General features: G+C 30.6%; 9 protein-coding genes and 2 non-coding genes across 13 annotated transcripts; 6 read left to right on the forward strand and 5 right to left on the reverse strand.

Moving 5' to 3' along the window:
* The first annotated feature begins 12476 nt into the window (after positions 1-12476).
* LOC124939587 (protein disulfide-isomerase-like) lies at positions 12477-13608 on the forward strand. Its single transcript, XM_047480048.1, has 4 exons — positions 12477-12680; positions 12830-13117; positions 13209-13397; positions 13474-13608. Exons 1-4 carry the CDS (start codon positions 12477-12479, stop codon positions 13606-13608), a joined length of 816 nt encoding a protein of 271 aa, XP_047336004.1.
* A 1996-nt stretch (positions 13609-15604) lies between these two features.
* On the reverse strand, positions 15605-17089 carry LOC124939588 (filament-like plant protein 3). Its single transcript, XM_047480049.1, has 4 exons — positions 16812-17089; positions 16548-16731; positions 15691-16461; positions 15605-15609 (listed from the first exon to the last, which is right to left on the reverse strand). The coding sequence occupies exons 1-4, from the start codon at positions 16923-16925 to the stop codon at positions 15605-15607; spliced, it is 1074 nt and encodes a 357-aa protein (XP_047336005.1). The 5' UTR covers positions 16926-17089.
* A 6284-nt stretch (positions 17090-23373) lies between these two features.
* Positions 23374-26350, forward strand: LOC124940335 (CBS domain-containing protein CBSCBSPB3-like). Its single transcript, XM_047480849.1, has 12 exons — positions 23374-23635; positions 23714-23882; positions 23990-24122; positions 24198-24368; positions 24458-24536; positions 24620-24733; positions 24827-24999; positions 25088-25146; positions 25236-25342; positions 25448-25581; positions 25662-25834; positions 25914-26350. The coding sequence occupies exons 1-12, from the start codon at positions 23493-23495 to the stop codon at positions 26121-26123; spliced, it is 1665 nt and encodes a 554-aa protein (XP_047336805.1). The 5' UTR covers positions 23374-23492; the 3' UTR covers positions 26124-26350.
* Positions 26351-31081: 4731 nt separating this feature from the next.
* Positions 31082-31995, forward strand: LOC124939589 (germin-like protein subfamily 1 member 13). The gene is made up of 4 exons (XM_047480050.1): positions 31082-31196; positions 31321-31461; positions 31577-31660; positions 31781-31995. The coding sequence occupies exons 1-4, from the start codon at positions 31082-31084 to the stop codon at positions 31993-31995; spliced, it is 555 nt and encodes a 184-aa protein (XP_047336006.1).
* Positions 31996-39163: 7168 nt separating this feature from the next.
* Positions 39164-39237, reverse strand: TRNAN-GUU. The gene has a single exon. It is a non-coding gene; the product is annotated as a tRNA-Asn (tRNA).
* Positions 39238-39485: 248 nt separating this feature from the next.
* Positions 39486-39559, reverse strand: TRNAN-GUU. The gene has a single exon. It is a non-coding gene; the product is annotated as a tRNA-Asn (tRNA).
* Positions 39560-44461: 4902 nt separating this feature from the next.
* Positions 44462-48483, forward strand: LOC124939908 (serine--tRNA ligase). The gene is made up of 9 exons (XM_047480370.1): positions 44462-44683; positions 44755-44825; positions 45205-45366; positions 45448-45553; positions 46960-47153; positions 47238-47341; positions 47431-47614; positions 47720-47899; positions 47970-48483. The coding sequence occupies exons 1-9, from the start codon at positions 44551-44553 to the stop codon at positions 48168-48170; spliced, it is 1335 nt and encodes a 444-aa protein (XP_047336326.1). The 5' UTR covers positions 44462-44550; the 3' UTR covers positions 48171-48483.
* A 2456-nt stretch (positions 48484-50939) lies between these two features.
* Positions 50940-56481, reverse strand: LOC124940697 (uncharacterized protein At1g10890-like). Its single transcript, XM_047481228.1, has 5 exons — positions 56225-56481; positions 55778-56002; positions 55478-55694; positions 55157-55407; positions 50940-51421 (listed from the first exon to the last, which is right to left on the reverse strand). Exons 1-4 carry the CDS (start codon positions 56353-56355, stop codon positions 55165-55167), a joined length of 816 nt encoding a protein of 271 aa, XP_047337184.1. The 5' UTR covers positions 56356-56481; the 3' UTR covers positions 50940-51421; positions 55157-55164.
* A 20068-nt stretch (positions 56482-76549) lies between these two features.
* On the forward strand, positions 76550-80968 carry LOC124938823 (60S ribosomal protein L6, mitochondrial-like). Of its 2 annotated transcripts, none has more exons than XM_047479340.1 (2): positions 76550-76677; positions 80429-80968. In XM_047479340.1, the coding sequence occupies exon 2, from the start codon at positions 80458-80460 to the stop codon at positions 80764-80766; it is 309 nt and encodes a 102-aa protein (XP_047335296.1). In that variant the 5' UTR covers positions 76550-76677; positions 80429-80457; the 3' UTR covers positions 80767-80968. The 2 variants fall into 2 exon arrangements, with proteins under 2 accessions (XP_047335296.1, XP_047335297.1); XM_047479341.1 differs by having other exon boundaries at positions 76647-76807.
* A 1302-nt stretch (positions 80969-82270) lies between these two features.
* On the forward strand, positions 82271-92614 carry LOC124938129 (DNA polymerase delta catalytic subunit). The gene is made up of 30 exons (XM_047478505.1): positions 82271-82598; positions 82729-82839; positions 83381-83487; positions 83648-83807; positions 84307-84502; positions 84618-84753; positions 84851-84988; positions 85215-85292; positions 85410-85501; positions 86097-86163; positions 86251-86322; positions 86513-86599; positions 87121-87240; positions 87331-87429; positions 87965-88072; positions 88202-88297; positions 88419-88484; positions 88931-88987; positions 89117-89204; positions 89309-89388; positions 90131-90244; positions 90421-90535; positions 90609-90781; positions 90870-90941; positions 91322-91396; positions 91495-91584; positions 91668-91828; positions 91914-91987; positions 92076-92163; positions 92306-92614. The coding sequence occupies exons 1-30, from the start codon at positions 82352-82354 to the stop codon at positions 92391-92393; spliced, it is 3255 nt and encodes a 1084-aa protein (XP_047334461.1). The 5' UTR covers positions 82271-82351; the 3' UTR covers positions 92394-92614.
* Positions 92615-93235: 621 nt separating this feature from the next.
* Positions 93236-97883, reverse strand: LOC124937490 (probable methyltransferase PMT26). 2 transcript variants are annotated; one of them, XM_047477758.1, is made up of 10 exons: positions 97767-97883; positions 97509-97575; positions 95765-96820; positions 95532-95681; positions 95182-95452; positions 94765-94875; positions 94494-94668; positions 94144-94416; positions 93879-94073; positions 93236-93753 (listed from the first exon to the last, which is right to left on the reverse strand). In XM_047477758.1, the coding sequence occupies exons 3-10, from the start codon at positions 96785-96787 to the stop codon at positions 93525-93527; spliced, it is 2427 nt and encodes an 808-aa protein (XP_047333714.1). In that variant the 5' UTR covers positions 96788-96820; positions 97509-97575; positions 97767-97883; the 3' UTR covers positions 93236-93524. The 2 variants fall into 2 exon arrangements, with proteins under 2 accessions (XP_047333714.1, XP_047333713.1); XM_047477757.1 differs by lacking the exon at positions 97767-97883 and having other exon boundaries at positions 97509-97738.
* Positions 97884-104033: the final 6150 nt, after the last annotated feature.

Here is a 104033-nt window from a genome sequence, read left to right on the forward strand (position 1 = left end):
AAAAAATAAAAAAAATATATATAAGGCCATGCATATCACCTTCTTACATTAAAAAAAAAATAACTAAAATTCTTTTTCGAGTAGGCTTATTCACCTCAACCATAAGGTAAATTAAGTATGTGTATAATAAAATCTAAGAGAAGGAACTTCCTCTACATTATTAGTGAACTTTTTGTTTTTACTAGATTAGTGAACTTACTTGAAATATATTGAAATGAATATCCAATGTTGGGTTTGAGGGTAGTTTGCTCTCGGTTTGCATGGTTTAGATTAAGTTATTTAAATATATATTCAAATTAAATTTATAAAAAAAATAGTTAAATTCACTATGATACTTTAAGAGTCAAAAGAGTCATATTTAAGAAAATGAATTTAAGTTGAGGTGGTAGACGATAACTGTGGCATTAATAGCTTCATATTTAAGGTAGACATAAATATATGAATATATTTTTTATAATATTTTCGTGATAATTTAATGTATATGAGGGATGGTTGAAAGTTATTGGATTATTTAAAATTATTCAAATTAATAACCCAAATCAAACCAAGTTGATTTTTTTTTTTTTTAACTTGAAAATAGTTTATTCAAACTCTAATATTACAAGGATTATAATCATAAGATCTATATTTTTATTTAAAGTGCATTTCAAAGGTATAATAGTTGTGAGGAGAAAATTGATTCGCATATATATATATATATATATATATATATATATATATATATATATATATAATTATATGATCTGCGGGCCAGCTAGCAATATTATTCAATTATGTGAAATAATGTAAAAAGTGTAGAACTTGTTTGAATTTGGTCATGTGGTCCATTACCATTTAGTATGAATGGTCTATTTTCTCATTTTATCCTTATTTTTCTTTTCTAAGAGATATAAATGAATTAAATTACTGTCATTAGTTTCATTTATAATAATATTTATATTTTAAGTTATTTTTCTAATCCAATTACATTTGAAGTTTGTGCTGACTCAATTTCATTATAATATAAATCTGATGAAATTCATTTTAAAATACAAAAGTAAATTTGAAACCGGACTTAGGATGGGAGAGCCATCCAAAGTGGGGGTATTTGAAGGGGGGATTGACCTACCCTGTACAGTGCTAAGTAGGCCATGTAGCATGTGTTAGCTTAGATATGACTTCTACTTAGGATTGGAACATGGCTCGATTTAATCGATTTTCAGTTGGTTTTGTCTAGTTTCATTATGTCGGACTTACAAATATAAGAGAAGTGATAAATGAGAAATTGAGATAATGATGTTTCATCACCTCATTTGGTGAAAAAAAATACAAAATACTAGAAAAGAGAAAAAAAATGACAATTTTTTCTAATCTTTTAGTCAATCCCAAATATATGTATATATATATATATATATAGTTAGTTCGATGTTACCTATACAGACACTACCTGGATCTACTCAATATATGTCAAGTCTTTAAATTTTTTTTCTCATAATTAACTCATTATATTAGAGATCGATTGAGATTGTTGGTTGGTTTGTGGAGTATGATAAAGGCATGTAAAAAATGTGAAATCATGATATGAGAGGTCGATTGAAATTGATGGTTGATTTTGAGAGAAATAATAGGTGTGTGAAAATGTGTAAGGTCATGATATTATATGTGTATTGTGTGATTGTTGGTTGGTTTGTCGAAGTGGTGGTAAAAAAAGTTTGGTAATGAATAAGAGATCGATAATAGTGTAAAACACATCTAACATTACTTTAAATAAGATCCAAATGTATGACACAATTTTAAATGTTTAGATCGATTTATAGTAACTAACCAAAAAGTGTGGCGTAATTAATTTGATTCTTATTGGGAAGAAATTAAAAAAAAAATTAAGTGTTTTTAAAATTTATAAAATTAATTTTTTAAAATTTATATATTTAATTAATATTAAAATATATGTTAACATTCAATGCACACTGCACACGGACTTTAACCAAATAATAATTCTTAAAGTTATTGAAACATTAAATGCACATTCATTTAATGTTTCAATGTATTCAATGTCACAATTTAATATGTTTTGTTTGTTGTGATTTTTATTCAGTCATATATTATGAAATGAATTAAATTAACATTTTGGAAATTAATATATTTTATTTTTATTTTTAATTCAACTATATGTATATTATAAGGAAGAAAAATAATTATATTGCCAACAAAATTGAAAACTAACTGTCTATAAAATCTCTAAATTGAACTTAACATCAATTGGTTTAGTAATAGTTCAACAGTCAAGTCAAACTAATATATTACAATTATAATTTTAACTTAAATATTTAATCTAATAATTAAATCTTTAAAATTTAAATTATAATATTCTTATTTATTTTTCAAAATAAATTTTATATATAATTATATTATTTAATTGTGGGAGAAGTAAGATAATTTATCTCATTCATTTTCTCTCTTGTTTAAAGAGAATTATTATTTGTTAATCTAACTAATGATAATTTATTTAATTTATTTTTTTTAATGCGAGTGTTTTGTTTATATTTTAATTTGGTTGGGGGTTTGTTATAACTAAATAGTTTATTTAAACAGTTATTCATTTTTTTCCTAAATTTTAACAAAAAATATAGTTCACTTTTCAAGTTTTCATGTAATAACATTTATATTTTTAATTTACAAATCTTATTGACTATTTTTTTTTGTGAGAGAATTTGGTGAGAAAATTTGGTGAGGGAATGACTTGGCATAATCTTATTCGTTGAAAAAATCAAATAATTTCTCTCTTTTCTCTCTTTCCTCCTACTTTTACATTTTACAAGATGCCAAGTTATTCCCTCACCAAATTCCCTCACTCTATCACTCCTCTTTTTTTACCTACTATTTTTGTATATATATATTTTTATGGATAGTGTTAAAAAAAATAAGAAACAATTAATTTTACTTTTGACTTGGAGCTTAAAAGTAAATATTATTAAAAAATTAAATTTCAATTTTTAAATAAATTAATGTTTATCTTTTTATTAGGTTTTATTTATTTATTGGTTATAACTTATTACATTAATAATATTTTTGAACAAATTAAAGATGTTATAAAAAATATAATTTATTATTTTTATAAAAAAAATATATATACATATATACTAATTTTTTTATTTTTATATATAATAATGAAAAATATATTTTTTTAAGAATAAATAAAATTTTGTAATATATATTTTATTTTTTTTAAAAAAATCGTATATATTAAAAATGATTAAAATTTTATTGTAATATATATATCTATTCATATGAATAATTATGTATTAAAAAAGAAACATAATATAAAAAAATTTGCATACAATATAAAACTATTTTTAATATTTAATTTAATTTATTTTTATTAATAAACTTTAATAATATAAGTTATATAATATGTTTTTTATTTTATACATTTACTAAATAAAAATAAATAATATAAAATTATTTACATCTCTTTAATAGTTAGTTGACAATTTCAAATTAAATTAAAATAAACATGTTACGACACATTTAACTTTAAGATTGTCAAATAATATGACACATTTAACTTGTAAAATAACACTAACACATTTAATTTTAATAACGCTTATTGACACATTTAATCAATTTTAACCTTGTCAAATAACACTACACGACAAATTTAACTAACTTTAACCTTATCACTTATCAGATAACACTGACACATCTAACTTGTCAGATAACAATGATACATTTAACTGATTCATAAGATAATATTCTTTCATTTAATCTTTAATTTAATATATATATATATATATATATATATATATATATATATATTATAGATATACTTTTAGTATTATATTATAATATAAATCACAATAAATTATATTAATATTATATTTGCTTTATAACTTATAATATTTTATTTATAATATTATATATTGACGGAGTATATAGTATAATGTTACTAATGTATTATTAAAAAATATATATATATAATAATAATAATTTATATAAAAGTTTTATTTTTATATATAATAATAATAAAATATTTATATTTAACTTTAAAATGAAAATTTTTATATAACACTAACTTTAACACTTTAACCTTTCTTTTTTGGTTAGTTAACAATTTCAAATTAATTTAAAATGTAAAATATTATAATATTAATTAAAATACAAAATGTCACTTTACCCTTCCATTTATAGTTAGTTGATAATTTCAAATTAATTTAAAATATAAAATATTATAATATTAATTAAATACAACAAATTAAATTTTAACCGTTTAACCTTGTTCATAATAGTAACTACAAATCTAACTTTAACATTGTCGATAAGACTATACATTTAACTTTAACTTGCATTTCCATTTAACTTTAAATTTTTTTTTTATAATATTATATATTGACAGAGTATATAGTATAATGTTATTAATGTATTATTTAGAAAAATAAAAATATATATAATAACAATTTAAAAATATATAATTTTATATAAAAATTTTATTTTTATATATAATAATAAATTAATATTTACATTTAACCTTCAAATTAACATTGACATTTCAACTTTAACAATTGTTATATCACTAACACATTTAACTTGCATTTAACAATTGTTATATCACTAACACATTTAACTTGCATAAGATAACATTGACATATTTAACTTCTAGTTATAAAATAACATTTATTCCTTTAATCTTTAATTTAATTAATATATATATATATATATATATTATTTTTATATTTTAGTTATACTTTTAGTATATATTATAATATAAATCACAATAAATAGTATTAATACTATATTTGTTTTATAACTTATAATATTATATATTGACTAGTATATAGTATATAATGTTACTAATGTATTATTCAGAAATATAAAATATGTATAATAATAATAATAATAATTTTAAACAATAAAAATATGTATAAAAAAATTATTTTTTATATATAATAATGAAAAAACAAATTCTAATAATATTTTTTTTTACAAAAAATATATATATTTTTGTAATATATATCTATTCATATTAATATATTATGTATTAAAAAAGAAACATAATATAAAAGGTTTTACATATAATATAAAACTATTTTTAATATTTATTTTAATTAATTTTAAAATATTTTTATTAATAAACTTTAATAATATAAGTTATATAATATGTTTTTTAATTTTATACATTTATTAAATTAATAATATTATATTATTAACATTCCTTTTATGATTAGTTGACAATTTCAAATTAAATTAAAATACAACATTTTATAATATTAATTGAATATTTATGATTACGATGTTAGGACACATTAAACATACTTTAACTTTGTTCGATAACATTAATCGACACATTTAACTTTAACCAGGTTAGATAACACTGACACATTTAACTTTAACATTTTACAATAACATTCTTTTTTTTAATCTTTAATTGAATTAATATATATATATATATATATATATATATATTTCATTTTTAAATTTTAGTTATACTTTTTAGTTTTATATATTATAATATAAATCACAATAAATTATATTAATACTATATTTTTTATAATATTATATATTTACTGAATATATAGTATAATGTTACTAATGTATTATTCAGAAAATAAAAAATATATATATAAATAAAATTTTATTTTTTATATATAATAATAAAAAATATTTACATTTAACTTTAAAATTAAGGTTGTCAGATAATACTGACACAACTTTAACTTGCATTGTATTTAACTTTATGATTGTCAGATTACACAGACATATTTAACTTTTAGTCAGACATCTTATGATTGTTAAATAACATTGATATATTTAATTTTAGTCAGACATCTTATGATTGTTAAATAACACTGACATATTTAATTTTAACTTATTTAACTGGCAGTAGATATCTTATGATTGTCAGATAACATGATATATTTGAACTTAGTTCGTACAATAACATTGCTTGAACTTTAATCTTTAATTTAATTTAATTAATATATATATACATATTTTATTTTTATATTTTAGATATACTTTTAATATATATTATAATATAAATCATAATAATTTGTAATACTATATTTGATGACTAAGTAGATAGAATAATAATAGTAATTATATAATATTATATATTGACTAAGTATATCGTATAAAGTTATTAATATATTATTCAAAAAATAGAAATTTTATAATAATAGTAATAATAATTTATAAATATAAAAATTCACCAAAGTTTTATTTTTATATATAATAATAATAAATATTTATATTTAATCTTAAAATTAAGATTATCTAATATGACACAACTTTAACAATATTATATGACTGATACATTTAACTTGCATTGTATTTAATTTGACTGTGAGATAACACTGACATATTTAACTTTTAGTTAGACATCTTACGGTTGTTAAATAACATTGACATATTTAATTTTTAGTCAGACATCTTAGGATGGTTAAATAACAATGACATATTTAATTTATATTTAATTTTTAGTCAGACATCTATGATTGTTGTTGTTAGAAATTTTATAATTGTGAGATAATACTAACTTATTTAACTTGTAGTCAGACATCTTATGATTGTCAGATAACATAATATATTTAATTTGAACTTAGTTCGTACCATAACATTCCTTCCTTTAATTTTTAATCTAATTAATATATATACATATTTTATTTTTATATATTAGATATACTTTTAATATATATTATAATATAAATCATAATAAATTGTAATACTATATTTGATGATGAGTATATAGAATAATAATATTAATAATATAATATTATATATTGACTGAGTATATAGTATAAAGTTATTAATATATTATTCAAAAAATAGAAATTTATATAATAATAATAATTTATAAATATAAAAATTCATAAAAATTTTATTTTTATATATAATAATAAAAAATATTTACATTTAACCTTAAAATTAAGGTTTGTCAGATAATACTGACACAACTTTAACATTAACAATGACTGACACATTTAACCTGCATTGTATTTAACTTTATGATTGTCAGATAACACTGACATATTTAACTTTTAGTCAGACATCTTATGATTGTTAAATAGATAACACTAACCTATTTAACTTGTAATCAGACCTCTTATGATGGTCAGATAACATGATATATTTAATTTGAACTTAGTTTCGTACAATAACATTCCTTCTTTTAATCTTTAATTTAATTTAATTAATATATATACATATTTTATTTTTATATTTTAGATATACTTTTAATATATATTATAATATAAATTATAATAAATTGTAAAACTATATTTGATGGGCTTCGGATCTGCTGTCCCAAAATAATGTTCCACTTGCTGTCTCATAGGAGAGAGAAGAGTGTGGAAAGAGGAAAAAAAATTAAATATTAAAATAAAATGTCATATGTATATAATTTTTTAGGGTTTAGAATTTAGGATTTAAGATTTAGGGTTTAGGGTTTAGAATCTAGGGTTTAGAGTTTAGGATTTAGGGTTTATTTCATATATATAATTTTTTATTTGTCTAATTTATCAAAATTATGTTGTTTTGATAAATGAGACAGCAAGTGGAACATTATTTTGAAACAGCAGATCCTTACCCTATTTGATGACTGAGTATATAGAATAATAATATTAATTATTGACGGAGTATATAGTATAAAATTATTAATATATTATTCAAAAAAATAGAAATTTATATAATAATAATAATAATAATTTATAAATATAAAAATTTATAAAAGTTTTATTTTTATATATAATAATAAAAAATATTTACATTTAACCTCAAAATTAAGGTTGTCAGATAATACTGACACAACTTTAACATTGTTATATTACCGTTGTATTGTATTTAATTTTCTGATTATCATATAACACTGACATATTTAACTTTTAGTCTGACATCTTATGATTGTTAAATAATATTGACATATTTAATTTATATTTAATTTTTAGTCAAACATCTTAGTTAGAAATTTTATAATGGTCAGATAACACTAACCTATTTAACTTGTAGTCAGACATTATGATTGTCAGATAACATGATATATTTAATTTGAACTTAGTTAGTACAATAACATTCCTTCCTTTAATCTTTAATTTAATTAAATTAATATATATACATATTTTATTTTTATATTTTAAATATACTTTTAATATATATTATAATATAAATCATAATGAGTTGTAATACTGTATTTGATGACTAGTATATAGAATAATAATATTAATTATATAATATTATATATTGACGGAGTATATAGTATAAAGTTATTAATATATTATTCAAAAAATAGAAATTTATATAATAATAATAATAATTTATAAATATAAAAATTCATAAAAAAAAATTATTTTTATATATAATAATAAAAAATATTTACATTTAACCTTAAAATTAAAGTTGTCATATCACACTAACATATTTAATTTTTAGTGAGACATCTTAATGATTGTTAAATAACACTGACATATTTAATTTTTAGTCAGATATGATTATCAGATAACATGATATATTTAATTTAAACTTAGTTTGTACAATACAATAACATTCATTCCTTTAATCTTTAATTTATATTTTTAATTTAATTAATATGTTTACATATTTTATTTTTATATTTTAGATATACTTTTAATATATATTATAATATAAATCATAATAAATTGTAATTCTATATTTGATGACTTAGTATATAGAATAATAATATTAATTATATAATATTATATATTGATCGAGTATATAGTATAAAGTTATTAATATATTATTCAAAAAATAGAAATTTAAATAATAATAATTTATAAATATAAAAATTCATAAAAGTTTTATTTTTATATATAATAATAAAAATTATTTACATTTAATCTTAAAATTAAGGTTGTCAAATAACACTGACATAATTAATTTTTAGTTAGATCTTATGATTATTGTAGTTAGAAATTTTATAATTGTCAGATAACACCAACATATTTAACTTGTAGTCACACATATTATAATAACATTCCTTCCTTTAATCTTTAATTTAATTTAATTAATATATATACATATTTTATTTTTATAATTTAGATATACTTTTAATATATATTATAATATAAATCATAATAAAGTGTAATACTATATTTGATGACTGAGTATATAGAATAATAATATTAATTATTATACAAAAAAAAATTATATATAATAATAAAAATTTATAAATATAAAAGTTTTATTTTTATATATAATAATAAAAAAATATTTACATTTAACCTTAACATTTTCAGATGACACTAACACATTAACTTTAACATTATTATATACTCATACATTTAACTTGTATTGTATTTAACTTTAACTTTATAATTGGCAGATAATACTTACTACCATATTTAACTCGTAATTGGACATTTATGATTGTGAGATAACAAACACATTTAACTTGTGGTGAGACATTATAATTATCAGATAACACTAACACATTTAATTTATGGTGAACACTTATGATTGTCAGATAACACTAAGACATTTAACTTATGGTCAACGAAAATATTCATTTCTTTAATGTTTAATTTAATTTAATTTAATTAATATATATATTTATATTGTAGTTATATTTTTAGTATTATATATTATAATATAAATTAACTTGTGTCTGAGGATAACATTCATTTCTTTAATCTTTAAATTAATTTAATTAATATATATATATATTGTAGTATTATATATTATAATATAATTCACAATAAATTATATTAATATTATATTTGCTTTATAAATTATAATATACTTTTTTATAATAATATATATTGACTGAGTGTATAATATAATATTACTAATGTATTTTTCAGAAATATAAAAATATATATAATAATAATAAATATATATAAAAAGTTTATTTTTATATATAATAATGAAAAAATATTTTTTTTAATAATATATAAAATTTTATAATATATATATATATATATATATATATATATATATATTTAAAAGTATATGTATATTAAAACTGATGATTTTTTTTAATATATATATCCATTCATATTAATACATTATGTATTAAAAAATAAACATAATATAAAAAGTTTTACATATAATATAAAACTATTTTAATATTTAATTTATTTTTATTTATTTTTATTAAAAAACTTTAACAATATAAGTAATATAATATGTTTTTTAATTTTATATATTTACTAAATATATAATATAATATTATTCACATTCCTTTTTACAGTTAGTTGACAATTTCAAATTAAATTAAAATAAACTTGTTATAATATTAATTAAATAGTATTATGACACATTAAACTTTCACACTTTAACCCTGTTAGATAATACTTACAGTGTAATTATAAGAATACTGACACATTTAATTTTAACATTTCTTATTTAGTCTTATAATAACATTATTTACTTTAATCTTTAATTTAATTAATATATATATATATATATATATATATATATTATTTTTAAATTTTAGTACATATAATATAAAGTTATTTTTAATATTTTATTTATTTTATTTTTATTAATAAATTTTAATATATATTTTTAATTTTATACATTTATTAAATAAATAATATAATATTATTAACATTCCTTTAAAAGTTAGTTGACATGTTATAATATTAAATGAATACTATTATTATTACAATTTTACTATACATTGAACATTGTATAACACTAACAGAATTTGTAGTAGTAATAATGGAGAGTATATAGTATAATGTTACTGATGTATTATTCAGAAAAATAAAAATATAATATAATTAACAAAAATAAATACAGTATTAATTATAAAATAATAAAAATAAAGTTGATTAAAATAGAATAAATATCACAACAAAATTCAAAATAATATATAATAAATTTTTATGTATGATATAAAACTATTTAATCTTTAATTTAATTTATTTTCATATTTTATTTTTTGTATTAATAATTTTTAAGCGAAATCTAATTTGTTAAAAAATTAATAAAAAGTTCTCTATTATCTCCTTATACTTTTTCATTTTTCAACCAATAACTTATATCACATATTCTATAATTAAAGTTTTTTTAATTTAATAATAAACAGTAATATGTTAAATAAATTGTTTTAAAGTAGTATAAGGTTTTACTTAATAAGTTCAGTCAACAAATTATAATCAAATATATTTTCCGTTTAAACTCATTTTATTCTCTACCTTCCTCTTTAATCGTATAATTTAATTTTTTTTTTCTCAATCACTTTTAAATATTTTTTATTTATTCTCTCATTTTTTTCATTCATTTAAATCAATTTATTTATTTTCTCTTTTCTATTTAATATTTTTTAATCATTTTATTTATTATTTATCATCTATTTCATCTATTTTTAATATTTTTATATAAAATTATTATAATAATAAAATATACATTTAAATATATTTTTATTTATTATTTATAATATGTATATTTTAATATATATAAAATAATTAAGCAAAATATAAATACATTATAATTTTTTTAATTTATAATTATAATTTTTAAAATCAAATTAATCTTAATTGATTATAATGGAGATGAATTAAACGGATTAAAAAATGGATTGACAATTAAAAATTGAGTCAGATATAAGAGAGCATGGAAAAGAGAAAAATATATAATAATTAATTTTTTTTATTAACTATGATTAAGTTATATATATAATATTATTTATTAAATAATATTATAAATATAAAAAATAAATAAATACACTTATAATATAATTTTTAATTTGAGTATATTTTTATAAAACTAAATATTAATAAAATTACATCCTGTAATTATTTATAAGAAAATATAATAAATTAATATTTTTTTTAAGAAAAACAGTTTTAAAAGGTAATTATCTGATTTTTTAATCTTTATACTTATATATCCATGTTTTTTTTTGTTAAATAAAATAATTATGATGTAAGAATATTATAAAAAATATTTTTTTTATCCTATAAATACAAATTAAAAGGAGTAAAACAAATTACTGTGTTTGTAATTTTTGTTTCATTTATATTGACGGACTATTATTAATAATATTACAAGAATCTTTTGTATTTAGATAAGATCAAAAATATATCTTTCTAAATAAGTCAAACAAATTTACTTACTTTTCTTTTAACTATGAATCTTCCAAATAATTTATTTCCTTGTAATCTTATATTTTAAAAAATTAACAATTGTCATATATATTGTCAGTAAATGAAAAGTTTCTTTAATTTACTAATAGATTTGTTGACAAGTTTGCTAATATATATACTAATTTTATTTTTCTTTATAAGACTGACTTACATGTTGAAGATTATCTAATAAAATCTGAATAAAGATTATAAAGGTAAAATGACAACACAATTAATATTTAATATCATTATATTATTATTGTAATCTTTTTTTATTTAATTTTTGTTAATATAGTGATTCTGTTTAGAGAACCAATCAGAAAATGTCACGTCAGCAATTCAATTTCCTTTTGGCGCTCTATTTATGAACTATCATTCTTCATATGAATCACACCAATTGTGAAGAAGGTTACAGCAATGGCCTCCGGTCTTTCCCTTAGCTTCTTCATCTTTTTTCTAGCCATTCTCTGTTCAGTTAATATTCAAATCGTACAAGGCCAAGAGAATCATGTTCTGGTTTTGGATAAATCGAACTTCACCGAAACATTGAGTAAACACAGCTTCATAGTTGTCAAATTCTATGCTCCATGGTGCGGAGCCTGTGTAAGAATTGCTCCCGAGGTAATTTACTGAATCGTGTTTGATCATTGATCCTTGTTATTTCATATCCATGATCATTGATCCTTGTTATTTCATATCTATGATCATTGATCCTATTGATCTGTATGAGTTTGATCTATCAGTAATGTAATGTATTCAATGTTGTGTAGTATGAGAAGGCTGCTTCCATATTGAGTACTCACGATCCTGAAATAGTTCTTGCTAAAATTGATGTAACTGATGGAATAAACAAAGAGCTCGGGGAGCAATTTAAGATTCAAGGTGTTCCGTCTATTAAGATATTCAGGGGCGGTGAAGATGAGATTCAGGAGTATAATGGTCCACGTAAAGCTGATGGTATAGCAAAATACTTGATTAAACAGCTTGGACCTGCTTCGGTTGAAGTGAAATCTGTAGAAGATGCAGACAATCTTGTTGATTCGAAAGGGATGTCTATTGTAAGTGATTGTTGATGATGATGATGATGATATAAATTTGTTATTTTATTCTCTCGATTGAACTAATTCAATTGAGTGACTGTTTCTCCAGGTTGGGATATTTCCTAAATTTTCTGGAGAGGAGTTTGATAACTTTCTAGCTTTAGCTGTAAAGTTGAGATCTGATTACAGTTTCGGTCATACTTTGGATGCAAAGTTCATTTCTGAAGGCGACAAGTCAATTACTGGACCAACATTGAGGTTATTGAAGCCATTTGATGAACGATATGTCGATTCTCAGGTATTCCAGTATTATTGTTTCTTTGCCATTGGGATAAGTACTGAAATTGGTGGAATATTGTTGCCTTTATTTGCAGGATTTTCAAGTGGATGCCATGGTGAAGTTTATTGAAGAAGTAACCATACCTCATGTGACAGTCTATAATACTGAACCGATGAATCAAGCAATGATTTCCAAGTTTTGGCAAAATCAAAACACAAAGGTACATTGATCTGAATTCCTAGTTGTGGATTACATTTATCAAATAGACTTATTAGATGATAACACAAAGGCATTGACAGGTATTGATGTTTACGAACTTTAGCAGTGTTCTTCACCATACCTTGGAGTCAAACTATCACGAAACTGCAGTGGAGTATAAAGGGAAGGGATTAAGTTTCCTATTGATTGATTTTGAAATCAACGATCGTCTAGCAGAGGTTATTACAATTTTGCGTCCATGACTAACAAGGATAGAATTATATAGACTATTTTATCATCTATCCATATTAACCAAAGTTTTTTTCTTCTTCTTTTCACCCCCAGTATTTCACAGTTAAGGGTGAAGATACACCTCTCATTCTTATACAAGAGAGCAGTGGGAAGAAGTTTATTAAGGAGAACATTAAACCTGATCAAATATTGAATTCTTTGAAGGAATATAAGGTATTGCTTCTACTAATGTTAAAGTTTGCATTACCAGAACAAGAACAGTCTTATCATTTCTCATGATTTTGCAGGATGGTGTGTTAAAACCATTTGTAAAGTCTCAGCCAATTCCAGAAGTAAACGACGAACCTGTGAAAGTGGTAGTTGCTGATAGCTTCGAAGAAATTGTATTGAATTCGGGAAAGAATGGTGTGTATCTTCTCCATCATTGTTCACTCTAATGTTATGACCTGATTTCAGAATGTATTTGACAAGATCATGTTCCCCATTCAACAGTTTTGCTTGAGTTGTACTCCCCTGGATGTCAATACTGCGAGAAGTTGGCCCCGATTTTGGAAGAAGTGGCGATTACTTATAAGAATGATCTGGATATCCTCATTGCAAAGATGGTATAATACAAATATTATTGTTTGCTTTGCTCCCATTTTTTTTGATTTTTTTTTTTTATTTTGGGTTGTGACATGATGAGGTTTTGTTGTGATAATTGTAGGATGCAACAGAAAATGATGTGACAAATGAAAACTTTACGGTTCGAGGTTACCCATCAATCTACTTCAAATCAAGCACTGGTGATGTATTGCAGTATCTTGAAGATCATAATAAGGAGGAGATTATTGAGTTCATAGAAGAGAACAGGGAAAAAATAGAACAACCTACAGCTTCTTCTGATTCTGAAGAAGAAGAAGAAGAAGACTCTGTAAAGGATGAGCTATGATAAGGCCTCATCCTTTTCAATCTCTTTTTTGACATTAGAGTATTTTCTTCCTTGGATAAAAATGGATTCAGAACATTAAGCATAGTTCTTACAATTAGTTTATTGGCTTGCCTTGAATATACAAGACAATTAACCTAAAATCATGTCAAATTTCTAGCTGTTGGATTACAATAAAATTTGGAGACAGATTTTTTTAGACATTACCAATGATTTCTTAAACAGTGTGGGTAGTAGTAGAAGGCGACATTTTTGGCATATTATTAAAGCAGGAAAACTGGTTCATTTCTTTCAATTTTTTCCTGGGCTACACACCTTAATTGGTTCTGTTACATTGTGACCCTACATTAGAAAATTTTATGTTATCTACAAGTATATAGTATAAATAAGCCTATAGGGTATAGGCTATAAGGGACCCTCATAAAAATTCTCCAACTTTTTCAACACAAAAAGGCAGATACAGTCACATGCATTTGCCAATTTCTTCCATCATTCAGCACCCTAAAGTTAATAGCATTCATACAACTTCCATTTTACACTTGCCCAAATAGTCCTACCAATTATGATTTCTCCCACACACTCGCTTCATTTGAAAAAACTTTATTTTCATGTCGGACTAATTTCAGGTTTTTAATGTGATCCACCAGATGAATGAGTTGTCAAGTATAATTTGTCAAATGGGAAACCAAGTTTATACTATAATGAAATCTCGGTTAGAGTAGATACCTTTATTTCAGACTGTATTAGAAAATCATTCAGTGTTGCGAGGGACTTCAGTTGGCGACCGAGGGAGGCTATTGTTTTCTTGCAATCTGCAAGTCTCCTAGCAGCAGCAGCTTCCAGCTCCTTATCCTGCCATAAACATTCAAAATTAATGAATAAATAATGAATACTGAAATGGTTTCATCTTTTCAAAACTAAAAATTAAAGAACTGACCTGCTTTATTTGCAATGATCGTTTTAGATTATCTTGTAATTTCTGATATCTATCTTCCCGTTCCTTCTTAAGTTCTTCTTCCATGGCGACAAGCTTTGTCTCGGCTATACATTTGGCTTCAATTGCCATCAATAACTCAACTTCAAGCTCCCTAAGCTTCTCCTCTGTTTTTATCAACTTATCATTTGATGTCTTAAGTTGATCTTGACATTCAGCAAAAACCATCTCTAATTCTGTTTTCTCCTTTACTACCTTCTCTAACTTGTCCGCCAATTCAGCAATTCGTTCCATTTCGAGAAAATCATCCATGAGATTAATCTCAACAGAATTAGGAATCGTCAAGTTTTCTAATGCAAGTAGCCTCTCTCCACTGTTGGATTGACTGTCTCTGTCTGTGGAAGTAACCGAGTTATGATCAATATTTCCTTTACGAATTATAGCGTTTAATCTAAGGCATTCTGCTTCGAGCTTAGAAACCTTCTTTACTGTCTCTAGATGTTGCTTGCTAGCCATTTCTGCAGCTTGAGCGTTTAGATCTCTCTCGATCGTGCGAATCTCCAGCTCTTCGTATTGTTCGATCGCTTTCTTCGTGATTGCTTCGTTTATTTTCTGCTCTTGTTCTTCTTTGGCCTGCCTTAACTGTCTTAAGCACTCCTTGAGTGCTTCATCAAGCTGGATCACTCTTTCTTCAAGCAATGAGGAGTTATGATTTGCCGATTCCAGTTTTTGCTTTAGATTCTCTACATTTGTTTCCGCATTTTCCCATCCTTGACGAACAGTACAGAAGAGAACAAGTTTAACTTCAGATCCATGAAAGGAAGATGAAAAAGAAGAAGAAGGCAAAGTTAGGCACCTAAAACAGCTTCCTCGGCAACTTTGGAATGTTGCTTCACCAATTCTTCCTTAGCTTTGATATTCTCATGTGCTAATGAAAGCTTCTTCCCTAGAATCCTCACCATCTCTCTAAGTTCATCCTCTGCAGTAGATGTAGATGTAGATGTATCCTTCGATGTCAATTCCGGCGAATTCACACATGCCTTCATCAACAAACAAAATGCAATGAACAACGTACTGTATATGGAGGATGAGAAACGGTTATAATGAGAAGAGAACAAACCTGTTCATCAGAAAATCTTTCGGAAAAAGATGAGAGAGACTCTGAGCTTTCCGTTTCAGCGAAGCTCTTATCGGAAGATCTCCTCCTCCTCCATAGCCAACTCCGTTTATCCATAATGAAAGGCAAAGTGAGTCTTCTTCTTCTTCACAGGCTAATGATTCATCTACGTACAATCTTCTTCTACGATGATAGTATATGAATGATTGAAAGGAGACACGAATGGAGATTCTCTGGATCAGTAAGAAATTGCTTGGCGCATAAATCGTCTGAAGAAAACAGTAACGAAAGCAACGATAGGGGGCGAGGTATTCAGAAAACGATATATCGTGCGGGAGTTATGTACAGGATTGATAATAACAGATTTTAAAAATAATTTAAAAATATATATATATATATACAAAATTGAACCAGACAGGGTAAAATGATTTTTGGGAATTTTCTTTTCATTACTGCCATTCCGTAAATGATTGATTTCAGGTAAAAAAATATAATTTGTATTATAAAATAATATTTTGTTTGAACTTGGGTCGATTGGAACACAAGTACAATAATATGTAAAAAAAATGTTTAGAGCTGGTCTCGTCTAGTATATATTTGAGCTCGAACTCGTTTCGAGCTTTAATACTCGATCTCGAACTCGACTAGTATAAATTTAGTTGAGCTCACAAGTCAATCTGCTTGGCTCGTTTAAAACTTGTTTAGAACTATTTTAGAAAAAGTTATATAAAAGTTAAATTTATAAATTTAAGAATGAAACATTAAAATTAAAATTATAAACATATTTTTTTCAAATGACACAATACTAACAAATTAGTGGAATTAAACCTTCAAAACCAACACTAGTCAATAACAATAACATAATAACATAAAGCATTTTGCGTATTAGAATACTTTAAAAAAGAATATAACATACAAATATTTTGCTCTCATCCAATAACATAAACACTTTTAAGTATATTTCAATATTTTTTTAATAATTTATAAATTATATTTATACGATATTATAAACGAACATATTCTCGTGTCCATAGAGCTTAAGCTGAAATATCGAGAAACTCGACTCGTTTTTAAATTTTCGAGTTTTTAAACGAGCTTAAACTCAGCTCAATAAAATTAACAAACGAGCTTTTTGCGGAAACCAAAACTCGAATAACTTACCAGCAACTTTGTTTATTCTCATCCTTACAGTGAAATATTGACATATTTTTGCAACTTATATAATTGCAACACTTGATTTTGCAACTTATATAATTGCAACACTTGTTAATGAAATTGTTAATTATAATATTATTCTTTAATATTGTGAAATATTTTTTTCAACTTAGTTTATTGCAACTTTGTTTTTTTACTAAATATTTCAAATTGAAAAAAAAAACACTTTGATTTAAAAATTTAAAACATAAATTGGAATAAAAAAAATACTATATTTCTAAAGAGAATCATATTTATTAAGTATATATAATTCTTCAAAATAGATTTGTATTGTTTTTTGTAAAACATAAATGACAAACACATTTATAATCATTTAAAATAATACCCCTTATTATACATTTTTATTATAATCTTATTCTTATGGTAAAACAAAAGTAAGAAAAAAATGGCAAAGAAAATGTAAAATTATATATATATATATATATATATATATATATATATATAACTTATAATGTTGACAGACTACTGATATAAAAACAAATATATTTATAAAAAATATTATGACAGAGATATGACACACCCCTTCATTTTTAAAACAATAATATAAAAAAAAATTGGTAAAAGAGTTACAAACAACTCAACCCAACCAGTACATTTCTTTTAGTTTACTGATTTTAAGAAATATTTTCCCTTATATTTAAGATTGTTTTGTTGGAGGCTTAAATAAATTTTGTTATTATTAAGAAAGAGACATGCTAATAATTAAAAAAAAAAATATCTTTCTAAATGGTTTGGTGTATAACTAATGAAGAAAATGGGAAAAAATAAACTTAAACAAAATATTCCAAAATCATAATTATTTCAAAATTTAGGGTACTAACCACTAGAGTAATGAATGAAAATAAATTTGTATCTCATTATTAATTATTTTATCAATTCAGTTATAAATTAAATACTAAAGCATTATTACTTTATTTTTGTAAATCAATTTTTAATTTAAATAAAAGATTATTTTTTTTAATAAGTTAACCTGAAAAATCTTAAATGGTTATGTTTGTTCTCTTTTAATATATGAGGGAATCTCATTAAATATTTGTTTTAAAATAATTCACTTTTTCTTTTCATTTCAAAAGATCTGATTATTTATACTTCTAAAAATCCCATATCTACCCAGATCTTAAGAAGATATCAAAATTGAAATATATTTAATGGTTATGAATTTTCTAATAGCATTTTGGCTTGAAACAATAAGAATTTTCTTGCCATTGCAATTATTGGTGATTTGACAAGAAAAAGTTAGAAATAATTGTTTTTATATTATTATTTTGCTGAGTGTGAGAAATAATTGATGCATTGTAATAAATTTCCAGGTCACATAGATATATTGTATCAATTATTCATATGCCATTTGAAAAATGAATTGTTTTTATCAAATTAGTATAAAAAATAATAATTTACATTTTTAAATATTAAAGATAAATAAATTTTGTATATATTGATATATTTCACTAGATTAACTTAAATGAATAAAGTATTGTCTATAAACAACATTTTTTGGGTTTGATTCTTATTAAAGACATTCTAAATAAATTTGAAAGTTGTAATAGTTTTTTTTAATAAATTTAGTTTTTATTAGTTCAAAAGAATCAGTGTCTTTAATATTTAGTATTTACACTTTTATTAAAAAAAATTGTCACATCAAACAAATCCTCAATATTTTTGTGTTGAATTATTTATCAATGTATTTCTCCTATTTTTTAAAATTAAATCATACAACTTTAAAATTATAAAATTAGTAATATAAGAATAAATTAAAAACAGAACAAGATACATAAAAAAAAATACCACTTAATGGAAAACCCAAAGCAACAAATATTTAATATAATTATGTAATTTTATGCATTATTTAATTGTATTTGAAAAATGCAATGTTTTTTATGTTAGAAATAAATAGAAAAAATTAAAAATAGATTTATTTCATAACAAAATAATTAAAAAAAAATTATTTGAAGCATTTGAGGAATAAAGATTAGGCAACAATTTGAAGCATATGGTAAATTGCGAGATCATAATTAGAGTCTACACTAGAGATGGGCTACAATTGAGCCTTTTGTTTTTATGGGCTTTTGGCTATTAATTATCATAAGAAATAAGGCCATTTGAAAGTTCTATAAATCGTAATTGGTATCTCACAAGGAAAAAAACCAGATTTAACCGTTCAAATTCGATCAATTATGCTTAATTAGGAAGGAACATCCAAACTTGGATTCACATGTTTGTAATATTATTATTTTATTTTTGAATTAAAAAAGTTTACATCAGAATATGTATTTCGCGTGGCATATTTCACATTTGGTGTTGTTTTGTGTAGCATATTTCACATTTGGGCCTTATTCGGTTATGAGTTTTTAAAAAATTAAAAGAGAGAAAAATTGATTGATGCATGATGATTTTGAGGAGGTAATGATTATTTTTGGTAAAAATACTTAAAAGTATTAATATATATAAATAAAATATAAAATAATAATTTAAATTAGATAGTATTTTAATATTTTGGTTAATGAAATGAGTGATGTGATTATTGAGAAGTGATTGATTGGAAAATTGATTTGGTTTGGGTTTTTTAAATAACCCAAGGAGAACAAGGCATTGGTGTTGTTTTTGTGTAGTCTTAGAAGGCCGATCCTAAGAAAAGACAAACAATAGTCGCCTAGAGTGGTTAGGGGTGTCAGGGCCAGGGCTATAGGGCCGACCCTAAGAGTTGGGAGACTCAATGCAAATTCAAATTTTGTGTCCCTAAAAATTAAAATAAATATTATAGTTGTAATTATTATAAAAAACATATTAAATATACAAATTAAATATATAACTAAATCGTTCATTTTAAAAAAGGAAAAAATATTTATGGTGGTATCGTATTATATGCTTTTGATGATTTTAAAACCATATATTATGTATAATGTTTTTATAATGAAAAAAATATGAAAGATATTTTAAAATGAGAAAAGATTCTGAAGATAAAATAAAAATAAGAACAAATAAAATAATAAATTTAAAAGTATTAAAATGTAACCTAAAAATGATTTTCAGGTTATGATTAGATTTATGATAAAAAAATTAAAATATTAAAAATGAAAAGGCGGCTACAATATAATAGTTCTTGATAAGCATGATCTATAATATGGATAGATAGAACATTAGCCTAATATTAAGAATAAAAACAATTCTATACAAGAATAAAATAAAATCGTTTATAAATTACAATAGTGAGATAAAAAATTAATATATTATTATATTAGATATAATATGGAGGAAAAAAAATTAATATATTAATATATTATATATAATATAGAGAAATAAATAATATATTATTATATATAATATAGAGAAAAATGAATGTATTATAAGGAAATAAATATAAAAGAAATATGATATTATACGGTAAAATATATACTTTTATAATATATAATTAATAATATTATATATTAAAAATTTAAAATTTGAAACCCTGAAAAGTGAGACCTTATGCAATTTTATTTGTTGCATTACCTTTCCAACTTGGCCAGCTTAGGGCTCCTTCCATTTTAGAGCTTTAAGTCTCGACCAAATTTATATAAAAAACTACATTAAAAAGGTTTGAACCTAGGATTATTTTGAAATAACTCCCTCTTCAAACAATACAATTCCTTTATTAGATAATTATAATGTGAAATTAATGATACATTCTTCTTGTTCACGGTTTTGTAACCATGTCATGACAAAACAAGGAAACTATGGGTTGGCCCACATGTTCGGCTAACAACAATTCTCCACAATTTACTATTTTTTTAATTAATCAATTAGACTTTAGAGTAATTTAGACAATATTATTATAATTATTACAGGAATATATAGAGACTACATATATATATAACAAATTCTTTGAAAAATCAACTTATCCTGCAATAATACTTTCACATTATTAATAGACTAGATACCCATGGTTTTGTCTTCAACTATGATTCTTTCAATAATTTTATTGGTCCTTTCTAATTATTTATAAATAATTGTTAGATATAACAAACTTTCTTTCAATAATATAGGACTATTAAAGGTGGTTTACATGGCTTTGAATGGTGACAAGGTGATTTTACAATGGCTTAATTAATATATGAAAAGTAAATAAGAAATATCCATAAGTCAATAATGACATGTAGGAATATTGAGTTATGAAGATATCAAATATGTAACAAGTTCCTATTTTTTTTTTTTTTTATATATCAAATGTGTCTATTTTATTGTGTAGTATATTCTTGCAGGTTGGGAAATCTAAAAAAAAAATTGTATCTTTGTGGGCATAAATTTAGATGGTGTTTAATATTATAATTTTATAAGGCTTAAGATATGAAATATTAGAGCAATGTTTTTATCTTTTGTTATTTAATTGATAATAATATATATTTTAGGTTATATGATAGATAAATAATTCAATCCCCCAATGGACCAATTTGAAGCCAAACTTATGCAATAAAATTATCTATTATTTTTTACAATTAAATTATTATTTTTTTCTTTTTATAAGTTCATCCAATATAAATGATATGTAAATGGTTTAAGTCTAATAACAAAAACATTTTAAATATTTTTGAAACTAAATTAGAGACAACCAATTTAAAAAAAAAAATATAACAATCGAATCTAAATTTAAAATTAATTATTTTCTATTTAGTATAAGATATTTTATAGATTTTGATTCAAACGTACATTTTAAAAGTAATAAGATTAATAATTTTATTTTTATTTAATATAAATAAAATGTTTTATGAATTATGATTTGTGATTTTTTATAGTTTTAGTTTGAATCATACTTTGTTTTTCTCCTTTTTAATATTTAATATGTCAAGTTTGATTTCTCCCCTTCTCAATTTAAAATTAAAATTATTATTATTATTAGAATGGTCAAATTTGAGTTTTTTTTATTAGAAATTTATAAATAAAAAAATTAATGTAATTATTTTATTAATTTCAACAAAGCGAAGGATTATGACTCTCGATTCTCTAAAATTAAAATTAGATAGTGAAAATTCTCGAATAATTTTAATAATAAAAAGTCCAAATTGTTAAATTTAATTGAAAATATCCGAAATCACAATTGGCAAGTAAGAATCATAATTTTAAAATTTGACTATTATTATTATTTTATATTTTATGCTTTATATTCCATATATATATATATATATTATATTATTATATTTTTAAAAAAATATAATATTTTTGAATGAATGTATAAAACTTCAAGAAGAAACGGCTAAAATTGAAATTAATTTCACGTTACTCAACTGTTACACAACGGGCATGATTCATGATTCATGATTCAGAATGCTTCCCATTTACATTTAGTACTTAAAAAGCTGCCATCAAATTATTATGTATCTTCTCCGTTTGAGCTCTTCTCGGCCAGAAGAAGAAGAAGAGAGAGAAGCGGGAGCGGCACCTTCATGATATTAATTCTAGGGTTTTGATACAGTAAAACAAACAGGAGAAAGAAATATGAGTACTCAACTTCTTCATCCAGTTTCAAGACGTAATGGTAAGCGCAATCCATCCTCTATTGGTGGAAGATCCTCTGTTCAACCGGACAATACGACTTCGAATGGCACTCATCAATCAAAACCCTCATCCCCTGATCATCCGTGAGTTCTTCCTTCTTAATAAGAATAATCTTTCGATGCCTTTATCTTTGTTGCGGTCCGTGATGATTCCTTTTTCAGGTTTGTGGTTGGTGCTAGAACAGTTAAGAAACTAAGGTTATCAAAGGCCTTAACTATTCCAGAAGGAACTACAGTTTCTGATGCTTGTCGAAGAATGGCATCTCGTCGTGTTGATGCTGTTCTGTTGACTGATTCAAACGCCTTACTTGCCGGCATAGTCACGGACAAGGTATATATATATATATATTCATCTGATTGATGAGTTTTTTCTTTGTTTTTACTGTAATTTATATATTTATGAAGGATTTACTTACTTGTATGTGTTCTTGCAATTAGGATATTGCTACTAGGGTTATAGCAGAGGGATTGAGACCAGACCAAACTTTAATTTCGAAAGTCATGACAAAGAATCCTATTTTCGTCTCTTCAGATTCTTTGGCAATTGATGCTCTTCAGAAGATGATTCAAGGTAAAACTCCTGAAATCTAGGGTTTATGATCTAAATATCACAGTTATGATTAATTTGAATTTGAATTGTGAGCAGGAAAATTCAGACACCTTCCTGTTGTAGAAAATGGTGAAGTTATTGCATTGCTTGATATTACCAAATGTCTGTATGATGCAATATCGCGAATGGAAAAAGCTGCCGAACAAGGCAGTGCCATTGCTGCTGCGGTGGAAGGTGTAGAACGACACTTTGGTTCCAATTTTTCTGGTTAGGGTTTTACCCTTTTTAACTATTAGAGTTTCAAATAAACCATACTCCACATTGGATTGCTTTTAATGGTTCTCTTCTCTGTTTAGGTCCATCTGCTTTCATTGAAACACTAAGAGAAAGGATGTTTAAACCTTCTCTATCAACTATTATTGGTGAGAATGCCAGGTATTATTATTATTATCATTCCCTCCATTTCTATCTTGATGATGTTTGTTTCGGATTTCAAGTTGCCTGTTCTTGTTTGTTAGGGTTGCAATAGTATCACCATCCGATTCTGTATACACTGCTGCGAAAAAGATGCAGGAGTTAAAAGTTAATTCTGTACTTATCGTGGTTGGGAAGAAGACTCAAGGCATATTAACGTATTATTTCTGCTTCATTTCATATAGGTTTGAATTGTTCTTGCAAATGAGACATAGTCTCTTATTGTTGTCATTTGTATACCTCCTTTGCAGATCTAAAGATATATTTTTGCGAGTTGTTGCACAAAATCTTTCTCCTCAATTGACTTCTGTCGAAAAGGTAATGACTCGAAACCCCGAAAGTGCAACTGTGGACACCACAATCCTCGAAGCACTCCATGTCATGCATGACGGAAAATTCTTACATCTACCTGTTATGGACAAAGGTAAGGATAACTTTTTTTTCTGGAAATTTTTTAAGGTAAGATAGTCTTATTATTCATCATAATCTTAGTATTTTTGTCTGTTTGGCAGACGGAACTATTGTTGCCTGTGTAGATGTTCTTCAAATCACTCATGCCGCCATATCTATTGTAAGAGCTTATTTGCTAAAGAATTTCAGTCTTTTGTTTTTAATTTCTGTAAGAGGCTGAAACTCTATGATTTAAATGTCTCTTTTAAGGTCGAGAATAGTTCAGGCGCTGTTAATGATGTGGCAAACACGGTTATGCACAAGTTTTGGGATTCAGCATTTTCCCTTGATCCGCCTGATGATTTTGACAACCGGAGGTAACCTTTTTTTTTGGAAAGGATGAAACGATTTAATTACTCCATATTTGCGCATAGGTTCATAATAATATCCTCTTTTTAAGAATTCAATTTTTTTTCTTACAGTGAAATGTCAATGTCCCGATTAGCGTTATCAGATGTAACCGAACTTGATAACTTGTATCCAGCTCCCGGTGTAGGGAACTCATTTACTTTCAAGTTCACAGATCGCAATAGTCGTGTACATCGGATCACTTTTGGTAGGTTACATACACTTTCCAGGAAAATAAAGAATGAATAAAATTTTCTCAAATATGTTCAATTTGTTTTCTTTTATCAGGCACAGACGATGTAAATGGACTTGTTTCTGCTGTAATGCAAAGAGCAGGTGCTATTGATAATTATGACCGCCCTCGACTTTTGTATGAAGACGATGAGGGTGACAAAGTTATCGTTACGACAGATTCAGACCTCATGAGCGCTGTTAGCTATGCCAGATCAATCGGATTAAAGGTATACATATTTTGTGAGAATTGATTTCATTTGTATCATATTTATCAGATTGATTGATCTGTTTTCATATCATATATAGGTTTTAAGATTATATTTGGATTATTCTGATTTAAGCCCACCAACCACAATAAAAGGGTCATCGCCGCCGCCACCACCATCATCATCTGTAGCAACCGCAATCAAAAGAGGAGAAGGAGGACTCACAAATCTACGATATGGTATTTTAGCAAGCGCGGTTGCTGTGACAGGCATTGGAGTTTTGGTCCATTTAAACCGACCCAATGTTTAATAAATCAAGATGATGCCTGTCTTATTTGTCAAAACTAACCAAAATATATTCTTCTAGAGCAATATATACACGTTTGTTTCCTTTTTGTTTCCTTTTTGTTTTGACTTATGAAAAGAGATAGAGATTGTGTGTTTATAAGAGTGAGCTTAAGCATCATTCTGAGTGTTTTCTCCACTGAAGGAAGGTGTTAAAACCTATTATTTATTTGTCCAAGACAAATTTTCCTATATCGTCATCAATCTAGGTTTTGATTATATTTGTAATTGATTGCGTTTTTATATAGATTTGTTATTAAAATATATGCAGTTACGAGACTCATAACTTAGTGGTAGAACTTTAAAAGTAGTTAGACTAACTTAGTCGAGGTAAAATCGAAATTCTAGTTAAAATGTTTGACAAAAAAAAAAAACACCCATTAGGCTTGACTATGAGTTAGAAATGTGTAGTTTTATTTAATTATTTTTGTTTCTCAAACTAATACGAATCTATATGAATGAATCAATTTGATATAATTATGTAATACATCTCAATAAACTTAATTTTATTTGAAAGCAATGAATGTTGTATGTGAATCAATATTTAATACAATTATGTAATGTGTATGTACAAAGTTAATTGTATTTGTTGAGCACAAAATTGAGGTTTTGGTTAGAAAATGAAAATAAAGCAAAAACTCTTAAGATGGAGTTTCTAAATTGATTTAATGTCTTAGACAAAAATTTGGTTTAAAAAAAAGTTGCTAACCTTAGATTATTTTTTATTCAATGGAGTAAGTATTCATCATGTGCGTCAAATCTTAATTGAATTATAGACCTTTATGCTTTAAAAAGATAGTGTTAATGAATTTAATTATTTTAAATTAAAATGGTGGTCATAGTGACATAGTTGGGTTCAGTCACTTACATTTTTTAATATATATTGTATACATGATAAGATGAGTGCAATTTTATTCTAAGGATATTTAAAAGGTTATTTAATGTGAGGTTAATAAAGTTTAAATAACAAGAGATAAAGAATATGTATCACACCAATATATTCTACAAGCAAGCACTTCATTTAGATATATATAAAAGATGTTTATTATATGAAACACAATAGAATATACATAGAGTACATAATAAAGATTTATTTGTCTTATTTAGTACATCATGAAAAAATTATTACTATTAAAGCTCGAACCTTAATTAACCAGTTCTTTTCTGAAAGACTTCCGATTTAATTGTTGTTACACCAATAATGAGACTAAAGTTTAAAGTTAGTTGACATTCTTATCCACTTGAAAAATCTTAGTGAGCATATTTAAACATATTTTAAGATCTAATCCAAATACCCTGAGTGAGATATGATGATGGAAATAAATGTACCACCATATAACATGTCACACAAAATTGACCAGTTTATAAAATGAGTCAAAAATAATAAAGAGAGATGTATTACCAGGTGGTAAATTGACCTTGTAACAAAGTATCTTTACCAAAAAAAAAAAAATTAACATTAAAAAATTCCTGGATTTTGGTTGCTTAAGCCAGCAAAGGTAACTTTATTTGAGTTGAATGAGACATTCCAGTAAAAAACACATCTCCCGCATATAATTTTATTTTTTGGGATAATTGGTTCTTTTGTCCTTGTATGTTCGAGCTTAGGGATGACTATGGATATTCGATACCTATGGGTACCTAAGGATCGGGCTTGAATATTTTAAATCGAGTTCGGGTCAGAGTCGGGCATGACGAATGGAAAAGCCGAAAAGGTACTTGATCGGGTTTGGAGTCTGAGATAGGAGTGTCGAGAGTGCGAAACTCAAACTCATTACCCGACTATATTTATATTAAAAATAAAATATGTTGTTTAATTAAGTTTAATGTGACATTTCTGATGACATATCATGACAAACAACTCAATCAATGCATCGTTTATTTTACTTTTATCCACACTTTACTCTAACTTTATATTTTTTAATATTTTAAAATTATTTCTCTATAATGAATCATTATTTTTCAATATTTTTCATTTAATAACAAAATGTATTTCTCTCATCATTCTTCATCTTCAATCTTTCCTCTTTAATTTTTATCTTCAATCATAAGAGTTGATTATTTGGGTTATTCAAATAAGTTGAAATAACCATAACCCAAAACCATAATATCACGTTATTTCTCCTTCATCGCATCACTCAATTTATTACCAAAATATTAAAATAACATATATTTTTTATTTTATTATTATATATTAATATTTTTAAGTCATTTTTACCACAAATTTTTTTTTACACCTTCTCAAAATCATTATCCATCATTATTTTCCAAATAACATGATAACCATGTTATTTGGATAACCCCATCCGAATAACCGCTTAACTTTTCCTTTAACTATATTAATATTAATAATAATAATAAAATTGTTATATTTTTTAATATCTATTAAATATTAGGTATGTTATGTCACTTTCCCATCTTTAAAATCTTTAAAATTATATTTATTCTTTTTAAATCTACAATTTTGTAGGTATTTAATTGGATAATGGAGTACCCATCAGAAGATTGGGTACCCAACCAATCAAAAATGAGATAAAAATAGAAATACACATTTGGGCCAGAGTCGGATAATAAAATGCAAATCGGGTTTAGAGAGACGAACATTTTAGTACCCAATTAGTAGGGTATCAATTTTCATCCCTTTTCGAGCTCAAGAATTCCACCAAGTGAGTACCCTTCAAAACAAAGGTAATGTTGGGATTGGAATTTTCCAAATAAATATGATTAATGAGAACGAGACAATGTTTTTTTATCCAATTCAAACAAGCCTAAGATTTTAATTTTTATTTTGTTTACAAAGGTAATGGGCTGGGTTCAATCTGTAAGGTGCATAGTCAATACGAACTAAAGATATTTCTAATTTAATATAAGAAAGAATAACATTTTGATTAGCTCACAATATTAATATTAAAAGTATATTATAAACAATTTTTAATTGAAGCATTGACAACAAGTGTCGAAGCCAAGATGGCTAAGGTAATTACTAAGAATTCTTTAAACCCATATCTTTCTTGAAATTAAAGATTAAATTTAACAAATTTGAACTTATAATTTAATTAAGTGATAAATTAGCATGGAAGAAACATCTAGTCATATATAGTTTGAACATAATTTCTAATGATTGACCTGGTTAATTTAATCATGTAATTAATTGACTAGTTCTTCAACTGCTACTTGATTAATTACAACTTATGGCTTACTATTTATTGACATCAAAGTTAATGACATACGCAATTTGAATGTATTCGATTAAGTTTATCTGTATTTAACCTAAGACCTTAGTATGATTCATTAGTTTTGAAGATTAAAGGTTTGAGAAGTCAATCAAGGCCTTGTTTGATTTGGTTTTTTATTTTTTCTGATAACTTATTGGTTAATTTTTGATGGAATATTTTTATTCTTATCATCTTGTACCAAATCATTTGAAAAAGTAGTACTCTTTTTAAGTTGATTTATTCAACAAATTGGAAATTACAGTCACCAATATACACTCAATCTCTTTCGGGTTGGTTTGTCTCCATTCAATGGAATGGAAGTCAAGTCACAACTCACATGCATGATGATGATGATGAGTATATATCAAGTCACTTCCGGCCTTCCTTTTCGCCTTCGTTTCATGGGTCTTGCCCTGTTCCCAATCAGATGGAGCTACCTTTCAATCCGAATGTTTATCTCTTTAAATGGTTGAAAATCACCGTTTTGTTACCTATATAGGGCGTTTACTTTGCAAGCTAGTTAGGGGTTTTACCATAATAATTGTGCTTATAAATATTCTATATGACCAAGGTTTTGTGATCACGAGTTCAACTCGAACTAACGTGCCGAAAAAATCCTTCTAGATTTCAACCTTAAATTGATCGTAACGTTGGTCACCTTTTAAGTTAAAATAGAGAAAGATACGTTAACTTCTTCATCTAATAAACTATGATTTAAAAAATATTATTATATTTCATGTTTTGGATAAGATATTGGTCTTCAAATTATCAAACTATCATTTTAGCATATATATATATATAATACACTGTTGTTTCATTTTAGTTTGAATATGTCAATGTAACAAATTAATAAAATATTATTAGATCATCCTAATTATTTTAGTTCTATTTAGCATGAGTCTAAAGTTATAATAATTCAGTTACACTGCTATTAATATTTGCAATCACCCTATATATATATATATATATATATATATATATATATATATATATATATATATATATATATATATATATATATATATATATATATATATATATATATATATATATATATATATCCAATGAATAAATTGTTTCCTAGTTAGATAAAGTTTAAATTTGGAACAAACGTAATTTATCATAAAAGTTAAGAAAACGTTTAGAACTAGATCGACAAAGCATTTGACAAGGTCGGTTAATGAAATATATATGACATCAATACTTCTATCTTGAAGAAATGTTCTTGACAAAGTATATTTGACAAGGTCGGTTAATGAAATATATATGACATCAGAACTCTATCTTGAAGAAATGTTCTTCACAAAGCCGCCCACAATAAATGTCATGGATGAGATTATCAGATCATTAATATATATATATATATATATATATATATATATATGTTGATTAAACAATAATGGGTTGGTTGGTGTGCCAGTTGAAGAACCATTCAATCTAGCTAGCACTCTAACAAAATATGATAAAGATAATAAACTATAATTAAGTAAAAATGGACATACACAATGGAAAACATAAACTTGGTCATTTCATGTCATCGGTAGTGACTTGGTTATAATAATATATATAATAAACATATGATCAATTAATTGAAATAATCAAACTGATCGATCGATCTCCAATGCAGCCCCTATAAATAGATACATGATCTCCAACACTATCTTCATCCAACCTTATAATTTTTAAGCTATTCAAATTCATGATGATCATGAAGATAATCACAGTTTGCATGATCTTGGCTATGGCTTTCACATTTTCCCATGCTTCTGATCCCAGCCCTCTTCAGGACTTCTGTGTGGCTATTGATGATCCTAAAAATGCATGTATGTTATATATTATTTCATGTCTTTTTATTTATTCAATTTCCAAACTTTTAGACATGCAACATGCATGCATTTATATATGTTCGATCATAACTTATATATTTCTTCTTCTTTACTCGTGTAGTGTTTGTGAACGGAAAGTTCTGCAAGAATCCAAATCTTGTTTCGGCAGATGATTTCCTCTACCGAGGACTTAACAAGGCCGGGAATACAGAAAATCCACTTGGTTCAGTTGTAACCGCGGTTAATGTTGCACAACTTAAAGGTACATATAATAAATCAAAATTATGCATATATATCGTATATGAATTAATAATTATCTTTATTTTGTTACTAATCTAGTGTCTTTTGTATACAATTTGTAATGTATGATCTATTAGGTTTGAATACTCTTGGAATCTCGGCAGCTCGTATCGATTTTGCGCCTTATGGATTGAATCCACCCCACACGCACCCACGTGCCACGGAAATCCTTGTTGTCTTGCAAGGAACCCTACTTGTGGGGTTTGTAACTTCCAACATTCCTAATCAAAAAAATAAACTATTCACAAAAACATTATATCCCGGAGATGTTTTTGTGTTCCCGGAAGGTCTCATTCATTTCCAACAAAACGTGGGTAATACCAATGCAATCGCTTTTGCTGGTCTTAGTAGTCAAAACCCGGGCGTTATTACTATCGCCAATGCCGTGTTTGGTTCAGATCCCAAAATCTCTGTCGATGTACTTAAAAAAGCATTTCAAGTGGAAGAGAACTTGATCAACTATCTTCAATCACAATTCTGGTGGGACAACAACTAATTAAACTCATGTGTGACAATAAATAGTTATGTGTGCCTAAATGAATAATGTTACACATGTGTGACAATAAAGAGCTATGTGTGCCTAAATGAATAATGTTTGGTATTTATTAAATGTCTTATATAGTATTGATTCCGTTATCTATTAATAAATGTGCTTCCATCCAATGTACTATGTATAACAACGTTTGATTCAAATAAAGGGCAGGGCGCCTACTAGTTTGTAATCTTATAAATTTACACTTAATACTCTTTTTTTCATCTCCATAATGACCACAGTGTTTGAATTTGATTATAGAAATACTACGAGTAATCGAGAAATAATATTTAGTTTTTGAATGAAAATTATTTCATTAACAAATATAGATCTACTTTTTTGATGAGTCATTCATGCTTCGTTCCACTTCAAATTCTCGGGATAAGAAGTCAATTGCAGTGGAGGACCAAAGTTTCTTATCGAAAATGAACAAGTGAAAAGTGTCTTTTATTCCAAAGTAGATATTTCAAAATATGTATCATTAATGATATTATTGAAACGAGATGACTTTTATACCCGGGAGCAAGCCACCTTATCAACGCCCTTATAGGTGTTGTCGTAATGCTAAAACTATGGCGAATGCATCTACGACCTTAGAAAGAAAAAAAAACTTTTAAAAAGCAAATTAAAGCACCATTCAAACACACACCCTTCTACAACAACAACCCTTGATGACAAAAAAAAAAAAAAATCTATAAACAGAAGGTCAAAGAGAATATAAGGCCTGTGATATCTGTCGACTAACCGGGCCACTACTCAGCCAAATTTCGTGTGGCCCATTAGTTATAGGCAAAGAATATAAATGGGCCAAGACACATTTAATTAAGAGAATATTTATTATATATTTACTCATTAATTTGAAACAAAAAAAAATGATATATAATTATAATTTTAATTTTAATGAGAAGATTGTGGTTGGATATATACAAGATATAACAAAGCTTGAGAATGATTTGTTTTATTTTTTTAACACATTTTATAAAGATTGTGACTTAATTAATATATATATATAGCTAGTTTTTTTCATTGTTCTTTTTAATTTATAAACATTTTTGTTATAATAATTTTGATACTTTTATACTTGACATTGATAAAGGAGGATAAAAAATTCCGGGCGGCATGGCGGCAATAGAAAAAAGAGCACTTTACAACTATTGTAATTGTTTTTGATCCAGGTGCTTAATTAATTACCAATAATTTAATAATGATTTATGATAAATAATTGATTGAATGATTTATGAAAAATAATAAAAAAATTATAGAGATACAGTATGAGTTTGACATTGATTGGATGATGATCCTACTACGTAACGTACGTACGTACAGTATGAGATAAGACAGAATCACGGGAGGAGACAACACATTCATTTAAATTAATTTTATTGCAGAAATACATATTCATTTAAAAAATTTGGTACAATGTTTAATTCGGTAATAATATCTCTCGTTTATATAATAATTTGTTAAAGTAATTTGGTGTTTAATGAGTTAATTCATAAATTATAATGACATTATTTATATTTAAACGTAATTTTCTCTTTATCTCATTTCACTAATAAATGTATTGAAACGAATAAACTGAATATAAACTGAATCAAACCTTATACAACTTATTATTCTTAGCTTATTTGTTTATGAACTTATAATGAGTTAATGAAGTGAGATAAAAGAAAAATTTTAATTTATATTTTTTGTATTAACTTTTTATGTAAAATGATTATATCAAGTTATTATAAAAACGATAAATGCTCAAAATCAAACGTTGAGTCAAACATACTCTTAATATTGATCACCTGACTTCACATGCTTCATCTTTTTCTTTGTTTCAATATTAATATCATTTTTTCCCGTGCAACAAATTAATTATTCTGAGAACTTAAATAATAAAAAATAATATAAGCATTTACTTACAGCTCATTTTGAGCTTCTTTGATTTTTTTTTATTACTCAATTTTTTGTAATTTTTCCTCTTTCACTTTCTATACCATCATTTATTTTATTCACTAAAATAACAAAATATCTTTTATTTAATATTTTCTCTCCCATTTTGGGTAAAATAGTTATTAAACTTTAAACTTTTTTTTTAAATAAAGTAAAACAAAATATTTCCCCAAAAACCCAAAATCAAACAATTTCTTCATCTTTATTTTTAGGTCTAAAAAAAATAATTTAATTAATAATAATACTATTTTGTATTTAAAATTTAATAAAAATAAAATAAGAATATTTTAATTGATGAAATAAATGATTTTAATGTTTAAAAATTAAAATATAGTCATATAATATAAAGAATTTACAAAAACAATTGTTAAAAAAAAATAGATCAACAAATTGGCTCTTATGGCTTGTCTCAAACTAGTTTTTTTAATATTTAAGGTTTTATAAAACTTAATTTTATTTCCAAATAATCAAACATCAAACATGTAATCCCCAATTCTAGGGAAACAGTTATATTCCATCTCGCACCATGATAAATTGAAATAAGTGATGATAGATGAGACTAAATTTTGGAATTTAATGTGGACTAAAGATAATATTAAATTAAATAGAGGTTATTTTAACTAGCTAAGTATATAGGTGTAAGAGTGAAAACGAGAAGTGAATATAATATTGACTGCCCTGCGCCCTAAATCTGTGTGTATTCTGGCAGCTCAGGTCAGACTAGCTACCTCCCATCATCATCATTAACTACACACATTGATACTAAACACATGAACCCTAATTATAAAATGCATTAAATCCTAAAAACCCTATTATATATAAGCATGCATTCCTGCAGACAATAATTTATGGGTGCCATTTTTTTATATAAAAATGTACCAAATTAACATCAAAATCTTTTCACTGCATAAAAAATTAATTAAAACATTTTATTGACAGCAAACCCTCTAAGGGGCAATTTTCAAACCCTAATAGTACTTACTTACAGTCTCCTGAACTGCAATAAATATGGAAAGAATTTGAATCCTTGAATCTTGTGTTCTGAATTTCCAATAAATTAGTTAAATATATATATGAAACATAAATACGGTAAGACTAACACATGAACAATATTCAATATAATCATGCACCCTCCACTTCAATCAATTTCATTTCAGAGAGGATCGATCGAACTTACAAAAATTTAAATCTCAAAGCTACCCAGATGTGTTTAGACAGATCTAATATATATGCTTGGATTGACTTTTTTTTAATAAACTTTTTAAAAATAATACCGGACATTAATATATAGTACTACTGCACCATGTATATATTATATATGTTAGTTAATTAAGCTATATATAAATATTGAACATGGCTAAGAGAGTGAGAGACTGACCTTGTTTAGGATCATATGTGTTTGATTTGAATGGTCGGTTGGGGGGAATGAAGCCTGGTCCGAGATTCATTATAATTAGCTATAGATAAGTGTTACATATATATATATTAATAATGTAACCTCGAACCAAACAACATTCCACTCAACCTTAACCTTCTCTTCTCTTCTCTTCGATCTCATTACATCTATTGTTCAACTTCAAACTGGAACATGATATATATATAGAGAGAGAGAAAGAGATGCATATATTATGCATGGAAATGGAGGTAGCTACTAACTAGGGTTAGGGTTAAGAAAGAATTGCGGTTGGGTTTCGTGGTAATCATAACCCATTAATTAATTAATTAAATAAACAATTAATTAATTAATTAGAGGGCCAACATTCCATGCACTCATAAGAAAATTATGACTGAATATCCAAAACATGCACTGCCCACCGGCTAACACACTTCCCCATCTTTATAGAGTCAGCAGTAATGTGTGTATGTGTGTGTGAGAGAATTATTTAATGAGAGAGATAGAAAGAGAGAGTGGTGGACAGAGGAGCAAGATTACTAGTGATTTGCTTTACCCACACCAATTAATTAATAAAGCTTAGAAATAATAAACTCAATCGAAATATTCAACGAAAATAGTTTATAAATCTCACGTCTCACGTGGCTGTTAGGTTCTTCCAACGTTTTGAAAACGCTTATTTCGGGTTCTGAAATCACTCATTTCCAGACTATATATTTTTTGTCCTGAAATGCCCGTTTCAAAACATTATGAATCTATTTCGGTACCTCAAACGCGTTTCGAAACATTTTAAAATTTTCTATCTCCTATCCACATATGAAATGCCACGTTGATTGGTGGACTTGTTTTCTTAAATTTTTAGTTGAGTTTATCATTTTTTTCTGATAAATTATTTATATATATATATATATATATCATTTAATAATTTCCAGCTACTACCAATTTTGTTTTATTATACATCGTTCTTAAACATTTTCACGTTTATTCTGTTTTCACCTTTTTATAGAATACGAAATAAATATTATTACTTCTCTAGAAACATCTTTAATTAATTATGATTTGGAGCAGGCATAGAAGTCAATTAATAATTATTAAAATGAAAAAGCATAAAATTACAAAAGTCACAGTTTAATTTGAAAAGAAAGGTGTAAGAGCTCGTTTGAGAAATTTTTTTTTTTTTTTGGGGGGGGGGGGGGGGGGGGGTTTCCAAAAAAAATTGTTTGATTAAAAATAGAAAAAAAATGATTTTTATTTATTTTTTACCAAATTATTTTTTATCTTTTTAGATTTTTATTTAATAATTAATTTATATTAAATACTAGCTTTACATTTAAAAAAAACTGAATTATGTGATATTAAGAAATTATATACAAATTAACTTGATAGTGAGTTATTTAAAAAATAAATTATAATGATATTATGACATTTTTAGATTATTTTAGTAAATTGGTGAATTTTTATTAAGGAGTTGAGAGTCATTTTTTAGAATTTACAAACTGGATACTTGTTTGTTTCATTTTTATTTTTACGTTCATCAGTTCATGTTTGGTGGTTTTATTTTTATTATCTTTCGTGTCATGTTTTTGTCTAGTCTGTTTTGTATGAATTTAATTGTTTTTTCATTATCTTTATTTTGATATTTTTTAATTTTAAAATAATGTTAAATATATTTTAAATATTCGTGATTCACTCTTTTTATTTCTTATTGTAATAATTTCTAAAAAAAAAACATTATTGTTGATATATATATATATATATATATATGGTAAATTTTAAAAGACAATTAATATAGTCTAATTGATAGAAAACAAATTATAAGATCATCTTGATGATTAAATATTGTCATGCATAGCAAGAAAATAGAATAATAACCCTAAATAGATTGTTTGTCTTAGAGGAAACTTTATTGAATGAAAAAGAATCTGTGAACAAGATTCTTAAATAGTAGTTACTTATTTGAAATAATCAACAAAACTTGACAACATATTGATACCAAGTGCGAGTGTTTTTTAACATTTTCAATATTTAATTTATTATTCTCATCTTATTCGTGGTTAATGCAATATTAGAATAAATTTATCATATTTGCTTATAAAGTGTAACAGCTCGTTCCATATATGGTTGAGATAATTGATCTAATCTCATGTTGGATAGGTCATAGGTGGACCTTTATAGTAGATCTCACATGGTTTCGACTTTGTGTCATGATTCCAATAATTGCGTTTTTTTTTATTTCTTTGTCGAGGGGAGAAATCATAAGTAAAACTAACATTAACATTAATATTTATTTGTTGAATTATAAATTAAAGTGTCGTGTTGATTATGTTCGATCACACCACCATTGGATAAAATGCGACAAGTTTAAACTAAAAGTTGAACATTCTAAACGAATTACTGTGTTTAGAAATTCTATACTAATTAGGGTCTTATAATAAATACACATAATTAATTAAAAAAATGAAGAAGAAAAAAGAAAATGAAAAAAAGGTTGTCTACCTGAAAGGCTAGTTATTGTAGGACCAAAACCCTACCATAAATCTGTGTGTTTGTGTTCTTTCATTTCCTAGGTCATCCAGTCAGTAATAGTACTCCTATGCCACTTTTAATTTACCTACTTACTTTATACATATTTTGTTATATATTTATTTTCTTCACAAATGTACGAGTACCTTCTTTTATTAGATCTATTAACATTAATGAACCATGTATATATATATATATATGTATTTTCTTAAAGAGCTTCATTAAATATGTTGATTAGTTTAATTTTAACCTTATTATTCAAATCACAATATTCATGACTCCAGACGTAGTCGATATATGAGAAAACTGTTCTAGCGGGGTGACATCATATTTCTTCCTTATTCTTAATTATTTATTGATTAATTTAAATAAATTAACAATTTTAGATAATAAGTATAAATAGTTTAATATTTTGAAAATATTGTTTTTAAGCATATTTTTAATACATTGACAAATCTCACTTAGAGTTTTTTTTTTTAAAAAAGTTTAATGCATATTATAATTATAAATGATCAAAATTTGTCTTAACATATCAACAAAATATTACATTAAAAAAATAAAAAATAAAAAACGTTTATTTGAAGATAAAAACATTAATCGATAGAAGAAAGGGTTAAACCTCAAACTTTATGGTTAACAGCCACACTTTAACCAACTAAGTTATTCATAATACATTGATAAATGTCTTTTAGATTTTTTATTTTTTCTAAAAAGATCGATGCATTATATAAATGATAAAAAATCGAACCCCCAAGTCCCAACCTTGTGGTTAACAGCACGTTATAACCAACTGAGTTATTTCAACTTATTTTTAATACTTTGACAAATGTCTCGTAGATTTTTATTTATTTTTAAAAAGATCGATGTATATTATAATGGTCAAAATTTTAACATAACGACAAAATATGACATAAAAATAAAAAAGATTACTCAATAGGTCATATCAAACTCACTAGAAGGAAGGGTTGAACCTCCGACCTTGTGGTTAACAGCCATATGCTCTAACTAACTAAGCTATTCCAGCTTATTTTTAATACATTGATAATGAACCTCCGACCTTTTGATTAAAAGCCACACGCTCTAACCAACTAAGCTATTTCAGTTTATGTTTAATACATTGAAAAATGTCTATCGATGTTTTTTTTATAAAAAAGGTTCATGCATATTATTATTGATCAAAAGTTGTTCAACGATAAAGTATGACATGGAAATAAAAAACGTTACTCAATAGATATATCGAACTTGTAAGTTCTTTAGAAGATTAAAAACAACATTCGCTAGAAGGAGGGGTTGAACCTCCGACCTTGTGGTTAACAGCCACACGCTCTAACCAACTGAGCTATTCCAGCTTATTTTTAATACATTGATAATGAATCTCCGACCTTTTGATTAACAGCCACACGCTCTAACCAACTAAGTTATTTCAGTTTATGTTTAATACATTGAAAAATGTCTCTTGATGTTTTTTTTTATAAAAAAGGTTCATGCATATTATAATTGATCAAAAGTTGTTCAACGACAAAGTATAACATGGAAAAAACGTTACTCAATAGATATATCGAACTCGTAAGTTCTTTAGAAGATAAAAAATAACATTCGCTAGAAGGAGGGGTTGAACCTCCGACCTTGTGGTTAACAGCCACACGCTCTAACCAACTGAGCTATTCCAGCTTATATCTTTCAACTTGTTTCATGTTATATATAATTGAAATTTTATTGAATTTATAAAATAAATCTTGTTTATAATGAGGTAGGTTATTTGAAGAATATTATATTGTCTTTTTTTGTACTTAAAATTTAAAATAATTAATAAATTAAATTATTGAAAATAAATCAAATATGATAGGTGAGTATTTTTTAGAAAAAACAACAACATCAAAGTAGTGATGTCCTTGAACGGGTAAAATATATAATAAACCTGTCAATGTATTTAGGTAATACTATTTTATTTTCTTATATTGTAATTATTTGATAATATTGGTGTAACTAATCTTGCTTCCATTTTTTTTTCCATCTTTTATATTTTAATATTGTTCAAGTATCCGAATTACAAGTTTAAGCGTTTTTAATGAAAAATTAAACATAATATCTTTGTTTATGCACCATTTCTGAACTTGACCTATTTAGCCAATGAATTTGAATAACAAAGCATATTTAATTTACTATTTGAATAAATGAATAAATAAAATGGTAGCATTTTGGCAATAAGACAAAGGAAAGTGTGTAGAAAGGTGTTGTGTGGAGACAAAAGAAAATGGAGGACTCAAAAGAAGGAAACAGTAGACCTTGAAGATTTGCCTTTTCATGAAAATGGGTCTTTTTCATCATTACCTAATTATTACTATATTTTTTCACCTCTCTCTTTCTCTCCTCATAAATGTTCCTTCTGCAACCCTAATTTGCTTTGCTGGACACCAATGCAACCCTACTACACACTACAGTCAACAAATTATATATATATAAAAAAAATTATTCAGATTTGAATTTGAAAAACTTGAAAAGGATTAATTAGGGTAAAAACAAAAGGAATAAAATTTATAAGTAAGGGGCAAACAAACAGGGCTTTTGCATGCTATTTAGGGCATAAAGTATGGATGAATGATGACCGTTGGATGGGTTTGAGATGAGATGGGATGAAGATCGAAGAGTTCGTACGTAAGTATGTATGTATAGAGACCGGAATTGTCGGTGTCAGCGGGAGCGGAGCATCGGGGGGAGCGAGAGGAAACCCGATGAACGAGGAGGGGAGAAAAAAAGAAAAGAAAAGAAAGGAGACATTAATGGCGGATGTAGACTGATCAATGGAGAAGAAAAACCCTAGCTTTCCATTTAAACGGTGATAGGTTAACTTTACCCAGTCCCACAGCACTGACTCAGCCTGGGTCAAACCACTTGTGGGAGATGTGGGTCCTGCATGCCTCGATCCGATAAGGACTGAGGAGACAAGACCACGTGTAGCCTAACTTCAATCTGACAAGGGCTCGAAACGTGTTGATATGTGGTTGGTCATTCTAGCTAGCTCACTCCCCACTGTCAACTGGCCTGGCCGGGCACCTAATTAATTGATGGCTAATTATGCCTTAATGATGATAGGGATGTTTCAAAACAAAAACCCTTGTTTTGAGGTCGTTCCTCTTTTCTCTTTTTCTATTTTATTCTTCACCAAATTATTTATGGTAAGAATTATTAGCTTAGTTAAAACTTTAAAAGCTTGAAAAAAAAAGTTTTTATAATAGTTTTAATGTATATCTGTTACTTACACTTTACACTTGAAAATAAAATTGTTTAGATATGTTTATGAATGAACTCATTTTATCATGTTATGATGTAATGAAAAATAAGATTCTATAATATATAAACTCAAATTATGACAGTATCTTACTAACTACAGAATAGCAGAGAAGAACGATTATAGAACTTGCAATCGATGGAACAAATTAGAATAGAATATGAGATCGATATTAGAGTAATAGTAATAGTACATAAGAGTAAGGGTAGTGAGAATAAAAATTAATCTAAAGAGTTTAACAAATTCATCGAGTATTATTTTCCATTTCAGATAAATTGGTATTTAAGAGACTAGTGCCTTAACATTTTTTTCCACCGTAACTAATTTTCTCTTATGCTGAGATCTAACTACTTAGGCCAATTCAGTTGATAGAAACTGCTATCAATAAAATCACTGTCACTAATAACATAAACATGCTATTACACATCTTATTCATACAGAAAAACATGTTTTTACACAACTTATTCATAAAGAAGGAACCTGCCGACTTTGATAACACTTCGTCGAATTATTTAGGGTTAGAAACCTAATTACCCTAAAATGCTCTCATATCGTATTCATGAACATCTTTTGAATTTTGAAACTATTTTAAGCATGACCTATTATTTTTCTTTAGATTAAATAAAATATAAATGAAACTATTCAATATTAATAATAAAGAGCTAGATTACAAGAAAATTGGATAGGCTAATAATGGAGAATGGTCTCCCTCTCTATATAAGGTGCAGGAAGTGAAATCAATGAGACCTGTAGTGGACTTTCCATGCTCTTAGGCCATCTTTTGTGATTATTTTAATAATATATATATATATATATATATATTTATATTATTTTATTTTTTATATGTAAAAATATTTAAAGATAGTAATATATAACTATAAAATAAAAATAAAAATATTTATATTTTGAGTAATGAATTGATAATTAATGAGGGAAATGAAATAATGTTTAAATTATTTTTAAAAAATTAACTAAAAAAGTGTTAGTTCCATTTTTTTTAAATTTTTTACTATAATGTTATTGGTTATTGGTGAATTTATGTATAATCAATTTCACTGTAACTTTAGTGGAGATATACCAGTCTACAATGGTCAACATATTCAAATAAAGAAAATGTTATTAAAAACTGGGTTTTCAAATATAATGTTATTTTGCTGCCATAATTTATGGGATTTTAAAGGAAATAAATTCAAGAATTTTCTCAAATGTAAGAAGAAGAGTATGAAATGAAATCAACTTGAGTGACATGCATTTGTCATTAACAATTGAAAGAAAGTACTAAAGATTCAACAAGTTTGACCAATTTATAAAAATGTGGAATTAATAGTTATAGATAGATATAGATATTATTATCAAATATGCAATTAAAATTATATTGAATTTAGTTTATTTCAGCTAATTGTGGGGTAATGTTTGTCTTTAATTTGTACCTTTTAAAAAAATTGGTGGGACATGTTGTTTCAAACAAAATAAAAATAAAACATAGATTAAAATAGTCATATTAATTATAAAAAAATAATTAATTTTTAAGAGATTAAAAGTCAAATAAAAGAAATTGTATGTTTCAAAATTATTATTATTTTTTTACAAAATACTAGGGCGGACAATCAGGAGAGGGAGGGATTGGAGTGTGGGCCTAAGGGTTTTTGTGAGACTGAACGAAAACAAAGTCTTTAATGGGCTCTCTGTGAAATTTAATAATGGACTTTACACCGAAATTATATGGGCGATTCTCCAAGTTTTAAAAGCATTAATGGGCTGGAAACATCATCCATCAATCAGTCCATTGTTAATTCTACTGGACAACATAAAAGATAATGATTTCCGAGGCCTTATTATTATCATTATTAGGCTGAATTCAAATCCCATCGGGACAAATATATCAAAGTCAGAGCAAGGCTTTCAAAATCGAGAGTTTACGTAGAATCGTTAGCCGGTTGTAAACTCGTAAAATCTAGAGTTTATGTGAAATCGTAAGAGTTTAATTTGAAAAAATAATAGTTATATATTATTATTAATTTTTATATATAATTAAATATTTTATACTTAACCAATTTTAAGAAATTATATACTTTCATATAAAATTAATTAAATAATAATAATAAATAAATAACACTATAAAAATTTATAATTACAAAATTAATTATATTAATTAATTAATTTAAATAACCAATAATTTTATTTTTTAATTTTAAATATAAATTTGATTTTTTAAAGTAAAATCGTAAAATCGAAATTATTTATAAACTCGTAAAATCGTAAAATCTTATTATCGTAAATTTAAAATCGTAAGAGTTTACCTATTTAAGAGTTTACTTAAAATCAGACTCGTTAACCTAATGTGAAATCGTAAAATCGTAAGATTTTAAGAGTTAACTCGAGATTTTAACAGCCTTGAGTCAGAGTTTAAAATGTTCTTGAACTCTTAAAATCGAGAATTTGAAATGGTAAAGTTTTATTTGAATAAATATTAGTTATATATTATTATTTATATATAATTAAATTTATATATAAAATTAATTAAAAAAATAATAATAAATAAATAGTACTGTAAAAAAATATATATATTTATTTAAATAAATAAATAATATATATTTTTTACTTTATTAATATAAAATTGTATTTATTAAATGTAAAATAATATAAGATCGTAAAATCAAAAATATTTATAAACTTGTAAATTTTTATTATTATAAATTTAAAATATAAAATATTAATTAAAATCAGACTTAATAATTTTTTATCTACTTTATTGATTATCTATGTAGTAAAACTTATAATAAACCGTTTTTATTATTACTTGGTATATAATTAGTCATGTGAAAATATAAAATAATATATAATTGTGTTTATTAATATATTCATATTTTAAAAATTGATTTAATACTATTAGTGTTTGATTTTTTTCTATTAATTATAAAAAAATATTAAAGTCTATTCACATTTAATTATTAATATATATTTATAGTACAAAATGTGAAAATAATATTTAAAATTAATTATATCTCAACAGTTAAAATGATAATAATATTTATATGATTAATATATTTTCAAATTTAATCTTATTTTTATAAATTTAAGACATATTTATTCTAATAACAAAAATAGAGCTATTTAGTGATTTAATATATATAGATTACTATTCAAAAATTAATACCATTGTTCAAATTTATTCTTATTAATTATTATATTATGAATAGGTGAAAAAAGAAAGAAATAATTTTAAAAGAATAGTCCACTACTACCTCTTTCCAAAACCCTAGCTGCTCATCTTTCTGTTTCTTCATTTCCTTGTCGGCTGCTACATCATTTCCTTTCACTTCTTCTTCTTCTTCAGGATTGAAGTCGACGGAGCTTTTTGAGAGATAGAAAAATGCTGGACATCAACCTCTTCAGGGAAGATAAGGGCCACAACCCTGAGATTATACGCGAGTCCCAACGCCGAAGGTTCGCTGATGTTGAGGTTGTCGACGAGGTTATTCGTCTCGACAAGGAATGGAGACAGCGTAATCACCTCTTTCCCTTTTCCTCTTCTTAATTTTGTTGCGTGTTTATGGGTTTTTCTCTGTTTATTCAGGTCAATTCGAGCTGGACAATCTCCGGAAAGATTTTAACCGGATAAACAAAGGCATCGCCAAACTCAAGATAGTAAGTAACAGATCATCTTTCTTGAATTGTTCTTGATATTCATTTTGTTTGTAAAGGGTAATTGCATTTTATCTACCTGTTGACTTGAAATGTTAGGATTTAATTTCAAATTCATTATGTGTTATTTGGATTAAGATGTTGGATTTGCATTTGGATCAAGGATGAAATGTTCTTATCTTTGAAATATTCTACATTAATTATTTGTTGAACTATTTCTCTATTATGAACATTTAGAGACTGGATGGATACTTACATAGGCCTAACAAATTGAGGAAATTAGTTTGGCACCAGAAATCATTATTTGTTTCGTCATATAATGCACATATTGTGTAGGATGCAAGTCTATGTTCTTAATCATCGATGATTGGTTTTGAAATAGGCTGGTGGGGATGCAAGCGAGATGATTAAAAACACTGATGAAAACAAGCAGCAGACTGCAGAAAAGGAGATAGAAGTGCAGGAAGCACGCACTGTATTATATTCAAAGCTGGAAATAATTGGAAACCTGGTTCATGATTCTGTTCCTGTCAGTAATGATGAGGTATGATGAGTGCTAACTCAGAGTATTGTGAATATTTCAGTAGGTAATCACATCCTTCAAAACTATTTGAGAAATATGTAGGCGAACAATGCTGTAGTTCGAACTTGGGGGGAGAAGAGATCAGAACCGAAACTGAAAAATCATGTAGATCTTGTAGAGCTTCTTGGAATTGCTGACACCAAGAAAGGTATTTATGTGTTGCTTTGCCCCAATTATTCACAAATCTTGTCAAATTAATAAAATTTATTTGTAACTGTTGTGTTGCCTGAGGTTTCTTATATCTGTTTATGTTTTCCAATAGGTCTCTTACTTGATTGCAATTGTTTTCCAAAGTAATTCATAATTGTCTTGGATTCACTTTCAGTTGTTTTTAGTACTTGGAATTGAGTAGTTGTTGCAAGATAGTATATTATTTTATCACCCTTAGCTTGCCAATTCTCCTTGAATGAAAATCCATTCCTATAACTGCAAATTACGAAGATGTAAAAAATGGAGACTAAAAGGAAACAACATCCAAGGATTACTCCTAGGCCATAGTTGTCAATAGCGTATAGCGCTAAATAGCGCCAAAGCTGCTCATAGCTATAGCGTAAAGCGAATAGCGTAGCGAGGGCTATTTGAAAATAAAGCGTAAAAAACATGTAAATATCAAAAATAAAAAAACATCACAAAAATAAATGTTCAAAACAAAAAACCATCAATTCTTAAACTAGAAAAAGTTCAAAACATAATCTAAAATTCATTGTCATCATTTTCATCATCAAAATCGAGATCATCTTCTTCATTTGAAATTGCATAATGCTTAGCATCATTCTCTTCTTCACTTTTTTCATTGTAATCAAATTCATCTAAAATATCAAATGTGTTAGATGTTCCTATTGGTCTTTTCCCCCTTAACTTAGATGTGATTGCCTTCAAGCTTCTTAAATGTGTAGATGAAGAGAAAATAAGAGAATGAAGGATAAGAAAAGACTAGAGAAGAGAAAGAGGGATAAGAAAAGGCTAGAGAAGAAATGTAGAAATAAGATTAGAGGAAAGAAGAGAAAATAATTGGAAAAGACTAGAGAGGAAAAAATAATAAGAGAATAAAAGAAGAGGAAGAGTCAAAAAAAATTTTGAAATTTAAAATTTTTGGGGAGATGAAAAGTCATAATTAATATTAATTTTGTAAAAGCATCGCTACAAGGGGCAATAGCTTTTGGCGCTATAGGAGCTATAGCTACAAAAGCGGGGCTATTTGAAAGTGCGTAGCCTATAGCCCCTTATAGCTACAAGTGGGCGCTACGCTACGCTATTCGCTATAGCTAGCGCTACGGGCGCTATTGACAACTATGTCCTAGGCCATGTTTGGATAATTGGAATTAGAATTTGACAATGTTTGGAAAAGTTACAATTCTGCAAAACTATGAATTTCACAAAATCAATACATTTGAATTTTGTGTATTTATGAGATAATAACTTTGCTATTGATAAGCTGTTTACTGCAAATTCTTCTGTTGAGAAATTGTTCTTTACCATAATTATATGGAGGTATTCAGGTTCTTATAATTGTTCATTCCGCTACTAAACTTAAAAAATGCCTGAAACTTTTAGGGACCAACACTGCTGGAGGTAGAGGTTTCTATCTAAAAGGAGATGGTGTGCTCCTAAATCAAGCCCTTATTAATTTTGCCCTAGCCTTCTTGGGGAAAAAGAGTTATGTTCCATTGCAAACTCCATTCTTTATGAGAAAAGACATCATGGCAAAGTGTGCTCAATTAGCTCAGTTTGATGAAGAACTTTACAAGGTAAATTCTATTAATGTATATGTTCAGAGAAGCCTATTCCACCTATTCAATTTGAATTATTCCTGAACTAAATGGCTACTTCAGGTTACCGGAGAGGGGGAAGACAAATATCTAATTGCAACAGCTGAACAGCCCCTCTGTGCATATCATATAGATGATTGGATCCATCCATCTCAATTACCGATTAGGTGTTGCCTGAAAACAATGTCCAACCCTTTTTTTTTAATTATAATAATTTAAAATATGATTTAAAGTGCTGAATTTCACGTATGTTTAGGTATGCGGGATATTCGTCTTGTTTCCGTAAGGAGGCTGGCTCACACGGTAGAGATACCCTAGGGATTTTCCGTGTTCATCAATTTGAGAAAGTGGAGCAATTCTGCATCACAACCCCTAATGCCAATGATTCCTGGGACATGCATGAAGAAATGATTAATAATTCTGAGGAATTCTATCAGCTGGTAATAACCTCGTATAATTCACCATCAACAAAATATCAACTGTCGTCTAGTTTCAAATTTGAGCAGCTAAATGAATGATGGGATTCTTCTTTGTCTTGATTGCAGCTAAAACTTCCATATCATGTAGTGTCTATAGTGTCTGGTGCATTAAATGATGCTGCTGCAAAGAAGTATGATTTAGAAGCTTGGTTCCCTTCCTCGAGCACTTACAGGGAACTGGTGTCATGTTCAAACTGTACAGATTATCAGTCCAGAAAATTAGAGATTCGATATGGACAGAAGAAGGTAGTAAATTATTTTTTTATTTTACTTTTAATCTTGCTGTGAATTTATTTACCAATGGTTGAATATACAGGGCAATGAACAAGCGAAGCAATATGTACACCTGTTGAATTCCACTCTCAGTGCAACGGAGAGGACAATGTGTTGCATCCTCGAGAATTATCAGAGAGAGGATGGTGTTGATATTCCCGAAGTACTTCAACCCTTCATGGGTGGAAAGACGTTCATGCCCTTTGTCAACAAGCCAGCCAAAGAAGTGAAAGCAAAGAAGTAAGGTTTTTCTATGATTCAGTTAAAATTGATCTGCCTTTTGGATTTTTGTTCCATCTATGAATTAAGGGTATACTTTTCTTTTTCTTTTTTTATCAAACACAGTTATTTAAGTTAGAACTTAAGTACTGAACACAGTTTGCCCAAGTTATTTTCAACTCATTATGGCCATGGACTTGTTACATTTGGGATATTGTTTGGTTTTCTTAAAATTTTAAAGTTTGTATTAATAAATTGTCCTGAATTGCCACATCTTTCAATACAAATACTAGGAAAAGTCTCTACATGAGACAAAACCCTAAGGTTATGATGGTTAATGATCAATTTCTTACCATCAAAAAATTTTGGTTTGTAATTAGGCTGTTAAAATCGAGAATTTGCGTATAATAATTAACAAGTGGTAAACTTATAAAATCTAGAGTTTACGTGAAATCGTATGAGTTTAATTTGAAAAAATAATAGTTATATATTATTTTTATTTATATATATAATTAAGTATTTTGTACTTAGTTAATTTAAAGAAATTATATATTTTAATATAAAATTAATTAAAAAATAATAAGTAAATAACACTATAAAAATTATATTTATAAAATTAATTATATTAATTAATTTAAATAAATAATATTTTTAATTTTTAATTTAATTAATATAAATTTGTTTTTTGAAAGTAAAATTATATAAAATCGTAAAATCAAAATTATTTATAACCTCGTAAAATTTTATTATCGTAAATTTAAAATCGTAAGAGTTACTTAAAATTAGACTCGTTAAACATATGAAATCGTAAGATTTTAAGAGTCAACTCGAGATTTTAATAGCCTTAGTTGTAATTAAAATATTCTATGACTCAATATTCAAGAAGAATTCAAATGGAATGAAATAATGGGCAAGGGTAGATCCTCTCTTCTATTCTAGCGACAATAAGAGGTGTATACTAACTCTATGTTCTTAGGTTTAAGCCCGTTAGGCGGCAAGTTCAGCGTCTGGTTAAATGGTTAAGTATGTTTGCGGGTTACATATTTAATCCGTTGTCCCATTTTATTTTTTTTAAAAAATGAGCAAGGATAGATTTAATTAAGATATGATTTGTATTGTTTTAAAATCTAGAAATTAAGTTTTTTATATGAGATTAAACAAAGAACAATATAATTTTGGTATAAAAAACATTAGAAAATGTGTAGAAGAGAAGGAGATAAGGATTTAATTCAACTAACAATTAAATGTACATATATGATAACTACTAGTTAATGATAATAAATAATTGATAATACCTGTCTTTGACTTCATTAGCTGCACTAATCTTATTGGTTAGTTAATTAAGAGACAATTACAAACATAAAGACAAAGATAATGACCACATTTAAAAGCTGCCTCCTCAAGATATTTTGATCAATGAGTTTTCTATTCTCTATCAAATATCATGTGCATGCATGTTTTATTAAAAAAAATAAAAATCATGTGCATGCATGTTCTATTAATATTAATAATTAATCACTTTTAACTATTTTATTTTGTTTATTGCGATGTTTTAGAGGTCAACGATTACAACAATACAAACTAAACTAATCAAAGACATCATGTTACATATCAAGATGAGAGTATAAGGATATCAAGAAGATTACGAAACTATTAACATAAGTCAATAAGAGGAACACGATACAACCAACATAAGACGTTTTAATTAGTATGCGCATATAGTTAGTTATTTAGTTAACCCTTATTCTTAAATATTTTATTATTCCTCTCAAAGTTATATAGCCACCAAAAAGACAATATTAAAAATGGTTACCACTTTTTATCTATGAAGGTAATCTTTTACCCATCAATCCAAACTTCCTATACCATGAACACCACTTCCAAACATGAACCGATCAAGCTTCAAAATGCTCTACAAAATAGCAATTAAGCATAATGGAGATGCAATTTCCACAATAGAAAATGACAACTACTCTTTCTCAATAAGTCTCTACTTTAAGAATCCCTAATGAATAGCCATTACTCAAATAAGAACAACTTTGGAGGAAGTTGGAGAGTTTTAAAAGGCCTTCAACTTTAAAAAAAGAAACAATCTCATTTGAAATAACTGTTTAACAATGACTCACACATAAACGTTTGAAAATTTTACAATACTTTTAACTTTATTAAAGATATGAAACTTTTAACTTTATAAACAATTTTATTTGAGAGGATCGCTTAAGAATGACTCACATATAAACGTTTTAACCTTCCTCTTGAAAGCATGTTTGCTCGAAACCAAAAGTGGTATACTAAAATTTTAATGAATATTTGTCAAAGGTAGTTCAATCGAAAAAAAATTAAATTTAGTTTAAATTCCATTAAAAACATTTTGATTGAAATAAATAGTACTGTGGGCTGCCGCGTTAGCCTCCTCCGTCAACAAATCTTCGTCTAAAATATCTTTTCAAAAGTTGAGATCACCGCACCAAATATCTTTTCAACTTTGCACAATAAACAACTTCAATCCAGTTAACACTTTTATGTACACCGACCCTGAATGGAAAAAAGATTGTTTAACCAACCACCCAACCAACCAAATTCATCCCGCATTTTGTCGAACCACTTTCACCAAAAGAGTATCATCTTGTCTAACCCATCTCACCCAAACGCTTAAATTGTCACTAGTAAAATGCCAACACCATTTTAACAATGTCTCTAATTTTTTATTTTTAAAAAATTAAAACTTTTTCATTAATCAATTTATTCGCGAGATCTCTTAAAGCTTACATTACAAGAAGATTGAGCCAAGAGCTAACCACCACAAATCTCACTTTGCGTTTCTTATTTAAAACAAATGGATTATATAAGGAGTATTTTAATGTGGATTCCTGATATCAAAGTTGATCCAAACACCCTAATATTAAAAAAAAAATCTAATATAAAACCAAGTATATTGATTGTGTAAATCCTCACTCACTACAGTCAACCAAGTCATACATATCCTGTGTCCCTAAGACAGCATAACCAACACAACATTTACATCCACAAACACAAGAATCATACCCAAAATGATTACATTAACGCGTACAAATAAATAATAACCTTAAACATCATCATCATCATCATTCATAATCGCTCATTGATCCTTGTTTAGCACAAACGCATAACCTCAATCGTTCTGTGGCCACAAACTCGAACACTAGATATAAATTTTGGTTGTGACAACTGTATGTGACACTCATCTCTAATGGACAAATTAAAGCATCTCCATTGGAGGTGGCATGGGTGGGAACACTGTAGGAATGGTAACATAGGAAAAATTAGCTCAAACTATTAATTTGCAAGCTTCTTATTTATTGGTTTATAATAGAAAACACAATCATATTGTAATCTTTAGAAACAACTCAATCTGTATAAACATATCGAATCATATTTAAAAAAAAAGATCATATTGGTCCCACTTTCTTAGTGACAATTGATACCAATATTATATTAATGACATGCTGATTTGGTGGGGATTAGGAAGATTATGCATGCTAATTAAATCATCATAATTAGTAAAGTGTGCCAAAAAATGCCGCAAAGGCCAACAAATAAATATTATGTTTGCTGACGATTAACACATAGTAAAGACTAGATCATCTGTTTCCAACCAAATCTTACATACAATCACAATAAGGATGGTTGGTACTAACCTTTCCTTTGCATTGTGGCTATATATATAATGATCATAACCCTACCCATAAAAAAGTTACTTGGGAGAAATCCGAGTCATTATTCTTGATGACTGGATACTCCAAACATCAATTGAGAATGTACATTTTATGAATAAATGACATAACCCAACTCATAAAGTAATAAATAAGTGTTTTTATGAACAAATGTTCTTTTGAGAACAAGGCCTGATTGATGAGATTCTTGAAGAACTCGATAATCACTATTTTGATAGAGGTCAATAATTGTAATTTCGGTTTCTTCTAGAGTGCATCAAGGACTTGAGCTTACGTTAATGCCTATATTTATGTGTTTAGTTGTTCTTTGCTTCCTCTGCAACATTTATACAATTGATCATTGTTAACAAAGAAACTAATTACTTGAGTGAGAGTAAATTAATCTTTAGAATTTCGACGACAATTTCTTTTTATGATTAACAAATATTTCTTTTTTTTTGAGTTCTCTACTCATACCAAAAATGTGGATATGGAGAAACTTTCTCCTAGCTAGATTGCTTGGTCAAATTTCTTAAGATTATTTGTCATGATCAAATAATCTAAAAAACTCTTGGGCATAATTGTAAGTTGTAACATTAGGTATATCTTATACATAAATAACTAATTTATTCGAATAATTGTGTCAATACAAAACCTTAAAAGTTTAAAAATGTATCAATAACATCAATTATATATAACTCATTAGCTTTCACTTATAGGAGTTCTTATTTCTAATGTACATATTCATGACCCAAAACGTCGAAGTGTATTGCACTAATTAGTTCATGATGTCTCGTCCTAGGGTTAATAATAGTACTCTAGAAAGGATTTGAGTGTGTACTTTGTTCGATTTGACATATTTGGAGTGGTACCATTTATATGGTTTCTATTCATTTTTAATATCGGATTGAACATGAGACTTGTAACCTAAACATCTCAAGTTCAAACTCTTTTCACTCGAACTATCTTCCATGGATGTACCTCAATTCCTGCACTTGCTTTTGGTCTCCTATAATGTTTATTTTGTGGTTCAAACTCCATCCTTAATTTGCCACCTTAATTTTATGGTACAAGCAGTAACTAATCATATTAATGGGGATATGTAGTTTATTGTTTGGTTTTGAGTTACTCCCGCCCCCTCTCCTCTCTCTCTCTAATCATGGTCTAGACCAATACATATTATTGTCTACCAAACAAGCATAATAATTATAAGTTTTAAAGGGTTTTTGGCTTTTGGGTGGCTGCTACTGTGACCAAACAAACACAACACTAACACTAATCTTTTTGAATAATAATTGTAATCAACTTTAATTCAAAGTTGCATTTTAGCTAGCCACACTACCACGGCACCATTATCTTTGCCTTTTGATGGGACCTCTCTGATCGGTAATTATCTACTCCACCATTAACCATGATCTCTCCTCTGTCGGGAGAGAAATAGAAAGAAAGAAAAATAATTAATTATAATTAATCACTAATTCTTTTAGTTAAGAGAATTCCGAAATCATTGATCACAACCCTAAACCGGCCAGATATAAACATCTTCAGTTCATTTGTAGTTTGTTTCCCATATATAATTAACAGTTTTATATATGGTCACTAATCATTATAAATATATATATATTACATTTTTACTAGATATGATCTCCTTAACAAGAAAAGGGAGCCGGAAAAGGCACACGACACTAGAAAGATGATCGGGCCCTCCGAGAATCGTACTTAGTATCAGTTTTAAAACTTAATTCATCCATCTTTTTCAACAAGAATTGAACGAAAGAGAATGATGACTATGATTGCGGTGGTGATAATTAGCAGTGCTACTGGTTTCCTTCTCGATCCGCCACCGAATATGATGAAAGTCGTCGATCGAACATGGTAGACGAAGAGGGCCGGAGGTATGATACCCATAAACCTCGTGTGCCTTCTCTAGAAGATTATGGAAGAGAGGATGGTGTAGGTACAATATGGGGATCACGAACCGTTGGTTTTCGTTGTTGTCATCTAATCCGACTAGAACTGTCAATGATCCTTTCTTTACTTTCATCTTCTTCTGACCTTGATCTTGCATCTTTTGTGAGAGTATGGAAGGATGGTATGGTTTATGGGTTTTTGAGCATATTGTGGCAACTAATGGGAATGAACATTTCTATATATAGACTCTCAAAGTCATTGAAAGAATTCTAAACTTTTAATGTTTTATTATATGTGTTTTGGCCCACCCTAAATTTGACACATAAAAAAAGAATATTCTTTTATTAATTGTGCATGTATATATGTCTCCAATATCTTCTGGTCACATTTTACAATCATTACAACCAGTATTTTATTGTTTCTTGTATACATTTTGGATTCAATAATATTTTATTACTTAGCCCATTTGACAATTGTATGGTATTATTTTGAGTTTTTCAAATTTTCACTACTTTTGACCAGTCATAAGCATTAGTTGGTGAGGTCAAATTTGTTTCGAACAAATTTGAGACCTTTTGATCTCTTTGATCAAAACTCTTTCCACTTGAACAACTAGTTTAGTAGGTTGATCTTAAAAACAATTAATTTGCAAACTAAAAGACAAATAAATGAAGGAACAATAGCCAGATTTAATCACATTTTGACAATGCTTAAAGTTTAGGATCTGATTAACACAACTAATTAATGATAATTGTTCAAATTTGCTATATTCATCTTTATCAATACTAACATAGATTGTGAATAAATGTCAAACATAGTTAGTCAAAAGAATCTATCATCTCTTTTGAGGTCTGACTTTCTTATTAGAATGAAGGTGGGAGAAGAGGGGGGAGTGTCCACCCTATAGTCTCAAGTTGATCAACTAAAGTCAACTGCCTGTTACAATTGACTCTCCCCCAATTATTGATCATTCCACTTTGTTTTTGTCCTCTCAGTGCTCATCAATGGCTTTGACTCTCTCTAATGTATAATATATTTCCATTGTTAGGCTCAGATTTCAAAGTCTAGTCAATTTTCTGTTCTTCCTTTTTTTTTGCCTTAATCTCAACCTAACCCCATTTTAAGTGTAAGAGAATTAAAGAAGAGAAAGATATAGATTTTAAGCCTAACACTATACAGTAAACTGATTGGTGGGGAATTGGAAGGTATAAGTCTAGAGAATTTGTATGGTGGGCAGTAAACAACTTAGCCAACCATGAACCGCCCACCATTCATTCATATAATAAGTTCTTAAAGTGTCTAATCTGAACAATAATCTTTTCAAGAAAATCAACTTACTTATAACTGTCGATAGTGTAAAATATGACTAGACAACTTCCAAGTAAAATATTACTGTCTTTTGACATACCTGGTTGGTTAATGATGACTGGTCTTGTTTCGATTTTTATTCTTCATCTGATTGTCGCGTTCATCTTCTTCCTCTAGCTGCTTTCTTATTGAGGCATCTTCCTTCTGCCTTTGGATAAGCTCCAACTCTTTGTGCCTTTCCTCTTCCTTCTTCTGAAATTCCACTGCTTCTCTTTTCTGAGACTCTTCCACTCTTCTCCAATTCTCCTTCAGCATTTGATCCAGTTCTTCTCTCTCTTTTCGGGCTTGATCCTGATTCATATAACAGGTTTTGTAAGATAACAGGATAAATAAAGAAGAAAACAAATAAAACCATTTTTACCTCTTTCCGTCTTGCCTCATCTAGTGCAACTTCCTTTTCTTTCTTAAGTTTAATTTCGACATCGTCAAACAATTTCTTCTTAGCTTCTTGTATTCGCCTCTCTACTTCTTTCTTCACTTCTTCGGAATTCAGCCTCTCTTCTACGTTTTTCCTTATGGCCTCTTCCACTCTCTTACCTGTCTCCTCTTCAAGAAGTCTTAGTTCTTCCTCCTGACGCCTTTTTCATTGCAACAGCAGAATAGAAACAATGTTATCACTATTTTCAAATGTCTAAGTTTGTGATAAAAGTATATCACAGACCTTTTCTTTTCTTCTTCCTCCTTCCTCAGTTTCTCAATTGCGTTTTCTCGCTCAATAGAGGCCAAACTTGGACTTCTAGGCTTGGGAGGTGGAGATGATGATATACTCTTACTCTTCTGCCGCTTATGTTTTTTAGGAGAGGAAGACCGAGACCTGTTCCTGCGGCGCCTCAAAGCTGGAGAACGACTTCTCCGGCGAGGTGCAGGAGAACTGGGACTTCTCCTCCTGTATATTCAAACCCAATAGAAGCTGGACTCAATGTATAATCTGATTTATTTATCATCTTTAACATACAATATCAATATCGATCAAGTTGTTACTGTTTGTTAATCTGCCATGGCCAGAAAATTGCAGAAATGTGGAGTAGTGAACCCTAAAATAATTGACTACTTGGGCAAAATTTGAAGTTCGAGAGTAGCTAATTAAAATAGATGATAGGATAATCACCTGTTGTGAGAATGTGAAGGTGAGCGGCTACGGTCTCTTCTACTTCGCCGGCCATTGCGATGACCTACAGGCGATGGAGACGGAGAATACCTCCGCCTGTTAGAAGGCGACCGTGACATACTCCTCGCCATACTCCAAGCTTAGTTCTTACATCGGCGATCTGAAATCAATGGAGAAGGGAAAATCTTCAAGGCAATGATTATCAACGATCGAATGAATGCAAGAAACTGAACCCTAATTCTTTACTGGCAGTGACGACAGACGAGGATGACGACGGGGCGGTTGATACCCGATTGAAAAAGTACGGGTCATGTCTTTTCAAGTTTGATTCGGGTCATTCATTCTTAGTTGACTAGGGGTCGAATTCTTATAATATGTTTAAATTAAGTCTCCAAATTTTATGTTTAGTATAACTTTCCCTTAAATTATAAAATAAATTAAAAATGTTCTTGAAGATTATTATAAGGGGAAATATAATTTTAATGTCTTTCCTTTAAATTTAAAAATTTTGAAATATTTAATAAAGTTATATAAAATAAAGTTTTTCTAACTGTTTTAAAAGTCGTTAACTTATATAAAATAAAGTTTTTCTAACTGTTTTAAATGTCGTTAAGTTATTATATATACTTGACATTAAAATTCATAATCGAGAATTTTGACTATCAATTTTATCCGTTTACTAAAATTTCAATAGTTAAATTTTATTTATTATAAATGCCTAAATTCAAATCGTTAATATAAAATCTCACTAATTTCAACAAGTTAAAAAAAACAAAAAATAATATATATATATATATATATATATATTAAAAAGGGGAAATTTAATGAAATGACCCCATAATAGGGGAAATTCCAAAAAAGGCTCATGCCTGCTAATGTTGGTAAAAAGGGCCCTTTTGCCCTGCGAAATGTCAGAAATACTCCTCCGGCGCCAGATTTTACGCTCATTGACGCGAATTACCACTCACGCGATTTAATCTAAATCGCGTGAGTTCATCAACGCGATTTAGATGAAACGCGTGAATGGCAATTCGCGTTTTTCAATGTACGTGAATTACCATCCACGCGTTTCATCTAAATCGCGTTGATGAACTCACGCGTTTTTAGATGAAACGCGTGGATGGTAATTCGCGTCTTTAGTCTTATATATAATTTTTCGGCCCTAATTTAAAACAAAACCTCCCCGATTCTCCCTCCCACTCCGACTTCCAAAACCACATCTTCTCAACTGCCGACTTCCTTCAACATCGATCAAGATCATCGTTCCTCAACATCGTTCCTCGTCCAACATCTTCGACTTTCCACCGTCTATTCGACATCATCGTCTTCTTTCCACCGTCTCTTCGACATATTCCGGTGAGTTTAGGGCTTAAGAGTTAGGGTTAGGTTTTGATGTGTATTATTCCATTTATATTGATTTATATTGATGTATTTAGGGTTTAGGGTTTGGTTCTGATTTCGTTTATGTGTGTAAATGCTTTTAGGGTATATGATGAGTATTGTATCAGTGTTCTTATTCTGCATGCATGCATTTCACGTTTATTCATACATTTCTCGTTTAAGAAATGGCATTTTCGTGTTTGTTATGTGCTTGTGAAGAAATGGTATTTAGGGTTAGGGTTTAACTTTTGCTGCTTTACTGCACCTTAATAGAATGCCAATGAGACAGGTTTCATGTTTGTTATGTGCTTGTGAAGAAATGGTATTTAGGGTTAAGGGTTTAACTTTTGCTGCTTTACTGCACCTTAATAGAATGCCAATGAGACAGGTTTCGATGTTATATTAAGAAATTTAGTCAACACGTGCTCCTAATTTGCTGTGCTGAATCAAAAGCCATAAATGATCCACACTGTATGTTCACTTTCTTGGACCATATTGCACTTGCTATAGGAAGCAAATATATCTTTCACTTTTACCTTGATTGAATGCATTTCTAAAAGTGGATCAAGTGTTAATATGTTTAATTGGAGGCTGCATCTAGATGAGTGTTCTTATATTGAATACATTGATTGTAAAATCCTTTTTGATGAGTGGATGACTCGGGTGCATCTATACACTAGATGCTATGATTGAACTGGACCAAACTATTTTCTGTCATGATTTTTTCTGTTCCATTTTTGTTGTTGGTCTTACTATTTAATTAAATACTAATTTTGTTTTGCTAATTATCATGGTGATCCCATGTTGTTCCTTGTTTTGTAGATGGAGTCCACTATAATACCCGAGTTTGCTGGTAGGGTATCTTGGAAAACCAATATGGGAAATATTTGCGGCCAAATTTGCAAAGATGAATCTAACTGAAAGGGTAGAGGAAACCCAATTCAGATTCTTATTCAAAGGGAACCCGTTACTACGGTTCTCATGAATGATTATACACCACATGCTCCTCAGGAAGTCCAGCTCAAATTCTATGGAGATGAAGTTCATTGTGAATGGAGAAGAGCTATGCTTCGGGATGAGGGAGTTTGCATTGGTTACAGGTCTCAATTTTGGGAGATTCCCTGCGGAGCAAAGGATTTTCAATCAGGTTGAAGAATCTCCAACTTTGGTTCTTAAATATTTTAAAAGTATTCCACTTATTAGAATAGCAGACCTTCATTCAAAATTCATGTCCTGCTCTGATAGGGAAGATGCATGGAAATTGGGGCTGGTATACCTAGTTTCCCATTATCTCTTTGCCCTTGACCCGAAGAGGATAATAAATAAGAAACTCTTCAGCATGGTCGATGACATCGACACCTTCCTCAATTTTCCATGGGGAAAGGTGTCCTTTAGAGCAACCATCAGGGGTTTGACCAAAGACCTTGATCGCTACAGGAAGCTATATCTGCAGAAGAAGAATGCCGCATCGGGGAAGAAGAACAAAGACAAAGACAAAGATGTCGATGTTTCTTATACCGTATATGGGTTCACACTAGCCTTACAAGTGTGGACTTATGAGGTGATCCAAACGTTTGTCCCCAATCTTGCAATTAAAGCGACGCTTCAAACGGAAGAGCCTGTCTGTCCAAGGATGATACAGTACAAATCAAAGAGGAAGATCACTGCCTCTGATCTTCACACTGCCCTGCAAGGCAAGATTGTTAAGAAAATGGAATTGTCTGAAGAAGAGAAGATCTTATATGCTGGGGATGACTTTGAAGATATGAGAGGTAATGTTTATGATGTCCTTTTTGATCTTGACTGCAGAAAGAGGAAACTTGGAGATATTGACGATGAAGTTTCTCATAAAAAACTGTCACGAGGAAGAAAAGACAAATTACTCCAGCCAAAGTCAAACCTTCCACGAGAAGAACAACCCGAAACCCTACCCCCAGCACCAGCACCAGCACCAGCAACTCTTATTCTGTCGAGAGCGCCACGAGTAGAAAAGACGAAGACGAAGAATCCTCTCCCCCGACTCCAACAGCAACAACTCCCCATGATAGATGTAGATTGGATGAACTTTCGAATGAGCTAAATGAATTCAAAAATCAAATGAGAGATGAAATAATTCTCATCAAAACTGAAATGAGAGATGAAATAATTCTCATCAAAACTGAAATGAGAGATGAAATAATTCTCATTAAACGGATGTTAAAGCAACTACAGCAAGACTTTTCCACACAAGGGGAGAAAAAGAAGGAGAATGATGAAGAAAAGGACGAGGAAGATTTTGAGGTAAACACTGAGGTATGAGTTTGAATGATGATAAATTTCGTGCATTTGGCATTTCTTGCATTTGGTCTAATTAAAGGATTTTTCTTTTTTGTAGGATGGGAAGGGAGACAATGTTGTGCTGATTTTGGAGAAAGACAATGTTGGGCTTGTGGAGGAGAATGAAGTTGAGGTATGTATTTCTTGCATTTCTTGCATTTGGACTAATTGGTGCATTTCTTGCATTTGGACTAATTGAAGGCTTTTCTGTTTTTTGTAGGATGGACAGGAGGAAGACATTGTTAGGCTCTTGGAGAAAAACAATGTTGGGGAGGACAATGAAAATAAAGATCATGATTTGTTGAACGAAAAAAATATTGAGGTATGCATTTCTTGCATTTCTTGCATTTGGTGCAATTCTCGCACTTTGCCTATTTCTTACATTTGGACTAATTGAAGGGCTTTTCTGGTTTTTGTAGGATGGGCCGTTGTTGGAGATGGACAATGTTGGGACTTTGGAGGAGAAGACAGATGAAGATGGTGAAAAAAATATTGAGGTATGCATTTCTTGCATTTGGTGCAATTATCGCACTTTGCTTATTTCTTGCATTTGGACTAATTGAAGGGCTTTTCTGGTTTTTGTAGGATGGGCCGTTGTTGGAGATGGACAATGTTGGGACTTTGGAGGAGAAGACAGATGAAGATGGTGAATTGAATATCGAGGACGCTGATGTGGTTGATGGGAAATCCGATGGTGGGAATGTTGAGGAAGCTGTGGAGGAGCAGGTGGAGAAGCAGGTGGAAGATAATGAAGATGAGGTGGAAGAGAAGGTTGAAGAGAAGGTTGAAGAGAAGGTGGAAGAGAAGGTTGAAGAGAATGTGGAAGAGAAGGTGGAAGATAATGAAGATGAGGTATGCAATTCTTGCATTTGGACTAATTGAAGACTTTTCTTGTCTAATTCAATGATTTCTTTGTAGGTGGACGATGATTTCGTTGTGCAAAGGGGTAGGAAGGGGGTCCAGAGGGGTAGGAAGGGGGTGCAGAGGGGTAGGAAGGGGGTGCAGAAGAAGGTGGACGATCATTTCGTTGTGCAGAAGAAGGAAGAGAAGAAGGAGGACAAGTAGATAGATGAGGATGTGGTGGTACTGGAAGATGCATCCCACATCCTATTTAAGAGAAAGAGGACGACGTCGAAAGCTGTACTTAGTCCCTACATCGTCCCTCGTCCAAGAAAGAAGACGATTGTTGTCGATCCTATGTCGACTTGTAATGAGCAACTGAAGAACGAGTTTAAGAAAGAATTTGCGAAAGGGGCTAAATTTAAAGACATCCAACTCTCTGATTGCACTGGAGACCTTAAGTTCTTCACTACAATTCTGAGGTTAAATAGGTGGCTAACTGATGTGGAGATGAATGCTGCAATTTGTCTGCTAAGACGTACCCGGCGGATTTCACCATCTTAGATTGCCAGTTTGCCCCTTTGATTACTTCATACTATGACGATTTTGTTGCTGACTCGGTTGATCCAGAAAAACCAGCTGGCCATACTTTCGCTGAAATCATTTACCACTACTACTGGGGTAGAGAAGATAAATATATGCCCGGTTGGAGCAGTGTTGATGTTATTTACTTCCCCCTCAACCTCAACAACCTACACTGGGTACTGTGTGTTATTCGATTGCAAGAATGGAGAATTGATGTTTATGATTGCGATCAGACAATTTTCAATGACGACGAATTTGGAAAATCCATGAAAGCCATTTGTGAGATAATGCCGCCCTTCCTTCATAAAGCAATGTCTGAAATTGAAATGGCCAGGTATCCTAACATGATAAATGAAACTTTTAGATTTCAGAGAATCCCACATCCTGAAGTACCAAAAGCAGAATGAAGTGGGGACTGTGGCGTTTTTGTATTAATGTATGTAGAGTACCTGACTGCTAAACTTGGTCTAGAAAATTGCGTATCAAACAATATGCAATTATATAGAGAAAAATGGGCAGTCAGGTTGTACCACCAGATTTTAGAGCCATGAAGTTGTAAACACTGAATTATTGTTGTAACATGTTTTGTAAACACTGAATTATTGTTGTAACATGTTTTGTAAACACTGAATTATTGTTGTAACATGTTTTGTAAACACTGAATATTGTTTATCATCATCATTTCAGACATAAATGTTGTAATATGTATCATAAAAATGTGTAGTAATATGCGTGAGTTATGACTCACGCGTATTACAATATGCGTCTATTATGACTCACGCATATTCTAATATAATTCACGTGTATTGTAATACCCGTGAGTCATAACTCACGCGTATTGTAATACACGTTAGTTATGAATCACGCGTATTACAATATGACTCACGTATATTACAATATGCGTGAGTTTAGCATTGTGCAATATATATGCGTGAGTCACTGTATGGCCAACCTGGATGTATTATACAATCTGTATACAACTTTCAAATAAAAAAACATAGACAATATTCATGTAATTGAAAACCAACAATCAATCAGCATACAATATTCGAAAACCAACAATCAATCAGTATACAATATTCAAAATTGCACAGACAATATTCATGTTTGTGGCTGAGATGATGGCGGCTGAGATGGTGATGCTCTTGCAGCTCTTACAGTAGAGGGTGCAGGCATTACTGATTTGCATATTGCTCTGTTGTGACCCTGACCACCACATGAGCTACATCTTCTCGGTACCTTACGAATTTCACCTTGGGATGACCTACGCTTTGTTTGAGGTCGCTCTTTCTTAACCTTAACAGGTGGTTTAAGGCACACTCGTTGCTTGATATGTTCTGGAATATCCCAATACTCTTCATGACAAACTGGATATATTGTTTCCGCATAAGCATTGATCCACATTTCACTTGAGTAATACCTAAAAGATAACAATTGAACATGTGAGAAATAAAGTTAGTTAGATAAATTCAATAACAAATAAAGTAAAGTAAACCCTAAACCTTGAGTAGAACTCATAGGCATCCAATCTATGGGTACGGGAAGCAGCCAGGGCATGAGTGCAAGGAAGACCAAATACATCAAATACCCTACAACTACAACTCATTCCTCTCAAGTCAACTTTATAATCAGATTCACCGTCATGGACATAAAACTCGAATCGGTTAAGTGGATGAACGTTATATAATCTGGCCTTCTCAGCTTGATCACGTAAGAACTTTTCATAATAAGAAGATAAACGTTCATTGTGATTGGAAACTTTTTCTCTTCGACTATTAAACCAATCTTGTAATGTGAATCTTAAATAATCAGCTAAGATTGATATGGGATACTTTCTAGCTTCCCTACTTTGACTATTGAAGCTCTCAGCGTAATTGTTTGTCATTTGATTGTATCGTTTACCAGGAAAAAATGCACGACTCCATCTCTCAAACCCAATATCTGCCAAATACATAGCAATACGAGGGTCCTTAGCATTGATCTTGTCAAAATGCTGATTAAACTTCAAGATTGTGTATGCTTGAGAAGCCAAACCAAACTCGGCGTGGCAGTGATCGGTTTTGAATTTGGCCATAATATTCATCTTGATGTGATATGTGCACACACCGTGGTCAGCTTCTGGAAAAACAGCACACAAGGCATTGGCGATGCTTGGGTGTCTATCAGATACAAACACGAGATCATCAACCAATCCAATTGCATCTCTAAGTTTTTGCAGGAAATAAGTCCAGGAGTTGTTATTCTCCGAATCAACAACGCCGAATGCAACAGGATAGAGTTGTTCATTCGCATCTAATGTTATCGCCACCAATAGCTGACCTCCAACCTTGTGCTTAAGAAAACTGGCATTGACGCACAATACTGGACGACAACAGTTTTTGAAACCCCTAATTGAGCAGCTTAAGGACATGAACATATACCTGAAATGACCGTGCTCATCCGTCTGGATGTCTGTTATGGTACCCGGATTGTTCTTCTCCAACATGTACAGGTATGATGGCAATTTACCGTAAGAATCTTCTACAGTTCCTCGCACCGCCATTAGGGCCTTTTCTCTAGACCGCCAAGCCTTATTATAAGACAACTTTATTCCATAAGTAGTTTATATGTCTTCCATTATTTTCTTGGGCATGTGGTCATTGTGATGGTCCATGTACTTGCTCTCCATGCATTCCCCAAACACCCATGCTGGTGCTTACCTTTGATTCTCTTGCCTCGTCACAATTGAACACGTATGATCTTTTACGAATTTACGAATCTCAAACATTTCCGAGGAATTTACTCTAACAGCACGCAGTCTCCACTTGCAATTCTTATCCAAACATTTCACAACCCAAAGTTCTTTTTTTGACTTCACCACTTTGAATTCAAAATGATTAGTCATGGCATATTTATATAACCTCAGCTGGAGTTCTTTTTTATTCTCAAACAAAGAACTGACTTCCAATCTGATTTCGGTACTTACTGCCTCATGTATAGGATTTTCACTACTTGGTATGTTACTAGCAACCCATTCACTGCAGCTTGGTTGAGTACGAACAACAACATTGTTTTGTTGTGTACTAGGAACCCAAGAACCGCTTGGATTTGGATTGGTACTAGGAACCCAATCAGAACTACTAGGTTGGGTAATAGGAACCCAATCATCATCAGCATCATCCCCCACATTCAGACGCAAATGTTCATCTTCAATGTCATTTTCAAAGAAAACTTCACGCTGCATCGGGAAGACGTCGGGGTCATCAATTTCTGGAACCGCTACACTTTCTTGAGTTGGTAGTGACTTCTCTACTAAGGATACACACAATGGAGTGCGGTTGTGGACTAAAACTGCTTCATGTAAAAAGAACTCCACATCCACATCTTTTTTTATATCAGTTATATAAGAAAATTTGGCAATCATGCCAGGAGCATTATACTTGGCTTGAAGCAATAAATCATATCTAGATTTGTCAACATCGGTAGCAGAATAAATTTGATCAACTAATTGGGCATAAGTAGAATTTTGGGGAACAATCATACTGCTGTTTGACTTTGCAGAAAAATGAGTAAGATCATCCGTAGTTTTCCACTCTCCATCAAAGTAAAGAAGTACAGGTACTTGAGCTTCAATTGAAAACAGTTCAACAACATCACAAGAATTGAAAAAAGTTCAACAACATTACTATAACCGAGGAGAGTTTGCTCGTAGAGTTTCAGGAAATCCAATGCCGCAACTTTTTACCATAAGTTTCCTTCAATGAATCTAATGGGATAAGAGCTCCCTATCCAATAGGTCCATTGAAGCAAACTTGTGGTTAATTCTTGGAACATTGTATCTCCACGAAACATACCAGTAAACTCTACCTCAAAACTTAATTCGCGTGAGTGAGAATCAATAAGCGTGAGTGAAATACGCGTGAATCAGCTACACTATGCCAGCATGCAAACCCTAAACCTTAATACTAGAATAACAACATAGTATTGATTCTCATTCATTCGAATACAACCTAGCTAAACTATAATTTAACTAACCTAGTGTTCATAATCACTAAAAACCATAAAATAAACATACCCATTTTGAGAACGAAGAGTAGTGGGTCAGCTGCTGCTGCTCGTGGTCGAGTTCTTCAGGGGAGGGTCTCGTGGTGTCGTCGTAGTCGTCAGCTGCTGCTGCTCGTGGTCGAGTTCTTTAGGGGAGGGTCGAGTCGGAGTGGCGAAAGTGAGAGAAGAGAGAAGGGGAAATTAGTGATTCGTGGTTTTGTTATAAATTAGGGCACAAAAATATTATATACGATGAAAGACGAGAATTGAAATTCACGCGTTTCATCTAAAACGCGAGAATAAACTCACGCATTTTAGATGAAACGCGTGAATGCATTTCACGTTAATTGAAAGACGATGAATGTTATTCACGCATTTCATCTAAAATGTGTGAGTTTATTCACGCGTTTTAGATGAAACGCGTGAATAACAACATTGTTCCTTGTTCCTTGTTGTTTGAGTTATGTTGTAAACAAAGAAAGCGAATATGCGTGATTATACACAATACGCGTGAGTTATGTTGGATTGTTCTAAATAAGCATAAGTTATGATATTGTTAACAAAAGTAATAAACCATAAATAGAAGAATATTCAGTAATATAAACCATCATAAATCATAAATATTCAAATTAAGTATTGTTATAAACCATAAATATCATAAATATCATAAATAACCCATAAATAGAAGAACAATAAGTCTAAACAACTCCAAATTAAGTAAGAAAATGCTGCAAATCACAAGCAGCAACAGATTGAAGCAACTTTGTATGAGGAACAACATGTTCATCCAATATCCATGACATAGCAGCCGTTGTCTCATAAAGCCAATTGTCGGGAAGAACATCAAAATCCTTTTCAATTGGTCGACACCTGCTGTATATCTCGAAATATACTATTATAGTTTTCGCATCCCTTGGCTCAGCAAATGGATAATCTGGATTATCCGATTCTTTAATACTACCACCTCCAGCAACTATTAACTCAATGAGATCATGTTTGTAAAGTGTGTTGAAATTCCTTATAAATATAAAAATGTAACCGTCGAACAGTTTCGAACGCTGAAAAACAAACAAAAAAAATAATTTCAGTTATCAAGCAAAATAAGAAAAGTACAGATAGGATGAATAAGACCAAACTCACATTATTCAACAACAGAAGTCTGCCTTTTCTAGGACCACCTTGGGCTCCATGATTATCATGTTTAACCTCATAAGGTTCCTCATCAACACAGTTTTGGGTTTTTAATGATGATTTTATCCCTACACAAAACAATTTTTATATTAATTTAACAGACATATGTATGAAAAGAATCGTGTTAACAAAGACTCACAATCAATAGTAAGGACCCATTTCCCGTTCAGAATTGCCTTCAATACTTTTTGAGTTCGGCCGCATGCACCATTGGGATCAGTGTAAGCAATAACATGGGTTACATCTTCTCTCCACTTCAGAGACACCCTTGCACCAAAAGTGCGAGCAAATTCAACTATCAACAACTGTGTAAAACAATATTATAATGGTTATTACATACAAAACTAGTTAATATGGACATAGTAGAGAGAATAGAACATACATTATTTTCAGGTGATAATTGATTGGGACATAAAGTCATAACAGTGTTTGTTGTCTGCATATTATAAAAAAAAGGAATTGAACGAACTGAGAAAACCATTTTATTAACAACCATTTTATTACATACCATTTTGTTGAACGAACTAAGAAAACCACAACGACAGCTCCTGATCTAAATACTACAATATCCATCAATATAAACAGCAGAATATACATCAATAGCTAACCATACAATATTCATGTAATTGAAAACCAACAATCAATCAGTATATATAGGAAAACCAACAATCAATCAGTATATATAGGAAACGGCATAATATACATCAAAATCAAACCTTAAACCCTAAATACAACAATATCCATGAATATAATTGGCAGAATATACATCGAAACCTAACCCTAAACCCAAATACTTCGATATACATAGGAAACGGCATAATATACATCAAAACCAAACCTTAAACCCTAAATACACCTATATCCATGAATATAAACGGTATAATATACATCAAAACCTAACCCTAAACCTAAATACATCAATATATATAGGAAACGACATAAAATACATCAAAACCAAACCCTAAACCTAAATACATCCATATCCATGAATATAAACGGTATAATATAAATCGAAACCTAAACCTAAACCTTAAGCCCTAAACTGACCTGATGATGTTGAAGAACGATGATGTTGGAAGGATCCCGATGATGTTGAGGAACGATGATGTTGAGGAACGATGATGTTGAGGAACGATGATGTTGAGGAACGATGATCTTGATGGATGTTGAAGGATGTAGGAATGGAAAGTCGGCCGCAGTCGGAGTGGGAGGGAGAATTGGGGAGGTTTTGTTTTAAATTAGGGCCGAAAAATTATATATAAGACTAAAGACGCGAATTACCATCCACGCATTTCATCTAAAAACGCGTGAGTTCATCAACGCGATTTAGATGAAACGCGTGGATGGTAATTCACGTACATTGAAAAACGCGAATTGCCATTCACGTGTTTCATCTAAATCGCGTTGATGAACTCACGCGATTTAGATTAAATCGTGTGAGTGGTAATTCACGTCAATGAGCGTAAAATCTGGCGCCAAAGGGGTATTTCTGACATTTCGCAGGACAAAAGGACCCTTTTTGCCAACATTAGCTGGCGCGGGCCTTTTTTGGAATTTCCCCTGTTATGGGGCATTTCATCAAATTTCCCTTAAAAAGTAAATATAAAAAAAATAAAATTATTGCATTTAAAAAATGGGAAATTTGAGGAAATGACCCCAAAATAAGGCCAAATAGCCGATGGTGCGGGCCCATGATTTTTATAGCGCTGGTGACCCCCAAACAATTTTCTGCCGAAAATACCCCCGTTGCGTCACGCACCCTCCCGTTGCGTGACGCACCTGAGGGCATTGTGAAAAGTCCACAATGCCCTTACTATATAATAAAAAAAATGTCAGTTCTTTTCATTCTTTCTTTCTTCTTCCCTTTCTTCACTTCACTTCTCCTCCTTCTCTCTAAAAAACCCAACCACCGACCGACGAAGACGACGGCGGAATCCTCTCTTCCTTCACAATGTCTCTTTCTGCTGCTACAGGTATTCTTCTCTTTCTTCATTTATCTCTTGGATTGCTTTGTTTGTTAGGGTGTAGTGATTAGGGAATGAGTAGGTGGAATGCCACCGTCGCGGCGGAAACTGGGTGCGTCACGCAGTTGCGTCACGTAGTTGCGTAACGCAGTTGCGTCACGTAGTTGCGTTACGCAGATGCGTAACGCACCCCATACACTTTACTTGCATTTCATTGTTACGGTGTCTCTCGATTGATACTATCATTTTTTCAATTGCAGCTGAAGTATTTGCTGACGTATTTGTTGTGTACAATGGAGAGTGGCAAACTGCAGCCAATGGTACCAGGTCTTTCTCTGCACAATCATGCAAAACCATGGATATACCTCAATGTACTACATTTGCTCAATTAGTTGATACAATCTATGAGACGATTAACGTGCAAAAGTCTGCATATGATTTAGTGATTAAAGTCATGTATGATCCTTCTGCAAAACTTCCCCCTATTGTTATTGAGGGAGATAAAGATGTGGGCATGTATTTATCACGGTTGATATCGGGTCGAAGTTCGTCATCTTCGTCACCACTTTGTGTCTCATTAGTAGAGAAGTACCCAAGTCAAGATACTACACTACCAATTATTACTCAAAAAAGTATACCCGGCGTTGTTTCTCGAGTTGTTTCTCAACATATTTTATTTGAAAGTGATAATGAAGGAGGAGGAGAAGAAGATGAACGAGCTCATCATGAACTGATTAATCATGAACGCGTTATTGACTTTAATTATGAACGGGTTAGTGATTTCCAAGCTACTACTAGTCCTGCATCAGTAGTTGCACGCACGCCGCACCGGTCAATACCTACACCAATGGGTACACCATCTAGTGCAAGAGCAATGGGTACACCATCTAGTGCAAGAGCGTCAATGGGTACACCATCTAGTGCAAGAGCGTCAATGGGTACACCATCTAGTGCAAGAGCGTCAATGGGTACACCATCGACAGACCCTACAGACGTATCACCGACAAACCCTTCATTTGCATTGGCGTTAACTAGTGAAACCGTATTGGAAGTCGGTACGTTATTTGATACTAAAAAAGAACTTCAACTGACGCTATATAAATATGCGATGACTTATCATTTTGAATTCAAAGTGAAAAAGTCTCGAAAACATCTTTGGTATGTGAAATGTATGGATGAGACATGCAAGTGGAGCTTACGTGCTGTGAAAGGTAAGTTTTCCGAGATGTTTGAGATTCGGAAATTCAATCGACAACACTCATGCTCAGTTTTGTCGAGGCCGGAAAAAAAAATGCAAACACCGGCATGGGTTATTGGGCAGTGCATGAAGGGTAAGTACATGGACCATCACCATAACCACTTGCCTAAAAAAATAATTGAAGACATGCAGTCAGATTATGGGATGTTTTTGACTTATAATAAGGCTTGGAGGGCAAGGGAAACGGCTTTAACGGCGGTGCGAGGAACGGTAGAGGATTCCTATGGAAAATTGCCTTCATACCTATACATGTTGGAGAAGAATAATCCGGGTACCATAACAGATATTCAGACAGACGAGCACGGGCACTTCAAATATATGTTCATGTCTCTAGGCCTCTCAATTAGGGGTTTCAAAGCATTCTGTCGTCCCGTATTGTGTGTTGATGCAAGTTTTCTCAAGCACAAGGTGGGAGGTCAACTATTGGTGGCTGTTGCATTGGATGCCAATGAGCAACTGTATCCTGTTGCATTCGGCGTTGTTGATTCAGAGAATAATAACTCGTGGACTTATTTCATGCAAAAACTTAGAGAAGCAATTGGATTAGTTGATGATCTCGTCTTCGTATCCGATAGACACCCAAGTATAGCCAATGCCTTGTGTGCTGTTTTTCCAGAAGCAGACCACGGTGCGTGCACATATCACATAAAGATGAATATTAATGCCAAATTCAAAACTGATAATTGTCATGTCGAGTTTGATTTGGCTTCTCGTGCGTACACTATCCCCCAATTTAATCGGTTTTTTGACAAGATCAGGGTTAAAGATCATAGGATTGCTGCCTATTTGGAAGAGATTGGGTTTCAAAGATGGAGTAGAGCATATTTCCCCGGTAAGCGATACAATCAACTCACAAGCAATTATGCAGAGAGTTTGAATAGTCAGTGTAGGGAAGCCAGAAAGTATCCAATTTCAGCAATGCTTGAGTCTTTAAGAACAACATTACAAGGGTGGTTTAATGATAGAAGAGAAAAAGCGTCCAACCACCAAGAATTTTTATCTCCAACGTATGAAAAGTTATTATGTGATAGTTTTGAGAAAACAAGATTCTATACCGTATCATCCCTTAACCGATTTGAGTTGTATGTGCATGATAATGAGGCACATTATAAAGTCAATTTGAAGGACAAGGACTGCACTTATAGGGTATTTGAAGTCTCCGGTCTTTCTTGTACACATGCACTGACTGCTGCCCGTCACAGGAATGTGGTTCCTTACCACTTATGCTCAAGGTATTTAATCGTTTTGAACTTATTTATTTAACCTATTTTTAATCGTTTTATTTTCCTTCTCATAGGTATTATACAACTGTATCTTGGTTGAATGCATATGCGGAGACATGTTATCCGGTTGGTGATGAAGAGAATTGGGATCTTCCCGATATTATCAAACAACGCGTGTGTCTAAAACCACCTGTGAAGGTTAAGAAAGGTCGGCCACAAACTAAACGTAGGACATCCCAAGGTGAGGTCCGTAAGGTCCCGAGACGATGCAGTTCATGTGCAGGTCTAGGACATAATAGAGCAACATGCAAAGCAGTGATGCCTGCACCGTCTACCGCAAGAGCAAGAGCATCATCTCAGCAGCATGAGCCCTCATCATCTCAGCAGCATGTGCCCTCATCATCTCAGCAGCATGTGCCCTCATCATCTCAGCAGAATGAGCCATCATCATCTCAACTGTACGAGCCCTCATCTCAGCTCTACGAGCCATCATCTCAATCTTACGAGCCATTAGCTTAGAATGAACTTGTTAGTGTTGTGTTGTGGTGTTAATGTTGTTTTTGTAGACTTATTACCAAATGTCTTGTGTGGAGGTGTTAATGTTGTTTTTGCATCAAGGATTCAAGGATTCAAGGATTCAGTAAAGTGTATTGTATTGTAACAAAGATTCATTGAATATTGTTTTCTGGTATTTTCTGGTGTTTTTGTAGTTTTCTGGTGTGTAATACAGGGACAGGGTTTTTGTACCAAGTGTTTTTCTAGACGCAGCTGCTTGACGCAGCTGCTTGACGAAACTACTTGACGCAGCTGCTTGACGCAGCTGCTTGACGAAACTGCTTGACGCAGCTGCTTGACGAAACTGCTTGACGCAGCTGCTTGACGAAACATGGTTTACATTAGTGCAGAACCTATTACATTAGACATGGTTTATATAACTGTGTACTTCAGGCATTTAATTAATTAGAATAACATATATATCATAAACAACATTTGATATCATTAAATCAACCATATTACAAAGGTTTGAGATTAACATTACAAAAATTTGATATCAGTACAGTACAAAAGTTTCATAAATAACCTATGGATCTACAAGTCCATGAAATAACCTCACTGCCCACTTTTCTCTCCAAGCTTTCATCTCATTTGAGGTCACTTCTGCTAGATTCAGACCTGCAGTCAAGTACTCAATATACATTAGTACAAATACACCACAATCTCCACTCTTAGTTGCTTTGGGAACTTCTGACTCTGGACGTCTTGTGTATGGCAAAACGGAATCAGGGTTGAGCAGAGGAAATCTTTTTTTATCTTCAAGAGGCAATGCCTTGTCAAATATAACCGGAATCATTTGGCACATCGGTAGCACAAACTCATCAAAATTAGCATAACATCCAGGATCGCAGTCATATACGTCTACGCGCCATTGCTGTAGACGGACAACACAAAGTATCCAGTGGACGTCTTTGATGTTCAAAGGAATATATATATCATCGCATACTTTCCAACTATTCCTATAGTTGCTTTCATCGCCCAAGAAGTATTCGAAAAAGTTTTCAATGTCAAACTCAATACGACTTTTGTTAAACGCAGCGTACTCAGCAGTGAACCTGGTGTGGAGCCAACAATCTCCAATAAAGAAGTTCTTCTTATATGTCTTTGGATATACCCAAGCTCTTCTTCTCAGAATGAAGCAACCTGCATCGATTTCCTACACAAGAGAAACACATTTAAAATACAATCTGCAAATCTAAAATTATTCTAACATAAATATTACTTACATCATCAGTCAGCCAGGTGAACCTTTTTAGCATTCGGCGAAATAATGCCTTATCACCTAATATAGTATGGAGCTCAATTCTGTTGTTGTCAGTCTTTGGATCTTTAAGTCATGTTTGCAATTGATGAAGAAGTTGATCGTCATATTTTAGAAGTGGATTGACGGTGATAGGATCTTTTAACTTGGGTTGTTTCAGATTGGGGTCGGTGAAATCTGGATCATTCTTCGGCCTCCTATTCCTTCTCGTGACCAATATGACTTTCTTAGGAAGAGGAGGAGGAGTATTCACTATTTCCAGTTCATCTTCGTCATTTTCGTCTTTCTTCTTCCCAACCTTCTTCCCCACCTTTTTCTGAAAAGTCTTTTGTATAGGTTTTCTCTTCACTTCTTCTTTCTTCTCCACTTCTTCTTTCTTCTCCCCTTTTTCTTCAATCTCCCCTTCTTCTTTCTTCTCCCCTTCTTCAACAACGGCCTCTTTCTCGACAACGGCCTCTTTCTCGACAACGGCCTCTTTCTCGACAACGGCCTCTTTCTCGACAACATTCTCATTCTGGACAACAGCCTCAACATTCTCTATCGGCGGATCCTCAACAATCTCATTCTCAATCTTCTTCTGCTCCAATTCAACATTGTCTTGCTCCAATTCAACATTATTAACCTTCTCATTCTCCTTTTGCTCCTCTTCTTCATCGAGAATGTCATTCAGACCAATGGCATTCTCATCTTCTTCGTCACGAATGTCATTCTGCTTTTCTTCCTCTTCTTCAACACGAATATCATTCTGCTTTTCTTCCTCTTCATTGTCACGATTGTCATTCAGACCGATGTCATTCTCCTTCTGCTCCTGCTACAAAAGTGAAAAGAATTTAAATTAAGGATGCGTCAAGCAGCTGCGTCAAGCAGCTGCGTCAAGCAGCGGGGTCAAAGACATAAAGTAGTAAAAAACAGAAAGCTCTAACAGAATTACCTGGTTGGTGACATGGCTGGCGAACTGGTTGCTTAGACTGAGAATCATCTTTTCAAACCTCGTAAAGTAGTTTTGTTGATTCAATTTGATGTCTCTTATGTCTCTCTTGATTTCTTCGACATCTTTCTTTATCTCTTCGACATCCTTCTTTATCACTTCGGCATCCTTTATCTGAACATGAGATGCTGGTGCCGGTTCACGTGCAGGTGATGATGGAGGTGTTGAAGTTGCGGATGGGGGGCTCATGTTACGCAGGCTACGACGCTTGATGGCTGCTTTGCTGGGGGGGGATATATCATCATATTCAACATTCCTCTTCCTCTTGGAAGGTTGGACAGTAGTAGGTTCTTCATCAACATCTTCATCATCATCATCTTCAGCAACATCTTCATCAGCCTTTCTCTTTTTTCCCCCATCAGTAACTCTCTCAAACAAATCATCGTATGAATTGTTAATGTGTTCAAAATCCTCCCCACTGTACAAACTCGTCTCCTCGGAGGACTCTTGCATCTTAGAAAACACAGCGCTGTTAAAGGCAGATTGCATCTCCTGAAATGTATTCTTCCTTTTCGATTGATACAACAGTATCCTTGGGAGAAAAGGGCCATCAACGTCTTTCCTTGTGGCGAATTTAGGGACCAAGTTTTGAATGATCTCATAGCTCCACACTTGTAGTGCTAGTACAAACCCATACACGTTATAAGCAAAAGAATTAGTAACTCCACTCCCTTTCCTGGACATATATACGGACCTGTGGTGTTTCATGTCCTGGTCAAGACCCCTCATGGTGAATCTAAAGGACACCTTCCCCCATGGAAATCGGAGGAAATCTTCAACATCTTCAACCATATGGATGATTTTGAGATTTAAAAGCCGTTTTGGGTCATATGAGAAGAGGTACTGGTTAATCAAGCAGATCAACCCGATCTTCCATGCGTCTTCCTTATCGGTGCATTTCATGAAAATAGATTCCAAATCCATCATTCGAATTGACGTATTCCTTTTGAAATATTTTATCAGCAAGGGTGGACAACCTCGGCATTCATCTTTGTATTCAGGCAATCTGTCGAAGTTGAGGCCTGTAATCAATGCGTACTCTTTCAGACCAAAAGTATATTCCTCCCCATTAAAGTTGAAAATCATCCTATTCAAATTGGCCTTCACCTTCCGAACCAGCAACTGATGTAAAATGGTCCCTGAGAACAACAAGTCTGGGACTCCTCTCAATAAATACTGAAATTGAGAATTTAGAGCCCTCTCCATAAGACCCAGCGCTTCAAACCTATCAGATACTTTTTTCAAGGCTAGGACAGATTTCAATGAAATCCTACCAGGAAAATCATGAACCGTGAAGTCTGCCATCTACAAAAGGGAAAAGAAAAACAACAATGTTTGTGAAAACATTTCACAACAAATATAAACAAACGAGAAGAAAAGCAACCGTCAAAATAGCTAGAAACAACTGTCAGATGCGTCAAGCAGCTGCTTGACGCAACCCAACCCATAAACCGTGCATGAACCATTTGAAATCAAGAAGCATCCTACCCTAATTCCTAACATAAAACATGCATGAACCGTTTGAAAGCAGGAAGCAACCTACCCTAAAACCCTAACATAAAACATGCATAAACTATTTGAAAGCAAGAAGCGGCCCTAAAAACATAACATAAAACATGCATGAAGCATTTGCAAACATGTAGCAACCCTAAACCCTAACATAAACCATGAATGAACCATTTGCAAACAAGAAGCAACCAACCCTAAACCCTAACATAAACCATGAATGAACCATTTGCAAACAAGAAGCAACCAACCCTAAAACCTAACATGAACATAAACAAACATAACTAAAACTAACCTCATGAAGTCAATGAATGAACGAGAAGATGAAGACGAAGACGAGCAGGAAGAGACGTCGAGGCAGGTGCATCGTCGAGGCAGGTGCGTCGTCGGGTGCGAGAGAGAGAGAGAGCCTGAATAGTGGTCGAGGCTTATTTGGGTTTTTATATAAAATAAAAATAAATGTGACGCATCGTATCCTACTTGACGCATCCGAGATGACGCATCCGAGATGACGCATCCGAGTTGACGCATCCGAGATGACGCATCGTATCCTACTTGACGCATCCGAGATGACGCATCCGAGTTGACGCATCCGAGATGACGCATCCGAGTTGACGCATCCGAGTTGACGCATCCGAGATGACGCATCCTTTTTGACGCATCCATCTTGACGCACCCTGCGTGACGCATCCTACGTGACGCATCCTACCAAACAAACAACCTGCATTCAACGAATCAGCGAATCAATGAGGAACGTTCTGTAAATGAAATATACACGAACTGAATAGGAAATCAAAACAAACAATAACGAAATAAAGACAAAATATAGTGGAATGGTCGAATGAAATGTCAATTTGTTCGAAATCCTCAGCGCTGTGCAAACTCGTCTCCATTGGATGTTCTTCGAAGCTATAGGCCGTTGAATATGTTCGAAATCCTCTTCGATTCGTTCTTTATCGCTGAAAAAGAAGAGAAAATCTTCTCCGCCACCATTAGGGTTTCACGGCGGAGAAGACGGATGAGAGAGAAACTGAAACGAAAATGAAAAAAAAATTAAGTCTTTATAGGGTTCAGGGTGCGTCACGCACCTGGAGGGTGCGTGACGCGTGGGTAAAATGGTCATTAAAAAATTTGGGGGTCACCAGCGCTATAAAAATCATGGGCCCGCACCATCGGCTATTTGGCCTTATTTTGGGGTCATTTCCTCAAATTTCCCTAAAAAATAATAATCTATATCTAAGATTCTCATTCTACTATGGTGAAACACTGACTTACGACAGCCTATACTTCCGCCAAACCAGCGACAACCATCTCGCCGCCGGCCGTCTTCGCCGTAAAGTCTCCCTCTGCAGACTCTACCAAGGTAAGCAATCTGTAGTCAGTCTTCTTTTTCTTTCTCTGGACGGAGTAACGCAGGTCTTTCTCCTCTTTTCTCCGATCCGATTGTTCTTTCATCACCTCTTGCGAGGTTGAAATTGCAAGCTTTAGAATTGGTAAATATCCCCATTTTTATTTGACAAATCTGATCCCATTATTCATGATTAGTAAGCGTTTTTATTTCTTGATTTTCATTATCACTATCAGGTGCATTTTGAAAAATATTATATGAGCTGCTATTTGGGTTCTATTAGTTAGTTATTGTTTCTCTTGTTACTTGTCGTCTTTGAGTAATGTTTGTGGAATTGGAATTTTAAACTATGGCAGAAGTTGGTTTTTTAAGCTTAAAGTAGCTAAATTTCTGTACAAAAATATGCTGCCTACCAACTGTTTGATAGAAAGTTTCAGTAAGGAACGTGCTTAAAATCTTATTTTTCTTTTTCCAATGTTTAATCGATGAACATACTATCTGTAAGCTTTAGGCTAATCATGTAATGATATATGCTTTTAGTAGGAATGTAGTCATTGTGAACAGGCACACACTCTCAAACCCTCCTGACTGCTCAGTGCCCTCATCATTCATCAGCCCACTACCCTATCCCCTGTAGAGAGATTAGACCACCCTCACTTAGTACATTTTTCTTTTGCTGAAAGCCTGAAATCCAGTCTAGATAGTATTAGTTTTTTTTTTTAAAATCAAGTCCATATTGACGGTTAATTAGTTCGCAAGTTGCGTCTTGTAGAGACCATAAGTTAGAAACTCAAAGATGAAATAAAAGTAAAAAAGTATACTCTAATCCATGAAATGTGAATTATGTGATCCTTCGGTTCACTCGTATACATTTCCTTCTTATTCTTTATGACAATAAATTAAATCACCTGGCTAGTGATTACTAGTTACTTTAGAAATTAGTTTAAGAATGCCTTAGGTTTAATTGTTTATTTGTATCAGTCTTGACATTTTGTTTAGTTATTTGAATACTTTAATTATGTTTGTTACTTTGCTTAGGTTAAAATACATATTTTGATCTTGGATAATGTATATGCTAAAAAAAGCTAATTAATTTTATTATAAGTACTATGATGAAGAATAGAAATGAAAAGGATCGAGTGAGGTTTCAAAAACTAAAGTCAGATTGCTATTATAGAAATGCCAAGAACATACTGAGGCAATGAAAATGGCACTAGTGGGTTCAATGAAAAAACTCAAAGCTCTCTACCTTCGAGTCAAGTTAACAAAAGAAGTGATGAAGAAAATGACAGGCTTACTGATGAAGGTGGTAATGAAGAAAATGATAGTCTTAGAGATGAGGTCCTAGAACAATCTATAACAACGAGTGATAATCTTGAGGACTAATGTGTTAACTTGTTAGTACATTGCTTAGTGCTAATTGTTAAGAAAATAACCTTCTATTGTCTATTGTTAGAAAAATCACCTTCTTGATTTGTGAGAATTGATAGGCCTTTCCGTAAGTTGATATGCTTTTTGAATAAGGGCAAGAACTGATATGCATCTGATCTTATTCTCCTTAGTTTGCTATCAGTTTCTTGATTTGTGAAAATAACTGATATGCATCATCTTCTTGCTTGCAGCTTAATATATTTCTGTTTTTTATGACTTGTGAAATTCTTTTACATCTCATAGTAGTTACTATACTTGCATATTTAATTTGTTTTACAGCTTATAATTGCTTTATTTTCTATGTTATTGTGCGCAAAAAAAAGTCGTTTCGGGTAGTCCATCCTCGGGGCTGGCCTTGATCGTGAAATTAGATGCCAAAAACTATAAACCTTCTTATAAATATCAGTTATACTCTTAGAAACACAAACCTAGCCTATATTCCTATTATCCACTGAATCAATATTACTCATGGCTATAGCGTAAAGCGAATAGCGTAGCGAGGGCTATTTGAAAATAAAGCGTTAAAACATGTAAATATCAAAAATAAAAAACATCACAAAATTAAAAGTTTAAAACATAAAAACCATTAATTCTTAAACTATTACTAAACAAAACAAAATAAAATAAATAAATAAATATAAAACTATTACTAAAACTTATATAAATGATAAATCTAAACTATAAAATGAAAAACTTACAAGCAAGTTAACGATTTGGCTGTAGAAGACAAAACGGCTAGAGAATAGGAAAGAAGAGAATTGAAAGAGAAAATAATTGGAAAAGAAAAGAAGAGAAAGAGAAAAATTGGAAAAGAAAAGAAGGAGAAGAATTTGAAAAGTCGGCGCTATAAAGGGGCTATAGCTATTGGCGCTATTGGCGCTATAGCTAGAAAGGCGGCGCTATTTGAAAGTGTGTAGCCTATAGCGCCTTATAGCTACAAGGGGGCGCTACGCTACGCTATTCGCTATAGCTAGCGCTACGGGCGCTATTGACAACTATGCTCTTTCCTAAAATTTGGATTCAGGCTCAACTGTGTGTTAGCATACATCTTTGTATAAGTATGTAAGATGGCAACATATGAGTTTCCAAAGAACAAATTACTGTAGCTACTGGAATTATAAATATCTTTAGTTAGCACAGATGGATTTTATGCCAAATGATTTTCACAAGTTTGGAAGGGTTCAACTTTCACATTATAATTCTAGAAGTTTAACCATACTAGGCATGGGTAATTCATGAAGAACTGACTTCATGACATTCAAACTGTTTAAAGTTTAGAATACTATTGATTCTACCTGCAGTTGGATACAGCTTTTCTAGTAGAACCTCTTATGGTATGACTTAGAGCTTGTTTGATGTTTTTTTGTATTTTTTAAATAATCCGTTTTTTAGAAAAAAATCTTGTTTGCTAAACTGGTGGATTATTTGGGGGTTAAATGACTAAAATATGCTCTCTTTTTTTACATTTTCAAAATGCTATTAAAAGTAAAGTAAATGTATTTTAGTATTTATGTTGATGAAGTGATAAGGGATTATTTGGCCCTTTGTCCAACAAGACCTTACCTTGGTTATTCTTTGACAAAGATTTTACCCTCATCATAGAAAGATACAAAGTGATTGTGTTGATTCAGATTGTTTTGGTACTTTCTTATTATATATTAGAAAGAACATTACTACGAGTTTACACATTGGATTCATTTGAAAACAATATTTCTGACAGATTTGTCATCCATATGTAGATTTAGACGAGTTAATATTTGAAAACATGATTTTTTTGAATTTAGTGCGACACAAATTCCTGAATTTATTAACAGTTTCTTTACTAGATCCAGATTTATAAACCAAATGGGGCCAATGGATAATTGCTATCTATCACAAGATATCCATAACATAATCAAAACCCTGAAAAATCGCCTCATTAGGGGGAATCCAGTTAAAGTTTTGCGACCTAACAACTATAGTATCTCGTAGCCTCATAGGGGCAATGCTAAGAAACATAATAATAGTTTAACATTGCTTCTAACATTTCAGTAATTAAATTAGGGAAGAAGGTCATAGACTCATAGTTGAACAATTTCACCAAAGACAGTTACAATAGACCCTTTAGCAGCATGCATGAGTAGGTAATGTAAGGGAGTTCAAGATATCAACTTCAGCACCAGCCCTTTTAGACCTTATGAAGAAAATGTAGCGGCAAATATAATAGATTTCTCTGCAAACATAATTTATGGTCAACGAATTAAAAAAATATATGTTTTCAACCTCATTAATAGGGGAAATGACTCTTATGTTGGTTTCCAGCATTCTGAAAAGTGTCTTATTTCACCATCAACAGGTATTAAGGCAGTGGACAGAGACTCCTAGATGGAAGCTCAATTCTTCCGTTTTCTCAAAATTGTGGGTGTTGGTTTTAAAGCGAGAGCTGAATCAGAAGGTCGCCTTTTGTACCTAAAGTTAGGATACAGCCATGAGGTTGAACTAACTGTGCCACCTGCAGTTCGAGTCTTTTGCTTCAAACCTAATGTCGTTTGCTGTACTGGAATTGACAAGAACAGGGTTCACCAGTTTGCAGCTGCTGTTAGGAGCTGTAAGCCTCCTGAAGTTTACAAAGGCAAGGGTATAATGTACATTGATGAGGTCATAAAGAAGAAGCAGGGAAAGAAATCTAAATGATCTAATAATGCTGCCTGGCTCTTTATTATTCTGTTTTTTATTTTATTTTTATGTCTTTTCACTTTTTAGGTGATTTGCTGATATGCTTGGCACTCTTTTATGGAGAAAGCATCATGTACTAATTTGCAATGTAACAGGGATTTTGATCTATATTTACTTCTTTCTATCTTAAATAAGATTATGGTTTTGGATGCCAAGCATTTATCAAATTTAACAATTGGCTGATAATAATTAAGTTAACATTAGAATTTTAATTTTAATTTTACAAGAATTGTCATTTAATTCGTATATTTAGAAAAAAAAATATAATTGAATTTTTAATTCTTATGTGTTGAAAGAAATATGTAAAAATAATTTAAATATATATTATTTATATTATTAAGATATTTATTTGATACAACTTATTATATAATAAAATATAATAAGTTAAAATGTTAAAATTGTGAAATTATTATTTGAGAAAAATAAAATATTTTGTTTGAAAAAAATTAAAATTATTATTTTTGAAATAAGAATAGTAGAATCTAGCATTATAAAATTAAATGAGTTAGAATTTTTTAATGTAAAATATTCTAACACAAAATATAATTAAAATTACCACAATTTCAATTTGAAGCTTACTAAACACAAGATATTTATGAAATATATTAGCTTATGTTAAAAAAAAAACAAAAAAAAACAAAAAAAATAGTTCAAAATTGTTTCGATTATATTATCATCTCGAACCCTAATACCAAACTTACTTCACGATCTCTTAGGAACGACAATGGGTGGTTCGGGGTGGAAAACACATTTATCATTCCGTCCCGTTTTTAATTCAAGAATTTATATATTACCATTTATAATATTTTAAAAAATAAATATCTTTTTTTAAATAAACATTTTTTTTAATTTAATATATATTAAAAATTTATATTATTATAAAAAAAAATTAAAATTTTTACAAAATATAATAAATAAATAAATTGATGATTTTATATATTTAATTGTGTTTTAGTGTGGTGAATTTAATACCATATTCGCCTATCCCAATGAACTATTAGTCAAATAAAAAAACCGTTTAAAACATAACAATTCGGTTGAATTACTTTCAAAAATTAAATTACCATCTTTACTCCCGTGATAGAGTAAAAATACAAATGACATAAAAAAAAATGATAAATTTTTTAAAAATCAAATTCTTATTGTAATTTCTCACTCAAATTTACTCAAATTTCCTTCCTAATCATTCTCTAAATATATATTACCTTTTTAAAAAGATTCAAGAATATCATATTATTGTATAATGATATAAATATATGAAAAATCTTATACATATAAATATTATATTATAGATTATTTTTATTAAAAAAAGAATATTATTTTGATCGTCATCTACAATTGTTACTGTAGCCCGACGTTTGCCGGTGAAAATGAGAGATTATATTTGCCGGCGGCACGTGACATAAGCGTGATAAAATTGGCGGGAACTGACTTCTCTCAGTAATCACTTCTTCGGCAACCCTCCTTTCTTCTTTCTCCCGCTCTCTCTCTCTTCTTCTTCTTCTTCTTCGGTGCCAAACCCTGCTTGAAATCAACAGTCATCATGTCAAACGGTAATCCGAGGAAGCGCCCAACCTCTACGCCCATTCCTCAGTCACAGCAGAAGCATCACGCGTCAATGGAAGAAGAAGAAATGGACGAGGACGTCTTCCTCGACGAAACCCTCCTTCACGATGAAGAATCTCTCGTCCTCCGTGATATGGAGGAGCAAGAGGCTCTTTCCTCTCGTCTCTCCAAGTGGAGGCGCCCTCCTCTCTCTACATCTTACCAGACTCAGTCTCCAAGCATCGGTGAGTTTCATACGACTCTGCCATCGGATTAGGTTTCATTCCAAAGATAATTCATTTCTCTATTTTTGTTTTTTTATTTTTTTATTTTTTTGGGTTGCTAGAGTTTTAAAATTCGTTTAATTTGTTGCAGTTTTCCAGCAGTTGGAGATTGATTACGTAATTGGTGAAAGTCATAAGGAATTGTTGCCTTGTTCATCTGGTCCGGCTGCTATTATTAGGATATTTGGTGTTACCCAAGAAGGTTCGTCTATTTACCTCCTTCAAATGCATTAGGCACACATGTTATTGTGCTGAAATATGTTTTAAACCCTAGTCACGGTTTGATAAATGCCTTTATTCTCCACTTTCAATGTCATATTGCATTTTGATTCTATTAGAGTAACATATATCTGGGGACGAGAATTGTCTGAATGGGATTTGGGACTAGAAATCCATGTCGGAGTAAGGTCCAAGAAATTGTCTGTTTAAGTTGTCTGCTTTATTCCTTAAGGTTCAAACGTTTCAGTTGTTACAGTATTTCATTGTTTGAAATAATTACATTTATTTTCATGATCATCTTTTTTTCTGTGACTAAAAGCAAAAAATGTCCTAGTTGCTTCTAACTTTTAGATTTTTTGTGGGATTTTGGACCAAATTTGCTGAAGCAGGCATTAGTCAACAAGCGGAGATCATAACTAAGTTTTTTGATTAAACATGTCAAGATTTTTTTGTTTGGTGCTCTTTTTTTCTTTCTCTATACCTTGTACACAATTCTAAGAAAAAAATACTGCAATTGTGGCCAGGGCACAGTGTTTGTTGCAATATACATGGATTTGAGCCGTATTTCTACATCAACTGCCCACCTGGAATGGGTCCCGATGACATCTCAAATTTTCATCAAATCCTTGAGGTACTTTTTCTTTCTAGTACTCTCATGTTTTACTTTTATGGACAGTGCTTGTGAATGCGATGGGTATGCTTCTCTTTGTCTGTGGTACAATCATACAATGCTTGTTTATGATATGCCAACTGACCTAGATAATGCTTGTGGCAACTGGTGCCTTTCTCAGGGAAGAATGAAGGAGGCAAATAGAAATAGTAAGGTTCCAAAATTCATCCTCAGGATAGAGATGGTCCAGAAAAAGAGCATCATGCACTATCAGCAACAAACTTCTCAAACTTTTCTTAAGATTATAGTTGCCTTGCCAACAGCAGTCAGCAGCTGCCGAGGTAGACCTACAAACATTAGATTTTCTTATGAACTCAGAGATTTTGTTGGCTCCCAAACTAGTCTCATTTTTAGCATTTTATGCTCGGTGATCTCATGAAACCATCCTTCTCCTTTCCAAGTGATGTTATGAATTGTATGATTGCGTGCACAATTCATGTTTATCAATGGTGCTCCATATACCAATATCTAAGGCGGTCTCATATTCTCTACCAACTTACATTGAATTGATTTTTGTGTTCCACACAATCATAAATGGTTTTGTGGATTTAAAAAATCCACATGCTTCTGTGTTCAGATTACTTATACTTGGAAAGACTATGTAGTGCACCACATTTTTGTTGCTGCCCATTTGCTCGATAATACCTGCACATCAAACAATATAATCAACTTTCTGACCTACAGTTTATTCTCATGGAGTTCAGGAAATTCTGCATCCTTTATAATTGAAGTATTCTCACACTGCTTATACTTTGCCTTCAATTGTTGTGGATTTAATAGGTATTCTAGATAGAGGCATACATATTGATGGTCTTGGAATGAAGAGCTTTATGACTTATGAAAGCAATATTCTTTTTGCTCTGCGGTTTATGATTGATTGCAATATTGTTGGTGGCAACTGGATTGAAGCACCTGCCGGAAAGTATAAGAAGCCTGCCAAGAATCTTTCTTACTGCCAGTTAGAGTTTGATTGTCTGTATCCTGATGCACAGAATTATACTATTCAATCTTGGATGCAGTGATGCTTTGTAACTTGTTTACTAGCATATAATCAATTCTTATCACTTATTTCCTTAACCATAACCTCTTAGTTATTCGCAACTGATCAGCCATGCCCCAGAAGGAGAGTTCTCAAAAATGGCCCCATTCCGTATTCTAAGTTTTGACATTGAGTGTGCTGGTCGCAAGGGTCATTTTCCTGATCCTGCCCATGATCCTGTTATTCAGGTTTGACTTATGTTGATTGTATCAAAATAATAGATGTTTCGTGATGGAACAATGGAAATGTGTTGTGCATAAATAAGGTTCTTGACTTTTACTCCAGATAGCCAATCTGGTAACATTGCAAGGAGCGGACCAGCCATTTGTTCGTAATGTGATGACTCTGAAATCATGTTCACCAATAGTTGGTGTAGATGTGATGTCATTTGATACGGAAAAAGAAATCTTGAGAGCTTGGCGGGTATTTTACTTTCTTCTAAAGTCTAGCACTAAGTGAAGCTTTAAAAAGTGCTTATCCAAGGAAAGCATGACAGAAACACTAGTAATCTATATATCTCTATCTTCCCTAGAAAAAAGAAGGAAAAAGTATGTATTAGGTTAAGTATTATCAACGCAGGGAAAACCACTGGTTATAACCTTCTCTAATATTTTTCTTCTGAGATTTACGTGTAAAGATTCTTGTGCAGGATTTAATTCGTGAAGTAGATCCTGATATTATAATTGGATATAACATATGCAAATTCGATCTGCCATACCTTATTCAGGTTATCCAGGGGTTCTTATTGTACACTTTCCTTTAGTTTATCTCTCTTTGATATGATTTTCAAATGAATGAATGTACACAGTTTGGAGTTTGTTGATGATGTATGTTTTCCATCTAGAGAGCTGAAGTCTTGGGGATGTCGGAGTTTCCAATACTTGGTCGCATTAGAAACAGCAGGGTTCGTGTCAAAGATACAACTTTCTCTTCAAGGTTTTACTTAAACTATCATTTGTTTTCCTTATCAGATAGTATACTTATTACTTAATGTGCTTATGTTGACTTCCAGCCCTTTTGGTGAATGGATTTTATTGTTTACACCTTTTGGTGCTTGAAGTGCTATCTTTTCCCTTGATATCATCTCCAAAGACTTCTTGCTTCCATATATGTATACCTTACCTTAAGGGAGAGTTATTTACTAGAGCAGTGAAAAAAAACTGATATTAGGTAAATAACCACAAAGAGAATGGGCATGAACTTTGAAAAAGAAGACTCAAAAGAACTTTAACTTGCAATGATGAAGGTGACAGTATAAAAGATATAATGGAAGGGATGACTTCTTGTGCACTGTTGTTCCTTCAATAACATGCTAATCTTGAAAGGTGATTTGAACGAGTTTCAGATAGAATCGTATAGATCCATGTTCTTAAAAAATTATTATCCTTCAAAGTACTATTCCTCTTGGTGCTCATTGTTAGTGAACCTTGATTTGTCTCTATGCCATTTATATCAAAAAAAGTCTTATCAAACTATTATTGATCCATAAACACCAAGATACTTTCAGACGTTGATGTTTATTCTCTTACAGACAATATGGAACAAGGGAAAGTAAAGAGATAACAGTGGAAGGGAGAGTTCAGCTTGATTTGTTTCAGGTATTTTTTTTTGGAATTTTATTTGGCTTATTTGGTAAATTCCTCTTATTCAAAGTTAAATTATTGTAACCCATCTTTCTCTTGCAGGCTGTGCAAAGAGAATATAAACTGAGTTCGTATTCGTTGAATTCTGTTTCAGCTCATTTTTTGAACGAGCAGGTAGATTTTGTTTATTTTTCTCTGATGATTTACTATTTCAAAGATTCAACCGACTTTTTTTAGATTCAACCAACTTCTGCATTAAATGACAAAAAATTGCAGCCGTCGCCCGATATATTTCCATTTGCCTTAATTATGTGATACCTTGTAATGATTTATTTTTTGTCCTTGTGCTCTTTGGCGAGGAAAGAAAGAAGATGTTCATCACTCAATAATTACTGACCTTCAGAATGGAAATTCAGAGACAAGGAGGAGATTGGCAGTTTATTGTTTGAAGGTATGGTCTGCACTATCTGTATTATGTTGAATATCACTTAATGCGTAGTCCTTTAATTTAAATCAAATGAAAATATCTAAATTTGAAGTACTTGATATTAGTTGCTTTGATAATTTGAATTGACTCTAATTAATTAATTGATTTTAGATAACAGTTATCAAATGAACTTAATTCAAATAAGTACTCAATTCTTTAAATTAAGTGATAAGCTGTGTTATCAAACATTGCCTTAAATTTAATGCTGACATACTTACTATGTACTTGTGTCATCAAGGTATTCTCATTATTGTCATTTTCAACTCATCTTCATAGCAGTGTTTTTTTAGTTGAGGAAAGTTGGGTGTTTGTATTAGGCCTCGAGATATCTTATTCCTTCTTTATTTGAGCAACCGGTTCTTGTTCATTCCTTGCAGAAAAGATAAATAAATGTAAAGAGTTGCTGCCCACTTTTCTTCCCACAGTTCTGCCACATTGTTATCTCTTTTTCTACTGTTGACACTCTAATTTAATTTAACTTGCAGGATGCTTATCTTCCACAAAGGCTTTTGGACAAGTTGATGTTCATATACAATTATGTTGAAATGGCTCGTGTCACTGGTGTGCCTATCTCCTTTCTTCTTTCAAGAGGACAGAGTATTAAGGTTGTCTCCAAAATGTTTCGTCTTGTATTTTTTCTTGTGGGAATGGATTGTGTTCTGTAAGTTAAGGAAGTTCTTTACAATTGGGTTCAGGTGCTTTCTCAGCTTCTTAGGAAATCTAGACAAAAGAACCTTGTGCTTCCTAATGTCAAGCAAGCAGGATCTGAGCAAGGAACATTTGAAGGGGCTACTGTAAGTTATTATTATTATTACCCCTTTCTAAATGCAGACTTATTCTTTGCTGGGAACTTAGAGCATATTAAACGTATGATATTTTTAGTAATATGTATGGGCATGTGTTGCCTTGTCAAAGTACATATCTTTGTTTATATATTCATTTCAGAGCTTCAATTGTTGATTCCAAATTGGTAGTCTCTATTCCTTCTAGACTTCAGTATAGTTGTTCAAGTTGACCACAGTGAGTGTAGGAAGAAGAATTGTAGATAGATTCTTCCTAGTTTTCCAAATGTTATTATATTATATGTATCTGACTTAGTGTAAGTTTATAGTTCGAGGAGTTCACTTACAAGGTATAGTTAAGAAGATTCTCAGGAGTCAAACAGTTCTCTAGAATAACCATTATAAACCAAGATTATTTCCTTGAAGCAAATGGTGGCTTCTGAAGATCCTTGATTCATGTGTTATGATCTCTCTATAATTAGGAACAAGGTCATGAACTTAGTGCGTTTACGTGTCCTTCGTAATATCTTTTATTTACATATTGTAGGTTTTAGAGGCCAGGGCTGGATTCTATGAGAAGCCGATTGCAACTCTGGATTTTGCATCTCTATATCCTTCAATCATGATGGCATACAATTTATGCTATTGCACTCTGGTAAATCATAGTTCTAATCAAAGTTTACAAATATTTTGTGCATGGTCCAGTTGAGCTTGATGTGATTGTTTAACATACTAAAATCTGAGAAGCTGATTAGTTAAACATGTGTTTCCAATATCCTTTAAGGTGACAAGTGAAGATGTACGAAGACTCAACCTTCCACCAGAATCTGTAAATAGAACACCGTCTGGTGAAACTTTTGTAAAACAAAGCTTACAGAAGGTTAATATTGATATTAGTTTACTTCCTATTATTCCAGTCCTTTATGTTATCCTCTTGTTCTTCTGGGTGGGAAGGAAGTAGTACAACGTAATTTAAATGTTTGTGATTGGATTCATCTCAGGGAATACTTCCTGAAATTCTTGAAGAACTATTAGCTGCTCGAAAAAGAGCTAAAGCAGATTTAAAGGTACTCGATGACATGCTCATTTTTGCTGTTGATTTAATTTGTTAGTTGAGTTGTGATCTTCTGTTATGTGATTCCCTTTTCTATTGGAATTAAGGAGACTAAGTTTGATGTTTATTGTTGGAAATCAGCCCAAATTTTTCCTTACACTTTCAGTGCATGCACATTTTTACCCTAAACTTTGTTTTCACCATTTTTACACTGAACTTTGCCAAGTTGTTCAACAGCATTCATTTTGCCTTACCTTTTATAGTGCTGTTTTTAATTAGTCGTCACTAACGATTATGACTATTGTCAATATGTTTGTCTGATTTTCTCTATAAGTGTGACCTAATGCTGAAGTGTACTCTAACTTTGGTGATCTAGTATAAGATTATCTTGTGCTGATCAGGAATGCATGTGTTCTTTCATCGAAGATGCTCCTCATTCATGTTTTAATTGGTTTTCAGGAAGCAAAGGACCCTCATGTGAAGGCTGTGCTAGATGGCCGCCAACTGGCTTTGAAGGTAAAACAATATTCTTCTTTCTCTAGAATAGCAATCTATGGGGACAGAACTACACTGTTTACTTGTAATCATATTTTATTTTGTTGATTAAACTCTTGTTTGTTTTCTGTCTTATCATCTGATCTTCAGATTAGTGCAAATTCTGTATATGGGTTTACTGGAGCTACTGTTGGCCAATTACCATGTCTAGAGATATCTTCAAGTGTAACAAGCTACGGTAAAATTTCTGTAATTTTATAGTGAACCAAGAATGTATAATTCTATTTGCACAAGTGAGCATATGGTAAATATGAACTAATGATGGTTATGACTTCAATATAGGTCGACAGATGATTGAGCACACAAAGAAACTTGTAGAAGAAAAATTTACAATGCTTGGAGGATATGAGAACAATGCTGAGGTATATATGTTTTGGCTTGTTCTAGAATTAAATGGAACGACTCTTACAATTAGTAAGAACATTGTATCAGCTTCTTCAATAGAACCACTTTGTGAAGAAAGTATCTTATATTTATTTCTGATTATTTAGGATAAATCAAATGAATTCTTGGAAGGAGAAGCATGAAATCTCAAGATGGAATTTATTCTTTCTAAGTTTTCTTTTTTTTTATTCTACATTTTATATAGGAACTGTTAATGGTATTTAGTCTAACTTAGGTTAGATTAAGTTTTAACATGTTAAACTAGTAAAGTTAAATACAAGGGAGATCCTGACTCGCCTTATGAGGCTATAAGAAAACATATAGGATCAATGTTTGGCCTAGTACTAATATTATACTTTGAAACCTAAATAACTCAATATCTTCAACATGAGCATATCGATTTTCTATACAAAACCAATTTCATTATTTACATTTCTTTTCCCCATTATGTAAGAGGAAAGCTTATGAATGGACCCTGGGTTGATACATGGAGAAAATTTGTGAGTTTGAGCATAGAGTGCCATACTGATAGAAAGTATTCATTAACTCTGCTTTCTTTGAACAACGATTTTTTTACTTAACCTAAACCATGTATTAACTTATTTCTTAATCAAAAGCTGTACCTTTTTGTGATCCTTTGCCACAATTGCTTCAAAATGTATGCATACCTTTTTTATTCAGAATTCCGATCTGGTTTAACTGATTTTTATGGAATATCAGGTTATATATGGAGATACAGATTCTGTTATGGTGCAATTCGGTGTATCCGACACTGAAGCAGCCATGAACTTGGGGAGGGAAGCTGCGGAGCATATTAGTATGACTTTTGCCAAAGTAAGTGTTATGTTCTTCATGTGACACAAGCAATATGGCTAGCCAAATTGTTTTAACTTATAAATTGGATAACGACTAAGCGGACAAATGTCAGAACTTTGTTGCCTCTAAAGGTTATGTCACAAGAATTTCCTTTTGCCCTTTGTTCTTATTTTAGTCGTTTGTATTGTTTGAAGCCCATCAAACTAGAGTTTGAGAAGGTGTACTATCCATATCTACTGATTAGCAAGAAGAGATATGCTGGTCTTTTGTGGACACGTCCAGACAAATTCGACAAAATGGATACTAAAGGTTAGATTCTTGATTTCATATCGTGTTATAACAAGAAACGACAACCAAAGTCTGACGCAACATTTTCGGACAGGAATTGAAACAGTAAGAAGAGACAATTGTCTGTTGGTGAAGAACTTGGTCACTGAGTGTCTTTATAAAATACTCATAGACAGAGATGTACCCGGTGCTGTTCAGTTTGTCAAAAATACCATCTCAGATCTTCTCATGAACCGGGTGGATTTATCTCTTCTAGTTATTACTAAGGTAATAATAAATATCACCACGGTGTGAAGTTCCCATATCCATATCACATTGCTTTGAGATTTCACTCTTTCGTTAATCTTTTTATCAGGGATTAACAAAGACAGGAGATGATTATGAAGTAAAAACAGCGCATGTGGAACTTGCTGAGCGGATGCGAAAGGTTGTTTATTGCTTTATTAGCTTCATTGGGCTTGGGCTGTTCTGTTACCAAAATGTTTTTAATGATCATGTTCTACAAATCTACATTTGTTATGTTTGAAAAAGATAACAATGATCCAGAAAATAGTATTATCATATGATCGAAAAAATAATTTGTTCATGATCCAAAAATAAAAAATCTCTATACACCAAACGCATATTACACTATAATTTGGATTATGATGAAGAAAACAATTTGTATACTAATCGAAGCAACAAAAACTATCCAAAGGGTAATCAGAGACAGTTTCAGACATTTATTGGTTGTTCTTCATTATATTCATCTGCTAATATTTTTCCCACTTAAAAAAGTTGATTCTTCCACGTTTATCATATTTACAGCGAGATCCAGCTACTGCTCCAAATGTAGGGGATCGAGTCCCTTATGTCATCATCAAAGCTGCAAAGGGTGCCAAGGTGATGCAAGCATGTGTTTGTTTTATTATTTTAACTTTAATATGGACTTCGACTACAAAACTTGTTAATATTGTGTTGTAATGCGAACATACAAACAGGCTTATGAAAAGTCAGAGGATCCTATTTTTGTGCTTGAAAATAATATACCTATTGACCCAAATTACTACCTTGACAACCAAATAAGCAAGGTATGCATGAGCTCTTCTCAACTTATATTTATTTTGAAGTATTAATTATTCTCATGGACATAATACATTATTTGATTTTACAGCCACTCTTAAGAATTTTTGAGCCAATTCTGAAGAATGCCAGTAAAGAACTTCTTCAAGGAAGTCACACAAGATCAATCTCCATATCAACTCCCTCTAATAGCGGCATCATGAAATTCGCGAAGAAGCAATTAACTTGCATTGGATGCAAAGCTCTAATTAAGTACAATTTATTTTAGTGCTTTTCCATACATTTCTTTCGTGTGTGTGTACAATTTGATTCCTATTAATGTCTTTCGTTTTAACAGAAATTCCGATCATACTCTTTGTTCACACTGCAAAGGAAGAGAAGCTGAACTCTACTACAAAACAGTAGTTCAGGGTATCGTCAAAATTCAATGTTTCAATCTACAATTACTAATAGCATGCTTGAAACTTATAAGCAATTTGTATTGTGATTTTTTTTTCAGTATCTGAACTAGAGAAGCTTTTTGGGAGGCTATGGACTCAGTGCCAGGAGTGTCAAGGCTCTCTACATCAGGATGTTCTGTGCACTAGGTTTTCCCCTTATTCGTTTCCTTTTAAACGATTCAACATAAAACTTAATTTAAATCATATTTGTGTTGATCCTGATTTAGTAGAGACGGAAATCTCATATTTTACATATTTACGAGTCCATGAATATATTTCTTGTGTGTAGCCGGGATTGTCCAATATTTTATCGGAGGAAGAAGGCACAAAAGGACATTGCAGAAGCGAAGGTGCAGTTAGATAGGTGGAGCTTCTAGAGTAAGCGGAACAGCTTCGTTTCGAAGATGAAATAGTTATATGCTATCTTTTTGTACTCAAAACACTGCTCCTTGTTTCTTTAGGACTGACCTAACTTATTTGGTTCATATTTCTGGTTTAACTTTCTTCTTTGTATTGAGCTTAGTAAAGAAATGAGAAGATTTCCTCTTTGTATTTAATGAAAGATAGTGGTTATTTATTATAATTTATGTTAGAATCACTATCTCATTCATAAATCAATATTATTAAAATTGAAAATATTTATTTTATAAAGTCATACATTGTTCTTTTCTTCCTTTTTTGGGATATCAATTAAAATTTATTTTAGATAATTAATAATTCAAATTGTTTTTTAAATAATTGATTTATAGGGGTGATAAATTATTTTTGATCAAATTTGGTAAGTTTTTGGATAAATTTAAATTCAGTTTTATGAGTAGAATATGTTTTATAAAAACATTACCTTTGATGCTTGTTATATAATTTTGTTGATATTTAATTTTATTATTAATAAAACAAACTTAATTAAAAAAATACCTGTATAATAACATATCAAAAAAATGTTAATTGGTATATTTGTAAAAGAATATTTATATTATAACTTTAATTAATATATTTTAAGTTAAATTAATTTAATTATTTGAATAAATTTTATATCCAACTCTAATAGATCTATTTTTATTAATTATATCAGAAAATCAATTTAAATACAAATTGACAAAAAAAATTAAATATTCTACCCTATTTAAATTCAATAAACCAACAATTCACATCTTAAGGTGTTTATTTGCTGATTTCAACAAATATAATAATTGTAATCATTAAAAAATGCATAACAGTATGAAGAATGATATTATTTTTTCCTCCATTAGCAATAATATTCTTCAATATTACAATCTAAACAGCACTTGGAAAATGAGAACATTAAAGTTAACCAAAAACAAAACAAAAAAATTAAATCTATGGAAGAAGATTATAATGATACATATGCTAGCCTTTGCTCATGGAAAGAATACAATGTGGTAGTCTTTTTTTTTTCGGTTTCATAACACAATTGAATTTTTGTACCTATTTGACGTGCCATTCGGAGGGGCATTGATTGTCAGTAGAAGAACCTCGATGAGCTTCTCTCAAGCAATGGCATAAGAGATTGTCTCAGTCTCGATGGGGCGCCACATGGTCTTCTGGACACATAAAAGCCCTTCATTGTCGTTGGAGTAAGTTAATCGGATCTCCCATTGCATTGCCCTAAACAAACTCTCCAGCTCGCTTATTATATCTACATGGTCTCGAATAATCAGTTTTCCTTCTGGTCTAAGAATACGATCTGTTTCCGCTACCAACCCCATGAAGTTGCATCTGTAAACAGCCAAATATAACGATTTTTGTTAATGTTATTTTACATAGATAAATATTGATGCATGGAGTAATCTCTTTGTGCTATCATTTTTTCATTTTACATAAATAATACAATTGATACTTACTTTTTCTTGATTTTGGAGAATAAATGATCAGCATGAAGAAGATCGTAGGATCTAGGATAGGCGCTAAGTGACTCGCACCAATCATGATAAATTCCAAATAATCCTCGCTCGAAGATAATCGGAAGTGTATCGGGTGAGTCTATTGGGACCACATTCAGTACCCATATCTTCATGTCCTTTAGAGCAGCAGCAAACCTATATATATATGATACATTTAATAACTCCGAGGAAAAAAGAAAAAAAGGAATTTGATTTCCATACGTACCCTCCGTAAATAGATTTCATGTCCATGACATTTCTTACAGAGGACCAATCAATTCCCATACCGCCCAGATACGACTTGTTCACAACACGCTTCCAATGTGCATAGTCTGTCATGAAATCCTCAGGTGCAGGTTTTCCGTAAACTCCAATTTGAGAGCCCAATAACCAATAAGGTGACTTTGTTAACCTTTCTGGCCATTGCTCTGGCCATTGAGACCCTCTTTCTGTTGCTTCCACAGGCACTTTGTGTATACAAGCTTGCAGTGGAACATTCCTGTAGTAACAAGAATCATGTTTTCAAGAAATTTAACCTGGATTTTCAAACAGAGAACCAGGGGAAGGGCAAAATACCAGGCTGCGTTTGGATCATCGGATTCTTGGCAAAGTGGAGGTTCACCTTGTGGTCTTTGTACATAACATTCGTTTGTCATTGGCTTCTGATATATTGCTATACCTACTCCGTTTACTCTGTCCTTTGTTATTGAAACAACTTCCCAACACATTCCTTTCGTTAGCGTTTTCATGGCTGCAGATGATGGAATCGCATATATAATGATTAACAACCTATGAACATTTCTCAATGAAAAGGGTTTTAAGTCAAAATGATAAACTAATCATCTACCTTCCCAGATTTCAACATCTTCTGCAAGCTTTTGGTAAACAGGAGTGGCAGACCACACGAAGTAACCGCCAGGCCGAAGTAAGCGGTTCAGCTCCAACAGAAGTTTACCACCTGCAAGAGTCAAGAATCAACTATCAGGTTGCGTTTTATAAAACTGAAAAATAAGTGTTAAAATGCCTAATACTGAACTAGTTAAATAAAGTGTGTAAAATAAAAATATCTTAAAATTAAGTTATTGATATACTAAAGACTTGTATCCTCGTTAAAGATCTCTTTTATATGTTCTTTCTATATTATGAGTTAAGTTAAATAATTGATAGCTTAACGAACTAAACTAGATTTTTAACTTAATTCGAACTGAATCTAATTAAATAGGAGATTCTAAATAATAATTATCAAATTAACTTAATTTAATACCTTCAATATGCCAGGGGACCCTACAACGAGCACAATGGACAACATCAAATGTTCTACCAGGGAATGGTAGTCTCTTGGTGCCCATTACAGCAGATATAGCAGGGATTCCTCTTTCAAGTGCAAATTGAACTTGAGCTTCATGTTCATCTTTCGGGGCCAAAGACATGGTGAGCACATCTCTGTCAAAAAGATAGCCTCCAAAGCTAGCAACCCCACACCCAACATCCAACACCACTCGAGTTTTCTTTCCCCAGGCAATATCAGGTACAGACTGTAGAATCAAAACATGCATCCATGTTAAAGAATTGATGACTAACTCTTAATATATTGAAAGAGTTACAGAATCCAACCTGTTGAATGAAATCAATATAATGAAGTGCACCGTGCTTAAACTGGGTTCCACCACCAGGAAAGGTAAGATAATCACCACTAACTTTAACCCAGTTCTGGTGTCCCTTAACCTCAGCCAGCTTTGTATGTGGAACATTATGATACCATATCTGCACAAAAAAAAATATTAGAAATTCATTTGAGCACAGAAAAATTTAAGAGACGCGCAAAACGATAGAAAAAAATCATGCACCTTTTCCCTGCTAGTGGGCCACTCAATGGATTTCTGGTATCCTTCTGGAAGAGGAACGAGACAGGTAGGAGGATCCTCTGGACAATGCCTCTCTCTGTGCTCATAATGCTTTGTTGATCGAAGGCTCCTAATAGCTAGCAAGTTATCAAGGCAAGGAATGAAATCTGGGCCAGCAGTGACATTGCATAGTTTCCAGTTATATCCACTTTGTTCATCAGATTGAGACGACTTCTGCGATTCTTTTTCATTCTTAGATTCCGTAACCTGAGTTGAAAATGCCCCATTTTGGGTGGTGGTTTCGTTTAAAAGCTCTGACTGTGCGCCTGCAGGAAATACTTCAGCAGAAGACTGCTCGTTTGTTTTTATGTCCTTCTCTTCTTTATTCTCACCAACATTATCCTGGTCTTTAACCTCATTAGAGTTGTCTGGTTTATTCTCAGTCTCATTTGGATTTGGTTTGTTCTCGTTCTCATCTTCTGTTTTTGTTTCCCCGACTTCAGATTCCTTGTTTGGAGTAGATTCGAAGTCATCCTTCTTTTCTAGTTTCAAATCAACATCCTCTTTACCTTCTTGACTTTCACTTTCAGTCTTGGATGTGTCTTCTGACTTAGACTCCTCCTCTACACTCTCTTTTACAGTCTTCTCTTCTTGGTTGTCTTCTGTGGCAGTCTGACTAGTTTTATCCTCAGAATCATTGCTTTCCTCCTGAGATTTGCTGATATTGTCATCATTTTTTGATCCATCGTCAGGCAAATCACCACTATTGTCCTCAAATTGCTTACCATTTCCATCACTATTCTCGCTGCTAGAAGTGCTCTGTTTAGTATCAAGTACTTGGTCCTTCAAGTCGGATTTCTTCTCCAGAGTAGATACCTCAGTGTTCTGGCCGGGGACTATAGATGACGATGTCATCATCCATACTCCCACTAAACAAAGAGCAACAAATGCAACTATTGTCACTGTAGAACAGTAACTTGAGGAGGATTTCCGGCCATCAACTCTGGAGTACTTTCCTATTGCCATACTTACCCTCAGGATTGTCCCTCTCAAGTTTACTTACACCTACAACCAACAAATAACAAGTACCAACTGATTATACTATTTTCCATCGAAGTCGCAAGACCAAATCTACACATCTAAAACTTCCGATTCGAGCAGCTAAACTCATTTGCAAACAAGCAGATCCAGATTGTTTAGACTCAATCTGAAAACCGACATAGCATAGCCAAAATCAGAGGCACAAATGACTTGTATAGCTCATTATATCGCTATAACTGTTCATTTCCTATCATAAAGTGAATATTTCTTATCTTCATTTATCCTTTCTTATACAGAAAACAGACAATCTCCACCTAAACATATAAATTTTAAGTCTAGGAGATGAACATAATCCAGGTTCTAAAGCAGTTAATCGAAAAAAGAAAACTCATATTAAAATTTCAAGGTCATTTGAGAATTTAAACTGAGATCTGGATTAGATTGTCAATTGGTCCACCTATACCAAGACTATTCAAAAGCTTCAAAACAGTAGGTCCAGCTAAACAAAACCTATTCAGAATGTATTAATTGAAGAAAAGAAGTGACCAAACCATAATTTACGGAAATTATCAATGCAGACGTTCTCAAACGACAAATAAGAAAATGACGCAACAGATCTACATATCATCAACCATTAAATGAAGTAAAAGCTCGAATATGAAGTGGAAAAATCGAAGTAAAGACGATTGATAAAGCTGCTTAAGTTACCTGACACTAGAAAACTTCAGATCTGAGAGATGTGACAAGGATGAGCAATGTTTATTGATTCATCACTACAGATGAAGAGAGAAGACGAGAGAGATGAGTATATGAAGAAGATTCAAGATGTGAATCGACACATGATGTATATAATAAGGGACGGCGAATAATGCGTCGTTGTTATGTGTATGTGTGCTTTGACAAGTAGATTACACGTTAATGGTGGAAAAAGTTGAGCAGAGAGAGAGAGATAAAGAGAGCTGACCTTGAATCAATGATATGAAATCGGTAAGACTGTAAATCTACTCTCAGAGGATGGCCGTGAAATCAGCACCGGTGACGGATACTGTAAATTTTGTGCTATAGTTTCTTCAATATATATATATACCAAAAAATAAACTTGAGAATAAAGCAACTGTCCAAAAAATTAGTTGTAGTATTGTTTTTCTTAATTGATGTAAGCCCTAATAATTTATTAAATTAAAATAATAGTACAATTATATTATTATTTTTTTTTTCGTTCATAAATTTAAAAGACTATTAATCCTTGTATATTTATAAAAAAAAACATGGATAAAATCAAGTATATCATGAAGTAACTAGATAGATTGTATATTTCTTAATATTTTAAGTAAGCGATAACATTTGGTTTCTTTACGGTTTTGATTTTCATTTAAAACGGTGTTTGGGTCATGCTAACTTATTTTCTTTTTAAAAGAAAATAAATAATTAAAACATAACAACAAAAATATTATAAAAAAATTATTGACATAGATTTTCTTGCAAATTATGAAAAAACAGTTTAGAAGAGAGTAATAAAATAATCAGTATACATTGGATCTCAGATCAGACATCGACATGATAATGGTAGTGTGAATGGATTTTATCATCAGTTGTCGATAGTTATTGAGATTTCTCAGATTTCGTTTCAGCCAAATAATTCAACCTAAAAACAAATATATGAGAGGTCATATTTTACTATATAAAAACATTAAGAAGAAGAAAAGTGGTATGAGATTTCTCAGATTTCGTTTCAACCAAATAATTCAACCTAAAAACAAATATATGAGGGGTCATATTTTTCTATATAAAAACACTAAGAGGAAGAAAAGTGGTCCAATTTGTAATTATTAATGATTCAAATTAAAATATTTATTTTCTCTTAAAAAAAATCAATAAGTTAAACCCACCTAGAGTAACTAATTCAGGCATGAAAAATGTAATAAAAAATATGAGTTATGAAGACAAAATCATATTAAATTTGAAACAATTTTGAAAGTTTTTATTATATGAACAGTATATGCATTCATTCATTTGCAATATGGATCAAATTAAAAAAATAAAAAAAAAGGGCTAAAATCCAAATACAATTTTCAATTTGTGTCACCTCTTTAGATTTGACAATATCTTATTTCTAATACCAAACATTATCCTCCTGTCTCTAAAAGCTCATAACTAAACAACTTTTAGTATCATAATTTCTTAGTTTAAAAAAAATAGAAGAAAAAACTTACAAAATACAGTAATTTGCTAAGATGGAAACTCTTAGCTCAATTAATTAATTATGCTATAACAATTACCATATTAAATTTTACCACCCTTTATATTGTTAATTAACTGTTGAATAAATATTTATATGAAATTTTGTAATAGAAAAAAAAAAACATATTTCCGGTGAGGGTGAGATAATACCGTCTCTGTCAATGTGAAGAGAGGGAAAAATGACATGGAAGCCCAAAATTTCAAAGTCGTTTTTCAAATAAATAAATATATATATTCAAAGCCGTGGGTTGTCGCGACGTGCCGACATATATATTGGGACTTCCTTTTAAATTATTTAAAATTAATCTTAAAATTATTAAGAAGTGAGTGTTATAATTATGGCTTGACAATAATCTTCTATATATATCTTCTATATATATTAAAATAATAATAATATAAACTATTGCAAATGAATATTTCATATCTTATTTTATTTTTTATTTTTTATTTTTTTATTTTTTTTAATAAGATTCTTTTATCAAAATGGTGTAATAAATTTGTAACGGAGCACAAAATAATATTTGTGTATCAATAATTAAATGTAAATATGGTTATAATTGTTCTGGTTGGTTCACCAAAATGTTTAATTATCCAGCAGGGTGTAACATTTGGAAGAAAATTTACTTTATGTGGAAAAAATTTCGTAGACAATCTAGATTCATTTCGGGGATGATTTTTCGATTAGTTTTGGGACGACATTTGGTTTAGTGTCAAAAATCTAGTTACGGTGTATCATTAGTTTATTTTCATTGTTATAGGTAAAAATATCACAATTAAAGACATGTTTGATCATCGATCTAGTGATTTGTTAGTCGAAATATATATAAAAGTAAATTAAACATTATTGAGACTTTGTCCTATAACAGAGTCTTACTTTTTGTAGAACGCAAGTAAGTATCCCCGTTTAATTATCTAGCGGGGTATAACAATTGGAAGATAATTTATTTTATGTGGAAAATTTTTCGTAAACAATCGAGATTCATTGTGGAGATGGTTTTTCGATTAGTTTTGTGACGACATTTGGTTTAGTGTTAAAAGTCTAGCTACGAAAAATCATGAGCTTGTTTCTATTGACAATTGTTATATGTAAAAATGTCACGGTTAAGGACATGTTTGATCATCGATTTAGTGATTTTGCTAGTCGAATTAGATATAAAAGTAGATTAAACATTATGGAGATTTCGACCCATAATAGAGTTTTACTTTTTGTTACGATCGTTAAAAGTTCGATGATTTATCTTTAACCAAATAATTCATCAAAAAATAATTTGGATGTTAACCCAAATATGTAGATCTGTCATATCATTCACATCAATTCAAACTTTTCAACAACTACTCAAACACTCGGACATCATTCAACAAATCTCAATAATACTCTACAAACGACTACAAATATTGGCCACTCATCGACAATGCAAAAACAAATGGTGATTCAACCTCTTTGTGATATTTACGACTAGGCATAACACATCATTTTTTCATGCACATATTATTAATAAAAATACAACCATAAATAATGCTTCATCCAAATAACGAGATATTGAATGGAATCTTTGACTATTACAAAAAGACGGGACACATGTTTACGTCGAGAATTTACGAGCTCGATAACTTATTGGGTATCATTCTCTCTTTTTTTTAATTTTTTTTTTAATTTTCATGTCATTATTTGTGATTGTGTTTCAACATTTTTTTTCTATTTTTTAAAAATATATATATACCTTAACAAAAAAATAAATAAATAAAATCATTAACACTCTTTGATTTAATATCATTAGTATGAGGAATTGATTAAACAAAACAAAACATAGCTTTCAGCGAATATATAACAAGTCGATGCCATAACTCCATAATTAGTCTGGCCCATTTATTAATTGAAAATATATTGACTTTACTGAATAATTTATTATATGTTTCATTAATACGGGTAGCTTAGAAAAATAACAAATGTTTGTAGATCGTGGTGTATTTTAACAAATATTTGTAGATCTTGGTGTATTTTATTTTGTTATTAACTTATTAAAATATATCATATTATTTTTCACTTTGTATGTTGAATATTTTGTATTATTAAAATAATTTGTTTTTCACTGCAACAACAATCATATAAGCAATTTATATTTATATAAAATTAATAATATAACTTATTTTCTTTAAAACTAAAATTACGAGTTATTGTTATTATTTAAGTATTTATAAAGTCACCAGTTATACAACTACAAAAATAACAACAAAACTTCAATTTGGCCCTCAATTATTTGACGATAAGTGCATTAATTACTAGGTTCATGATACTTGTTTGCTTACATTAATAGATATATTTTAATTTGCTTTTAGCTAGAACTTAAAATATGAGCTAAAATGTTTTCATAAAATTTATTCGGGCCTGATAATAATATTAGACAAACAAATAAAATACACCTAGTTTATTATTGCTAATTCCTTTTAGCTACAGAAAAACTATCAATAACAATAATATTTTCTCATCGTTATTATCATTTACATAAAAATATTTTATGCTACTTGGCTACATAAAAACTATCAATAATGATAGTACTTTCTCATTGTTACTGTCATTTATATAAAAATATTTTATGCTACCCAACCAACCGAGTTATGGCCAGGCTAGACCCTCTTGTTTATATGAGTATTTGTGTGTTAGTACCATATTTCTCATTTATTTATTTACATTATCTTTTAAATAGTAAAGAAAATTCAGTCACAACTTTTACAAGAACACTGAGTTTCACTTCTTTTTTAGACTACGACTACAGATTCAGGAATTAGAGTTGGAGTGAGTTTGAAATTTTTTAGAGTGAACTTAGAATTAGATTGAAAACAATTAAGGATAGTGTTATATTTTTACTGTAAAAAAATATACATTTTTTTTCGGGGTGGGCTGAAGCCTATTTAAGCCCCTAGTAGGCCTTAAGCATATAGTTCGCAAACATACTCAACTGAAAAATTTGAACTCAACACATTAGGGATGTTAGGCATACCTAATTTTTTTTTTTACCCCTAATCCAGAAGAAGGTATACACTCAAAATATTATGGAAACACATTTTGCACTCTATCAACAAATTAGACAAGCCTTCTTGTATATCCGAATAACCATAAAAAATATTCCTTAAAATAATAAGTTTAATTTCATATAAAAAAACCTATTAAACATTTAAACCTAATGGCATTGGCAGCAACACTTATATTTTGAGAGCATAGCAACCAATGTCCATAATAAGTAAAATAAAAATTATAATTTTGATTGTTACATATAAATATATAATACATATATCAATTTTATTTGTTTTGGCTCATGACATAATTAGATGTTTCGTTTGGACAGCTTTGAATTATCATATTTAAGAAATAATAAAGAGGATTATAGTAAACTTTTTGAATTATATAATTATTAATAATATATATTAAAAATTTCTCTAAGGCTTTGTGCAAAGTAATGATGATTTAGTGAGGATCACGTTTGGGAAGGTGGGTAGGAAAATGAGTTATGATCTTATCTTTTTATATGATCAATCCAACCACCATGAAAATGAAAAATAATCATATTATTGTGACTACCAAGTACCAACAATAATGATTATTTAATTTGATTTTAAATTATTTTAGGAGCGAAAATATACAGCCCTCCATTGTTTCACCTGTGAATATCCATTTCAAAGGGAAATTTGACGAAATGATACCAAAAACTTAACTATTTAGCTCTGTGGTCACTCTCTAATTTTTATTGAGCTGGTGACCACTTAAAAAATTTTGGACAAAAATACCCCTTTCGCGTAACGCTGAGACGCTAAGTGGATTAGGTTTTATATAAAAACTCAAATTTTTTCATTTCCTTAATTTCTTTTCTCTCTCTTCTATCTTCTCTTGTTCGACGGTGGCGGCGAAGCGACGGCGAGGGCGCCTACGGAAAACAACATCAAATGAAAGATAAGTAAACTTAACCTAACCTGAATCGATTTTCATCATACACATCCATGTTTCAAACCCAAACTCTAACCCTAAATCGTTTAATCTATTCATATTGGTTAATATTTGTTTATATTTGGTTGATATTGGTTGATATTTGTTGGTATTTGTTGATATTTGTTGATATTGGTTGATATTTGGTTCATTATTCTTCATATTGGTTGATATTTTGGTTCATTATTGTTCATGATGATATTTGCAGCTCATTAGAGTTCCGTTTCAGGGAAGATTCGCGTCTCCCGTCTCGCTAAGCACTTAGCGATTCGTTAAACACTTAGCGTTACGCAAAGCACTTAACGTTTCGTTAAGCACTTAGCGTAACGCTAAGGCGCGCATATGAAGAGGTTTGACTGGTTATCAAAGAAGAATCTCAGAGCAGGATATTTCTTATGGGCAATGATTGCATATGGATTAGGTATTTGTCACTATCTCTATCATCATACTCACAAATTCACAATCTTGTTGGAAAATTACCAAACATAAAATTAAAAGTGATTTTTCTTCCTTTGGTTATGATCCAGATAGTGTAGTTTTGGTTACTTCATTTGGTTATACTCATTCAGCTTATTTGTACTTTCATAATCAAGATCTTATTGGAAAATTACCAATTATTTTCTCTTATCAAGATCTAAATTATAGTTTTTCCATTTTTACTTCATTTGATACCTCATAATTCATGGGTTGTTGTTGTCTATGCAGGCACTTTGTTCACATTGGGAAGAAAACGAGGAGATCTCATAATCATGTGGACTAGAGGAGAACCGGAGAGGCCTTGCCCACACCATCAACTTGAAACCTCTCAATAAAGATCATTCCTAACCACGAATGAGAATACTACTACTAGGCTGATGTAACTCTTAGAACATGTTCTCATTATATATACTTATATAGGTAGTTATATAACCTCTGTAATTTTGTGTCCAACAGTGTCCAAATATGCTTCTTTTTAAAAAGATTTTTTCATAAAAACAATGCTAAACACAAAGATTACATCGACTATATCTA

The sequence above is a fragment of the Impatiens glandulifera genome, chromosome 5 (assembly GCF_907164915.1).
Source record: "Impatiens glandulifera chromosome 5, dImpGla2.1, whole genome shotgun sequence".
In the NCBI taxonomy this organism is placed as follows: domain Eukaryota; kingdom Viridiplantae; phylum Streptophyta; class Magnoliopsida; order Ericales; family Balsaminaceae; genus Impatiens; species Impatiens glandulifera.

What these genes read in the sequence shown, in the direction of transcription:
- LOC124939588 (XM_047480049.1), bottom strand. Translation starts at nt 16,925, where the DNA reads ATGGATAAACGGAGTTGGCTATGGAGGAGGAGGAGATCTTCCGATAAG. An exon ending in AAAGATTTTCTGATGAACAG is followed by an intron (nt 16,732 to 16,811) that starts GTTTGTTCTCTT and finishes TTGTTGATGAAG; the next exon opens with GCATGTGTGAATTCGCCGGA. An exon ending in TGCCGAGGAAGCTGTTTTAG is followed by an intron (nt 16,462 to 16,547) that starts GTGCCTAACTTT and finishes CTGTTCGTCAAG; the next exon opens with GATGGGAAAATGCGGAAACA.
- LOC124939589 (XM_047480050.1), top strand. Translation starts at nt 31,082, where the DNA reads ATGAAGATAATCACAGTTTGCATGATCTTGGCTATGGCTTTCACATTT. An exon ending in TAATGTTGCACAACTTAAAG is followed by an intron (nt 31,462 to 31,576) that starts GTACATATAATA and finishes ATGATCTATTAG; the next exon opens with GTTTGAATACTCTTGGAATC. An exon ending in CCACACGCACCCACGTGCCA is followed by an intron (nt 31,661 to 31,780) that starts CGGAAATCCTTG and finishes TTTTTGTGTTCC; the next exon opens with CGGAAGGTCTCATTCATTTC.
- LOC124937490 (XM_047477758.1), bottom strand. Translation starts at nt 96,787, where the DNA reads ATGGCAATAGGAAAGTACTCCAGAGTTGATGGCCGGAAATCCTCCTCA. An exon ending in AGATGTTGAAATCTGGGAAG is followed by an intron (nt 94,669 to 94,764) that starts GTAGATGATTAG and finishes CATCATCTGCAG; the next exon opens with CCATGAAAACGCTAACGAAA. An exon ending in GATGATCCAAACGCAGCCTG is followed by an intron (nt 94,417 to 94,493) that starts GTATTTTGCCCT and finishes TTGTTACTACAG; the next exon opens with GAATGTTCCACTGCAAGCTT.
- LOC124938129 (XM_047478505.1), top strand. Translation starts at nt 82,352, where the DNA reads ATGTCAAACGGTAATCCGAGGAAGCGCCCAACCTCTACGCCCATTCCT. An exon ending in CAGTTAGAGTTTGATTGTCT is followed by an intron (nt 84,503 to 84,617) that starts GTATCCTGATGC and finishes ATAACCTCTTAG; the next exon opens with TTATTCGCAACTGATCAGCC. An exon ending in TTAGTATGACTTTTGCCAAA is followed by an intron (nt 90,245 to 90,420) that starts GTAAGTGTTATG and finishes TATTGTTTGAAG; the next exon opens with CCCATCAAACTAGAGTTTGA.
- LOC124938823 (XM_047479340.1), top strand. Translation starts at nt 80,458, where the DNA reads ATGGAAGCTCAATTCTTCCGTTTTCTCAAAATTGTGGGTGTTGGTTTT.
- LOC124939587 (XM_047480048.1), top strand. Translation starts at nt 12,477, where the DNA reads ATGGCCTCCGGTCTTTCCCTTAGCTTCTTCATCTTTTTTCTAGCCATT. An exon ending in GTGTAAGAATTGCTCCCGAG is followed by an intron (nt 12,681 to 12,829) that starts GTAATTTACTGA and finishes AATGTTGTGTAG; the next exon opens with TATGAGAAGGCTGCTTCCAT. An exon ending in ATTCGAAAGGGATGTCTATT is followed by an intron (nt 13,118 to 13,208) that starts GTAAGTGATTGT and finishes CTGTTTCTCCAG; the next exon opens with GTTGGGATATTTCCTAAATT.
- LOC124939908 (XM_047480370.1), top strand. Translation starts at nt 44,551, where the DNA reads ATGCTGGACATCAACCTCTTCAGGGAAGATAAGGGCCACAACCCTGAG. An exon ending in GCATCGCCAAACTCAAGATA is followed by an intron (nt 44,826 to 45,204) that starts GTAAGTAACAGA and finishes GTTTTGAAATAG; the next exon opens with GCTGGTGGGGATGCAAGCGA. An exon ending in TTCCTGTCAGTAATGATGAG is followed by an intron (nt 45,367 to 45,447) that starts GTATGATGAGTG and finishes AGAAATATGTAG; the next exon opens with GCGAACAATGCTGTAGTTCG.
- LOC124940697 (XM_047481228.1), bottom strand. Translation starts at nt 56,355, where the DNA reads ATGGCGAGGAGTATGTCACGGTCGCCTTCTAACAGGCGGAGGTATTCT. An exon ending in GAGGAAGAAGAAAAGAAAAG is followed by an intron (nt 55,695 to 55,777) that starts GTCTGTGATATA and finishes GCAATGAAAAAG; the next exon opens with GCGTCAGGAGGAAGAACTAA. An exon ending in ATGAGGCAAGACGGAAAGAG is followed by an intron (nt 55,408 to 55,477) that starts GTAAAAATGGTT and finishes TATATGAATCAG; the next exon opens with GATCAAGCCCGAAAAGAGAG.
- LOC124940335 (XM_047480849.1), top strand. Translation starts at nt 23,493, where the DNA reads ATGAGTACTCAACTTCTTCATCCAGTTTCAAGACGTAATGGTAAGCGC. An exon ending in CCGGCATAGTCACGGACAAG is followed by an intron (nt 23,883 to 23,989) that starts GTATATATATAT and finishes TCTTGCAATTAG; the next exon opens with GATATTGCTACTAGGGTTAT. An exon ending in CTCATGCCGCCATATCTATT is followed by an intron (nt 25,147 to 25,235) that starts GTAAGAGCTTAT and finishes GTCTCTTTTAAG; the next exon opens with GTCGAGAATAGTTCAGGCGC.